General features: G+C 38.8%; 1 protein-coding gene and 1 pseudogene across 1 annotated transcript; both read left to right on the top strand.

The window, feature by feature from the left end:
- Positions 1 to 4,836: 4,836 nt before the first annotated feature.
- Positions 4,837 to 5,195, top strand: LOC132531469 (large ribosomal subunit protein P2-like). The gene has a single exon (XM_060169278.1). It carries the CDS (start codon positions 4,890 to 4,892, stop codon positions 5,193 to 5,195), a length of 306 nt encoding a protein of 101 aa, XP_060025261.1. The 5' UTR covers positions 4,837 to 4,889.
- A 66,387-nt stretch (positions 5,196 to 71,582) lies between these two features.
- LOC132531918 (NADH-ubiquinone oxidoreductase chain 5-like) lies at positions 71,583 to 116,625 on the top strand (annotated as a pseudogene).
- The last annotated feature ends 27,554 nt before the right edge of the window (positions 116,626 to 144,179 follow it).

The following is a 144,179-nucleotide window of genomic DNA, read 5'->3' as shown; positions in this document are numbered from 1 at the left end:
TTGGATAAATCTTACCTCCCCTCAGGACTTAGCTCAACTGCCATTCTTTATGACTTTGTTCCCAGAATATCTAAGCTGAAAGCAGCTTATGGTAGTAGAAAGAACACAGACTTTGAAAACAGCCAAATCTAGGCTCCAAAAGTTAATATATATCCATCACATAATTTTGGGCCCTTTATTTAACTTCTGTGAGCCTCAATATCTTAGTCCATTCAGGCCACTATAACAAAAATACCACAGAGTGGGTGGCTTCAACAACAAACATTTATTTCTCACAGTTCTGAAGTTTGGAAAGTCAAAGATCAAGGGGCTGGCAGATTCAGTGTCTGATGGACACCCAATTCCTGGTTCACAGATGTCTGTCTTCTCGCTTTGTCCTCACATGCTGGAAGGAGCAAGAGAGGTTTCTGTGGTCTTTTTGATGATAAGGTCACTAAATCCCACTATGAGGACTTAATCCTCAACAACTAATTAGCCTGAAAAGTCTCCACCTCCAAATACCATCATTTTTGGGGGTTAGGATTCCAGCATATGAATTTTTGAGGGGGCACAAACATTCAGTCCATAACACCCAGTTTCCTCATCTATGAAATGGAATTAATATCACATTGGATTTTTGTGAAGATAAAATTAAAAATCTAGGCAGAGGTCTCTTTACCTGGAAGATATTAAATACATACTTTTCTACTCACCTTCCCAATGGTCCATGAAAAGTACATGCTATTGTAATGGACAAATAATACTCCCTTGAATGTGTATGGTGTCTTAATATTTCAAAGCACATTACTTACAATCTCTCATTTGATCTGGAGAAGAATTATTGGTATCCATTAGGATAATGTGAGTTTAAAAGGACAAAATTTAGAGTCCAAGTGACTTTAATGATAAATAAATGTATAATGTTTATTTACTGAAGTTCCAGAAATGGAGTAAAGTCCACATAGGGCCTGATCAGTGACCCAATAATCTGGGTTCTTTCCAAGCTCTCATCTTCTCTCCTTACTATTGACTCTATCATGTGGCTGACTCTCCTCAGAGTCACAAGATGCCCACCAGTGACAAATGGAAATACAGCAGGAAGATTTTCTTTATTGAACATAATACCCTCTCTCTTCCACCTGCCTGGACCAAATTAAGAGGTGTTCACATTAGACCAATAACACCTGCCAGAAGGATGCCACACACTGATAGGTTACACCCATCATCTGAAGCAGAATGGGCTTGGGGGAGCCAGTCTTAGTATCCACCATGGAAAGTATGCAGTTTCTGCTCCAGAAAGAAAATGACATGCCCTAAATCACACAGATCATTAGTGTCCAACCTAGGATGGAAGCTCAGATCCCTGACTTCTATTCTCACCACATAGAAGCTTAGATACCATATGGGTTATTTTGTTTTAGGTTTCCAAGCTACAGATAGCTTCAACTCAAAATGTCCTAAAAAGGAGAGTGTTTATTATATCACACATAAAGGAGTGCAGAAAGAAATAAGCTATTCGAGCCATGAAAATACATGGAAGAACCTTAAATGCATATTGCCAAATGAAAGAAGCCAATCTAAAAAGGCTACATCCTGTATGATTCCAACTATATGACATTCTGGAGAAAGAAAAATTATGGAGACAGTGAAAAGGTCAGTGTTGCCAGGGTTTAGGGAGGAGAGTGGAATGAATAGGTGGAACACAAAGAATTTTTAGGGCAGTGAAAATACTTTGTATGACACTGTAATGGTGGATATAGATCATAATACATTTGTTAAAACCCATAGAATGTACAACATCAAGAGCAAACCCTAATATAAAGTTTAGACTTTAGGTGATAATAATGTGTCAACATAGAGTCATGGGCTGTAATAAATGTACCACTCTAGTGTGGAGTGTTGATAGTGGAGAAAGCTGTTGCGAGAGGGAAGAGGGGCTAGGTGGGAAATCTCTGTACTTTCTGCTCCATTTTTCTGTGAACCTAAAGGTCTCTAAAGCATTGTGTGTGTGTGTGTGTGTGTGTGTGTGTGTGTGTGTGTGTGTGTGTGTGTGTGTGAAGGAAAGGCTCTAGATTTTATTGATGTAGAGACTCAGCAGCAGCATCAAGGACATCAAGAAACAAAATGTGTTTCTTTCTGTCTCTTCATTCTACCTTCTTCAACAGTTCAGTTTTGCCTCCAGGCTCAATACTCACAGAGCAAGGTGGTTGCTGGAATTCAAAACATTACATACAGGGCCTTCCCTGGTGGCGCAGTGGTTGAGAGTCCACCTGTTGATGTAGGGTACACGGGTTCGTGCCCCGGTCTGGGAAGATCCCACATGCCGCGGAGCGGCTGGGCCTGTGAGCCATGGCCGCTGAGCCTCCATGTCCGGAGCCTGTGCTCCGCAACAGGAGAGGCCCAAAACATTACATACACCCAATAGCCAAAGGAGAGAAAGCACAATGTTCTCTGGAATCTCCTGCTCAAGAGCAGAAACTCTTAAGAAGACCTCTCCTTTTGGTTACTGGCCAGAACTGGATTACAAGCCCATCCTAAACAAATCACAGAGTAAGAGACTAAAACCACCAAGTTTTAATCAGAATTGACCCAGAGTCATGTGGATACCTGAACTTAAATCATGGTTCTATTTGGGAAAATAAAAAGAATTGGGGAATAAATAGTCAAAGGAAACCAACAATTTCGGCTACAGAGAATACTCCTAGAAAAGGTTACTTTCTAGTGGGTATTTCTGCTCTTATCCCTTTTTCTTCCCCCTGTTGGCCATAGGCAAAAGCCCAGATGAAGTAGGTCCTGCGGTTGACTGAGGTAGTGAGCTAACCAAAACTTCAGAGGACCTGAACGCGGAGCCAAAGAGGATTATTTTTGTTGTTGTTTATATACCTGAATAAGCAACAGACCAAGCCACTTTCATAAACCTTTTGGAGTAAGCAATTTTGAAAAGTGACCCATTTTCTTTAAAACTTAGTGGTGTATTAGACAAAGATACAACTTGCATCATCAAAGACTTAGCCAGGGTTTTTGCGGTCTGCTCACAGCACTGTGATATCTGACACTCTTCAGCTGATAAGAATCCCATCAGAAATTTTAACCATACTTTTCTTTTTGGTCCTTGTAGCCCCACACCTTTAATGACTCCCTAGATTTGGAGGATAGAATCCAATCTTCAGAGTTCAGTTCCTCCTTCTCAAGAAGAACTGCTCATTCTTATGTCAAGGAGAGTACAAAGCCACATGACAGCTAAGACCCATCTTCCTAGATCAATCGCTCTCAATTTGACCACTCATCAGAAACATCTGCACAGATCTAGCAAAACTATGCCAGAGTCCATATCTCTAAAATTCTAATTCAGTAGAACAGAGGTTTACTAATTCAGTAAACCACAGGATTGAGGCAATAAGTTATATTTTCACTTATTGAAGCAAACATGGCTATTGTATGGAGGACAGTACAAAAATGCATATATATATATATATATTTTTTTTTTTTTTTTTTTTTTTTTTTTGCGGTACGCGGGCCTCTCACTGCTGTGGCCTCTCCCGTTGCGGAGCACAGGCTCCGGACGTGAAGGCTCAGTGACCATGTCTCACAGGCCCAGCTGCTCCACGGCATGTGGGATCCTCCTGGACCGGGGCACAAACCTGCGTCCCCTGCATTGGCAGGCGGACTCTCAATCACTGCACCACCACAGAAGCCCAAAAATGCATATATTTTTAAAGTAAAAGTATGATTATTACAAAAATGTGTGTTGAATTTTCTATCAGAATTTTCTATAGCTACTTCAGGCTATTACTCTGAAGATATTCACTACCTCTTACTGGCCATTAGAAGATATTTAAGAAAAAGTTTGAAATACTTCCCAGGTTAGGAATAATGCTCCTCCTCAGAAACATGGCAGGTGGAAGAGAGTTTTATGATGACTGTATGCAAAATTCATTACACAGTCAGTGCTTAATAAGCCTGAACTTTCAGTCTTAAGATGGTACAGATGTTTTTTATGGTTTAATAAAAATCCCTTCTTGAAGTTTACATTATCAAGTTGCAATATTACACTCTTCTGTCTTCTTGACCTTTCTGCAGCTGGTTCACTGTTTGTCCTTAAAACTCCTCACTCCACTTATCCTGAATAAGTAGGGATGCTGTGTCGTAATCCACAATCAATCCACATAAATAAAACAATTCAGCACAGATGTGACCTGAATATACATTTAGAGTCTGCTAATTGTGCAAAGCGGTGGCACAAGGTTTCAAGGTCAAGCAAACCAGCAATGAAATTGCTCTGTGGAAAAACACAGAGGGGTCAATGCTGCTGTTTATTATTAAAATTGTTCTTTTGCAAAGTTGTAGAGAGTTCTCCACTCTGCAGACATTTCATAACCCATACCAACTGCTTTTTCCTCAGGTAGCAATGAGAGTAGGTTTAAAAAGAAAGGCTTAATTGCTACAAAACCACAAAAAGGTAAATTCAGTCTAGTCTAAACCCTCCTAGAGACAGAGAAATAGAAAGAACACAGACTTTGAATTTGAGTGAAGTTTGAAATCTGGTTTAACTCCTTATTAGGGTAGATTCTTGAGCACTTTAACTTAAACTATAATGCCTCTTCTTTGTGATATGGGTCAAAAACTAGTATTTTATTCTGATTTACAATAAGAAACAGAATTAGCACAGCCTGCTGGCTCCTTGTCCTAAGATCAATGGTACGTGGGGGAACTATTGAAACTTAGAAACCTGAGGAATAAAAGAGACAACTGTGGGAAGCACTTGGAGAGAGGGAGAGCTGTTTGAAATATTGCGTAGATAGGAGATGGGGTCCAGCCAGTGGGATCAGGAAGGCTAAATTAGGAAAAGCCCCTTTCCATCCCTGACGCCGCCGAGGTCGCATGCGTGAGGCTCCTCTGCCGCCGCCAAGATGCGCTACGTTGCCTCCTACCTGCTGGCCGCTCTTGGGGGCAATACCTCCCCCAGCGCCAAGGACATCCAGAAGATCCTGGACAGCGTGGGCATCGAGGCGGACGACGACCGGCTCAACAAGGTCATCAGTGAGCTGAACGGCAAGAACATTGAGGACGTCATTGCCCAGGGTATCCACAAGCTGGTCAGCATGCCCGCTGGTGGGGCTGTGGTCGTTTATGCTGCCCCAGGAGCTGCAGCTCTTGCTGCGGGTTCTGCCCCAGCAGCAGCAGAGGAGGAGAAGAAGGAGGAAGGAGTCAGATGACGACATGGGATTTGGCTCGTTTGACTAGAGTCTTGCTCCCCTGCAAATAAAACCCTTTTAATGTAAAACAAAACAAAAAAAAAGAAGAAAAAAAAATAGGAAAAGCCCTTTGAGTCCAGCTGTTGCCTTGAGACCATCAATGCCCACTCCTTAAAACTCAGCATGGCTGCACAGAAGCTCTGAGAGGAGCAGTGAAAAGTAGCCCAGGTATTCAGTCCCCTGCCCCTTCCTTCTCAAACCTCAGTGGGGAAAGTCTCCTCCCCAACATAGGGGTGAGGAGAAGCAGCCGAGAATAAAATACTCACTGAAGAGCTGTTCAGTGTAGAGGAAGAGTGATGACCTGTGCTTTTCTGTAGTTCTTCACATGAGAGCTCTCCCTCTTCTCCTTTGAACTCACCTGGGTTGGCACAAAAAAGCGTTCTGATGTTCATCCCTTTATCTTAACAAGGACCTTGACAACAAAGAAGTACAACCACTTCAGAAGAAAACAGTGATGTAAGCTCCAGAGATCAGCTGTACAACACAGTGCCTACAATTAATAGTAAGGCATTCTGCACCCCAATATTCATTAACTGTAGATCTCATGTTAAGTATTCTTACCAAAAAAGGGGGTGGGGTGGGGATACAAGGAAGCTTTTGGAGGTGATGGATAGGTTTATTCCCTTGATTGTGGTGGTGGTACTGTGAGTGTATTCATCTGTCCAAACCCACCAAATTGTATAAATTAATTATGTGCAGTTTTGTGTATATCAGTTATACCTCAATAAAGCTGAAAAAACAAAAGAAACAATGAACTATATAATAGATACCATCACAGGCAGAGATAATAAACAAAACAGACCCACACACCTATGGTCAGCTAATGTATGACAAAGGAGGCAAGGATATGCAGTGGAGAAAAGACAGCCTCTTCAATAAGTGATGCTGGGAAAACTGGACAGCTACATGTAAAAGAATGAAATTAGAACATTCCCTAACACCATACACGAAAATAAACTCAAAATGGATTAAAGATCTAAATGTAAGCCCGGACACTATAAAACTCTTAGGGGAAAGCATAGGAAGAACACTCTTTGACATAAATCACCACAAGATCTTTTTTGACCCACCTCTAGAGAAATGAAAATAAAACAAAATAAAAATAACAGAACAAGAAATTTTATAGTAAATATAATATCTATAGGGGCTTCCCTGGTGGCGCAGTGGTTGAGAGTCCGCCTACCGATGCAGGGGACGTGGGTCCGTGCCCCGGTCCGGGAGGATCCCACATGCCGTGGAGCGGCTGGGCCCGTGAGCCATGGCCGCTGAGCCTGCGCGTCTGGAGCCTGTGCTCCACAACGGGAGAGGCCACAACAGTGAGAGGCTTGCGTAAAAAAAAAATATATATATATATATGTGTATATATATATATATATATATATATATAATATCTATAATATTGATATGAAACATTTAAAAAAATAATTTAAGATATCTAGTTAGAAATATTGGGTATGGAAAGACAATTTTCAAAATGAACCAACACTGCACAGCAAAAAATTAACTTTACCCAAAGAGATATTTGGTCTTTGGGAAATAACCTGTAAATGCATGGAATTCCCCAAATGATGGAAGTGTCTTTGTTATTCCTGATGGTCCCCTTGAAACTGAAAGTTTATGCTAATAAGATGACTCAGGGTGGGGGCTGCTGAGAGCAGAAAGACCAACCTTGCAATTAGAGGGTTGGTTGGTGGGGGGTGGGGGGTGCGGCGGCTGGAGATTGAGTTCAGTTGTATGGGCAATAACTCAATCAATAATGGTTATGTAATGAAGCCTCAATAAATACTTTGGACACTGACACTGGGCTGAGCTTCCTAGGCTGGGAGTACTCTGCGTATGGCCACATACCAAAGTCAAAAGGGTAATGAGCCCTAAGGACACAGAAGTTTTACATTTCAGAGCCTCCTAGTCCCAGATTCCACCCTCTGCATCTCTTCCTTTGTCCAGTTCTGATTTGTTATATTTTTGCTATGAGATAACTATAATCATAACTACAACACTTTCCTGAGTTTTGTAAGTCATTCTAGCAAATTATTGAATCTGGGGAAGTCCATGGTGACCCTTGAATTTATAACTAGGTAGTGTGAAGTGAGGGTATCCCTGGGGACGCATAAACTTGCAGCTAGTGTCAGAAATCCTGGGCTGACTTGGCAGTCTGGAGGACTATGCCCTTAATCTTGCAGTTGGGCTACCTATGAGTAAATACACTGGTAAAGAAAAAAAGTGAATACAGCAAAAGAACAAATTACTGGGTGGTAACATCGTGTTAAAGAGTTATTCCAGAAAAAAAGGAGGAAAGGCAAAAAACTGATAAAAATTTTAAGTGCCAGTGTCTGAATAATAGGAATCACAGAAGGAAAAAGCATCCAATAGAAGAAAATATTTGGAGGAATAATTGAGTTAAATTCCCCAGAATAACAGGAAGGAAGGAAGGAAACATCTGACTGGAAAACTCTATAGAATGTCAAAAGAGACATGAAAAGTCATTTTATAGGAAAATTTAAGAAAATGAAAGATAAATAGAAGATTCTAAAATCTCCAGAAAAACAAAAAAAGAGAACGTCATATTCAAAGGGAAAGATCATATTGACCTCAGTCTTCTTAACTGCAACACTGGAGTTGAGAAATCAATAAAGGAATATTTTTAAAGAATTAAAGGTAAATAATTTTGTTTGTTTTGTTGAAGCATAGTTGATTTACAATATTTCAGGTATGCATCAAAGTGACATATATATATATATATATATATATATTCTCTTTTTCAGATTCTTTTCCATTATAGGTTATTACAAGACACTGAATATAATTCCCTGTGCTATATAGTAGGTCCTTGTTGGCTATCTATTTTATATATAGTAGTGTATATCTGTTAATCCCAATTCTCAATTTATCCCTCTCCACTAAATGCAAATAATTTTGAATCTAGAATTTTATAGCTTGCCAAATTGCTGTTCAAATGAGAGAATATATATATTTATTTATGTTTGTGTTGTGTGTTTGTGTGTGTGTTAACAGGGTAGATAAACCTCTTAAAGACTTCAGAAGATTTGACACATAGTTACTTCATTGGAAACATTTTGGAGGAAATGTTAAAAGAGGAGAAACAAAGAAGATGATGTAAGAGAAATCTCTATATATTACATATTACTAATATAGTGAGAATAATTGTTTGTATTTCTCAAAAAAATTAAAATACCAAAAAAGTATTTACATAATAACATATAATTAAAATTCTGTATTATATTAATAGTCTAGAATTTGAGAAAAGGGGAAATAAATAGCACGCAAAAATTTGTGTCTGAGGGCAAAGACATGTACATCAATTCTTACAAAACAGTAATTATAAGAAACAAACAAAAGGTAGGGCAATTGAACAATAAATAAAGATAATAGAAATAATTCCAAATATTATATTAAGAATTTCAATAAATAGAAGAAGAATAAACTCACCAAGTAAAAGACAGAGATTAGCAGGTTTGTTTATTTTTTAATCTGTACGGAAGAAACACACTTAAACCAAAAAAAATTTAAAAGGTTGAAATTAAAAGGATGCAAAAAGAGATAACCAAGTTCTAAAGAAAAAACAAATGCTAGTACAGCTACTTTAATATTAGACAAAATGGGCTTTAAATTAAAAAATCTTTACTAGGAATAGAGAAGTTTCTTATTGCTGAAGTTTCCATTCACCATAATGGAAGATATAAAATTTTAAACATATGTACAACTAAAAAAGTGGTTTCATGTATATTATAAAATAAAATGATAGAATAACATTTATAAATAGATAAATCCGTCATCAGAGTGGGAAATTTCAATGTGACTTTCTCACTTATTAATAGATCAATCAGATAGCACATAAATAAGCATATATATGATCTAAACACAATTATGATACTTGACTTCTACATAGATATATGTGTAATGCTGAACTTAAACACTTGAGAAAAAAATCTGCTTGTCAAGGATATATGTATATGTATAACTGATTCACTTGCTGTACACCTGAAACTAATACAACATTATAAATCAACTATACTTCAATAAAAATTAAAAATAAATAAATAAATATTTTTTTAAATTAAAAAAATAATATAGAGCAAGCCTCCATAAATTTCAAAGAATAGGTATAGGGGCTTCCCTGGTGGTGCAGTGGTTGAGAATCTGCCCGCCAATGCAGGGGACACGGGTTTGAGCCCTGGTCTGGGAAGATCCCACATGCCGCGGAGCAACTAGGCCCATGAGCCACAACTGCTGAGCCTGTGTATCTGGAGCCTGTGCTCCGCAACAACAGAGGCTCCGATAGTGAGAGGCCCGCGCACCACAATGAAGAGTGGCCCCCACTAGCCGCAACTAGAGAAAGCCCTCGCACAGAAACGAAGACCCAACACAGCCAAAAATAAATAAATAAATTTATATATATAAAAAAAGAATAGGTATAAAACAGACTATTTCTTGATCATACTGCAAATTAGTTAAAAATTACAAAAAATAAAATTTCCACACATTTTAAAATCCAAACAAAAATGTATCTAAATAAATCATGAGAAGATATAATTATCTAGAACTGCTTAATAATGACACACTATGTATCAAAACTTGTGGACTACACCTAAATTGTTATAGTTGACACATTGTAAATTGAGGAAATTTTGTAGCATTATGTACTTGTATAAGAAAATAATACAATCTAAACATTAATAAGTTAAGGGTCCAACTTAAGAAGTTAAAATAAACAACAAAATAAACCCAAAGAAATTAGAAGGAAAGAGATAATATAAGACCAGAAATTGATGAAGTTTTGAGATCAATAAAGCTAAAAATTAGACCTTTGAAAATGCTAAGAAAATAGACTAAATTCTGGCAATATTAATCGAGAGAAAAAGAAGAAAAGAAAAAATAAAAACATTTTGAATGGCCAGTCCAAAAAAACTACACACTATATGTTTCCATTTATATGGCATTTTGGAAAAGGCAAAACTATAGGGACAGTAAAAATGTCAGTGGTTGCCAGGGATTCAAGCAAAGGTGGAGAGAGGGTTGAATAAGTGGAGTACAGGGGATTTTTAGGGAATGAAAGTATTTTGTGTGATATTGTAATGATGGATATATGACATTCTACATTTGTTAAAACCCATAAAATTATACAACACAAAGAGTGATCTCTAATGTATATTATGGACTATTAAAAATATATCATTCACAACAGTATCAAGGAACACCAAGTGTCTGGTAACAAACATCAAAATGTCCTGAAATTCTTATATATGCAAAAGAAAAATCACAAATGTATATTAGGAGATGTAAGAATGAACATGACGGTATTTTTCATAATAGCAAAAATCATTAATAGGAGTATAATTAAGTAATTTTTTTGCAATAGATTATTACACGATAGTAAAATTGTATGAATTACAGCTACACAAACAAAAGAATTAATCTTAATAAGATAGTATTGAGCAAACAAAAGTAAATGCCAAAAGAATACAGTAAGTCCCCTACGTACAAACCAGGTCTGTTCTGAGAGCATTCGTAAATCCAATTTGTTCATAAGTCCAACAAAGTTAAACTAGGTACCCAACCAGCACAATCGGCTATATACTGCTGCTTTGATGCTTGCTTCGGGACATCCTGGGCTTGAAATAAAGATACTGTACTACTGTACTCTATATAGAACTGTACAGTAAAGTACACAAAAGCACAACCACTTGTAGAGGATGCACACACGTGACAATGTATGCCAAACACGTGAACTAACTTATGTGATTGGACATGCGAAGGCATCTTTGAAAGTTCACAACTTGAAGGTTCGTATGTAGGGGACTTACTGTGTAGACCAATGTTTTCATTTCTCTTCAGAGGACTCTTACTAATAAAATTATTGAGCTATATGATCAGTTTATTTTTAACTTTGAAACATTTTTCCAAAGTGTCTGAACCATTTTAAAGTCCCACCATTGATTTATGAGGTTCCTGTTTTTCCACATCTTCACCAAACTTGGTATTACCTTTTTGTTTATAGTCATCCTAGCGGGTATGAAATAGTATCTAATTGTGGTTGTAATTCTCATTTCTCTAATAACTACTGCTTTTGATCATATTTACCATATGTTTATTAGTCTTTTGTGTATCTACTTTCCTGAAATGTCTTTTCAAGTCTTTTGATCAAATTTTAATTGAATTGTTTGTTTGCCTATTATTGACTTTAAAGAGTTCTTGTATTCTGGATACAAGTCTTTTATTACATTTTTTATTTGAAAACATTTTACATTTGTCTTTCCCTTTTTGAAATGATTTTTATTTAATTACAGCACTTTTTTTATTTTAGCGAATTCCAATGTACCGATTTTTTTCTTTTACAGCTGTGCTTTTGGTGCCATAGCTAAGAACCCTTTGCCTAACCCAAAGTCACAAAGATTTTATCTATGTTTTCTTCTGGAAGTTTATAGTTTTAGCTCTTACGTTTAGATCTATGGTCCATTTTGAGTTAATATTTGTGTATGGTGTGAGATAAGGGTCTCAGTTCATTTGTAGGGAGGGTGCGCACACGCACGCACATGTATTTGTATTTGCTTAACCATTTGTTAAGCAGATTTAGATATAGATTTAGTTTTAGTTTTAGCATAGAGGTTCCCTCAGATGAGAGGAAGCAGAGGAAAGAAAAAATGTTACACAGGAGATGTCAGTTGCCATCAAAGTCCTAGTTTCATTGTTTGATGGTAGGTTCATGAGCATTTATAATATTATACAAAACAAATAAGCAAAGGAGACTTCATTTACCAACAATGAGAGTATATCAAGAACTAGAGATCTTATCAAATCCAATTATTTGTTTCTGAAGTCCAATAAAAATAATAAAATGGGGATAAAAATGCCTAATTGGTACTGTTGCTTTACAAATCAGAGAAACATACATATAAAGTGGTTGACACATGGTAGATGCTCAATCCACAGAAGCTCTCGTGGTTATTATGAGTTTATTAATATGAGTGTTGAAGGAGAAAATAGACTAATTTCAGAATAAAGGGCCACAAAATAATTTGCTGGATTTAGGTTAGCCTCAGAAAGAGGGCTTATTAATGGTCCCTCATCAATAAAACTGTCTGTTTATCCCTGAAAATCCCACATATACTTGTGTATATTATTGACCTGACACTACCCAAAATCCTGAAAGAAAAAATTAGGCTTTTCATCTCTGCTCTGGTGAAATATTGGTTTAAAATATAACAAAAGCCTTATCAAAGTGATTCAGGAAAATGTGCCATTATAATTAAAAGACTTCCCTTCCTCAAACTCACGAAAGCAGCCTCTGTCAGCCATATGCATTCTGTCTCCTGGTGGATGCTTCAGCCACATCAGTTTCGCCAATGAATCCAAACACCAAAAAGGACATAAAAGTCTTCCTGTCTTTCAATATCTCTCCAGGAAAATAAAATCATATTTATATATTCAAACACAGGTAGCTGTATAGTAGAGTAGAGCATAACATAGTGTAGGATATATGGCAAGAAAAATCCACAAAACAATTTAGATTCCAAAACTCCTTCCATTCTGAGCCTAGCAACTGAAAAGAAAATTGAAACAGGCTGAACATTCTGCTGTAACAAGCCAAAACCACAGTGAAAATGCTGAAAGTCACAGAGATGATTTAGTTCCTGATATGAGCAAAAACCCAAATTACCTGCCCACTAATACTAATGAGACACACTGAGATACTCTCAGACACTTAGATTCTTTACTCATTAATAAGAGTTAGAGAATAAGTGAACTTAGAGAAACTGTGGGAATAAAAACATGCTTTGTGCCTAACACCAGGAAAGAAAATAACTCAGAAGAATAACACCCCAAAACAAAAGGATTTAAAAAAAATAAACATCAAGAATAGCCTCATTGATCCTATACTCCAAAGAGGCTATATTGGTGAGGGCGTGGCAGAAACAATTCTCTCCAGTCCCTACAACCAGTCATGTTTTTGGTTGGTTGCTTGCTTGGTTGGTTTCTTTGTTTTCTCCTTCTCCCACCACGTGGCCTTTTTGTAAACTTTTACTTTAAACCTTCTCCCTCTTATGTGTTTCCTATATTAATGAAAACAAAAGCCCAGGTACCTAAGCCAGAAACCCAGGAGTCCTACTACATTCTCCTTCAGCCCTGCCCAAGCATCTCATCAATCATGAAATTCTGCTGATTCGATCACCTTACATACTGTTCATTCATCATCCCTACTGCTTTTTCAGGCATCTTCACTACTTGCCTGAATTACTGCGACTGTCTTCTGGGCTCCCTGCCAGTTGCTTTACCCCCTTTTATTCCCTTCTCCAAAAGCAGACAGTGAACTTGCTGAAATGCACATCAGAACTTCAGTGACTCCACAATGATAAAATGATAACATTTAAATGCCACAGCATACCATTCAAGACCCAGCATAGTCAGCCTCTGCTGAATGCCCCAACCTCGCCTCTTTTCATATCCCTCCTCATGCTTTTCATTTCAGTCTGTCTAAGCCAGCATTGCCCAATAGAAATATAATGTAAGCCACACTTTAAAAGTAAAAAAGAGACAGGTAAAGTGAGTTTTATTAAAATACTCTATTTAACCCAATAGCTGGCATTCTTAATTCCAGATAAAGAAGATGTGGTATATGTATATATATATATATATATATATATATATATATATATATATATATACACAATGGAATACCATTCAGCCATGAGAAAGAAGAAAATCCTGCCATTTGTGACAACATGGATGGACCTTGGGGGCATTATGCTAAATGAGATAAGTCACATAGAGAAAGACAAATACTTTATGATCTCACTGAAACATGGAATCTAAAAAAGCCAGACTCGTAAAAACAAAAAAGTAGAATGGTGGTTTCCAGGAGCTTGGGGGAGGTGGGTAGGGGAATTACGGAGATATTGTTTAAAGGTAGACATTTGCAACTAGTAGTTAAATAAGTCCCGGAGATCTAATGCACAGCATATGATTACAGACAATAACACTGCATTATAAACTCCAAAGCTGACAAAAGATATATCCTAATTGTTCCCACTACGAAAAAGAAATGGTAATTATGTGATGTGACAGAGGTGTTAGATAACACTGCAGTGGTAATCGTATTGCAATATATACATATATCAAATCAACACGTTTTACACCTTAAACTTTCACAATGTTATATGCCAATTATATCTCAATTCAAAAAGTCATCATTCAAACGTGAGGCATTAGCCACATTTCAAGTGCTCAATAACCACATACAGGTAGTAGCTACCATACCAGACAGTGCAGGTCTAAGACACTTGCATTTTCTCCGGTCTTCCCCATGCTTACTTTTTTCTGGAATTTTCCATAAACTGCTACCTCTGGAATTCCCTCCATCCCCCTTCACAGCCTAACCCATTGTGGTCACTGTTCCTCTATTGTGCCCTTCCTGACTTACCTCCTCCAAACTGTGTGTCTTTTACATGCACTCCCCAAATACCCTGAGCTTTCCTCAGCCAGGAGTAGATAGGTTTGTTTTGTTTTGTTTTAACTTGTGGCACACATATCTTAAGATATGCAGCAATTGGCACAACACTCGACACATAGTAAGTGACATGGACACTCATGGTTGTCTGCCTGGTCACGACTCCTGCCTTACCCAGGTATCTACTCAACCTCATATGGCCCATGTAACTCAGAGGATGCGGAGCCCATTTCAGCTCTTGGGGTGGATTCTAAGGTCAAATCGATCAGCATGTGATACTATACTGGGGATTTTTATTGGTCCAGAATGAGAGTGTGACCTAAGTTGATAGACTCAGGCTGAAGGGAAGAAACTCATCCCAGAGTTAAGGCAAAGTCTTTTGCTTTTATCCCACAATACTTGATCAAGAAAGTGTGCTGCCCCTATTGGAGCTGGCTAGTCCCCTTATGAGGATCCCTGCAACAGAGCAAAAATAAGAAAAGAAAGCAGGGCCATTAAGTAACCCAGCTTTGAAGTCTGCAGTGTGTCTGAATTTCAGCATTTATGAGATAATAAATTTCCTGATTTTTAAAGCCAGTTTGAATTAATCTTTTATTACCTGCAGCCAAAATATACAACTGATCCTGTTAATTTATGTTAAATAAATGTTAATTATATGACAGACATTGTTCCAGACATTTTACAGATGATATCCCCTTTCCAACAACCCACATATGCTTGATATTTTTGATGTCTTTTAAATTTTACTTCTATGTCTTATTGAAAATTATTTTCAGAGATAAGTTCTTCCTCTGACTAATTAGGGCATTTTCCCCCTTTTATTACCTCTAAGGCAGGAAGCCTCCTCAGTATCTGTTCACTGGGATTGCAGATTACTGCAGTGCAGGGACTGTGGGCTGTCCCCATTCTTATCTTCTGCCTGTGTTTACTGCTGTTAGACCGTCCCTGTTCCACAATTGTATATGAGTTTGGGGCAGTAGAACATTTATCTCTTTATTCTCTATACAATCAAGCCAAAAGGAGGGCCAAAAAAATGTGACAGAATGGACTGCACATTATCCAGTGACACGGGACCTTGACTAGATGTGATTTGTGGTTGTATTCCTTAGGGAAAAAATGGGAGTAGGGAGTGTTCTATGTGTGGGAAAATACTGAGAGGGACATGTGGTGAGCTGTGGCAGAGATAAAGCTAAGTATTCACAGAATCCCCTTTCACTCTCCTCTCCCTCATTTGCAGTTAGGTTGGGGGGCATGTGACTTAAGTCTGACCAAAGGAATGTGACTGTATGTAGTATCAATATAAGCCACTTCAGCTCTGGTCCTTGTAACAATCTCGTGTGATAATCCACATTCTTCCATGAAGGTCTGTGCTAAAAATGGTGGCATTTGTGACATAGAAGTTGTAAGAATCCCCAGTGCACTGCTTGGAGAGGAGTCCAATCCCCATCAGATTGAAATATGAACCAGAAAGGAGGTCATCTTATTTTAAGCCACTGAGATTTTAAGCTGTTTCCTTAAAGCAGCTAGCATTACTTATGATGACTAAAATAGTACTCAGTAAATGATTGCTGAACTAGTGAATTGGGTTAGGATAGGATATCATTTACTTAATGGAATGCCCACAGCAACTTCAGCCAAAACAAAAAATAGAAAATAAAATAAAATTCAGAACTGCACTCTCCATGAGAGCATCTAGAGCATCTGTATCTGAATCATTCACTACTAAGTGCTTAGCTCTCAGCACTTGCCTGGCACAAAGTATGTGCTTAAGAGACATTTATTTCCACTTTTCCTAGAAAGGGAGCTATGAGCTTAGTAAATGCTTAGAGATTCACAGACTCCTCTTTACGCCCTATTTTCCTTTGTTTTACAAAATATATCCATTAGTCATCATTGCAATCAGGAAAAGGTAAGTGCTAATTTTAAGAAGTTATAAATAAATGTTGGACATTTAGATAAGCAAAAACATGGTATTAAATTAAGATTTTAAGTAACAAAACAGACACTAGAGAAACCAAGAAATACATTCAGAAGCATTAGCTGTATCTATGGTCATTATGAAAGGATTCTGCTAGGAAGCAATTCAAGCAAATGGCAATATAAGACACAGTTACAAGCAAAATCAGCCTCAAGTTTCTATTCTCTGTCTTACTTTGTAATAAAAATAAAATGCTCTGGGCTATTTAAGTTTCTGGAAAATTAGTTCCTATCACACGGAAGCAGAACACATGATTTAACACAATGATCCTTAAGGTACTAAAGTAAAATACACTGTGCTTTTTGACCAAAAACAGGAATTAAGGAAGGTTACAGTGTCTATTTTGAGATTTGGAAAGGTAATTGGGAAATGATAAACAAGAGGAGCTAGGAACCCGGCAGGGATGAGGGAATCTGGTAGATTAGACTTCACTCATGCTTTGATTTAGCATCTTGTTCAATGACTCAGCATCTTATTCCCTAAGGAGTATTTATCTTTAAGTTTTGTGAAAATTGCACATAGGAATTAATTAATCTAATGCTTCAGTGTCCTACCTAATCAGATTATAAATCACTGTTTCAGACGGTATCTTTTATAATCATGACATCCCTAAGAGCTAAATTTGTAGATTAGGTTATTGATTAAACGTGGGGAGGGTGAAAGTCATAAAATCATCGGGATTGACTGTCAGAGTTTGGCATGAACAATTGAGTGGCTAATGGTGCCATTTATTGTGGCAGTCCACACATTCTAATGTGTATAGAAATCACCTGGAGAGTTTTTAACTATTTCAATTCCCTGGCCCACTTCCTAAAATTCTGGCTCAATAGATTTATAGAGAGGAGCCCAAGAATTTGAATATTTTTAAAAGCACCCCTGGATGATTCTTGTGCAGGTGGGTAGAGGGCTACCTTTTGGGGTATTTATAAATAGGAGAAGGAGAAATATATTTGGGGAAAAGGTCCTAAGTTTTAGGGGCAGAGAAGAATGTTCTTCTGATGTGAATCTGAGTAAATTGTTTCCCATCTGCCCTCTAATCTAACCCTGGAGAAGAATGAACATTGAGAAGTACACAACTAGGATACTGAAGGATCCCCAAACCATTACAACAGAGATTGTTCTAGGAATCCAGGAACTGTGTAGGCTCAGGCAAAGAAGTTTACCCCCACAAGGCTGTATTTCCAAGCCCTGAGAAGGGAGGTGGTAGTTGGATTAAAGATAAGAAAATAAGGCAAGTGACCTGAGGTTGTGTTTGCACTGTCAATATCCATTCACAATCCAGACATTTTAATATTTGCTCTACGTGCTTTATAGTATTTTCTGTTCATTAAACTTCTAGTATGATTTCATGCTTACAAAGAATGACAAACAGTATCATGGGAGAGAGAGGAGAAGAGGGACACATAGAAGTGAAAATACAGGGTGGGAAATAGACCTACAAAGATTGCCTAGCACATAAGACAGGCAGCTTAGAAGAAGTCTGATCTGGAACTTGCAGCAGAGACAACAGAACTGAGCTCAGATTAACCTAGAACCTCAGACAAGGGAGAGTCCCTCCAGTGGAAATCAGCCATAGCAAAAGAAAGAGCCATGTTGTTATGCCATTATCACTGGTTTTAAGAGTTCTGGGAAAAGGTTTATCCTTTCATTTCAACATTTGAAGATGGTATCCTCAAAAGAACCATAAAATACCATTTTTGAACACCCTTATTTATGCAAAGCACTCTTTAATTTCCCAGTAAGTATGACTTCGGCAATATTCTCAATTAAAGGGAGTACTAGAAATGTACTGAAGCCATACAAATAATGGTGATCTGCCTCTCTTTGGGGAAATTTTTCTTTTTGAGAAAAAAAAATGAGCAAATTATGAGGTGCTATTAATAGCCACCAAGGAGAATAAGTTTGGAATAAAATTCAAAGAATATACCTGCAATGTCTTCATACTCAGTAACGTCTTACCAATTTTTCTTTTAATGGCTCAATACAATTCCATTGCTTTTGGCATTAAGAGGCTTCATTAGCATATTTCTACTTTCATTTAATTCTAAAACCAAAAAGATAGGGTTGAATAGTATCCAAGGGAAAAAAAAAAAAAAAACACTTAGTGTATTCAGGCTTACCAGCACCTTGGTGCGTAATTCTGTCCATGCTTTATATATCTTGCCTAAATTCCATTTTCCAAGCTGTACATTTCAGTTGTTCTCCCTCATATTATGCAGGTTAGGTAATGGATGATGCCCCTTTTAGAAATGGCCAAAAGAACATGTACAGTATTTTTTTAAGTGCATACCAAATGACAGACTCAATTATAAAAATAAATGGTTAGAATTTTCACTTACCCTTGAAGGATCAGGAAATTGCTCTTTTAATGCATTTAAATGGAAGAAAAATACTCTGATTCATTACAGAGCGGGTTGCTATGTAATTTGCTTACAGTGTTTTTGGCATTCACAAATACATTTCATTATTTAGTACATGATACTTTTTATGAAGATGTGTAAACTCTCTGGGTATGGATCCATTTTGAAAATCTAGTTTCTCTAAAACAAAGAAATGCTTGAGGGCAGAAAGCTGTATAAAAGAAACTGATTCCACGGCTTCCCTGGTGGCGCAGTGGTTGAGAGTCCGCCTGCCGATGCAGGGGACACGGGTTTGTGCCCCGGTCCGGGAAGATCCCACATGCCGCGGAGCGGCTGGGCCCGTGAGCCATGGCCGCTGAGCCTGCGCGTCCGGAGCCTGTGCTCCACACGGGAGAGGCCCGCATACAGCAAAAAAAAAAAAAACTGACTCCAGAGACAGCCACCTGTGGTGTCCACATGCATTCGGATTTTCGAGGCAGAAGGCAACAGGGCACCAAACTGTGCATACTCTGAGGAGCTGCTGGGTTTAAATTGTGACACTAGAGGCTTCAAGTGGAAAGAAAATGGACTTACTGTAAGAAGCCCACTGGAGACCCCAGTTAGGAAAACAAGGGCTGGCTACAGAAGATTATGGCTGTGACTCTGGACCTGAATGGTCAATGTTGACATTCTATCCTCACACTTTGCTAAGGGGTGCTAAGCTGGAGTCTTCTGAATTACACAGTTGACCGTGCTTTACTGCTCACCCTTAGATAAGCAATGTGTCAAGCACCATTATAATCTTGTTTAATTCACACATTTAATTAAGATGTTACAGTTGAGATAAGACACAGAGTGCCTATTTCTTTGGATCAAGCCACCTAGCTAGGAAAGGGAAGAGATAAGATTTGAACTCAGGTCTGATTGATAGTGAGCATGGGATCTCTACAGTGCAGAGCTCCCTGGCATGGGTTACTCCTATTCATCAAAAGTGTAAACCCAGAGCAAGGTTTGTATTATTTACAGAATTTTCTAATAGCACTTTCTCTGCACTTCAGATTGGCTACAACACAACAATCATACTTGTTGATCTGTATTTCGTTATCCATTTTATTCATTCTAATCCATGCTTATGGGATTCAGTTTAGACAATGTATAAAGTTATTTCTGGGAACCGGGGAAACATGAATATCTGTGTCTCCCATCCTTTGTGATCTTTAAAAATGCCACAAGAGTAATCTGCTCAAAAATAAAAACTCTTTATTTAATTATTTATGCTCTTGCTTTGCTCAACTTCCTCTTCAAAGATGGTCATACCATTGCCACTAATAATCATATAAATTATCATATACACTTATTTAAAGCACATGGTATGCGTCAGATAATCAGTCATCTATCCTCACTATAGCACTGTGTAACAATCTTACTGGAACTCTGTGAGCGTTCTTTCTCTCAAGTGGATCAGCCAATTTAAGTGGGGATCTCTGCTTCAAACCATGGGTCCAAGTTTGATTCCTCACTGTGGGTTAGGCTCTGGTCTCCCACATATGTCTTCATTCTGGGTGCCAGCTCGAAGGGTCATCAGCAAATCACAGGAAGCTCCTCTGATGGTAATGGAAGAGGCACAAGAGGGCAAGTAGAATCATGCAAGTACATTTCCAGCCTCCACTTGTGTCATATCTTCTGCCAATTCAGGATAGAAGTCCATACTCAAGTCAAAGGGAGGAGACCCACCTCTAGAAGGATAAACTGCAAATTCATGCAGCAAACATAGAGAGAAAGAGAAGAAATTGAGATCAATAATGCAATCTACCAGAAAGCAACTATGTGAAGTTATTTCACATGCTAATTCTAACAGTCTTGCAAAGTTGGAATTAACTTTCCAATTCTCCCTAAAAGGAAATGAGATAGAGATAAGGTTTAAAATATTCAATATGACAGTTATTAAATGGCAAGTGTGACATACAAATTTCAGGCTGCCTAATTCCAAAGCCCTTTTGTTCTTCTAGAATCATGACATCTCTCAAGAAAAAAAGTGCAAATATTTCTATTGAACTTCACATTTTATGGAACACTTTCACATCCATTTTCTTATTGATGCCAATGTCTGGGACAAATTTGGACCTATTCAGGAACTCTTCTTCACCCCTCTTTAATTATCTAGCTCCTGCTAATTACATTATTAAGTCAGTCACTTAGCTCACTCCAAAATTAACTACGTATGCCACCCAGTTTTTGTCACTTTTCACTGAATTGATCCTTAAGTGTAACACACAAATTTGCTTCTAGAAAAATCAAATTACTGCCTGGTACTGTTTAACTATTCAAATTTAAGTTGTTTTAGAGTTTTGCTTTAATATACATTGAAGACCTATGAAGTGTCAGCCACATCACACTATCTTAATTTGGCTGATAATAGCACAATAAAGCATTTGCTATGAACTCCAATTTACAAATAAGGAAATGAGGTCTCCACAAGACAAAAGTAACACAATCAAGTTCACATTGGAATTCTCACCTGGGTCCACTGTCTGACAACAACCAGCTAAGATAATTAGTGGACTAGTAATATATATTCCTTTTACCTGTAAATCTCATAAATTCCTCCAGCGCCACCCCAGACTCTGTCATGCTCAGATGTTACCACAGAACTTCTATAGATACAGATGTGTTCTTTCAGAAAGACATTTCCTGGCAAGATGCATTGTAACAGAATGAATGTGGAGGGAAAGGAAGAGAGATTAAATTAACTCAAGAGATGATAATAGTTAGGAACATCAAAAATTATCCAAATAAGAATAATTGAGAGATAGACAAGATGAAAAGGCAGAGAGCTATGTACCAGATGAAGGAGCAAGATAAAACACAGAAAAGCAACTAAATGAAGTAGAGATAAGCAACCTTCCAGAAAAAGAATTCAGAATAATGATAGTGAAGATGATCCAGGACCTCAGAAAAAGAATGGAGGCAAAGATCGAGAAGATGCAAGATATGTTTAAAAAAGACCTAGAAGAATTAAAGAACAAACAAACAGAGATGAACAATACAATAACTGAAATGAAAACTACACTAGAAGGAATCAATAGGAGAATAACTGAGTCAGAAGAACAGATAAGTGACCAGGAAGACAGAATGGAGGAATTCACTGCTGAAGAACAGAATAAAGAAAAAAGAATGAAAAGAAATGAAGACAGCCTAAGAGACTTCTGGGACAACATTAAAAACAGCAACAGTTGCATTATAAGTGTCCCAGAAGGAGAAGAGAGAGAGAAAGGACCTGAGAAAATATTTGAAGATATTATAGTCAAAAACTTCCCTAACATGGGAAAGGAAATGGCCACCCAAGTCCAGGAGGTGCAGTGAGTCCCATACAGGATAAACCCAAGGAGAAACACGCTGAGACACATAGTAACCAAATTGACAAAAAAATAAGACACAGAAAAATTATTGAAAGCAGCAAGGGAAAAATGACAAATAAAATACAAGGGAACTCCCAAAAGGTTAATAGCTGCTTTCTCAGCAGAAACTCTACAAGCCAGAAGGGAGTGGCATGATATATTTAGAGTGATGAAAGAGAAGAACCTACAACCAAGATTACTCTACCCAGCAAGGATCTCATTCAGATTCGATGGAAAAATCAAAAGCTTTACAGACAAGCAAAAGCAAAGAGAATTCAGCACCACCAAACCAGCTCTACAACAAATGCTAAAGGAACTTCTCTAAGTGGGAAACACAAGAGAAGAAAAGGACCTACAAAAACAAAACCAAAACAATTAAGAAAATGGTCATAGGAACATACATATTGATAATTACCTTAAATGTGAATGGATTAAATGTTCCAACCAAAAGACACAGGCTTGCTGAATGGATACAAAAACAAGCCCCATATATATGCTGTCTATAAGAGACCCATTTCAGACCTAGGGACACATACAGACTGAAAGTGAGGGGACGGAAAAAGATATTCCATGCAAATGGAAGTCAAAAGAAAGCTGAAGTAGCAATACTCATACCCGATAAAATTGACTTTAAAATAAAGAATGTTACAAGAGACAAGGAAGGACACTACATAATGATCAAGGGATCAATTGAACAAGAAGATATAAAAATTAAAAATATATATGCACCCAACATAGGAACACCTCAATAAATAAGGCAACTGTTAACAGCTATAAAAGAGGAAATCAACAGTAACACAAAAATAGTGGGGGACTTTAACACCTCACTTACACCAATGGACAGATCATCGAAAATGAAAATAAAAAAGGAAACAGAATCTTTAAATGACACAATAGACCAGATAGATTTCATTGATATTTATAGGACATTCCATCCAAAAACAGCAGATTACACTTTCTTTTCAAGTGTGCACGGAACATTCTCCAGGAAAGATCACATCTTGGGTCACAAATCAAGCCTCAGCAAATTTAAGAAAATTGAAATCATATCAAATATCTATTCTGACCACAACACTATGATTAGAAATAAATTACAGGGAAACAAAATGTAAAAAACACAAACACATGGAGGCTGAACAATACATTTCTGAAAAATCAAGAGATCACTGAAGTAATCACAGAGGAAATCAAAAAATACCTAGAGACAAATGACAATGAAAACACGATGATCCAAAACCGATGGGATGCAGCAAAAGCAGTTTTAAGAGGGAAGTGTATAGCTATACAAGCTTACATCAAAAAACAAGAAAAATCTCAAATAAACAATCTAAACTTACACCTATAGGATCTAGAGAAAGAACAAACAAAACACAATGTTAGTAGAAGGAAAGAAATCATAAAGATCAGAGCAGAAATAAATGAAATAGAAACAAAGAAAACAATAGCAAAGATCAATAAAACTGAAATCTGGTTCTTTGAGAAGATAAAGAAAATTGATAAACCACTAGCCAGACTCATCAAGAAAAAGAGGGAGAGGACTCAAATCAATAAAATTAGAAATGAAAAAGAAGTTACAACAGACACCGCAGAAATACAAAGCATCCTAAGAGACTACTACAAGCAACTCTATGCCAATAAAATGGACAACCCGGAAGAAATGGATAAATTCTTAGAATGGTATAACCTTCCAAGATGGAACAAGGAAGAAACAGAAAATATGAACAGACCAATCACAAGTAATGAAATTGAAACTGTGATTAAAAATCTTCCAACAGACAAAAGTCCAGGACAGATGGTTTCACAGGTGAATTCTATCAAACATTTAGAGAAGAGCTAACACCCCTCCTTCTTAAACTCTTCCAAAAAATTGCAGAGGAAGGAACACTCCCAAACTCATTCTATGATACCACCATCACCCTGATACCAAAACCAGACAGATACTACAAAAAAAGAAAATTACAGACCAATATCACTGATGAATATAGATGCAAAAATCCTCAACAAAATACTAGCAAACAGAATCCAATAACACATTAAAAGGATCATACACCATGATCAAGAGGGATTTATCCCAGGGATGCAAGGATTCCTCAATATAGGCAAATCAATCAATCTGATACATCATATTAACAAATTGATGAATAAAAACTATATGATCATCTCAATAGATGCAGAAAAAACTTTTAAGAAAATTCAACACCCATTTATGATTAAAACTCTTCAGAAAGTGGGCATAGAGGGAACCTACCTCAACATAATAAAGGCCATACATGACAAACCCACAGCAAACATCATTCTCAATGGTGAAAAACTGAAATCATTTCTTCTAAGATCAGGAACAAGACAAGGATGTCCACTCTCACCACTATTATTCAAAATAGTTTTGGAAGTCCTAGCCATGGCAATCAGAGAAGAAAAAGAAATAAAAGGAATACAAATTGGAAAAGACAAAGTAAAATTGTCACTGTTTGCAGATGACATGATACTATACAGAGAGAATCCTAAAGACACCACCAGAAAACTGCTAGAGTTAATCAATGAATTTGGTAGAGTTGCAGGATAAAAAATTAATGCACAGAAATCTCTTGCATTCCTATACACTAATGGTGAAAATCTGCAAGAGAAATTAAGGAAACACTCCCACTTACCATTGCAACAAATAAAGTAAAATACCTAGGAATAAACCTACCTAGGGAGACAAAAGACCTGTATGCAGAAAACTATAAGACACTGATGAAAGAAATTAAAAATGATACCATACCAACAGATGGAGAGATATACCATGTTCTTGGATTGGAAGAATCAATATTGTGAAAATGATTATACTACGCAAAGCAATCTACAGATTCAATGTAATCCCTATCAAATTACCAATGGCATGTTTTACCGACCTAGTATAAAAAATCTTAAAATTTATATGGAGACACAAACAACCCCAAATAGCCAAAGCAATCTTGACTGAAAAAAATGGAGCAGGAGGAATCAGACTCCCTGACTTCAGACTATACTACAAAGCTACAGTAATCAAGCCAATATGGTACTGGCACAAAACAGAAATATAGATCAGTGGAACAGGATACAAAGCTCAGAGATAAACCCACACACCTATGCTCAACTAACGTATGACAAAGGAGGCAAGGATATACAATGGAGAAAAGACAGTCTCTTCAATAAGTGGTGCTGGGAAAATTGGACAGCTACATGTAAAAGAACAAAATTAGAACACTCCTTAACACCATACACAGAAATAAACTCCAAATGGATTGGATACCTAAATATAAGACCAGACACTATAACACTCTTAGAGGAAAACATAGGAAGAACACTCTTTGACATAAATCACAGCAAGATCTTTTTTGACCCACCTCTAGAGAAATGGAAATTAAAACAAAAATAAACAAACAGGACCTAATGAAACTTAACAACTCTTGCACAGCAAAGCAAAGTATAAACAAGACGAAAAGAAAACCCTCAGAATGGGAGAAAATATTTGCAAATGAATCAACGGACAAAGGAGTAATCTCCAAAATATATAAACAGCTCATGCAGCTCAGTATTAAAGAAACAACCCAATCCATAAATGAGCAGAAGACCTATATAGACATTTCTCTGAAGAAGACATACAGATGACCAAGAAGCACATGAAAAGCTGCTCAACATCACTAATTATTAGAGAAATGCAAGTCAAAACTACAATGAGGTATCTCCTCACACCAGTTAGAATGGGCATCATCAGAAAATCTACAAACAACAAATGCTGGAGAGGGTGTGGAGAAAAGGGAACCCTCTTGCACTGTTGGTGGGAAGTTAAATTGATACAGCTACTATGGAAAACAGTATGGAGGTTCCTTAAGAATCTAAAAATAAAATTACCATATGATTCAGCAATCCCACTACTGGGCATATACCCAGAGAAAATAATAATTCAAAAAGACACATGCACCCCAATGTTCATTGCAGCACTATTTACAATAGCCAGCTCATGGAAGCAAGCTAAATGCCCATCAACAGATGAATGGATAAAGAAGTTGTGGTACATATATACAATGGAATATTACTCAGCCATAATAAGGAACGAAATTGGGTCATTTGTTGAGACATGGATGGATCTAGAGACTGCCATACAGAGTGAAGTAAGTCAGAAAGAGAAAAACAAATACCATATATTAACACATGTATGTGGAACCTAGAAAAATGGTACAGATGAACCTGTTTTCAGGGCAGAAGTTGAGACACAGATGTAGAGAACAAACATATGGGCACCAAGGCGGGAAAGCCACGGGGGGTGGGGGTGGGGATGATGGTGTGATGAATTGGGCGATTGGTATTGACATGTATACACTCATGTGTGTAAAATTGATGACTAATAAGAACCTGCTGTATAAAAAAATGAATAAAATAAAATTAAAAAATTAAGAAAAAGGAAACAAAAAACAACTAATACTTAACTTTCTTGGGTTCTTTGTATGGAAATATGTTAATATAAATGATTCAGACATTACATGAAATTCCTAAAAATCTTATATGTTCTGGTATAATGTTATGAATCATAATTCTAGTTATTATTTTTAAATGTATATCTCAGAAATAACTAAATTTCCTTGTCAATTGCATTTTTATGAACTTTCATCAAATCTTTAACTGTGGTCATTTTTTTTTTCTTTTTGTGGTATGCAGGCCTCTCACTGTTGTGGCCTCTCCTGTTGTGGAGCACAGGCTCCGGACGTGCAGGCTCAGCGACCATGGCTCATGGGCCTAGCTGCTCCACAACATGTTGGATCTTCCCAGACCAGGGCAAGAACCCGTGTCCCCTGCATCAGCAGGCGGACTCTCAACCACTGCACCACCAGGGAAGCCCTAACTGTGGTCATTTTTAAGTCTTTTGTCATTTACAGACAGTTCTGGGTGTACTCTGATGGTTTTGCAAAAGTGTTCCTATAAAAGGGTTTCATCTTCAAGGAATTCATGGAAAAGACTCTGACAAGCACAGGTTTCTGGTAACTGACTCTGCTGCTAAACTGAATGAATAAGCATTTTCAGAACTCTAATGGAAAACCGATGAATTCATAAAAGTGCTAACAAAAGATCAAGATGAAAAAAATTAATTACATGGGACTGAGTGAACTGATGAGGATGATTATAATTTTTGTGACTTTCTGTTTGAATAAAAAAAAAAGAATAATTGAGGTCTTAGGATTGAAAAGCCATCAAATGGAATAAGAAGTATTCAGAAATATGTTGGAAAATATTTTTCTCTGAAATAAAGCAACATCTGAACCTCCAGATTGAAAGATCATGTGTTAAAAAAATAAATAAACTATTATGGAATAATTGACACTAATACACTTCTTAGGGTGTTTAATTCCAAATATATAGAAATAAGACAGTGCCTGACAAAATAAAAATTAAAATATGACTAACATTAATGCAGAGGTGGTGGGAGAAAAAGTAGGGAGATGTGAGAGTGTCATTTTCTTTTTCTGTCATAGCAGGGAGTCTATACTATATAAAATTGAAATCCATAATAAGAAAAAGCACAATGATTCTAAACTCTTAATATTCCACCTAATGTTTTGTCTTCACCTGAGAGGGAAGTTTTATTAGAGGTGACTATTTCCCATGATGAAGAAATGTTTATCTAAAATCCAATATTTTAGTTTCATTTCGCTTTCTTGTCTTTTGATAAATTCAAATAAAATTAAATTTAAAAATTATAATCAAAATATCATGTCCAATATTTATACAATGATTGTCATCTTTCTGGATATAGGCACAGAGAGATGTCAATATAACTTTCCCCTATTTTTTTTTTTCTTGCGATAAGCGGGCCTCTCACTGTTGTGGCCTCTCCCGTTGTGGAGCAACAGGCTCCAGACACGCAGGCTCAGAGGCAATGGCTCACGGGCCCAGCCGCTCTGCAGCATGTGAGATCTTCCCGGACCGGGGCACGAACCCGTGTCCCCTGCATCGGCAGGTGGACTCTCAACCACTGCACCACCAGGGAAGCCCTTTCCCTTAATATTAACCTTAGTTTCTTTCTGGTTAATGGAATGTGTGCTAATATATATATATATATATATATATATATATATTTACTTTTCATATTTTTTCTGTTTTTTTATTATTTAAAATATTTTCATTATAAAAATGATCATTTTTATAAAAACCAAATAGAATTATTATTTTTAAAGAATTGTGTGTACAGACATTCAAAGGGTCACTTGCCAATTTCCTAACAAAACATTTCTTTATAACCGTGTAGTTTATTTGATTTAGCAACTATTAACTGAACACAACATATGTCTGATGCACTGTGTTGGGGGCTGAGGGTATCAAAATGAACAGTTTCCATCACTGGAGGAGACAAGAAGGTAATCAGAATAATTTTAATATAATATGTTAAGTGCTAAGAGAGTGCTGATATGTTATGGTGATCACAGAAGCAAAAGAGGAACAGATCCCCAATCTGAGAGGCTCTGATCTAGCTTCCAGCAAGGAAGGGGTAACACTGCGCTGAGCTTTGGAGAATGGTTAGAATTCTTCAAAAAAAAGGAGGCAGAGGAAGAGAATAATATCATTCCAGGCAAATTGAATAGCATGAGTCAAATTATAGGAATTTGGAAAAGAGTCTTCAAATTAAGAAACAGAGAAACTACAGAACAGGTTAATGAAATATAAATATAAGTGGGGTGAGCTTCTACAGGCAAGATATGAGTGTGCATGATTAATGTAATCATATTGCTGAGAGGAAGCCAGGCAACACAGAACTCTAGGTTAATGGGAAACAACAACAACCACCAACCAACGAAGACTGTGTCTTGAATAAGTTCAGGGCACTATCACCTCTTGCCTTCCCCAGCTCTGCTTACATGTGGTCCCTAAGCACTTCACTTGTAAGCCCTTCAGTCCCAACACTGTAGACTGGGTAGGGGATGAGCCATGTGCAATGTGCACAGGGACTAGGCTCAGGGCATCTGTAGCTCTTGAATCACAGCCTTCACTTAACATCTACTTTGCTGGGCTTCTGTTGCCCTTTCCCTGATTTTGATTCTCCAACTTTTAGTATAGAAACCTTTCCCTAAACCTAGCACACAAACTGAAGTGCTCTCACTTTAACTGTTTCCAGGCTCCTCTTTCAGAGGGACAGTTTACTAGTTTTGTCCTTTCTCTAAATAGATCTACACTGCCATCTGCCTGAGGCTGAACACTGTCATTCATGTAATACCACTGTAGCTGAGCCCCAGCCACCACATTGGAGCTCACTGGACATTCACGTCTGCCAATATCAGGGAGGCTACAGCACTTTCTGATTAGTTCTATAGCAAGTTCAGATCCTCTGAGGTCCAAGTGTCTTCCTTCTCATTGCAAGGGCACTTTGGAGCAAAGCCCAGCAATTTATGACATGAGCTAAAAGTGAGAGCTCTAACTGAAGAAGCGTTGTTTCAAAGAAAGTTACCAAGTTCAGATTTCAAGTCTGGGTTTGTCTAGGGTGAGAAAAAACTTCTACAGAATAGTCAGGTGTTAGATACGAAATTATATGTATCTTAGGGTATATATCGGTTCACATAGTAACATTTATTAAGAAATTGAAGTAAATATCTTTGTGATGTCATGTTTTGATTTCTTTTTTAATCACCAATTCTTACTTCTGCCTTTTAAGTACATGTTCCCGTCCAATCTGAACAGTGACCAGTTCCTCTTCCTGAGATTAATGTTGACAAAGCTTAGCTTCAGGTTTTCTTCACAATTTTATGCTTTATCATTCTGTAGAGGGCAATATATATTCACACATTCTTAACAGCTGCTCTCAGCTGTTAAGTAAGAAATTGTATCTTTTTAGAAATATACTTTTATCACCTTCTTGAAAATAGAAAATGAGAAGCTGAGGATTTGGTCTTTAGGATCTAAGGCACAAACATAATAGGTAAACTGCTCTGTCTGGAAAAGAACATGAACTTGTGGCATAGTAAGAAAAAAAAGATGCAGAACGGAAGGAGAAGGGTGGGGTAACACAGAGACAACTGAAGCTTGAGCTATGGAACAGAAAGGTACTTTTAGGAATAAGAGAACTGGCATTAAAATTCTAGTTGTTTGTCTTTCTGTTATGTCAATCTGTCCATTTCCTCTAAACCTTTAATGAAGTTTCTACACACACCAATATGTTCTGTGAATGCTGCTTTTATGATTGTTGGTTTTGTTTTTTTCAGTTTTATGAAAATGAAGGAAAAGAAAAAAATTCCATACCGAGAACAATGTGAAACAGACTAGGAACAATGTGAGGGTGATAGATAGGTACACTGAGCTAATTTGGTTCACCAACTAGAGATGACCATGAGAAAACGATCCCCCTCACCACTCCATTCTATACCTCTAAACTCTTATAAACTTACAAATATACAAAACTTTAATAAAACTACTTTCCATTAAGTTGAGAATTCCTAAAGAAAGGGAAAAAATATAAGGATCCATAAACCCAAATGCTATTTGTCATTAATCATCATTTAGTTTTGTATATAAATTTATAAATAACTAAGACTGAGAATCTTTAAGAAACAATAGAGAGTATTTTCAGAGACAATGGTGAACCAGCTCCATAACTACGTGCTCAGGTAAGGTAGGGTGTGGAATCCTGACACCAGGGGTCTTTAGTTGGGAATCAAAAAATCAGGTGATGGGGAGTCCTTAAAGATGGGAGAAGAATAAGAGGTGGAGATCATCTTCCTCTCCACAAATACATCAGAAATACATCTACATGCGGAACAACTCCTACAGAACACCTACTGAAAGCTGGCAGAAGACCTCAGACTTCCCAAAAGGCAAGAAACTCCACAGGTACCTGGGTAGGGCAAAAGAAAAAAACAGAGACAAAAAAATAGGGACAGGACCTGCATCTCTGGGAGGGAGCTGTGAAGGAGGAAAAGTTTCCACACACTAAGAAGAACTTTCACTGGCGGAGACAGGGGATGGTGGGGGAGAAGCTTCGGAGCCACGGAGGAGAGCACAGCAAAAGGGTTGCAGAGGGCAAAGCAGAGAGATTCCTACACAGAAGATCAGTGCCAACAAGCACTCACCAGCATGAGAGGTTTGTCTGCTCACCCGCCGGGGCTGGTTGGGGCTGGCAGCTGAGGCTCCAGCTTCAGAGGTCAGATCCCAGGGAGAGGACTGGGGTTGGCTGTGTGAACACAGCCTGAAGAGGGCTAATGCACTACAGCTAGCCGGGAGGGAGTCCGGGAAAAAGTCTGGAACTGCCTAAGAGGCAAGAGACCATTGTTTCGGGGTACGTGAGGAGATGGGACTCAGAGCACTGCCTAAACAAGCTCGAGAGACGGGCGCAAGCCGTGGCTATCAGCGTAGACACCAGAGACAGGCATGAAACGCTAGGGTTGCTACTGCAGCCAACAAGAAGCCTGTGCGCAAGCACAGGTCACTATCCACACATCCCCTCCCGGGAGCCTGAGCAACCTGCCACTGCCAGGGTCCCCAGATCCAGGGACAACTTCCCTGGGAGAACACACAGCCTCAGGCTGTTGCAACATCACGCTGGCCTCTGCCGTTGCAGGCTCGCCCCGCACTCTGTACCTCTCCCTATCCCTGTCCTGAGTGAGCCAGAGCCCCCAGATCAGCTGCTCCTTTAACCCCTTCCTGTCTGAGTGGGAGCGGACGCCCTCAGGTGACCTACATGCAGAGGAGGGGCCAAATCCAAAGCTGAAGCCCAGGAGCTGTGCAAACAAAGAAGAGAAAGGGAAATATTTCCCAGCAGCCTCAGGAGAAGTGGATTAAATCTCCATGGTCAACTTGATGTATCCTGCATCTGTGGAATACCTGAATAGACAATGAATAATCCCAAAACTGAGGTGGTGGATTTTGGAAGAAACTGTAGACTAGGGGTGTGCTTTCTGCATCTAATTTGTTTTTGGTTTTATGTTTATCTAACTCTAGTATTTAGAGTTTATTATCATTGGTAGATTTGTTTATTGATTTGGTTGCTCTCTTCCCTTTTTATATATATATATAGAGTTTTTGTTTTCCTTTTTCTCTTTTTGTGAGTGTGTATGGGGATGCTTCTTTGTGTGATTTTGTCTATATAGCTTTGCTTTAGCAATTTATCCTAGGGTTCTGTCTGTCCTTTTTTTTTTTTTTTTTTTTTGCAGCATGTGTTATCATTTCTGGCTTTGTTTTCTGGTTTGGTTGCTCTCTGTTCTTTTTCTTTCTTTTTTAATTTTTTTATTACTTTTTAATTTTTTATATTTAATAATTTTTTAATTTATTATTTTAATAACTTTATTTTATTTTACTTTTTTTTTCTTTCTTTCTTTTTTCTCCCTTTTCTTCTGAGCCATGTGGCTGAGAGGTGTCAAGTCTGTGCCTCTGTGGTGGGAGATCCAAGTTCAAGACTTTGGTCCACCAGAGATCTCCGGGCTCCATGTAATATCAAATGGTGAAAGCTTAGCTCAATGCTAAGACCCAGCTCCACTCAACAACCAGCAAACTACAGTGCTGGACACCCTATGTGAAACAACTAGCAAGACAAGAACACACCCCCACCCATTAACAGAGAGGCTGCCTAAAATCAAAATAAGGTCACAGACACCCCAAAACACACTACCAGAGGTGGTCCTGCCCACCAGAAAGACAAGATCCAGCCACATCTACCAGAACACAGGCACCAATCCCCTCCACCAGGAAGCCTACACAACCTACTGAAACAACTGTAGCCACTGGAGGCAGATACCAAAAACAACAGGAAATACGAACCTGCAGCCTGCAAAAAGGAGACCCCAAACACAGTAAGTTAAGCAAAATGAGAAGACAGAGAAACACACAGCAGATGAAAGAGCAAGGTAAAAACCCAACAGACCAAACAAATGAAGAAGAAATAGGCAGTCTACATGAAAAATAATTCAGAGTAATGATAGTAAAGATGACCCAAAATCTTGGAAATGGAATGGACAAAATACAAGAAATGTTTAACAAGGAACTAGAAGAACTAAAAGGCAAAAAAACAATGATGAACAATACAATAAGTGAAATTTAAAATTCACTAGAAGTAATCAATTGCAGAACAACTGAGGCAGAAGAACAGATAAGTGACCTGGAAGATAAAATAGTGGAAATAACTATTGCAGAGCAGAAAAGAAAAAAGCTAACAAGAATTGAGGACAGTCTCAAAGACCTCGGGGACAAGATTAAATGAACCAACATTCAAATTATATGGTTCCCAGAAGCAGAAGAGAAAAAGAAAGGGTCTGAGAAAATATTGGAAGAGATTATAATTGAAAACTTCCCTAATACGGGAAAGGAAATAGTCAATCAAGTCCAGGAAGCACAAAGTCCCATACATAATATATCCAAGGAGAAACATGCCAAGACACATATTAATCAATTAATCAAACTATCAAACTATTAATCAAACTATCAAAAATTAAATAGAAAGAAAAAATACTAAAGCAGCAAGGGAAAAACAACAAAAAATATACAAGAGAATCCCCATAAGGTTAACAACTGATCTTTCAGCAGAAACTCTGCAAGCCAGAAGGGAGTGGCAGGACATACTTAAATGATGAAAGGGAAACATCTAGAAGCAAGATTATTCTATCCAGCAAGGATCTCATTCAGATTCGACAGAGAAATTAAAACCTTTACAGACAAGCAAAAGCTAAGAGAATTCAGCACCACCAAACCAGCTTTACAACAAATGCTAAAGGAACTTATCTAGGCAGGAAACACAAGAGAAGGAAAAAAGCTACAATAACAAACCCAAAACAATTAAGAAAATGGCAATAGGAACATACATATTGATAATTACCTTAAATGGAAATGGATTGAATGTTCCAAACAAAAGACAGAGGCTGGCTGAATGGATAAAGAACAAGATCCATATATATGCTGTCTACAAGAGAGCCACTTCAGACCTAGGGACACATACAGACTGAAAGTGAGAGGATGGGAAAAGATATTCCATGCAAATGGAAATCAAAAGATAGCTGGAGTAGCAATTCTTATATCAGACAAAATAGATCAATGATCTCTTTTCCTAATGATCAAGGGATCAATCCAAGAATAAGATATAACAATTTTAAATATTGATGCACCCAAAATAGGAGCACCTCAATACATAAGACAAATGCTACCAGCCATAAAATGGGAAATCAACAATAATACAATCCTAGTAGGGGACTTCAACACCCCACTTTCACTAATGGAAAGATCATCCAAAATGAAAATAAATAAGTAAACACAAGCTTTAAATGATACATTAAACAACATGGACTTAATTTATATTTATAGGGCATTCCATCCAAAAACAACAAAATGCACTTCCTCCTCAAGTGCTATTCTCCAGGATAGATCATATCTTGAGTCACAAATCAAGACTTGGTAAATTTAAGAAAATTGAAATCATATCAAGTATAGTTTCCTACAGCAGTGCTCTGAGACTAGATATCAATTATGAAAAAAAGCTGGAAAAAATACAAATACATGGAGGTTAAACAATACACTACTAAATAACCAAAAGATCACTGAAAAAATCAAAGAGGAAATCAGAGAACACCTAGAAACAAATGACAAAGAAAACATGACTACCCAAACCCTATGGGATGCAGCAAGAGCTATTCTAAGAGGGAAGTTTATAGCAATAAAATCTTACCTCAAGAAACAAGAAACATCTCAAAACAACCTAACCTTACACCTAAAGCAATTAGAGAATGAAGAACAAAAAACTCGCAAAGTTAGCAGAAGGAAAGAAATCATAAAGATAAGATCAGAAATAAATGAAAAGGAAATGAAGGAAACAATAGCAAAGATCAATAAAATTAAAAGCTGATTCTTGAAGAAGATAAACAAAATTGATAAATCATTAGCCAGACTCATCAAGGAAAAAAAGGGAGAAGATTCAAATCAATAGAATCAGTAATGGAAAAGGAGAAGTAACAACTGACACTGCAGCAATACAAAGGATCATGAGAGATTACTACAAGCAACTATATGCCAATAAATTGGACAACCTGGAAACGGACAAATTCTTAGGAAAGCACAACCTTCCGAGATTGAACCAGGAAAAAATAGAAAATATAAACGGACGAATCACAAGCACTGAAATTGAAATTATGATTAAAAATCTTCCAACAAACAAAATCCCAGGACCATATAGCTTCACAGGTGAATTCTATCAAAAATTTAGAGAAGAGATAACACCTATCCTTCTCAAACTCTTCCAAAATAAAGCAGAGTGAGGAACACTCCCAAACTCATTCTATGAGGCCACAATCATTCTGATACCAAAACCAGACAAAGATGTCACAAAGAAAGAAAACTACAGGCCAATATCACTGATGAACATAGATGCAAAATCCTCAACAAAATACTAACAAACAGATTCCAACAGCACATTAAAAGGATCATACACGTTGATCAAGTGCAGTTTATCCCAGGAATGCAAGGATTTTTCAATATACACAAATCAATCAATGTGATACACCATATTAACAACTTCAAGGAGAAAAACCATATGATCATCTCAATAGATTCAGAAAACAATTTGACAAAATTTCACAACCATTTATGATAAAAAATCCTGCAGAAAGTAGTCATAGAGGGAACTTACCTCAACATAATAAAGGCCATATATGACAAACCCACAGCCAAAACCGTCCCCAATGGTAAAAAACTGAAACCATTTCCTCTAAGACCAGGAACAGGACCACTAGTATTCAACATAATTTTGGAAGTTTTAGCCACAGCAATCAGGGGAGAAAAAGAAATAAAAGGAATCCAAATCAGAAAAGAAGAAGTAATGCTGTCACTGTTTGCAGATGACATGATACTATACATAGGAAATCCTAAAGATGCTACCAGAAAACTCCTAGAGCTAATCAACGAATTTGATAAAGTAGCAGATACAAAAGTAATGCACAGAAATCTCCTGCATTCCTATATGCTAATGATGAAAAATCTGAAAGAGAAATTAAGGAAACACTCCCATTTACCATTGCAACAAAAAGAATAAAATACCTAGGAATAAACCTACCTAGGGAGACAAAAGACCTGTATGCAGAAAACTATAAGACACTGATGAAAGTAATTAAAGATAATACAAACAGATGGAGAGATATACCATGTTCTTGGATTGGAAAGATCAACAATATGAAAATAACTATACTACCCAAAGCAATCTACAGGTTCAATTCAATCCCTATCAAACTACCAATTGCATTTTTCACAGAACTAGGACAAAAAATTTCACAATTTGTATGGAAATACAAAAGACCCTGAATAACCAAGACAATCTTGAGAAAGAAAAACGAAGCTGGAAGAATCAGGCTCCCTGACTTCAGACTCTACTACAAAGTTACAGTAATTAATACAGTATGGTACTGGCACAAATACATAAACATAGATCAACGGAACAGGAAAGAAAGCCCAGAAATAAACCCCCACACATATGATCACCTTATTTTTGGTAAAGGAGGCAAGAATATACAATAGAGAAAAGACAACCCCTTCAATAAGTCGTGCTGGGAAAACTGTACAGCTACATGTAAAAGAATGAAATTAGAACACTCCCTAACACCATACACAAAAATAAACTCAAAATGGATTAATGACCTAAATGTAAGGCCATACACTATAAAATTCTTAGAGGAAAACATAGGCAGACACACTCTATGACATAAATTGCAGCAAGATCCTTTTTGACCCACCTCCTAGAGAAATGGAAATAAATACAAAAATAACAAAATGGGACCAAATGAAGCTTAAAAGCTTTTGCATAGCAGAGGAAAACATAAACAAGGTGAAAAGACAACCCTCAGAATTGCAGAAAATATTTGCAACTGAAGCAACTGACAAAAGATTAATCTCTAAAATTTACAAGCAGCTCATGCAGCTCAATATCAAAAAAACAAACAACCTAATCCAAAAATGGGCAGAAGACCTAAATAGACATTTCTCCAAAGAAGATATACAGATTACCAATGAACTCATGAAAGGATGCTCAACATCACTAATCATTAGGCAATGCAAATCAAAACTACAATCAGCTATCACCTCACACAGGTCGGAATGGCCATCATCAAAAAATCTACAAGCAATAAATGATGGAGGAGGTGTGGAGAAAAGGAAACCCTCTTGCACTGTTGGTGGGAATGTAAATTGATAGAGCCACTATGGAGAACAGTATGGAGGGTTCTTAAAAAACTAAAAATAGAACTACCATACAACCCAGAAATTCTACTACTGGACATATACCATGAGAAAACCATAATTCAAAAAGAGTCACGTATCACAGTGTTCAGTGCAGCTCTATTTGTAATAGCCAGGACATGGAAGCAACCTAAGTGTTCATTGACAGATGAATGGATAAAGAAGATGTGGCACATATATACAATGGAATATTTCTCAGCCATAAAAAAATGAAATTGAGTTACCTCTAGTGAGGTGGATGGACCTAGTGTCTGTAATACAGAGTGAAGTAAGTCAGAAAGAGAAAGACAAATATGTACGCCAGCACATATATATGGAAACTAAAAAAAAAAACAAGTTCTGAAGAACCTAAGGGCAAGACAGGAATCAAGACGCAGACGTAGAGAATGCACTTAAGGACACAGGGAGCGGGGAAGTGTAAGCTGGGACGAAGTGAGGGAGTGTCATGGACATATATACACAACCAAATGTAAAATAGATAGCTAGTGGGAAGCAGCCACATAGTGCAGGGAGATCAGCTCCCTGATTTGTGACCAGCTAGAGCGGTGGGATAGGGAGGGTGAGAGGGAGACGCAAAAGGGAGGAGATATGGGGATATATGTATATGTATAGCTGATTCACTTTGTTATAAAGCAGAAACTAACACACCATTGTAAAACAATTATACTCCAATAAAGATGTTAAAAAAATTGTTTATGGAGGGCTTCCCTGGTGGCGCAGTGGTTGAGAGTCCACCTGCCGATGCAGGGGACACGGGTTTGTGCCCTGGTCCGGGAAGATCCCACATGCTGTGGAGCGGCTGGGCCCATGAGCCATGGCCGCTGAGCCTGCACGTCTGGAGCCTGTGCTCCGCAACGAGAGAGGCCACAGCAGTGAGAGGCCTGCGTACTGCAAAAAAAAAACAAAACAAAAACAACAACAAAATTATGAAACATAATTATATATTTTAAAACAATAATTTTACTGTTTGATAATTAATTTTAATTTCTATTTTGCCTTTTAACTTTAAAATTTTTAAATAGCTTAGAAACAACTTTTTTAAAATACAAGAAATACTCTAATGTTTCTATTTTCATTTAATTAATATTTTGATGAAATATATTCAAATGTGTGCACTTCAAATTCTTTTTTAAAAGAAAAGTTGCATTTTTGTGGAATAAATATAAAAAAAAAATCAGGTGATGGCAAAGATATTTGGAAGTGAAATGAGGAAGAGGGAGACCTGTGTCTGTGTAAAATATGACCTGGGAATAGAACTTGGGAACTGACCGGGGGCTACCTCTTGTCTCTGAGGAGCATTGCAAGTGTACAGCGGTATGTCACTCAGACTTGTACGTACGTACTGCCAGGACAAAGTCTGCCTTCCAGATGGTCCTATTAACTCCAAGTCTGGTCTTTCTTAGTGTTTAAAATATGTGAATCAATTAAATAGATGCCTCCATCCTCCAAAAAATAAAACTGGTTGTTTGATTCAAACTCCTGCTTAGGACACATAGGCTTTGATTGTATGTTTCTGACAGTATAAAGATAAAAGGCTGTGCAAGGAAGCCTATTTTTCCTCAGTGGGCTCCTCTTGGACACAGGAGATGAATGGAGCTGACAGTACCTCCTGGTCTTCATTTCCTGCCCAGTTACCTCATGCTTGTTTCCCTGGGATCCCAAGGAATTCCTGTTTTGAAAACTTTGAGACATAACCCTGTCTCAGCCAACCAAAACTCACCCAAATGCCTCAAAGTGTGTGTTTGCAGGGAGGGTTCAAGAAAGGAAGGATATTTTAAAACAGCCAAACTTGGCTTTGGTCAGCAGTATCCTAGGATGATTTCTGGAGTTAAGGTTTTTGTTCTTTTAAAGTACGGTTACCCTGGGCTCTGCTGAAACACTCTGACTTAGACTATAGGGGTGGGGTCCAGAAACCTGGATCTACAAAAGTTCCCCATGTGATTTTGAGTATATCCAGATTTGGGAATCATATCTTAGAACATTCTTAGCCATTGACATTTAACAACAGTCTGCCTAGGAAAACGTCTAATAACCCAAGTCTCCACAGTGATTTTATAATTTCAAGGCTCACATAGAAGGAGAGTTGTTTCACCTCTGCTCTGATCCAATCAAAGAGACATTTCCATAATAACCACTGGGTTTCCCAATGGGAAATTGTAATAAATACACACCTTTACTGTTCAATAAACATATAAAGTTCATTTCATGATTTGGATATGGTCATTTCAAATTATCTATTTATGGTCTTAATAAAAGCTCAGAAGAGCAAAGCTCAGGTTACTTTTTCAATCATGATCCCTGTGCTCAGAAAGAACAGAAGAGAAAGAAGCACAATAAAGTATCTTCTCATCTAGAAGTGCAAGAGATTAGCGTTTGTGCTGGTCAGGACATGTTAATTTATGCTGCAGCAACAACTCCTAAAATCGAAATGGATTAAAACAGAAATCACTTGTTTCTTGCTTTTGATCATTGTGAGTCAGTGGGGACTCTGTTGTTCACAGTCACTCAGAGACCCATGCTAAGTGAGTATCCATCAACTTGAACATTGACAGCTTTCATCCGAGAGGAAGAAATTCTGGAGAATCTCACAGCAATTACCTTGCACACTCAACTAATGGGCTAAACTAGTTGTGTGTTCCTACTGCACCACAAGGGAGCCAGGAAACCTAATCCTGGCAGTTTCTTAAAAAGAGAGAGAACGAGAAATATTTGGCAAAAGGTACGAATGATAATCAGAGTTATTTCTCATATTCTTAAAATAATCTGTTTTAAACCATGACTCTTTTTAAAATTTTTTTATTTGTATACAACTTTCAAAGGTTAATTTTCAGTAACAGTTATAAAATATTGGCTTTATTCCCAATATTATGTAATACATCCTTGAGCCTATCTTACACCCAATAGTTTGTACCTCCAACTCCCCCAGTTGTATATTGCACCCCCCACCCTCCCCACTGGTAACCATTAGTTTGTTCTCTATATCTGTGAGTCTGCTTCTTTTATGTTATACTCACTAGTTTGTTGTATTTTTTAGATTTCACATACAAGCGATATCATACAGTATTCATCTTTCTCTGTGTGACTTTTTCCTCTTAGCATAATGCCCTCCAAGTCCATCCATGTTGCTTTTAAATGGTAAAATTTTGTTCTTTTTTATTGCTGAGTAGTATTCCATTGTGTGTGTATATATACATACATCTTCTCTATCCATTCACCTGTTGATGGACACGTAGGATTTTCCGTGTCTTGGATATTGTAAATAATGCTTCTATAAACATTGAGGTGTGTGTATCTTTTCAAATTAATGTTTTTTTTTTCAGCTTTATAATCAGGAGTGGAATTACTGGGTCTTATGGTAGTTCTATTTTTTACTTTTTGAGTTAAACCATGACTCTTGAGTCAGATTAGCCTGAACCAAATATGCCCCAACTGCTTAGTGATATTTCCCAAGTTTATTAATCTTGTGGGTCTGAATTTCCTCATCTGTTAAATGATGATAATAAAACACTGGCCTCTCAGGCTTGTTGTAAGAATTTAAAACGTGAAAAATGAAAAACACTTTTTACACAAAACACTTTGTAATATCTGCAAACATTCATTTACACTGAATGTTTGCAGATATTATTTGCAAATGTTGCTCTTATCAACTCCTTGCAGAATAAGAAGTGTGTCTTGCATAGCAGACACCATGGTGGTCCTGCATAGCAGAAGCTGAGTTGGACATGGAGAAGGATGTTTTGCCAGAGGGGGAAATGAGACACCTAAATGGGCTGTTATAGGAATGTCTCAAAACATCTTCCACAGAGGTCTCCAGGACATGAAAGATAAACTACCTTGTGGATGACCTAAAAGCAAGGGAATGGTCACTTTTTTTCCCTTACAGATGCCAAAACAGTCCTACCACATATAGTTTTCTATTTTAGGTTTCCATGGTTCTAAGTTCTTCACCTGCCCCTTTTCATTTACACTCCCTCCTTCTATAATAAATCTCTCAATGTTTTTCTCCCACTGAGTATTCGCACCTATTGCCTCAATGAGACAGTGGCTGAACCTCCTCACCTTGTTTGTTTAGCCTGGCAAAGAAACAAATTCATAGTTGTCTCTATTCACTGTTTCAAGGGAAGAAAAATGCCCCTTACTCATCTCTATACTTCCAATCCTGTACTGAGCCAGGCTCAAAGCAGGTTCCCAGGTGTTTGAACAAATGAATGAATGAAAATTGTTGATTATTTTATTTAAAACTTCTTTTCGTTCTTTGAGGCTCTGAAAAAGACCAAAACCATCAATCAAATAAACCATTAGGTTTAGCAAAATTAAGACACAAAAAATATGGTTGACATTTAACAGAAAAGAGCTGCTTCTTAACTGTCACTTTGGGTTTATGTACCATCTTAAACCATGTCTCTATCCTTCAGTCTACATTCAACCCAAATATATCCCCTCTAGCATCTTTGAGTTACTTAACTAGGTCATCAGAACAAAGGGATCACAAAAACTTGATTAACTTCTTGATGTGAACTTTTAATGCCCCACATGGATTGCTGATATATTACTTGAATTTCTTTTTCTGAAACTGAAGTCCTCCAAGTAAAATAGCGTTGAAATCACACTGTTATGACCCTCAATCCCATGGTCTCAGAGAAGTCACTTAAAAATGAGCACTGGACAGCAGCCTACAAAAAATGCACAAGGGAAATGACAAACAATATGAATCAAAGGCAGAACAGATGGCAAGAGCAGCTGTGGTGTGACAGCCATACTCAGAATATAGTGTCCCTCTTCCCCATGTAGGCTGTGTCAGCTCATGTGACTCTGGCAAAAGAAGCAGATCTAAGTCCATTCCATGTCATAGAAGGTGATGCACATTAGCTGCCCTTAAAAGGTTTCTCCTTGAAACAGCTCATTTCCCTAACTGCTTTAGCTGCACTGGGGGTTTGTGGATATAAATTCCAACCTAGCTTCTCACTCTTCCTTCTGCAATGAACTAGAGTTAAAATTGGATACTACCAATTAGATATTTCTAAATATATGGACACCTGACTTTACACAGGATTCAGTAAATGGTTTCTCGGATGAGAATTTTTAAATTACATTTATTGTCAGGTTTTTTCATGTTATAAAGGTAATACCCTGTCCTATAAAAATTTGGAATATTTCAATAAGTATAAAATATTTAAATTCAAAGATAAACATTGCTAATAATTTGACTTGTTTCTCCCTTTTTTTTTCTACGATTGCAAGTGCAGAGTCTTAGAAATACTTCAGCCCTTAACAGTCTCATAAATCAATCTTTGATTATGTCTTCCATTATTTCTTCAGGTTAAACTCATAGAAGTAGAACTATTGGGTCCAGGGATATGAACATATATGAGATTTTTAACATATATTAACAAATTGTCTTCCAGCATATTTGCAAAAAATATATAATCCAAAAGTATATTAAGATATATTCAGATCACTGCTCCCTTAACATCTTTGAACATGATGTATTTGATAGGCAACTAATAAGATAACATCATTTTAATTTCCCTATAATTGTTAATTTTGGACTAATATTTTATTATGCTACTTATTTTGTTTAGTCTGTCCTTAAAATCACATATTCATATGACTTTCTCTCCAATTAAGTTATATAAGTCTTGAGATCAGAGGCTATGTTATTCTCTATATATTTACCATAGTCTCTGGAACAATGTCATTTAAACTGCATGCACTTAATAATATTAAATAAATTTTGTAGACAGAGTTAATCTTAAATGATCAACAGCAAAACCAAACCAGGACTTTCTGAATGCCTCAAATATATTGGAATATACTTCTGAGTGTATGTGTGTGTATATATATATATATATATATATATATATATATATATATGTGTGTGTGTGTGTGTATACTTTTGTGAACATTATAAAATCTTTGACAAAGGTACATTATTTTTGCAACTTTAAGATGAGGAAAGTAATTATAATGGTAGTTAGAATAGTTGTGAAAGGAAACCAGATAATGAGTGTAAAAATGATCAGGAAAAAAGTCACAATACCATGTAAATGTAATAACTGGATTTAAAAGATAGTGTTAATGATTGACAATATTCATTAATGAAAGATTTTATAAAAGTGCTATTTCTATTTTCAAGTTTCTTCATCTGTCACCTGTTATACTTTTTCAAACCCTAGAGTCTATAGTTTTTTCTTATTAGTTATCCATTTAATACATATTAGTGTATATATGACAATCCCAATCTCCCAATTCATCACACCACCACCCCCCACCCCCCACTGCTTTCACCCATTGGTATCCATACGTTTGTTCTCTACATCTGTGTCTCAATTTCTGCCCTGCAAACCAGTTTATCTGTACCATTTTTCTAGGTTCTACATATATGCATTAATATACGATATTTGTTTTTCTCTTTCTGACTTACTTCACTCTGTATGACAGTCTCTAGATTCATCCATGTCTCTACAAATGACCAAATTTCATTCCTTTTTATGGCTGAGTAATATTCCATTGTATATATGTGCCACATCTTCTTTATCCTTTTGTCTGTCAATGAGCATTTAGGTAGGTTGCTTCCATGACCTAGCTATTGTAAATAGTGCTGCAATGAACATTGGGGTGCATGTGTCTTTTTGAATTATTATTTTCTCTGGGACTGCTGGGTAATATGGTAATTCTATTTTTAGTTTTTTAAGGAACTTCCATACTGTTCTCCATACTGACTGTATCAATTTACATTCCCACTAACAGAGCAAGAGGGTTCCCTTTTCTCCATACGCTCTCCAGCATTTGTTGTTTGTAGAATTTCTGATGATGCCCATTCTAACTGGTGTGAGGAGATATCTCATTGTAGTTTTGACTTGCATTTCTCTAATAATTAGTGATGTTGAGCGGCTTTTCATGTGCTTCTTGGCCATCTGTATGTCTTCTTTGGAGAAATGTCTATTTAGGTCTTCTGCCCATTTTTGGATTGGGTTGTTTGTTTTTTTAATATTGAGCTGCATGAGCTGTTTAAATATTTTAGAGATTAATCCATTGTCCATTGATTCATTTGCAAATACTTTCTCCCATTCTGAGGGCTGTCTTTTCGTCTTGTTCATAGTTTCCTTTGTTGTGCAAAAGCTTTTAAGTTTCATTAGGTCCCATTTGTTTATTTTTGTTTTTATTCCATTACTCTAGGAGGTGGATCAAAAAAGATCTTGCTATGATTTATGTCAAAGAGTGTTCTTCCTATGTTTTCCTCTAAGAGTGTTATAGTGTCTGGTCATATTTAGGTATCCAATCCATTTGGAGTTTATTTCTGTGTATGGTGTTAAGGAGTGTTCTAATTTTGTTCTTTTACATGTAGCTGTCCAATTTTCCCAGCACCACTTATTGAAGAGACTGTCTTTTCTCCATTGTATATCCTTGCCTCCTTTGTCATACGTTAGTTGAGCATAGGTGTGTGGGTTTATCTCTGAGCTTTGTATCCTGTTCCACTGATCTATATTTCTGTTTTGTGCCAGTACCATATTGGCTTGATTACTGTAGCTTTGTAGTATAGTCTGAAGTCAGGGAGTCTGATTCCTCCTGCTCCATTTTTTTCACTCAAGATTGCTTTGGCTATTCGGGGTCGCTTGTGTCTCCATACAAATTTTAAGATTTTTTTTGTTCTAGCTCCGTAAAAAATGTCATTGGTAATTTGATAGGGATTACATTGAATCTGTAGATTGCTTTGCGTAGTATAATCATTTTCACAATATTGATTCTTCCAATCCAAGAACATGGTATATCTCTCCAACTGTTGATATCATCTTTAATTTCTTTCATAAGTGTCTTATAGTTTTCTGCATACAGGTCTTTTGTCTCCCTAGGTAGGTTTATTCCTAGGTATTTTATTCTTTTTGTTGCAATGGTAAATGGAGTGTTCCCTTAATTTCTATTGCAGATTTTTCACCATTAGTGTAGAGGAATGCAAGAGATTTCTGTGCATTAATTTTTTATCCTGCAACTTTACCAAATTCATTGATTAGCTCTAGCAGTTTTCTGGTGGCATCATTAGGATTCTCTATGTATAGTATCATGTCATCTGCAAACAGTGACAGTTTTACTTCTTCTTTTCCAATTTGTATTCCTTTTATTTCTTTTTCTTCTCTGATTGCTGTGGCTAGGACTTCCAAAACTATATTGAATAATAGTGGTGAGAGTGGACATACTTGTCTTATTCCTGATCATAGAGGAAATGCTTCCAGTTTTTCACCATTGAGGATGATGTTTGCTGTGAGTTTTTCCTATATGGCCTTTATTATGTTGAGGTAGGTTCCCTCTATGCCCACTTTCTGGAGAGTTTTTATCATAAATTGGTGTTGAATTTTGTCAAAAGGTTTTTCTGCATCTATTGAGATGATCATATGGTTTTTCTTCTTCAATTTGTTAATATGGTGTATCAGATTGATTGATTTCCATATATTGAAGAATCCTTGCATCCCTGGGATAAATCCCACTTGATCATGCTGTATGATCCTTTTAATGTGTTGTTGGATTCTCTTTGCTAGCAATTTGTTGAGGATTTTTGCATCTATATTGATCAGTGATATTGGTCTGTAGTTTTCTTTTTTTGTAGTACCTTTGTCTTGTTTTGGTATCAGGGTGATGGTGGCCTCATAGAATGAGTTTGGGACTGTTTCTTTCTCTGCAGTTATTTGAAAGACTTTGAGAATGATGGGTGTTAGCTCTTCTCTAAATGTTTGGTGGAATTCATCTGTTAAGCCATCTGGTCCTGGACTTTTTTTGTTGTAAGATTTTTAATCACAGTTTCAATTTCGTTATTTGTGATTGGTCTGTTCATATTTTCTATTTCTCCCTGATTCAGTCTTGGAAGTTCATACCTTTCTAAGAATTTGTCCATTTCTTCCAGGTTGTCCATTTTATTGGCATAGAGTTGCTTGTAGTAGTCTCAGGATGCTCTGTATTTCTGCAGTGTCTGTTGTAACTTCTCCTTTTTCATTTTTAATTTTATTGATTTGAGTCCTCTCTCTCTCTTTTTTTTTGATGAGTCTGGCTAATGGTTTATCACTTTTGTTTATCTTCTAAAGGAACCAGCTTTTAGTTTTATTGATCTTTGCTACTGTTTTCTTTGTTTCTATTTCATTTATTTCTGCTCTGATCTTTATGATTTCTTTCCTTCTGCTAACTTTGGTTTTTTTTTAATTCTTATTTCTCTAGTTCCTTTAGGTGTAAGATTAGATTGTTTATTTGAGATTTTTCTTGTTTCTTGAGGTAGGATTGTATAGCTATAAACTTCCCTTTTAGAACTGCTTTTGCTGCATCCCATCAGTTTTGGATCATCGTTTTTCATTGTCATTTGTCTCTAGGTAATTTTTTATTTCCTCTTTGATATCTTCATAATCACTTGATTATTTAGTAAGTATTTTTTAGCTTCCATGTGTTTGTGTTTTTTACTTTTTTTTCCTGTAATTGATATCTAATCTCATAACATTGTGGTCAGAAAAGATGCTTGATATAATTTCAGCTTTCTTAAATTTCCTGAGGCTTGACTTGTGACCCAGGATATGATCTATCTTTGAGAATGTTCCATGCACACTTGAGAAGACAGTGTAATCTGCTGTTTTTGGATAGAATGTCCTATAAATATCAATTAAATCTATCTTGTCTATTGTGTCATTTAAAGCTTGTGTTTCCTTATTAATTTTCTGTTTGGATGATCTGTCCATTGGTGTAAATGAGGTTACATTTCAGTTATTGTATTGTTCATCTATGTTTGTTTGTTCTTTAATTCTTCTAGGTCTTTGTTAAACATTTCTTGCATCTTCTTGATCTTTGCCTCCGTTTTTTTTCCAAGGTCCTGGATCATCTTCACTGTCGTTATTCTGAATTCTTTTTCTGGAAGGTTGCCTATCTCCACTTCATTTAGTTGTTTTTCTGCAGTTTTATCTTGTTCCTTCCTCTGGTACATAGCCCTCTGCCTTTCATGTTGTCTATCTTTCTGTGAATGTGGTTTTTGTTCCACAGGCTACAGATTTGTATTTCTTCTTGATTCTCTGTGGGCAGATTTCTTAACCTCTCCAAAACTGAGTTGCTGCTAGTGGTGAAGGGTCTCTTGCAGAGTCAAGAGGTGGCTGTGACTCACTGCAGGGACAAGGACACTGGCAGCAGAAGTTCTGGGATATACTCCTTGGTATGAGACCTCCTGGAGTCTGTCATTAGTCCCACCAAAAAACTATAGTATTTTTTACCAGTCTAATTATGAACTTCTTAAAAGGAAAAAAAATACAACTGCTATTATGTGTGTATGTGCTTTATTATTAGTCATTCCATAAAAAAAATGATGCAATTTCTAATGATAAATTTGAAATAATGGAAGCAGAATAAGAAATGAAGCCCAAAGGAAGATCCAATTTGGAAAAATACTTTGTTGTAGACTACAAAGAGAGAAACTTGATTAGTTACAAAATACAAATCCCCCAAAATAGAAGTTTCTCAGGAAAAATTGTTGTTTTTGCCTCCTCTGACAACCTCCACCTCAACTGCAGCACTTAAGACTAAGAGAAATTTTTACCCAGGATCCTGATGCAAATGTGAAGTGGTATGTGAAGTTGTATACAATATCCTTAATACCTAATTTACTTTAAATTAGCAATTTTTATAAGACTCAATTCAACCTAAGAAAATAAGGCCAAAGACAATTTCATAAATACAATTCTATTAGGACCTAAAGAATGTAGTCCAAGCAACCAGTTTTCCAACAAGGTGATTTGGTCTTGGAGTAAAATTCAGGTGATCTAAAAAAGTTCTAGGCATTTTCCAAAATCCATTCGGTTTTTATTCCTCAAAGCCGAATTTAGTAGATTTGGGGACACTGGGAATATGTGGTTTTTAAAAGCTCTCTTGAGGAGCCTGAGGCACATTCCTGGTCAGGAGGCTCAGGCTTAGAGAAATGAATGGATTGCCTATCCTTAAGAAGTCCTTGGTGAATATTATCTTACAAAATTAAAATTCCTACTATATATATTAGCCCAACATCTTCAACTAACACCAATATCTTTAAAAGAGGTTTCTGTGGGAACACAAGGAATATATAAGGTAGATAAAGATGGAGAGAGGGTTAGAGTAAAAGTAGAAAAGGTGATGGAATGACAGAAAAATATTGTGACAGAAGATTTTTATCTGTTGGGACTTCTGTTCTACCCAATGTTGTGTGTGATGAAAGGAAGTCAAGCGATCCAGATACTTAAATGAAATTGGGGTTCATAAAAAAGGTACCAAGACTGGGTACTGGGAGAGAAATCAGTAACAGGAGATGGCGTAAAAGGAGACACAATAATATAATAATATGACTCCCTTTGAGCAGGACAGCAGAAGACTTGTCCCTCAGAAAATAGCTATCCCAAACAATGCTTCATTTGTCCTCAGTATATTTCCTAGAAGATAGAGCAGAAACTCCAGATGACTTCCAGATCCAGCACTGTTTTTTTTTCATTTGTTTGTTTGTTTTATTGCACTTTGCTTTATTACATTTCTCAGGTATTGCATTTTTTACCAATTTGAGGTTTGTGGCAACCCTGTATTAAGCAAGTCTATCAACACAATTTTTCCAACAACATTTGTTCACTTTGTGTCTCTGTCACATTTTGGTAATTCTCACAATATTTCAAACTTCTTCATTATTATATTTGTTATGGTGATCTGTGATTAGTGATCTTTGATGTTACTACTACAACTCACTGATGACTCCAATGATGGTTAGCAGTTTTGAAGAATAAAGTATTTTAAAATTAAGGTATGTACTTCGTTTAGACAACACTATTGCACACTTAATAGATTACAGTATAGTGTACACATAGACTTCAGTATAGTACAAACATAACTTTCATATGCACTGGGAAACCAAAAAATTTATTGCAATATTCACTTTATTGTTGTGGTTCTTAACCAAACCCACAATATCTCTGCAGTATGCCTGGAGTCACTTTCTGAAACACACAAGTCAAATAGATTAGGTTAACACAGTGTTCTGTGCTATCCAAACTCAGAAAACAAATAGATCCATAGTGAGGGATTCTTGAAATGCAACAAAAGATAATTCATGTGGGAATTCTGGAGTTTCTATATCTAAACTCTATAAAGATTGAGAATTTGTTTGACCATGCCCTAATATCTCCTATGCTTCCTTGAACTTTATTTTTCTAAGCATTATTAGAATTTGATTTTTTAAAATTTATTTATTTTTATTTATTTATTTTTGGCCATGTTGGGTCTTTGTTGCTGTGCAAGGGCTTTCTCTAGTGAGTGGGGGCTACTCTTCGTTGCAGTGCAGGGGCTTCTCATTGCCGTAGCTTCTCTTTGTTGCAGAGCACGGCTCTAGCCGTGTGGGCTTCAGTAGCTGTGGCACAAGGGCTCAGTAGCTGTGGTGCATGGGATTAGCTGCTCCGTGGCATGTGGGATCTTCCTAGACCAGGGATGGAACCCGTGTCCCCTGCATTGGCAGGCATATTCTTAACCACTGCACCACTAGGGAATTGATGGTGACATGATCACCATATTATCAAGCATATGATCCAGCAATTCCACTTCTGGGTATTTACCATGCACTCCCTTGGGCAGTTTTTTATTCTGCTCTTTAACGTTACCACACCAAAAGATGCCATCTCATTAAAACTTCTTCATGGATGTGGAATCTGTGTAGATTTCCAATAGTGAATCATTCTTGTTTTTCAATTTTATTTTTCGGACACTCCCTGAGGCATGTCGGTACTTCCCCAACCAGGGGTCAAACCCTCACCCCCTGCAGTGAAAGCACGGAGTCTTAATCACTAGACCACCAGGGAAGTCCCTCATTCTTGTTTTTTCAGTGGCCCACTGGGTAGTCAAGTATTCTTTAACAGGTCCAGCACTGTTTTCAATGTTCAGTTCTGGATTAACCTCATGTAGTGCCAACCACAGATCCCGCTCAGAGACTGCTGAGTCTCATTCTGCCTCAGGGATCATTTAACTGAAAGAGCCCAGTGGAATTGACTTGGGGCCTTGGCAGGATGTAGAGACTTTGCTCTTTATCCCAGGACCTCTCAGGCTATCTTTTCCCCTCTCTTTCCTTTACCCAGTCCTTCTTCAGTCATCACAAGCCTAAAGGGATGAGCAGAACCCCAGTGGTAGGAGGAATGAAAAGATTAGAGATCAATGGAGGTGCTGTGTGACCTAGGAAAAATCTTTTTATTGCTCTGTATATCCTTTTTCAGTGATTTATAAGTCTCTGATTCTGGTGCCTAAGGTATTTATTGAGATGAAATGTGTGTGTGTGTGTGTAGTTAAACTTTTAACTTGCTAATAAGTTAACTTTTAAGTTTCTGTGAGGCCAGAAAGCTGTAAAATTTCTGCCTTGGCATATATTTCCCAACAACAATTTAATAGGCCAAGACTAGAATAAATTTGTAGCTATCTTCATTTCTAATCCTATTTTATTTTCCAAACCATTAACAAACATCATCTCATCAATTCCAAAAATAATTCCTCTCTCTCCATCTTTTCCATCTATGAAGAAATGAAACCTATTTTTTTCATCTCTTTAATTACATGTGCAGATGTTGAGAATAATATTACCGGTGATAAATATATGGTGAACTCTATCCACTGGCAAATAATAATATATCTTTTCATATTATGATAAATAAAGAGGAAGCTAAATGTGTACAGATAAGTGTATCAAAATAATGGAGTGCTTTCAAATACCCATTTCTTATTTGTGTGTGATGATTTAACAAATATAAAATTCTGGCTCCAGACTCCAAGATATTCATCAAAGATACTTGTTTATGAATGAAACAGTAACAGTTCATCAAGGGGCTGGGATAGGTGTCTGGCTGAGCTGGCATTTCCACGTTTCATAGGATCTCATGTATCTAGGTTCAAACTGGAACCAGACTGTGAATGGTGGTTTCTTATTTCCTTTTCACCTTCACTGGGTCTCAAGGACTTACATCCTGTTGTAAGCAGCTCCTTTGTCCCTTTTCTGTTTCTTCATCCCTGGTTTCCTTAGAACTTAATCATAAAGATGAGATCACTAGGCAACATTTAACCTAGCTCCTGATTTTTGTTTTACAAAATATACACAAAGCCTTTCCTTATCTGTTGATTCCTTTCCTGAATTAGAAGGAGTAAGAATGAAGAGATAAGTAGTTAAAGAATAACTGACCCTTTACCCCTAGCTTCCCTTAGTAAATTTGCAGGTGGACCCTGTGGATGCAGGCAGACCACATGGACAAGAGAACGTCCAATTGCAGGTGGACCACGTGAGCAAGACAGCATCCCAAGGAAGATCGGGAGAAGTCAGAAGGTCTGCATGCAATGGAAAAATGACAAAGAATCTGACCTCCTGCCTAAATGATTAACTGAGATTATTTCCCCTTTTTCCCTTAAAAATTGTCTTGGCTGAGCAGAATCTTCAGAGTTGGTGTCTGGACACAAGTCCACCTTCTCCCCAGATTGCCGGCTTTTCTGAATAAAGCATCTTTCCTGTCTACTGACACTTGCCCCTCGTTTTATTGGCTGGCAAGCAGTAAGCTGCCGAACCTACATTTGGTTACATTATCCTCAGGGCGACCAAGGGTCTCTCATCTGTATTAGTGAGATATTTGAGTCCTCACACTCTCCTCTTGAACTGTTACCTCTCCTCTAAATTCTGACTTGAGTTACTCTCATTTATTACTAAATCTCCTTGCAAAACCTGTTCTTGATAAAAAAAAATAATAATAAACTTCATTTAAAAGGGGCTTCAAATGTATTAATTAATTCCTTTAAATTATGCAAACATATATCAAGACTTCCTGCAGGGACTTTTTTTTTTTTTTTTTTTTTGTGGTACATGGGCCTCTCACTGTTGTGGCCTCTCCCGTTGCGGAGCACAGGCTCCGGACGCGCAGCCTCAGCGGCCATGGCTCACGGGCCCAGCTGCTCCGTGACATGTGGGATCTTCCTGGACAGGGGCACGAACTCGCGTCCCCTGCATCAGCAGGCGGACTCTCAACCACGGCGCCACCAGGGAAGCCCTGCAGGGACTTTTTACATTTGAAGTACGGCCAATGCCCCTGTCTAGCTACAGAGTACAGAAAAGCACTTGACAGAAAAGCACCATCTAGTGTCTGCAGATCAGGAAGGAAAGGAATTTTGAAAACACAGAGGTCCTCTCAAAACCTCAGAAACGATATCACAGCAGTAGGCATATTTCCACTGCATCAGAAGGAGAGCCTTGGCCATAAGGAATATTTTGTGCAACAGCCATATAGATAAAATGTTTTCAAAAATTTCATGCAACTGCAAGTTACTGCTTTTATATCATTGTTGGACATTGTGAAGTGTGTTCTCTCTTTCTCCCTAAATACCTCTTAATAAGCCATTACAGAACTATTTTTGGTTCAGTTGCCCTTTCGAATAGACCATCTGTTAGGAAGGCAGTGTAGGAAGCATGGATTTGCAGACTGTATTCAAGTGCTGGCTTTGCCTCAGTCAAGCCAAGTGACCCTGGACCACCAGCATTCTGGTGGCTTTTCTACTCTGCAGAAGAGCCAGACAAGTAGATATGAGGACTGGTGTTCAAAGGAGAAACCCTGGTAACTGAAACATCTTTGGGGGAGGCAGTAAATTAAAAGAGGATAGAAGAGAAAGACCCACCATGAAAAGAGATGGTTCAAAAGAGAAGGCAGCGTAAGTGCCTCTCTGTATGCAAGAAAAGAGAATGGCAAGATTGATGCAAAGGATGCAGCTTTTTTGTAAGAACATGATAAAATGATTCAATTCACTAAAATTTATTATGTTCCAAATGTTTCAGATATTATGCTGGGTATTTCATTCAAATGAGGAAGAAAAAGATATATCTAACTAATTAATTGTGATGAGCACAAAATGATAAATGATGTATAAAATGATAAGTGATGGGGTATAAACACACGGCTATTGGAGGACAGGGGTGGGAATAATTTATTTTTCTGGGAGATAGTTTTGGGTGTTGAGAAATCTCAGAAAGGATCCATGAAGGAGGTGACATGTGATAGACTTTGAGCAGAATTTAATAGAAGAAGAAGGTGTGAAAGACAATGACAAGCCATTCCATGAAGAAAAATATCAGAAGCTATCAGAGGAGGAAGGGCTACATTATTCAGAGTCTTACACATGGTGTAGATCAGTGGTTCTCAGTCAGGGATGACTTTGGCCCCCACGGAACATTTGGCAATGTTTAAAGACATTTTTGTTGTCACCACTAGATGGAGGGTAGGAGTGAGAACATGGATGCTACTGGCATCTAGTGAGTAGAAGCCAGGGGTGCTGTTAAACTTCTTACAATGCACAGGACAGTCCCCTACAGCAAAGAACTATTCAGGCCAAAATGTCAGTAGTGTGACTGAAAAACTTCTGCTGTAGATTATGGCTTCTAACCCAAATGCTGGGGACACCATTCGTATGTTTTCAACAGGGGATTTTAAGATTATTTTGACCATTGTGTGAGAAACTGACTGGATGGCAACATGATAGGAAAGTCAGTTGGAGGCTACAGCAGCAGTTTCCATGATAATAATGGTGGTTTCAACTAGGATGTGACAGTGGCAGATAGAGAAAAGTGGACAGACTCAGGATATGTCCTGAAATGATGAGGGCTGGGCAATGGACTTGAACAGAGGGATGACGAAAGAGGGTTATGCGGATTTGCAGATTTCACAACAAAGTGGATGGAGTGAATGAGAGACGTTTGGAAACACACACTGAAAATAAAAATCAGTTCACTTTTAAAGTATTTTAAGTTTGAAAATCTTTTTAGACAGACAAAACAGATTTCAAGTATCAGATGGATCTGGGGTTCAGGAAAGACATGTAGGGTGGCAATAAAAATTGGAGGGTCACAGACAAAGACATAATATTTAAAGGTATAGAAATGAATATTACCTCAAGAAAGTATAAAGCATGAGAACAGGTCCCAAATCTACAAAACACCACCATTAGGCATTGGGACAGAGAACAAAGGAGACAGAAAAGTCACTGCCAGAGGAGTAGAAACAAACACAATGAAGTGTGGTTTCGTGAAGGCCAAGAGCTGTTAACATTCCAAGAAAAAAGGAGGAAGTGGCCAACTGTCCCCCTCTATTGACAGGAAGGGGCTATTAGGGCTGGGAAGAGTCCATTGAATGTGACAATGTGGAGGTCATGCTGGTATAAAAAGAGAGAAGCTGCAGTGCAGAAGCCAGATGAGTGTGTGTTAAAAATGAATAGAAGGTACCATGATTGAATGTTGCTGAGCTCTGTGATCCTGGCAAAGAGCACAGGTTAAGAAATTCCCATACGCTTTGTGCTCCAGAAAGCACTTACTGCAAGGAACCACCCTTCACCATATAAGCCTCATAGATGCCCCTTGTTTATCTGTAAGGCTAGGCACAGCTCCTCCAAATTCCCATTCTTTGTCTCATAAATAATTACCTAAACTGCTTGTCCTCATTTATTAAACAGAACAAAATACTTGTTAATCACACTTTAAGATTCTTTCCTTCCCTTAGTTCTCAGATGTTTGATCTACCTTCAGACTGAGCCAGCATGCAGGTCCTCCTTAAAGTCCCCTCCAGGAAGATAACTTGGCCTTGGGGTAAAACATTCCATCATGCCACCTTCTCATCCCATTTCCCACATCTGGTTCTTTCTAGCCTTGTTCACTCCTCTCTGTAGAAGAAAAACACTTTTTGCCTAAACTATGAGAAGCTTGCAGATCTTATGACCACAGGGCCGCCCTGTTGCAATCATCTTTCCAAAAAAAGTCTCTCCTTACTAAATCCAGGTTTGTATTTTTATTTGACAAGATAAGAAAATACAGAGTGTGTAGATAACTCTCTCAAAACCCTTATTTGTGAAGAAGCATTTTAATGGAGACACAACCTGGGGGGGTTGGGTTGAATAGGTGCTAAATTGAGCAGAAAGTCAGTAGGATGCATAGGGCATGGCCTTGATTGGGGGAAAGGGGAGGAACATATTCCCATTACTGCACAGTCACATTGGGGTTGATGAGCAGAGGTGGGAATGGCTTGTGGAACAGATGAAGGTCAAGCTCTTTGGTGTCTGTTTGCTACTGTAGTTCAACAATATTGGGAATGAATAATAGTTTATTGCAGAAAGCCAACTAAGAGTTTGCCCAATCATGGCAGCAAGGAAGAGCAGGTAAGACACTATACCAGGCTCCACTGGTCTTTGGCTTAGTGACATCTGGAAATCTAGCCAGACAGAAGGTCAGGTATAGAGAATTAGACCACAGAGAGGCTGCTTCACCAAACAAAGACAAGACAGTGTGGAGACCAAATCCCCTACCGGGATGGTCATATTCACTAGGTTTCTGTTTATGGTATAGGAAGAGTCCAAGCCATTTGGTAGTCAGTGAGAAAAACAAAGGAAAATCTACAGACGTTGTTTCTGAGCAAGTCCTAGGCCTACATAGACTTAAAATCAAAGGTGAGCAAAAAGAAATATATACAAAACACACACACACACAAATTGGGACATATTGAGGCCTTGCTACATTCCTGCCCCTGCAACCTTATAAACCTCCTCCTTTTCGGTTGGCTGCAGCAAGCTCACATTGGATTCTACTGGTTACAACTGACAGAGTCCTAAATCACACAAAATTACAACAGTCAAAAACCACTTATCCTCTGAACAACATTGCTTTGACATACATAAAGCAAAATATTCCAGAAATATGAGAAGAAGTTGACAGAAACACTATTGTAGTGGAACTTTAGTACTTATTGCTCTGCACTTGACTGATGAAGAAGAACGAATAAATAAGGATATATGTTCTGATATATGTTCTAAATAAATAAAGATATATGTTCTAAAAATAATAAGGTTAAATTTTGGGAAAAAAATCACACTTGATACTCTACACAAATCGTTCTTCCATTCAGTATATTTTTGAGAGAATATTATAGTTCAGAATTGTGTTAAGAAGTAGGTTTTCTTTGGATCATAAATAAAAATCCTGCGCATATGGAGCCTTCAGTCTGGTGGAAAAGATAGCCTTTGAACATATAATAAAGACAATTGTTACAATTACATTTTGCCATACAAATTGCAAATTGCAATAAATGCTATAAAAGTATGGGGTGCAAGGAAAGAGAATATACAGTGAGAACGATAGATTGCCTTTAGATCAGATGGCCTGAGAAAACCTCTCAGAAGAACAAGTCTTGTGGCAGGAGATGGAGCTAACCAGGCAAGCACACAGAGACTATGCCCAGTGGAGGGGCACCATCGGCCATGGATCTGAGGTGGGAAAGAGCTTGGTATGTTCAAGGATCAAAAGAAGACAGGTGCTTCTGTGGATAGATCACAGGAAGCAAGAGGAAAGGCAGCTAAATCTGCAGTGCAAAATCTACAGGTCTTGATTCTGTCCCAGGAGCAGATGCAGAAAATAGAGAGCATTTTGCCATGTTAAGGGGAGGGATGAAAACAGATTAACTTATTTGAGTCACATGACTGACAGGTAGAAAATAGCTTTGAAAAGAGCAAGAATCAAATCAGGAATGAAAGGGCAAGTCTAGTGGAACAAGAGAGAGTTGCTGACTGCTTGGAGGGAAGTGGAAGCAGTGGAGTTGAAGACAAAGAGGTTGATGTAAAATAAATTTTGGTAGATTTGACAGAGTTCGGTAATAAATTGGATTTGAGTGGTGTTGGAAAGGGAAATATTGCAAATGTCTCCAGGAAAAAGAAACATTTTATTGAAGAATTAGTGGAACATTTATAAAAATGTATCATGTATTCAGTCACTAAGGAAATCTCAATGAATTCTCCTAATCAGGCATGCACAAGACATGGTCTCTGACAGCAATTCAATAAAATAAAAACAAAAAATTAAATAAAAATAAATGACTACATGGATATTAAAGGAAAAAACTAATAATAAAATAAACAAAAATCTTTACCATCCTAAATAATAACTCTCTAAGATATCAACACTGAAGTTACAGATTATTAGATGTAAAGAACTCTATATCTCAATTCTCATGAGACAGGCAGTAAAGTCATGTTCAGAGGCTATATCATAAACTCAAACTGTTTTGTTAATAAACCATAAACAAGGAGAATAAATTAAACTATGCCTTGAACTCAAATTAGAAAAAGAAAAAGGACAAAATCCTAAAGAAATCAAGAGAAAAGAATTAAGAAGAATACAAGCAGAAATACAAATATAAAGCCCAGAAAACTAGTAGAACAGATAAATAAATGAAGTGGCTGCTTTTTTTAAAACAAAATCTCCCCAAAATAGATAGAGCTCTAGAATGTCAAATCAAATAAAATAAAGAGAAAAGACAAAGACTCAGAATTACAAAAAGAAATGCAAAGTCTCTTATTCTGGTAGGACCCGTTGCCTGAAGAGAGAACATTCATAAAGAATGACCTTGGATCATACAGAAATGTGTTTTATTTCTGTCAGGTGATCCACATTAGGGATTCATAGCATCGTTTTCAGGAAAGGAGGTTTCAGAATCGTAGAGATAATTTATACAGCAATTCTAGGAGTTTAAGAGGAACTCAGCATATTATTCATTTTCCAACTCCTTCTCTCTTGAGATGAAGATGGTGGTGGAAGGACGAGATGAACAGAGGACATGGGAGTTCTGAGTCACTCATCATTATGAGGAAATACCTAAGGACATCCTCCAGTGGGACTACACACATTATTTTATTTTTATGTAATGTTTAATAAATAATAATATAGTTCTAACTATATTCAGACCTTATTCATTAGCTCCTTTGATCCTCATTGCAAATCTATGAAGCAAGTACAATTATAGTCCCTGTTCTACAGATGAGGAAGCTGTAAGAAGTCAAGTAACTCAGCCATTTGTTAAAGTTCCACATCCACTTTTTTTTTTTTTTTTTTTTTGCGGTACGCAGGCCTCTCACTGTTGTGGCCTCTCCCGTTGCGGAGCACAGGCCCTTGACGCACAGGCTCAGCAGCCATGGCTCACGGGCCCAGCCACTCCGCAGCATGTGGGACCCTCCTGCACCGGGGCATCCCCTGCATCGGCAGGCAGACTCTCAACCACTGCATCACCAGGGAAGCCATCCACTTCTTTTTTAACCTTAGTAGTAAGGCTCATCATAACAATTATAAAGCTTATCTATCTCAATGCAATGCTCAACCCCCTATGAGCTAATCACCAGAACAATAATTTCTAAACTGGTATGCCACAAGACACTTCTTGGGGAGATATTAATAGATGTGGACTGAAAAAAATGCCAAACATGTGTCAAATGCATTTGAGAAATTCTGCAAACTATACTCTTACCCTTAAGTTCACAATGCCTACCACACTAAAAAATTTTGTAGTCAATAAAACTGCTTAAATTTGGTAAATTTTTCTAACTTATCTGAACATGGAACACTCTCCCCCTCCCTCATTCAAAGCTTTTAAGATTCCACCCACACACTGTACAATGTGCACTGGTTTGTGGAACAAATAGCATTTTCTTGGCAGGGTAAATAATGTAAGAGTCCCTAACCTCATTACTATGATCATTTAACATCAATCTGCAAGTTCTAGTCAATGAAATAAAATGTAAAAAATTGGTTAAGATATATAACTACTCGAAGTATACCTTTTTTCTTTTTTCTTTTTTTGCTGCTGTTGCAGTTCTTTGCCTAGAAAATCCAGATGCTTCCACCAAAAACTTATGGAACCAATCAGAGTTTAATAAGATGTCCAGATAAAAATAAATTTATGATAAAGTAAAATGTTTCCCTCTATGCTAGTAATAACCAGCAATATAAATCATCATGTGAAAAATAAATGGTGTACTCTCAATGGAATATAAAACATATAGGGTAAACAAGAAATATACAGGTACCCTTGATGTATGTCAATGACCATTCTTTACTAAGACTTCACCCCACTCCCATCATCATCATGAAAGTTCACACTTTTTGAATCCTTACTCTGTGCAAGCATATTAGGGCTCTATAAGTGTCATCTCAATTAATCTTTACAATAACCTTATGAAACAGACTCTATTTACAAATGAGTAAACAAACACTTTTGTGTCAGAAAATGGAAAAGAAATCTCGAGTAAACGCTGAAGCACACTGAGTTCTTGAAGAAGATGTGTAGTGATAATGTTAATTCTTCCTCAAATAATATAGTTTTAATAAAATTCCAATAAAAATTATAATGGAATATTTTAGCTTGCCATAGTAAATTTACATTTTTATCTGGAAAATTAATAGGTGAATAGCCAAGAATATTCTTAAAAATAAGAAAGAAACTTTCTCTATCAGATTTTAAACTCAGTCAGAAAGCTATTGAACTCAGAAAGATAATACTCAGACAAATGAGATGTTAGTGTATGATAAAGGGGTTATTTAAAATCAGTGTGGAAATGATGAATTATTTAAGAAATGTTCAGCCAATTGCCCTCATATTCCAGAAGACAAAGGAGCATGGATGACTGACCAAGTGAATAGATAGGTCAGCATCTTCTGTCATCTGTCTTTGGAATGATTAGCTCTCCTTGAAGAGGACCATTTTCTGCAGCACTGATTGGCAGAATAAAACGATTCCAGAGGTAATTATCCTCTTTGTCTTTTTTTCTTTCCTGAGTTGAAGGAAGAGGGGAAAATGTGGAAATCTCAAGGTTTTACAACACATTTTACTTCACCCTCTCTCGCTTCTTTTCCCAATGAGTACTGGAAGTTTGATGAATATCTACTGATTGTTCAGAACCATGGGAAACATGCCTAAAACACAAATGAGAACAATAAAAACAGAATCATCAGGAACAAATTCTAAGAGAGAGCCTAGCTCAGTGCAGGATGGACCAGCAAAGGAACCTTTGTGTTACGAGACTTTGGAAATATGTAGGACTGTGTGGAGGAAAAAGAGATGAGAAGGGGACTTCAGAAATGAAGGGGGAGGTGGGAAGGAATGAATGAAGGCAGAGAAAGTCTGTGAATCTGAGAGTGGAACAGAGGGCACACCTGAAGGAGTAACAGAGGGTGATAAGATACTAGGTACAAAGAAGAAAAGAAACCTGAAAGTAAGTCCAAGGAGTTAGATGTGATTGGAGCCAGTGCAGGTTTGCAAGCAAGTGACCCAGAAAGACAATGGCATTAAAGAAAGAAGGTCCTGGCACGAGGATGGAGAAGAAGAGGGAAAATTAAATCAAGGATCCCAACATGAAGGCCAATGCTATAATCTAGGTGTGAAGTGACAAGGATAAAGAAAAAGACTGAAGATGGTGACAAAATGCAACAGGCACTTTGAAGCAGCCATGACCAGGACAAACTAGAGTCATGTTACAGTTATTTTAAACACCGGGAGTAGAATCAAGTGCAGTACCTAGGTTAGTATTGATAAAAGAAATTTTCACATATTGAGGTATGGGGAAATCGTTCTGGCTTAAACATGGATTAATTTGAGTTTTATGCTAACTAGAACAGCCTGTTTGTGGCCTATCAAACAAACGTTGTGCATATGTCTTAGTTATTAAAGAAAAGGATACATTGACCAGAAGTAAAGAATTTCCATGTTAAAAATAAAGATTAAATGCCTCCCTTCCTTGGATGCCAATGCTGGGCCTCCTTTGATAAGACTTCCTACCCAGGTGCCAAAGCCATACTGACTCACTGTGTACGTGCTGGTTTGTTTTTTTGTTTTGTTGTTTGCTTTGAAACCTTGAAGAAATGTATCACTGACTTTAATGTTCTTTGTTCTGCAAGATATAAAACTGTGCTGGAAACCATGCTTCTCCAGAGTAGTTTCTCAGAATAATCTGGGAAGCTAGCTTCCGGGCTATAGTCCTCAGTTTGGCTTAGATAAAACTCTTTTCTATTCTTATTATTGATTGTTTATTGATTAGTTTCATCGACATTACCCAGTAGAAATAAGATCTCCTTTCATCAGTATGTCAGTCCAGTCCCAAAGGGAAAACAAAAGCACTAGTCACAAAAGCCCTTCCCTCGCCCACACCCCAGGGTGATGCTCATTTGATTCACTACCTTTATTCCGGGGTCTTAATCCAATCTCTACCTTCCTTTGTCTCAAAAGAACAAAATTTATATGTATACTGTATTCCTAAGTAACTGTGGGCTTTTTTTTCACTATAATAAGAAGAAACTTGGAAAATAGAAGTTAAATTTGCTGAATTCTTATGTCTAATCTGACACTGAACACCTGTGCAACTTTGAGCAAGAACTTGAGTCTTAGTTTCTTTATTTGTAAAAAGGGTTACTGTTTCCTGACTTTTAACATTACTGTGTAAAGTAAACAAATATATGTATACACACATATTAAACCTGCCAACCTAGTGTCAAGTATAGAAATAAAGGGGCCTGTTGTTTACAATTATAAACACAGTACTTTTGAAGATTGAGTCAGTGGTTCTCCAAATAGCTATATTTCCTTCTCCTGCAGGCTCATTTATAACAACAGCCCATATGACCTCACACACACACACACACACACACACACACACACACACACACACACACACACACACACACATACAATTGGTTTCTGTTACCTTAATGTAGCAGAATTGAGATATCCTTTTATCAAGCGAATTCCTTCTCTCCAAGAGTGGCACTACCAGGTACAACCACTCCACAGGACAGTTTGATGAAATAGTTTGCTGTAATTAGTGCTCCCAGGGGAAAAATAACAGGCTCTCATCAAGTGTTAGGGCTCAGCAGCTTCTCCAGCTGATTCAAATTCCATTGTTTATTTTGTACATCTGGATGGTAAATGGAAGCATCTCTAGCATTGGTTTCTCCAGGCTTTCTTTAAAAAGGTTTAATAAAAGGATTAGGAGTTTAAATAGGTTTCCAACTGTTAAAAGTAGTTTTCTCATTTTTCATGTTCACATTCTCAAAACCAATTTATCTTCTTGACCTTCTGGCTGCCGCTTCCTCTGGAATGGGAGGCTGCCTCCAACCAAGAGGAAAAAGGGACCGTACGCCACTCTGTGATCTCCATATCTCCAGTGGACACTTATTAAGTCCCTACTACTTGCACAGAACTGGAATGGGAACTAAAGAGAATTCAAAGACGGTACGTTGTCATTTTGTTGGAAAGAGTAGAGAAACCCATGTGAAATATAGAGCTTCATTATAAGAAACAAAGTAAGAGAAATCAAAATATTTTGGAAGATATTGTGAGAGAGATAAGGATATAGAAGTGAATTGAAGGAGAAAGAGAAATGTGAAGATCTAAAAAAAGTGGTTCTCAACCCTGCTTTCCCATTTGAATCACCCAGGACACTCGTTAAAACTCCCAATGCCCAGGCCATACACCAAACTAATTAAATCAGAATCTCCCTTAGTGGGTCTTGGCCATAAGTATATACTTGCTAAATCTCCCAAAGTGATTCTAATGTGCAGCCAAGATTGAATAGTACTAAAGTGGAGCAAAGATAAAAGTTTCCATGAAAATCTTGACTATTACCATTAAGTGAGGTGGGAGCAGGGGCAGGAGAATGGGGAACAATTCTGATTCTGAGTACTAAACGCATTTTGTTATTCTGACAGTGAAAAATTGTTCCCTATAGAGCAATAAGTACAGGTAGTGTTACTGAACACAGGTTCTTGTGCCCAATGCACAGTGAGACCAAACAACCCAAAATGTCAGAGTTTGGAGCAGAGAAAGGTTTATTGCAGGGCCATGCTAGGAGACAGGTGGCTTGTGCCCAGAAAACCTCGAGGGTTTCAACAAAGCATTTTTAAAGGCAAGGTGAGGGAGGGACATGTGTTGTTGTAAACTTCTTGGTGTCGTAATCCTTTGTTCTTGCAGCTGTCCACATAGGACAGGGCATGATGCTCCTGCAAACTTCTAACAAAACAAATGTTATTCTCTGTTCTGCAACTTTTTATTCCTAAATGAATGGACCCTTAAAAGCCAGAGCCCTGAGAGTAGAATATTCTGTATATATCAGGCTATAGGCAACATTCTTTTACAAAATATGCAGAGCCAGCCTGACTAAACACAGGAAAAGGAACAGATCTAATATGGACTCAGATTTGTTCTTCCCTATTACAGTAGCTTCTTTGGTTGGAGAGCCCTGCAGAAAATACATGGACTCCCGTATTTTTTTTTTTTTTGGCTGCGTTGGGTCTTTGTTTCTGTATGAGGGCTTTCTCTAGTTGTGGCAAGCGGGGACCACTCTTCATCATGGTGCACAGGCCTTTCACTATTGCTGCCTCTCTTGTTGCAGAGCACAGGCTCCAGACACACAAGCTCAGAAGTTGTGGCTCACGGACCTAGTTGCTTGCTCCACAGCATGTGGGATCTTCCCAGACCAGGGCTTGAACTCATGTCCCCTGCATTGGCAGGCAGATTCTCAACCACTGCACCACCAGGGAAGCCCCAAACATGAGCTTCCATATTTGCAGAGTAAGGTTGATACCAGGTTAGCCAACAGGTTCCTAAGGCTAACAGGTTCCATGATTGGTTATTCAGCTATGGAATTTAACCATTCCTATTATTCCAAAAGTCTTCATCAGGGAGAGCTGCTGTTGGGGAATTCAGTACACCTGTAACCATGTGAAGAGAAGCAAAGCAGGAACCTTATGTTAGTTAAAATATTAGAGAGAGGGAAGATATAAGAGATAAGAATGGCTGAAGGAGAAACGGGCATTGTAAAGTTTGCTGGGTGCCGCATGGCAGAATGGCAGTAAGAACACCATATCAATGAAAAAAGATGCTCAATGTAAGATAAAGGAGGATTAGAGGAATGCCCGTGTCATATAAATTCATCTGGCCATCAATGACTTCCTCCTTTACTTCCCTGCTATTTAAAATTCCACCATTGGACATATCCCTCTTGAAAGCATAGACAGCTATAACTGGAAAACAATTTGGCAATATCTGATAAAGTTAAAGACACATATCCTATGATTTAGCAATTCCACTTAGAAATAAATAGAATAGTGATATTCTAGATATACACTATGTATTACAAGTCATAGTGAAGAATGCGGGGGAGAGGATTCCGCTGTGGAGAGAAGATAAATAATATGGTACATTTGCACAGAGAATAATATGTAACACATAATAGATGACAGATAGACAATAGATAATACAGGCAAATTTCAAAAGCAAAATTTTGAATGAAGAAAGCAGGTAGGAAAATAATATATACTATTTATTTAAGTTTTAAAAACACACAAATCAATACAATTTAAATGTTTATGGCTTAAAATGTAAGTAGCCAAGGTATAAAAATTTATCTGGCAAGAGAGAAAAAAATGTGGTTAGGCTGAATACAAAGGGAGCTTTATCTGGTTCTTAAAAAATAAATCTTCAGCAAATATAAAATGTTAATAACTATCACATCTGGAAGATGGGTACTGTACCTAACTATATACATTTAATATTCAAAAATAAATAAGTAAAATAAATAAATAGGGAAAGTACATAATTTCCAGTCACTTAAATCAGCAATCCAAAACTAACAAACAATATTTCCTATATCTTGCCTGCTACTTCATGCACACCCAACACAATTTGTATAACCCTTAAGATCCACTTGCTGATGTGGTTTTGCGAATATAATTGGATGGGTATTATTATGCACATTTCACAAATTAAATTAATGCACAAATTTTCCTTAACTCATGAAACGCAAAGGACTTGCTCTAGATCTAAAAGGTAGGACCCAAAAGTTATCTTCTGACTCTTCTTTTTTCCAAAACATTCCTTAGGAAACTGCTGCTAGGCATGTGGAATGCATTTTACTGTAGAAACCAGGTTATCAGTGGTGATAAGGTTTCCAGGCAAGTCTATTGACTTCTGGCTTAGAGAGAAAGCCAGAAAGCCTCATTCCCATCCCTGGACTGTCCCTTCCTCAATCCCTTTTACCTTTCAACACGTGGGTGTTGAGGGTTGGCAATCTACCATTAGCTGACACTTTTTCAGAAATATTTAAAGTTTAACAATTACTGTCTCCTTTCCCTCCTTCCTGACCTCCAAATCCCCAATTAACTCTCTAATTTCTTCAGCAGAACTGAACTAATTCATACTTAGGTGTGAATTTAATCACTCATTTATTCATTCACTTGTCTATTCATTCAAATAAACAAGTCTTGAACCCCTATGACACTTTTGGGTATAATGACATAAGCTTAAAGCTCCTCACAAATGGGAAACCCTGAGGGAAAACTTATTAATTAAATAACCCTAGGCTGTATGTGCTGTTATAATAGATGTTTGAGCAAAGTATTGTACTATAGAAGAAAGAGGAGAGCCGGCATAACTCTGCTTGTTGTGGAAAGGAAGGGAGTAGGGCTGTTTTAAGGGAAGTAGTATTTGAGTTGAGTTATTAAAAGAATTTTTCAGGCAAAGACTGGAAAAGATAAGTTAAATTGTAGGCACAGCATCTACAAAGTTTCAGAATTTTGCCATTTGAAATAAATTGCTTAAAGAATATGTTTAGGGGGGGCTTCCCTGGTGGCGCAGTGGTTGAGAGTCCGCCTGCTGATGCAGGGGACACGGGTTCGTGCCCCGGTCTGGGAGGATCCCACATGCGGCAGAGCAGCTGGGCCCGTGAGCCATGGCCACTGAGCCTGCGCATCCGGAGCCTGTGCTCCACAACAGGAGAGGCCACAACAGTGAGAGGCCCAGGTACCACAAAAAAAAAAAAAAAAGAAAAAAGAATATGTTTAGGTATATTCCAATATGCCAAGGGAATAAAGAAAATTTTAATGTACAAGGACACTGAAAATGAATGGGAGAGGAAGGAAAAGCTAAACTCAAGGCTTGAATGTGTGTCCAGGTCATGTGGAGAGTCTCAGTGGTCCTGCTTCTAAAGGTAAGAGGATTTCTCGCAGGTTTTGAAAAGTGAGTGTCATCATCTGATCTATGTTCTAGAAAGGTAACTGGCTGAAGGATCAAAGGTGGATTGGAAACATAAGAAATGGGAGATGGAAATACTGGTTTAAAAGTTGGGGTACCCAACTATTTTCCAAAACATAGCTAGCTTTTCAGTGGACATCTAGTGAGTATAAGGGATCATCAAATTTGACAATGAGTTTCATTCTTCTCAATTCCATGTGCTAAATCTATGCTGTAGTCTATATCCCTTTGGTGCTATTATAACAGGAAGAGCGATAATAGGGAAGAGCAAGTCTGACTCCATATTGGATCTGTTTCTTTTACTTTAACTTTTACATTGTATTGCTTTGCTACAAATTAGGATATTGCCTATAGCCTGAAATATACAGGATAGCGTATTCTTAAGGTCCTGACCTTTAAAGGTATAATAATTTTCCATTCAGACAGAGATAAAAAGTTGCAGAACAGAGAATAACATTTGTCTTGTTGGAGGTTTATAGGAATGTCGTGACCTGACCTACATGGACAATTCAAGAACAAAGGATTCTGACACCAAGAAGTTGCAACAACCAACCACACCCCCTTCCCTTTCAGTATACAAGGAACCTGAATTCTAACTCAGGTAAGATGGTTCCTTGGGATACTAGTCCACCATCTTCTCAGTCTGCTGACCTTCTGAATAAAGTTGCTATTCCCTGCCCCAACAAGGCAAACGTGAAGGTTCTGTTACAGAGTCCAAGCTCGTACCATCATGTAGTGAGCAGTACAAGCTTGGACTTGGTAACAGCAGATTCATAGCTTAAATTCATGAGATGACTCTGAGCAAGTTCTTCACCCAAGTTCTGCCTCTTGACCCATTCTCCACACTCACTGTCCTACTCCGTACTTTGGGGAGAAGACCTCTATAGTCTATTTCACCTGGACGTCAATGAGCCCTAGCTTTCATTTGACTTTTGTCTGTAAGAGGCCCAGCCAGGAGATCAGAGAGTGGGAAGAGAGAGGTGGGGTATTTATTCTCCTGACTCTTTCTCAGACTGTCTGTTGTAGCAGCTGCATTTCCCTCCTTAAATTCATAGTTCCCGTTATGTGGTCCCTCTTCTGTGGCTACAGCTCGATAGTTTCCAAGAACAGCTCCTTACTGGTTATTCAAAATATATACCCAGGACTTGTTTTAATCAGATATGGTAAGACACATGGACATAAAAATGACTATCATGAAAGAAGTTTATACTCACAGATCCCTAGAAACAGGAGGCATGGCATACCACACAGGGCTGCATGGGGAAAGGAACACAGTTAGTCAGTAGGCAGAGAAGAGCAAGGGCAGAGCATGGCCCAGAACATTTATTGGGGTTTTCACAGGAAGGTATAGGTGAGGCAAGGGTAGCTATGCTGAATAAATATAAGACTGGAGATTTTAAATCATTTCAGCCAGCAAGCTCTCTGTTGTAAGGGTGGCCCCTGGTTGCTCATTACCTGGATTTGGGGTGATGTCAGGTGGGGGAAATATTGGCTTGGTGTGTGAGAGTTTGGTAAAGGATATGGTTGGGTGTGGGCTCTGGATAAGTTGGTTTGCATATCAAAATCATGCTCCAGTAGGGTCTTTTGCTATCTCTAGTTATTAGCTAGCCCTTAGAGGGACAGTCTTTCCAGGATCAAAGCCCCAAATGCCAGAGAACCAAGAATACACAAAATAAGAAGATACAGGCAATAAGCCATGTCTCTTAAGGTCTATGGGTGACACCAATTTCCCACCAGTCCTTAGGCATGTCACCATCTCCCCACCTCTTGTGGTTTCCCTTAATCCTGTGTACATGCCTTTATAAACAGTTCTTTCATTAAATTCTTCAGTTAGCCTTTCAAGTGGGCCCTCTGTCTCCCACCAGGACCCTGACTACTACAACTGCTAATCTCCATTTCACTTTGGACACACAGATACTACTACATCACATATATGTCTCAGATCATTAAATTCTCATTATAATACTATTGATTTTTTGACAGGATATAGAAACCTTTTCATTTAGGATGCTAATTCCACTTTGTTCATGAAAATTAGTTCTGAAAAGTGCAGTCAGCCATAATTAATTTTTCAGTATTTTCAGTGTAGTTCCTTGATACTATTTTTGAGCACCCAAAGAGTCAACAACATAATAAAAACTAATGCTCTATCATTGAGAATTTGAAGACTTTCTTTTCCCCTACTGGAAATTCTGTCCACTTTCATTTTTTCTTTTTCTTTTTTTGAAGATTTAGCTTTTTTTTTTTTAACATCTTTATTGGAGTATAATTGCTTTACATTGTTGTGATAGTTTCTGCTGTATAACAAAGTGAATCAGGTATACGTATACATATATTTATTGACAGTTCATTGCGTAGACTCCAGGCAGAAAGGAGGATAATCTTTTCTGTTCCACTTCATGCTGGGAGCCTAGGAGCTTCCAAGTAGAATGGCACCTCTGAGAACCTCAAAGCCATGTCTCTCCACTTCCTTCATCTAAATTTGCCTCGCTAGGCTTATTTCAGTTCTTCAGATAGGTTGATCTCTGTTTCAGCTTTGGAAGGAGCTAGTTCTTCCACCTAGAATGTTCTTCACCACAGTTCTCAATCTCCTCACTTAATAATTTCTTCTTCAGTTCTCAGCGTAAATGTCATTTTCTCCGAGATGATTCCTGCATCAAGCCTCCTGCTCTGCATCTCAGAATAGCCTGTTCCTTTCCTTCCTCACACTTCCCCCACTTTGTAAGTGTAGTTCTACTTGTGTAGTTACTCTAGTGATTGTTGTTTCCCCCATAAGAGCATGAGCTCCACAGGGAAGAAACCTTATCTATTTTCCTACCCTCTGCTTCCATGGGCCCAGCACAGGGGCAAAGGCTGAGTGTCCAGTGACTAGAAGGTAAATGGATGATGGAGCCTTAACAGCTGCTTTCAAGGATAGTTGTCTTTTTTTGTTAACTACAGGACAATATTTTTTTCAGGACAAAATGCTTTTGTTTGTAGATCTCTCTTTATACTGAAAATGTTTAAGATACATTAATTAATCAGAGATCACGGTCTTGAGCATGTTATGTAATTTTTCTGGGCCTGTTTTGGGAACTGAGATAGTATCTGGCTTTTTTCTATCTCTCATAAGGTTGTGGGAAAGGTCAAATGCCATGATATACACACAAGATCTTTGTAAATGTAATGGACTGCAATAATTATTTTAATAATCTAGACAATATATTCTATCATGTATTTCTAAAACCCAGCCTGCCATTCTTGGGATTCTATGAGTTGAACTTCTAAATCAAGCACCTTCAGAATGTGAACAGGTCTCCATTCTCTTGTGTTCGTTTATTGATTCATTTACTAAGCACCTACTATGGGACAGTCTCTGTGAAAAATGCTGAGAAGTTAAAGGATGAATGTTAAAGGATGCCTGTGCATGGAGGCCTACATTCTATGAGAGGGAAACAGACATAAGCACAGGTAAGTGCTCTAAGGTCCTGCAGGCACTAGACAGAGGGCAGAAGAGGGTCCTGTCTAAGCACACTCCTGCAAGATGTTATTTGAATAGGTCTTTTAATGATGGAACTATTGCAGAGTTATGGGCAGGGTTAAGGACATCTGCAAGTGATGTTGAGGGACCCAGAGCTAACAAAGCTAACAACAGTTACCATCATAGGTTTAGAGAGTCAAGGGAAGGAAACAATATAACTGGAGCTCAATTGAGAGCTAGATCCAAGGAAGAAGAGTTAATTGACAAATGCTACATTGTAGAAGTGGCAACTGTAGTCAAAACTTCACCAAAGCAGGAAGGAAGCCAGAGGAATATATATATCATCATCTTTCTCTTCTCCTCTCAGATATCCTACCAGGTTTCTCATCAACCAACCCAAGTGGCAGCCAGAAAGCAAGGGAGTTGGATGATACTATTCATAGATCTCAGGGAATGGACCAGGGCATAGAAGTGCAGAAAATAATGAGGGCAGATGTAAAATAACCAGCACAGAACTCCCAGAAGGAAAGTCTTTCCTCCACTTGGAATGGTCAAAAAGGCCTCAGAGGAAAAGAATATTAGTTTCCCAGGGCTGCTGTAACAAATTACCAATAACTGCACGCTTTAAAACAAGAGAATTGTGTTCTCTCACAGGTCAAGAGGTTAAAAGTCTGAAATCAAGATGTCAGCAGAGCCATGCTACCTCTAAAGACTCTTAGGTAAGAATGCTTCCTTGTCTCTTCCTAGCTTCTGATGGTTGCCTGCAAACCTTGGCAGTCCTTGGCGTGCAGATGCATCACTCCAATCTCTGCCTCACTTGTCACATGGCCTTTTTTCCTGTGTGTGTCTCTGTCTTCACATGAACTTCTTATAAAACACCAGTCATTGAATTTACGGTCCACCCTTATCCAGTGTGACCTCATCTTAATCTGACTAATTACATCTACAAAGACTCTGTTTCCAAATAAGGTCACATTCTGAGGTTCCATGGGGACACTATTCAACCTAGTACAGAGAACGTTTGAATTAAGTCCTGAAAGTTTATAGATTCCCAGAAGGCATACTGGGGTGGAGGACATGGCCCTCTGACCACAGCATGTGGGCCAACAGCAACCTAGTCCCCATTTTAAAGTCCACTCTACACACTGTTAGCTTCATGTCTATTCCAAAGATACCATAAAGATCTGTGGCCATAAGAGGATAGGAGGGTAGCAGCTGGATCAGGAGCTGCTGGCTGGTGGGAGTTCTCAGTGTAGAAAGGTAGAAAAAGCTTGGTATCTTTGGGAGAGTTCATCTAAAGTGGTCTGAGTGTTGAATGGGACCTAAATAGAAATGATGTTGTGAAATCACTTTTATAAAAGACAGGAAGAAACAATGTTCCTAGAGTCAAACAAGGAGGCAGTCAGGAGGGAATGCAAATCTGAAGAGGTGTAGAAAAGATTGCTTTTCTAGGTTAAGTCTAGCCAGGAAAGTCACCATCTGTCCGTGGGAAACTGTGGAATAGTCTGGGGGACCCTCTGTCAGAGACTGAAGTGGGAAGTCCAGTTCTCAGAAGAACTGCAGAGTATAAATGTCCTTGGACTTAGGATAAAAGACTTTGACTTTGAAATGTTGAACTATATATAAGCTAAGATGCAGCAACCAGAACAAAGAAGCGTCACTGAGCACAATGGGAAAGCTGCCCCATGCCAAGGCCTGGCCAAGGATAGTGTCACTGGAGCAGGTGAGGACATCTCACTAAGCTCAGAGAAAGGTGCTGACAGGTATCCTCAGATTTCTCCTCCCTTGGGACCAGCCAGACAGGCCAATACAATAGGGATCAAATGGTATTCAGCTCATGAGGTTATTTCTTTAGCAATGGTTAGATGGAAAGTATGAGGTTTAATATAGTCCAGAGTAGTTAATGTCTTTGCTAGAATTACATGACAAATCCATTTCCCAGTATCTAGTGAAGTGTGTCCACAACAGAGAGCATGACATTTAGCAAGGATTTCCAAAGTGTTCCTTGGAGACTCAGCCATGCCCTCGGCGGGGGGCAGAAGAGAGTATAAGGAAGTATGCATATAAATCAGGATGAAGGGTGGACTTCCAGGTAAGATTCTGTGTTGACAAATGTTACTGCAATGACACTTGTTTAGAAAGAGAATCACAAGAGATGGTTCTACCACCACCTCTGCCACTAGAAATTCTGTAACTACAAATGACTCACTTTACTTCTTTGTGCAGCTCACATTTCATTTAGACAAGAGCAAGAATTAAACAGTTATGAAAACATTTTGTAAAAGTAACAGCATGGCCTGATAACAAAGCATTATTGCTAACATTAGTATCATCGTCATCATCATTGTTGTTGTCATCCTCACCATTGGCCCAGTTTGGCATTTAAGGCTTGTCTTGCTTTGGCTGCTCTTCCTAATCTCACTAATTTCATTTCTCCATTACTCCTTTATCCAGAAATTCAGTTCCAGTCCACATAAGTATAGTTCATTCATGTATCCACTTTCATATTTACTTGCTGGTTTGTCTGTTGTCTGTCACTGGACTGTAGTATCAGAACTATGCCTGTTTTGTCCCCTGCTGCACACCCAGTTTCATAATGCCAAGAACAGAGTAGATGCTATGCAAGGATTTGCTGAACAAATAAATAAACAAGTGAATCTAGTATGACCTGGGACTGGGTGATTTAGTGCCAGTTTCTAGATTAGTGATCTTAGAACTCAAGTCACAAAAAACTTAATTAAATTTCTGATGACCTGAATGTCACTTTGGTATCTTGAAAGACTTTTGATCATCAAAATAAACAACCACAGCTGACTGGCAAAAATAATAAGGATCCACTAGCTGGTTTTCAGTATCCAATCTCTTCTCCACCCAGTATATCCTCCCCTCTGCCACTAGAGATAATCCCCTGAATGAAAAAGTTGGATTTGCCAGTCCCTTTCTTAAAATCCTATGTGCCAGGCACTCATTTATTTATTCGTTCCTCAAATAGGTATTAGAAAAATTAAAGGAAATACAGAAAAAGATAGAAAGAAAGAAAACGTATAGTTTTTAGAGTATTAGAGATATATGGATGACAGACAGTCAGAATAACCAGCTTAGAGAGTGTCATTGAGGTAAAACTTTAGGAAAGAAGCCATGAAATGAAATGAGTACATCAAGACAAGGCCACATGAGGTTAACTCTCCTGGCAGATAGATCATCTGACAGAACTGTAGCCTGACTCCATAATCAATAAGGAGCCCAGAAGGTATTTCTCATGAAGGACCATCACTTTCAGAATCTTCAAAACCCTTGATTGTGAAGTAATTCAGATTTCTGGCAGTCTGCTTAGAGAATAGTCTTCATGTTTTACAATGAACAAATAAATGAATTAATGAATAAGATGCTGGTCATGGTGAAGAAAATACAAATGGATAATGAAGCACTCATCAGAAGTGGCTCAGAGCCCAGGTCTAAAACTAGAAATCAGAGGGGCAAAGAAGTAAGAAGAAGTGGGAGGAGGGGCTAACATGAAATGTGAAGCCAGAAACCCTCACTTTTAGATGATTCACTTACTAGTGGAGTGGCTAACCTGAGACTTGGGTTTCTCCTCTGCACAATGGAGGTGACCCCATGGACATAGTACACACTCTCCTGGTCATTCGAGGAAAGGATGAGATCGTATATGTAAAAGCCCTTCATAAACAATCATTTTACCTTTTTAACAGCTTTGTTTATTCATTCACATATACAATTGACCCATTTAAATTATGCAGTTTAATAGTTTTTAGTATATTCACAGAGTTATACCACCATCACCATGAACAATTTTAGAAGATTTTTATCACCTAAAAAAGGTGCCCTGTAATGATTAGCAGTCATTCTCCCATTTCCTTCCCTCACCACACACATACACACCCCACACACACATACAAACACACCACCACCACCACCACTACCACCACCACAGCCCTAGGCAACCACTAATCTACTTTCTGTCTCTACAGATTTTCCTATTATGAACATTTCATATAAATAACTTCATACAGTAAGCGGTCTTCTGTGACTAGATCCTTTCATTTAGCATAGTTTTCAAGGTTCAGCCATGTTTTAGCATGAACCAGTACTTCATTCTTAGCTAATTTATCAACTAATAATATTCCTTTCAGGGATATACCACATTCTTTAGCCACTCATGTGTTGATGGACATTTGGGCTGCTTGTACTTTTGGCTATTATGAATAATGTTGCTATGAATATCTGTGTATGTCTTTGTGTAGACTTATGTTTTAATTTCTCTTGAGTGCATACTTAGCAGTAGAATCACTGGGTCATATGGTAACTCTATGTTTGGCATTTTGAGGAACAACCAATTTATTTTCCAAGCAGCTGCACCATTGTACAATTTTACATTTAGGGTGCCTTTGAGGAACGCCCAGGAGACCAGTATTCCTGGGCAGAGTGGGCAGTGGGAGGAGTAGAATTTGAAACATGTCCATAACAGGGGTCAGATCATGTAGTTCACTACAGGCTATTGGGATAATTTTATTTTTACTCTCAAATATCTGTGAAGCCATCAGAAGATTTTGATCAGGAAGGTAACATGATCTAACTAACATTTTAACAGGACTTTACCGGAAACAGAATTGAGAGCAGACTGAAAGGGGAAGGGGTTGGAGCACAAGCTTGTTACAAGACTATGACAGTGATCCACATGAGGAATGCTGATGACTTGGACCAAAAGAGATGGAAAGAAACATGATTGGAGTCTGAATATATTTGGTAGGTAGTACTTCATTTCTCTAATAAAGCTGAGAATCATTTTATAACTACCTCTACACTACATCTAAAATGTGATTAAAATTTTATTGATATTCTATTAATGTACTGAATTCGAAGGAATTCACTGAATTTATAGATTAACTTGGGGCACATCTGTTACAATATGGTTTCTCCTGCATAGACATTTATTCCCATCTTCTTTTATGCACCATGGTAAAGGTTTGCAGTTTTCCTCATGTAGGTTCTGTAAATTTCTTTTTAAGATCTTTTGTAGGAGAGGGATATGTGTGTGTCTAACTGGCTATGGCTAATCTAGAGAAAAAATACATACTTTTGTGTATTTATTTTTTAATGGCCATTTTACTCAACTCTCATTAGCTCTAATATTTTTCCTAAGTTTTTCAGTTTAATATTCATATACTGAGAAATTTATTTACCCATTTCCAATATTTAGGCATGCTAGTTCTCTACCTGGATAGGTGAGTTTTTGTGGTAAAAAGGATTTGAAATGGATCTTATAGGCAATGAAGGGTGGATTCCAGTGGTACATACCAACAGAACTCCAGGCTTTGGGGAGCAGCACAGGAACACCAGGTAGTCAGAATAAGAGTGCAGATGGGGGCAGGGAATGAGGGGTGGGAAGAATCCAGCAGAAGGGAATGCTAACAAAGGTCCTGACATAAGGACTTAGATATTTAAAGCAAGCTTGTAATTGTAATAGGTAAAAGCAAATCTGACTCCATATTAGATCTGTTCCTTTTACTTTAACCCTTGTTCTTTGTTGCCTGTTCTTAGTCATGCTGGCTCTGCACCTTTTGTAAAAGAATGTTGCCTATAGCCTGAAATATACAGGATTGCCTATTCTCAGGGTTCTGAGAGTCCATTCATCTAGAGATAAAAAGTTGCAGAACAGAGAATAACATTTGTCTTGTTGGAGTTTTACAGGAACATCATGACCTGACCTACATGAATAGCTGTAAGAGCAAAGTATTCCGACACCAAGAAGTTTGCAACAACTAACAAAGCCCCTCTCTCTCCTTGCCTTTAGAAGTGCTCTGCTGAAACCCTTTGGGGAGTTTGGGGTTTTTTGAGCCTGAGCCACCCATCTCCTTACAGCCTGAGCCACCCATCTCCTTACTCCTTTCTCTGCTCCAAACTCTGATGTTTTGGTTCGTTTGGCTTTACTGTGCATCAGGTACATGAACTTGTGTTCAGTAAAAGGTTCACTTGGATTAGACTTATTAGGGGACTTGGAAGTTATAAGGCTGAGAGCCTCATTAAATCTATGAAGACAATGAGGTCCAAAGAGGAGAAGAGAATTTTCCAAGGATGCAAGGTTAATGGCTAAGCCTGTGCTAGAATGCTATCCAGGTCTCTTTCCATTTTCACTGTACTGAACAGTAGCCACCCTCATAGAGGAGGGGCCAAGCCAATAGAAAGTCAAGAGGCAGGGTCTTTTGCCCCATCCCATCACTTTTCTTTGGGAAGAAGGTAGAATACTTTATGTTCCCATGTCTCCACAGAGTGTTGGATTGGAAAGAGGGAGGGAAGGAAAACAGTATGCTAAACCATCACCTACTTGCCCTTCTACAATTACCGGACCTTGGAGAAATCCACTCATTTTGCTGGGCCTCAGCTATTATCACCTTAAATATATAGGAACCATTTAAATTGGCAGCTACATCCAGCTCACAGATGTGTTTTGTATTTTGCTGGATTTGAAAGCAATTTTAATTATTTGACAGCATTTAGAAGTCATAAAAGTTTACATAAAATCCAGATTTCTGGCTTTTCTTGAAAAATGTGAAGGTCTTGCAACACCAGGACAACTTGCTGCATATTGTCTGTAATCTATTGTCTGTGTGCAGGGTTATCACTCACCATCTGCCATCATCCCTACTTACTCACTCATTTAGGCCACACACGTTCCCTCCATGGGCTTTCCAATATGATCTCACAATCATCCTAACTCCAAGGGTCTGTGACTCTGTGATGCTGTGATTCTCAGTATGGTCTTGGCAAACACATCTCAAGTAAGGTTAACCCACATGTCTGTCCCTCTGGATATGCCCTCCTCAGTGTTGTTTCAGGCTCAGCTGATTTCTCCACTTCCCTATTGTCTTAACACACTTCCTCTTCCTGATGCCCAGGTCACTAGGTCTTGGCAGTACAATTCCAGAGCCTTCGCCAGTCATTTGGATGTTCTTTATTTCTCCCCTAAACTAAATGGCCTGGCTTCTGGCTTCTGCCCAGCATGGCTTGGGAAGAAGGAAGTGACAGACCTGCCTTCCCTGGCTCCCTCGTAGAACAAATCTCTGTGATCTCTCTTTATCCCTTCATTCCACAAACTCCAGGGTAGTAAATGCGTCAACAGCAAATGGTGGAAATTGTATATCTAAGGAAAAGAGCTTAGTGTTGACACTGGCTGCTCAGCCCGCTGGAGGCTCCTGCAGGAGTGGGAAGCAAACAGGAAGAGAAATCGTCCTAGTGCAAATAGAGGTCAGTGCCATCTGACAGAGCCCTGGGAACAGCCTTGTCCAGGGTGTGCTTAGGGAAAGATGAGACAACTTAGGATCAGGAAGACAGGAGACACTCATGCTGAAGTCAAGAATAGAGTTCCAAGAGCAATTTTTATAGTCTGGGAAAGTGTGAGAGTCTTAAGGACATCCAGGCAAAGATAGGAAGGTAAAAAGCACATTAAGAGAGCCAGGCTGAAGCAGTTATTGAAATAAGAGAAAATAAGTTCATTGCATTGAGTGTAGGATGATGTAATGAATTATGAGAAACAAACCTTAGCCATGAGGCCAAGGAACAAAAAAAAGTAGACACATTTGAGGATCACCAAGTAAACAGGTTGGGATCAGAGTTAAAGCCCCAAGATGACATCTCTTCTATGTAAAATAGGCAGACACAGCTGGCTAATGCTCTAGGCTTCCCAGGGGTCTGAAAATAGTCCTAGTTCAATAGTGTGGCCAAGCCTCAGCTCAGCATGAATTCTGTGACTTCTCTTCTTCAACTTACCATGTTCTTAAGCTAATTTGATGTACATTCCTCCCCAAAACTGTTCTTTCCATTGTGATCTCAAGAATAAAATCCTAATCCTCCAATTACCTAAATAGGAACATTGTTTACCATCCTATCTTCTCTCCTTTACCATAATATCCCCAAGTTGTATAATTTTTACCTTTCTTATATCTATCAAACCTCCCCCTCCTTCCTACAGTCTCTATTCTTATGAATTAAGTTCTGAGTTTCATCATTCCTTGTGTGAATTTCTCCCGTAGCTTTCTAGCTCGACACTCTGTCCAGAGTTTATACAAATCCAATCCTCCCTCTCTGCACAGGAGCCTGAGTGATCTTTCAGAGATGAATCTAGTATATTAACCCAGCTTAAAACCCTTCCAGGCCCCATCCTAGTTTTTAGGTGAGGTAACCATCTGACTTGGGACCCCTTTTTCAACCATTCTCCCCATTTCCTTCTCATGGTACAAAATTGTTGAAAATCTAAAGGACCTTACTTCTGCTGTGTCTGCATCTGGAATGCCCTCCATGCTTCATCATCCAGATAGCTCTTAACCCTCCTTCAAAAAGCAGCTCAGATTTCTCCATCTCTAGGAAATCATTATTAAAACTCAAGCCTGTGTTGGATTACTTTAGCACTTGGCCACATTGTCCTGTAATCAATGCCTTCATGACCAGACCAGCTTCCCACCAAGAATAGACACATTACTGGTCCAATCACTTATCAACCTGGATGTCTTCTATACCCAGCATTGTGCCTGGGCAGAATCAGGTATAATTGTTGAATGAGTGAATAAATAAATAAAACATTTGAGTAAATGAATGACTCAATCACTCCATCATCAGTCTATCTACTACTCCCCAAGGTCTCAGGCTGAACTGAATTCTCTATTAGTGGAAACTTACTCTGGGACCTTTATAAGGCACTTGGAGAGCCAGATGAATCAAATACAATCAAATTACTACTCAATTTATTCACTTCTCCCTTCTCTAAAATTAGGAGCATGGGAATGAATATGTATGAACATGTGTAATTATAGACACTTATGCACATAAATTATCTGGCAGGGCTCCTGGTGCTATGCTCACAGTAGTGAGATGTTTACCTTCACCTGTCTTCACTGTAGAGTTGTCTCTGGAACACCATACTCCAAAAGGAAAGTGGCTAAAGACTCTCCCCGCTTTTATAACTTATTCATTGTCTGTTCTTTGATATTCTGCTCTCAAAAGCATCCGAATCCTCCAGTGGCATTCTTGGGTGGGGTCGATCTATGGGATTTGGGGAGATGAAATGTGATGTTGCTGGCTTTGAAATTTCATCACAAGCCCAGGAAACTAAATGTTCCTCTCATTGGTCTTCTTTTCAAATGATTAGTTGATGACACTTACCAAGTTCTCCACTCCTTTGATTCTTAAAAAGAAGATAGAAAAAAAATTTTTTTTCCTTGTGTTGTTTTGTGGAAATTCTGGAATTGGTATATTCTATTTTTTTAAAAAAGTTCTCAAGGAACTCACACCATGTGCTAAACCTGAATGCTGGCCATTCATGGCTGCAGTAGTCTCCAGACCATGAGGAAGATTATGGACAAATCTATTCTAACGATGGTAAGAATGTTGAAAAGTATGTGTGCTAAATGTTGGGGAAAGATACCTGTCACCTTTGTAGGATCAATAATATGAAAAGAACAGACTTTTGAAACTGAAAGATACTGCTTCAAATCCCGGGTCCAAGACTTACTAGTTGTATGAATTTGAGCAAATTAAGTAACATTCTGAGTCTCTGCTTCCCAGTCTATAAATCAATGCAAATAGTAAATATCTCATGGGATTGCTTAAAAGATTAAAAAATGTGACATATGTAAAACATTAGCAAAATTCCTGATATTTAGTGAGAAATTAGTAATATTCCCTTCCTCTCTCTCTCTCAGGTAGTTACTAAATTGAAATCATAATCTTTGGTAAGTACTTGATTAAGTCCCCATTTCTTGGAATTAAGTGATCCACTGAGAGAGAATATGATTCATTTTACACTAAAATATAGTCTCATATGGAACACAAAAGCTTCCACGTAAAAAGCATTTAAGTACTATTAACCTTCAGACAATTAGTCCACAATAGGAACCTTGACATCTCTCTCCTAGTCTACAAACTTTCTTCAGTTGTAAGGTGAACGATAAGCCATTCTGTAGTAGACTCAGGTTTGCAATGATGAAGATGACTTAAAACTACTGACCTCCTATGGTAGTTATCAAGGGTTAATAGAACTTGAAAACTAGCGTATTACAAGAGTTTACTGGAGACTATATATAATTCAGTATTCTGCTAAGCCTTTCTGCTCTACAATTCTTGGTGATCCTGTGGGTTTTATACATGAAGATCATCAGTAACAAAGCAAAAGAGTTGTCAATATATTATCAGTGCTCTCTTCAGTAGGCCATGGTTTCCATTTGCTGACATTCTTATTTCTCAGTGTTGAAATATTATGAGTTTTATTTTATCAATATCAATTATGTTTGGTTTTAGTTTTCTTTTTTTTTGTTTGTTTGGTTTTTTTTGTAAATCTACCATGCAAAGTGGTATACATGTTTATCAGGATTTTTGACTGATTATTTTCAAATAACCAGGCTTTAAGTTATATTTTCAAGTAAAAAATTACATATCACCAGGCCCCACTGCTAAGAGATAGCTATGTAATTTCCCCAAATCTGCTTGTACAATAACACTTCTTCTGCAATTAAACAAAGGTGAATTTTTTCCTCCTTTTGAAACAGAGCAAATGAGAAAGGTGGTTTTCATTTTTTGTGTTTTACTTCATGTAGCAAACGTGAACTTCTGACAAAGAAGTTTGAGAGCTGCTATCCAACATGGCGCCCATTATCTTCAGAAATATCTAGGGAATTAGCCAATTCATCTCCTGATTCAGAGTGAGAGTTAATTTTTCATGGTCTCCTAATGAGTTTACTTTACTATTCAGGGAGCATTTATCCAATCCAACAATCTACAAAATCCTGCCCTGAGAACCTGAATGAGAATAGGTTATCTATGACCATGAACTCATAAATGGCTCTACTCCTGTTGTGTAAATCCAGCTAGATTTGTGGTTCATCAAGTGGTCATTTGAAAACCTAGCAAGAGGCATCATAGAAATATCTAGCTATTTTTCAAGCCTAAACTTGAGAAATTGTGGTTCTATGTCAGCTAACTTTAGAAAAGGGTGCTGTGGGGTCAAACACCCTTTTCAGCTTCAATTCAAATGCCTTTAGAGTTTTGCATATGTGTGAAGCAAGACCAGCAACTTTCTAGTGATGAAATCCTCCCTCCACTAGCACAGGATTTATTAGGTTGCCAGTGGCAAACACCATAGCAAAAAAGAAAGGCATAGAGGATACTTTTCCAAGGATTTAAGGCTACCATTTTGTCAGATCATAGGCTGTTTGAGCTGGAAGGGTTCTTAGAGTTTATTTATCTAATTTCCTCTTTTGTAAAAAAAAATGAGACCACTGTGACCCAGAAAAGTGAAGCAACCCAGCTAATTAATAATTTAAGTTAGTAAGTAATCCAATCACCTTTCCCATTTATTGCTTAATATACAAAATGTTATCCTGAGGTCCCTACTTAACTCTTGATAACCACATGTGGTAGGCTAGGCAAGTGAGATGGTCGTTTTCCAGGCTGGGGAATGAAAGGTTAAAGGGCAGACAAAGGGAAAGAACACAGAGCTTTGGACTGTGATTCCAGGATTTTGGCATTTTCCTGCTACTACGTAAGACTTCCTTTGTCAAGTCTAGGACTCAGATCTCTAAAATAAGCCCAAAGGGAATTAGACTGTGCTATAGAGTAAGCAGGCCAGAATTATTTTTTTTCTTTTTTTTTTTTTAAAGCTTTCAATTGATGTATGTGAGTGTCAGTGTTGCAATTGTCCTGCTGTATCCAAATGGGACCTGAATATGGAGAAGTAATGGAATTTGGTAATAACAGGTAACTACCCTCCAGCCAGCCATAGTAATATTGGAGCATACTCTCCCTCCCCCACCTCAAATCTGCAAATCCTATCAGAGGCTCGATTCATGATTTACTTAAGTTAGTGATTCTTAGGGATTAAATACATGACATGCAGGGTAGAACCTTGTGCCTTTAGGCAAATTACTCTCCCTCTGTGGGCCTCAATTTCCCTGTCTGAGAGGAGGGGCTGCCCAGATGCTCTCTAATGGTCCTATTATATTCCCAAGTGATTAAGCTGCACCCTCATGGTTTACTTCCTTCCATCCATATCTCAGGGCCCACTCTCTCTGTAATTTGACTTATTGTGCTGCTAGTCTACGTACCCTATGCCTCCTTCCCACTACAAGCAGTTTGGTCTTTTGAGCGGTCAGTGTAGAACTAACCAATCAGTGCAGTAATAGAAGCTATTTGACAATTTGGCGACGGCCCCACATAGCCCAGTCCTACCATCTCCCATATTTATTCAATAAGTTCTTGAGAATTATCACTCAGGATAGACATACTTTTCCCCCATCTTAACAAGACTGGCCTCTTTTTGTAGTTTGCTTCTCAACTGAAATGTCACTTCCTGAGGGAAACCATGTCTTACTATCTACTCAGTGTAAATCAGTCACCAAATCACTATCATATCCCATCACATTTTAATTTTTCTGAAGAACCCTCATCGGCATCACACATTGTTCATATTTATCAGTTTATTTATTGACTGTCTTTTACCTCCAAAGGAGAACAACATCTAGGACATTGTCAGACATGTAGTAGAGACTCAAAGAATATCTGTTGGATGGATAGACACATGAATATACGGATATTATTGCTGGATGGGATGTTAAAATCTATCGAATCAAAACCTCTGATTCCACAGATGAGTATGTGATGCCCAAAGCAATAAAAGAGATTGTCCAAGGACTTAAACAAATCATTGTCTTAGCAGGATAGTAGCCAGGAACTTCTGATTCCCAGTCCAATAATCTTTCCACTATAACTTAAATTAGGAAGAGAGAAGATCTGTTTAGGAGCCCTAAGAGATCTAAAGAGAGGATCTCATTGACTATATCCAGAATAACATGGAAAGGGAACCTTTGTGATGAGAAGGGATTGGTCATAGGAGGGATTTTTATAGGTAAGAGGCAAAAAGTCTAGGTATTGAACAATTCACCTGCTTAAAAATAATTTTGACATGAAATTAATGAGAATTATCTCCATTTTGTGATTTTTTTTCACTTTCATAAAACCCAGAGAAAACCATAATTCAAAAAGACACATGCACCCCAATGTTCATTACAACACTATTTACAATAACTAAGTCATGGAAGCAACCTAAATGTCCATTGACAGATGAATGGATAAAGAAGATGTGGTACATATATACAATGGAATATTACTCAGCCATAGAAAGGAACAAAATTGGGTCATTTGTAGAGATGTGGATGGACCTTGAGACTGTCATACAGAGTGAAATAAGTCAGAAAGAGAAAAACTAATATTGTATATTAACGCATATATGTGGAATCTAAAACAATAGTACAGATGAACCTGTTTGCAAGGCAGAAATAGAGACACAGACATAGAGAACAAATGTATGGACATGAAAGGGGGAAAGTAGGGTGGAGCATAGGGGGTGGGATGAATTGGGAGATTGGGATTGACATATATACACTAATATATATAATAGATAACTAATAAGAACATGCTGTATAGCACAGGGAATACTAATTCACTTTGTTGTACAGTAGAAACTAACACAGTATTATAAAACAACTACACCCCAATTAAAAAAAAAAAGTCATGGCTTGATATCAGTTTGAGAAACTACCTCTCCTAAGAGAGCAGAGTAGAATAAATGAGAACACACAGAAAACTTGAAAAAAAAATCTATCATTTTAATTATTGCTACAATGGATTTGCTTCTTTCAGGAAAAAATAAACACTTTAAAATTTCTTCTTAGATGTCTTTTGTGCATACAGGGCACTCTTTCTTATGCCTATGATCATTCTTCTGATTCCTTTATTAACCTTCTTTGCTCCAATCAGGGCCCAGATACTGAAATGCTAAGTTATGGTATTTCACACTTCTGAATTGTTGTATTTGATATTCTTTCTTCTGGAATACACTTACTCCATTTTTCCTCCTAGAAAATTCCTATTCTTTGGTCAAAATCCAATTTATAAGTCACTTTTCCAAAAAGGTCATGCTTGAACATCAACCCTGTATCAGTAAGCATTGTCGTGGAACAACAATTCCATATCTAATTGGCAGACAATGAGGATTTACTTCTTACTCACAAGTATGGGGGTCAACTGTTCTAAGCTTGTTTAAAAGAGGTAACTTCTACTTCAAGCTTCAGATCTGTGGATCTGGCTCAGCTCCCTGTGTCTATGTGTCTATACACCTTCCTGCTGAGACAATCAGCTGAGCAGGACATGCTCTTCTCTTAGCTAAGCAAAAGTGCACAGTTCCACAAGCACTATTTAAGCCTCTGCCTTATGTTTGCTGACATTGTTGGTCAAGGCAAATAGCATGGTTGACCAAAGTTAAGGTACAAGAAAGTATAATTTTCCTATAGAGATGGAAAGAACTGCGTAAATTATATGTCAAAAGTCATGGACACAGAGGGGGTCAAGAATTGATATCAATACATGCACCTGGATGCTCACAGCAGCACTATTTACAATAGCCAAGACATGGAAGCCACCCAAGTGCCCATTAATAGACAGTTGGATTAAGAAGATGTGGCATATATATATAATACATATATGTTAAACATACACACACAATGGAATATTACGCAGTCACAAAAAAGAATGAAATACTGCCATTTGTTGCAACGTGGATGGACCTAGAGAATATTATGTTTAGTGAAGTAAGTCAGAGAAAGACAATACTGTATGATATCACTTACATGTGGAATCTAAAAAATAATACAAATGAATGCATATGCAAAACAGAAACAGACTCACAGATATAGAAAACAAACTTGTCATTACCAAAGAAGAGAGGAAAGTGGGGAGGGACATATTAGGGGTGTGGGATTAACAAACTACTGTATATAAAATAGTTAAGCAACAAGGACATACTATACAGCACAGGAAATTAGACCCATTGTCTTGTAATAAACAATAATGGAGTATAATCTTCAAAAATACTGAATCACTATGCTGTACACCTGAAATTAACACAATATTGTAAATCAACTATACTTTGATTTTTAAAAAAGAATTGGTATCAGTAATTCAATCTACTTTCAGATTCACTATATCTCTAATTCTCTTCTATATTAATGTTGTATCTTGTAGATGTTTCTATGTTGCATTTAATCATGATGTAACTGTTTTGATAGTTGGTCTTCCCAGTTAATAAAACTTTAAAGATAACAACTAGTATTTTAAGGGGCACACTCTGTGCCAGGCAGTGCACTAAAATCTTTGCAGGTATAATCCCAGCTTGCTTCCAGACAACCTATGTACTATAGATATCCTAATTTACAGGTGAGGAAATTACACTGAGGTAGCATGTCTGAGCTTACAAAATTCAGAGTTGAGCCTTGAACTCCAGTCTACTTACAAAGCCTCCTGATTCCTTCGCTAGATTATACTCTCCCTTATTTGATTTAAAGATCAGTCAAGACCTTTAACTGATTTGCCTTTCATCAAGCCAGTACCTATGGCAGTGCCTGGCACATAGTAGGAACTTGCTCATTGAATTGAGTTATACCAGCCCTAACTTGTCTTTCCAGCATTATCTTCTGCTTCTCTTCTAGGTAAACACTGCTCAGGATGACCTCAAATGTCATATGTCTCTGTCCTTCTTCCTGCCATTTCTAATAGTCAATCATTCAATAACTAATACTAAATCACTCTTCTAGAATTCATTCATCCCTATGTCATATAGACAAAACCTAGGAAGCTAGACTGGGAAATACATTGTTTTGCTTGGTTCTATCCGTGTCAGAGCTGAGCTTATCCATGATTCTGAGCTTCCAAGGCTACACACAACTGAGAGCCCCGAGGCCTTTATTGAATTCACTTTGTCTATTAAGTGACAAAGAATGATATATGGTGAGATGAATGTTTTGTTTATGTCATGATCATTCCTTCCAAGGTGACAATCATAAGGACCAGAATGACATGCCATATTTGATAAACATAGAAGTTTTGTTATAATAGAAAAATCACTGTATTTAAATTATCAGATCTGTATTCTGATGCTCAGCCATTATCTTAACACTGCCTCCTCTCACTAATCACCTCAACTCTCAGTTGTGTCATCTGTTAAAATGAAGGGTTGTTTGCTCCCCAATGGATAGGATTAAATGCTCCATGTGAAACGAGCTAATATATAATATGTTTGTGTAAGCAAACATACATGGAAAATGTCAAACTCACCAGTTATTAAAAGTAAAAACTATGTTTGTATAAGTGTACACATATGGTGATTATATAGTGTGCATGTATATTATATATATAGATATATACTTTATATTTTATTTATAAAGTTTAAATATAATGTTTATAAATATATAATTTATAGATAGTGTATTTATGTATAAAGTATCATATAATGTCAAGTAAATTTTAAAAGGGCAAAAATTCTCAATTTTAGAAAGGTGGATTATAACTTATACTCTTGAAATGGCTAGGGGCAATATAAACTGATACATGACTATAGAAAAATAATTTATCAACATAATTCTAAGGAAATATATTGTATGCAAAAAAAGATATTCCCTAAGAAGAAAAACACAAGAAATGTCCTATGTAATATTTGAAAAATGGTGATGTTACTTTGGCACATCACTTAACATGGACTATTCTTCAGGAATTAAAATCATAATTCTGTATCACATGCAAGACTGCATAGTATGTAGAAACTCTATATCCAGTAGCATCAAAATTTTTAAAGTAGAATAAAAAATTATAACTAGCTATGAAATTAGGTAAAATATATGTATCAAGGTAAGCCAAGTGCTGTAAAAATAATCTCAAAATCTCAGTAGCTGAAACTAATAAAGCTTAATTTCTCATTCACATCACAGTCTGATTTATGTCGGCAGGGAATGGTGGGTGTTCTCTGCTCCATGCAGTAAGTTAGGGTCACAGGATTCTTGTAACTAATAGTTCCACCACTTGCTGGTGCCTCATTCCCTGGATCCTTTTCAGTTGGAGGGCAGGTGGAGGAAATGAGACGTGAAGAAGGCTTACCTGCTCTTAACTACCTCTTCTTGAAAGTGACTAGCATGGCTTCCACTCAAGGACACTAGCAAGAAAAAGTCACATGGGCCCTGGTCAAACCTAGAAGAAGGGGGCTGGAAGACATGATATAGTCAGTACTCAGGAAGAAAAGAGGGTGGGTATGGTGAGCATCTGGCCAGTCTGTGTCACAATATGTATATGAATGGATAGTAAGAGGATATAAAAAGGGAAAGAGTAAATTTACTAAACAGCTAAGTTTACTTGATAAGTAAAAGGTTTATTTACTTAAGAGATAGGCAATTTTTCTTTATTATTTATATTACCTTGCATTTAAGAGCCACAAATATGTAAAATTTTAAAATATCATCCTAAAATACTGGAATTAGCTTAAATGGTGTACAAGGCTAATTCCATCTTTAATACCCAATGACTAGTAATTGCAGCATACTGAGATTTTATAATCCAGCCTCATTTTTGTCCATACCTTCTCAAGAACCTGGACCTCAAGAAACGTGGTCTAAGTTTTGCAGACCATTTGATGGAAGATCTGAAGCATGGACACTCATTAATAGGATAAAAGATTTTAATTAATTTCCATATGCAATTATAACTTTGCTGGTTATTAACATTGATGAGAAAAATTACACAGTTATGATCACTGGCAGGGCTATTAATGTGTTTCTTAATGATATAACATTTGTTTAATGGAAGTATTTCCTTTTATGTACAAGTACCATCCGAGGGTAATTTGTCATTGTTATTAATTCAAGATCTTTTATCTGTCACTCAACACCAGGTCCAATTAAGAGGGAGAGGATGGCATGAGACTCCCTGAGTATCCCTTCCAGGGAGAGAGGTCTAATAATAGAAATGAAAATGAGACAAATATCAAAGTCTGTTTAAAGGGTCAGGCCCCTTATAAGACACAAAAGACCAGAAGATCTGTACAAAGAGAAATCTGACTTTTTTTCCTTCCAAAAAGATGAAAGCTGTTTATGCAGCTTGGGTCATTAGCAATAAAATTCTCTGCGTGAAAATTAAAGTGATAATTTCTTTCCTGCAATAAAGAGATGAGAGTCACTTTGGCGATGGCCAAGGCCAGACTTGAATGTTCTTTATTTACATGCTGCCACCAGGCTGTGATGGAATGAACACATTGAAAGCAATCACCTTTGAATAGATTTATAGTGCAAAGGTGAGTGTATTCATTTGCTAAGGCCGCTGTAACAACATGCCACAGACTGGGTGCCTTAAAAAACAGAGATTTATTTTTTCACAGTTCTAGGGGCTGGAAGTTCAAGATTAAGGGATCAGCAGGTTTTCTTTCTCCTGAGACTTACAGATTGCCACCTTCTGGATGTTTCCCCACATGGCCTGTCCTCTGTACAGGCATTCCTGGTGTTTCACCATCTTGTTAAGGAGACTGATCATACTGGATTAGATCCCCATTTTTATGACCTCATTTAACCTTATTAACCTCTTTAATAGCTCTTTCTCCATGTACAGTCATATTGAGGGTTTAGGGTTGCAACATACAAATTTGGGGAGACACAATTCAGACCAGAGTAGTGATTATATTATTTTTTAATTCCAAACACAGATGAAATGAAAGAGATCTACAAACTCCGGACATCCATCACAAACTGAACCTAGAAAGATAGGCAGAATAAACACACCCTCTCCCTCCTGCAAGGAAGTGTATCCTCTGTGATGATGATTTTTTGTCTACTCTACTTTTACACCTCATGCCTTCCTTCAGAGTCTTAACATTATCTCCATTTAACAGATGAAAGGATCAAGAAGGGAGATTTGCTAACCTCTCCAATGTCCCACAATCACCAAATTTAGTTTCAGATTCTTCTTAGAACTGTAATCCTTTTTGGCAGAAGTTAGGACTGTGATAGAAGCAAAAAAGCACTCAGGAGAGAGAGAGAGAGGTTGTGAGAGAGAGCTTGGATGTTAGCTATATATGCCCTGTAACCATGCTTCTGCCTGAGGAAACAAGTCTCAGATGGGAAGTGGGAGTCTAGTTTGGGACACTGGGGGATGCTGCTGCAGTTAACCAGGCCCCTGGCACAAAAGGAAATGCAGATGTGAGGGCACGTGGAAGAGTCCAATTTCAGACATGTTGAGTGAGGTATCCATTGTTGAACCAGGAAGTACTCAAGTCACAGGGTTAAAGAGAAACACAATGAGCTGTGTGCATTATTTTGTGTAGGGGAGGAATGAATGTTTCCTCTACCCATCCTAGGTTCTTGGTTGTGTCTCTGTAATAAAAGACAGATTAACAAGAGAAAAACAAACAAGCTTATTAGTATGTATATATCATATATAATTGGGAGGGACTCAGGAAAGAGTAACTCAAAGAGGTGGTCTAGAATTCAAGCTTGTTAGCCTGAATAATAAATAAATAAGTAAATAAACTTGTAGACAAAAGGCAAGACAGAGGAAGGAGTTTTGGGCTTCCAAGAATGGGAAACTGTGAGAAAGTAAACATATGGGAAACTGATGGTAGATAAAGGCTAGTTAGTAAAGTTGTTTATGTAGCATCCTCTGGTGCCATCTCCAGATTGATCAGAGTCTAAAATTGTCTCCCCTGGTAATTAACTTTTGCCCTTCCTGACGGAAAGGGAGGAAGGACACCTTTGAAAATGTAAGTTCTTCTTTTTTAGGCAAATAGGGGATGGGCAAGCAGATTTTCTTTGATCTGCTTCCTCTCAATTGTCAATTACATATTCAATATAGTCTTTATGCCAAAGTGCCATATTTTGGAGTGACATAGTCTAGTGCCCTTCAATTGATAGAGATCTGGAAGTTGAAGGCAAGGTAGGAAGAATCAAAGAGGAAAGTATAGAGGGTAAATAAGAGGGACCAGTACACTGAGAAAAAAATCTGGGTTCACCTCCTACTACCTTACATCAGAGGCAGCAGGACATAAGCTAAGGAATACGGTGTCCAATGAAGGCCACCTTGGGCAAAGTTCTGGCTCAATTACTTCCTAGATGGGAGAGGCTAGAAAAATTACTTTGACATCCTGTGCCTTGGACTCCTTTTGCCTTTCTCCCATGCCCTTTACTTTAAAAAAAAAAAAAAAAAAAGGACTGGGGCTTCCCTGGTGGCGCAGTGGTTGAGCGTCTGCCTGCCGATGCAGGGGACGTGGGTTCATGCCCCGGTCCGGGAGGATCCTACATGTCGCGGAGCGGCTGGTCCTGTGAGCCATGGCCGCTGAGCCTGCGCGTCCGGAGCCTGTGCTCCACAATGGGAGAGGCCCACGTACCACAAAAAAAAAAAAAAAAAAGGACTAATTATAGTATCTCGTCATAAGATTGTTGAAAGAATGAAAAGAAAGAATAGAGGTAAACCACACAGCAAATGTACAACAAGCGTTTTCTACTTATTACTAGCTTTCTAGCATTGGGCAAGTGACCCAAGTTCTCTGTTTCAAGCACCTCATTTGTAAACTGGGGGTAATGATGCTTTTTTCAAAATGTTATGATAAACATTTTTATTTATATAACTTTATTCATATATTTATGTATTTAGTATAAATATATGTATAATTTACATATAAATATAATTTAACCTATTATATAATACATAGTATTCGTATATACTGATGGTAAATAATTTTATTTACATACACACTTACTTTATAATTTGGATGATTTACTTAAAAGCAGCAGCAGCGACATACCAAGTGGTAGCATGGGGATGGGGCAGGGTGGGAGTATAGAGTTTTGTTTTTGTTTTTTGTTTTTTGGCTGCATTGTGTCTTTGTTGCTGCACTCAGGCTTTCTCTAGTTGTAGCGAACAGGGGCTACTCTTCATTGCAGTGTGTGGGCTTCTCATTGCGGTGGCTTCTCTTGTTGCGGAGCACAGGCTCTAGGGGCACAGGCTTCAGTAGTTATGTCTCACAGGCTCTAGAGAGCAAGCTCAGTAGTTGTTCCATGGCATGTGGAATCTTCCGGACCAAGGATCAAACCTGTGTCCCCTGCATTGGCAGGCAGATTCTTAACCACTGTGCTACCAGGGAAGTCCTGAGAATTTTAGAATAATAATAAAACCAACCAAAAGTCAGCCTGATTTTTATTATCACCATGCCCCGGCGCTTCTAAACACAACCAGTGATGAAACACCCTCCCCACTGCCACTTCCACCATCCCATCATCTACCCCAACCTTCCCACCCCTGTTCCTGCTTAAGAGAGATGCCATACATAATTGTTTCTCTAGTCAGTGGTATGAACAAAGAAGACCCTGGATAAGTACTAGCTTAACAAATAGCAAATAGAATTTCTTATATGTGTGGAGGACTTAGTTTTGAAATGCATTTGGGCACATTTACTAATTTGGTGTTGTCAAGGTTGAGTCACCCTGATTGAGATTCAACACAAGTTCACTGCATGTTTGCTGCCTATTACTACTCAGCCCTGGCTGCCCCACGAACCTCCTGGGGAGCTATAAAAAGGATCAATGCCTATGCTTCGCTTCAGGCCAATCAAATTAGAATTTCAGAGGTGGGGTGGGTAGTGCTTGGTCAGTGGTACCTTTTAAAATTTCTTCCAATGATTCTACCATGCAAGCAGGGTGGAAAAGACCTAAGTCAGGCCATGTGCGTGATGGTTATATGCTTAGACTCTGACATTGGTCTCGAAGGTCCAAATGGGGTGTCTCTCCATGCCTCATTTTTTCATCTATAAAAGGAGAATTAAGAACCCACCTCAAAGGGCTATTGTGAGGGGTAAATGAGATAATCCATGTGGTGCACTGAGAATAGTACCTGGAACACAATAAGAATTCAATAAACACAGGCTATTATAATTATAACAGCACTTTTGCACATGACCCTGGCAGGGTGCCATCACTGTCCATTATATGCATGAGGAAACAGGTTCAAAGAACTTAATTGCTTGTTCAATCAGAGCTTGTAAGTAAGAAAGGAAGAAATTGTTTATGAGCTTAGAGCCCAAGAATAATTTGTACAATACAAAGCCAAGATACCTTGAGATTTATTACACCTACCAAGCACAAAGATTGGTATATGACTATCAAGCCTTTTATTTCAAGTATCTTAACCGTTCTTTGCCTATGGTATGTTTCCATCCAGCACCACACTTTAGACTCGGGTAAGCAGAATTCTGCCTGACCCCCACCTCAGGCTGCCCCATGTTTTTGAGCACCTTCCAGTGGCTGGGACTATGAGGGCTGGATCAGGGCAGTTAGATGGGGAACTCTGAGCCCACCTGGGTCCTGTCACCTCCAGTTCCCATTTGGACCAGAATATTCCTGCTATCCAGGGTGATTTTCCTTTAATGGAATTGCACAAGATTGGATTGCCAGAATGGAGCTGACATGCCGATTTGGGGTGAATCAAATTGTTTCTCTAGACAGGAACCCCCCAAAACTTTTTACTTGGCCCCATTACACCTTAAAGGTGACCTTGTTTCCAATGATAAAAACTGTATATTTTAACTTTAAACAAGCAAACGTTTTTACTGGAGCTATTGATCACTATATTTCCCTAAGTCTGCATGGGTTTTTTTTACATAAGTCAAAGAAAACAATCCAATAAACATTATGCATATTCAGAAACAAAGTTACAGTGCCATGCAAAAATAGCAATACTATGCACTCTAGTGGATGTTAAAAGGTATTTGTGCATCTTATAAAAATACATTTCTGTATTTTATGACCTCTCAGACTGGTGAGATAGACAAGTGAACACTGTGTGGGTTGATACCTGCATGTCGGCATCCATTTAATCTCAGTGTCCTCATCTGTAAAGTAGGGCTAATAACCCACCTGATGGAATTGTTGAAGGACATGAATTAAATAAATAGGTAAAAACTAGTTTAGCATAATGCGACTGTTAGTAACATTGTAGTATCAATTCTACTAATAGTTTCATGACTAACACTGTACATGCTTCCTAAACAGTGGCCTCAGAGCAGTCTGTAATAAGTAGGATGATGAAGCTACCAACAGTTTGTGCCAGGAATGTGTAGGAGAAAACAGCAATTTCCATGGGGATAATAGGGAATGACTTCTTGGAAACAGTATTTATAGGCTGGTCTTAGAAGAAAAAGCATAGTTCTTCCACAGTATGAATAACAATTTGGAGGTGGGATGGTAAGGAGAAAAGAGAAAAAGTCCCCATGGATTACCAGGAGACATGATGGGGGTGGAGAGTGGCGGGGGTGTGGGGTTGGGTAGGTGGCTGCACTCATGGCTGAGCGAAGACTTTAGGAGCAGGCAGGTCAGTAGATAAGCCTAAAAACTTACTAGAGAAATCCACAGACAAGCTTCAATCTTTCCCTTACAAGTCTGCAATGACTCCGAGGGCAGAGCGAGCGCTTATAAAGTTTGACACCTGCCATGTATGTGATGAGCAGAGGAATTACGTTTCTGACACTGCAGACAGACATCACTGCCCAAAAGGCAGTCAAGCCTCCAGATACCAAGTGGACCATGTATCAACTAGGAAACCAGGTAAAAGAACGAAGAAAGGAGCCCACTCAGTCCAGGTGGGAGAGCTGGTGAAATTCAGGACTTGGTCTGAGCTCCCACATCCAGAAGCCTCAGCCAGAACTTCTGTCACTTTTTGGTGTTACTCCAGCTCCTATAGCCCTGCTGGCACCACGCAACAGGAGGCAGGCCCTGGTCTTGTGAGGAGCTGTTTCAAACACAACCTTCCTGTGCAGCTGAATTGCCTTCCTTCAGCATCCTTGTCTCACGCATCTTCACATCCTTTCTTTCCCACCCAGCTCAGTGAGACTGAGTTTCCTGCCCAGCATACATCTGTGACTAACCAAAATGTGGCTAAAAGTTGCTTAAGCCAAAGTAGCAAAAGAAACAGAGAGAGAAACAATTTGTACATCTTAAGAAGCCTTCTCTCCTATAAGCTACTCAGCCTAATTTGGACCATAGGTGGGGATTCAATCAGATGTGGAGACTAATTATTACATGATACAGTAAGACTCTGATTCTCTAGCAGGCTCCACAGGAAGACTGTCCCAGGTAGAGCTAAAAATCAGATGCTACATCTCAGGATCTTGCTCCCCATTTCTAACTGAGGCATTTAGCAGGTCCTGCCAAGAGATTAAATTAGAATCAGTGGCTGCCAACATTGTGCCAACATAATCAGTGGCTGGACATACATTAGCATCCCCTAGGGAGATTTAAAATCTGTATGCCCAGACCAATTACAATGGGGTCTCTAGTGGGGGGGGGGAGTTAGGGCTCAGGGCCCAGTATTTTCTAAAGCTGCCTGGGTGATTCAAGTGCAACCAAGGTTGAGAACCTCTGTCTTAGCTGGGGCAGACAGCAGCCTCTGGAAATGGCATCCTCTCCTCCAACCCCTGATAACCCTAACCAGAGAATCCAAGCCCATCCTGCCATAATGTGGGATTGAGTAAACCCCCCACCAAAAACAAATGCTCTTGAGAGAAGGAATCAAATGAATACTACTCACTGAAAGAGAATTGGATGTGAACAAAGTTTCTGGTAGAAAAGAATATACCTGATTCTGGGGCTCTGAAGAGATGACATGAGTGCACAGAGAGGAGAGGTGTAAGCAACATTAACTTCATTTGTTCGACACAGAGCCCCACGTCCCTGGAGAAGGCAGTCAACCCACCATAGCCTTTGGAGAAGCAGCTCAGTTTGAGGAGGACGCTCCTCGCTGGGAGTACCAGACCATAGCCTGTCACTTAATCACTGTGTCATCTTGTGCAAGCTGCTACTTACAAAGCATATTTTTTGAAATATAACACATACACAGAAGACTGAACAAATGGTAAGTGCTCAACTCAGTTAATCATCGCAAAGTGAACACACACACATAACCACCATGAAGATCCAGAAGGAGAACATTGGCCAAGACAGTTTTGATATATTCTGAGCATCTCTTTTGTGCTGGGGAGCTACACATGCACAGATAATGACATGGAAATGACACAAAAGATCTCAGCCTTAAAAGAGCTCCTAGTCTAGGAAGAGACTAATATATCAACAACTGCAACACTGGTAGCCACATAATTTTACAATAAATTCCTTTTAGGAATTTAGTGTAATGGATGACAATAGATTTATTTAAAGAGTTCCCCATAAAGGAATTATCTATTTTAGGTTCATCCTATAGAGTGCCAGAACTGTGCTTAGGAAAGTCCCTTTGAGTATAGTAGGTGAGACCATGATTCAGAAGATGACAGTGGGTCAAAATGACAGCTAAATAGTTTTATATGAGAAAGGAACAGAAACAGTGGAACTTGAAGAGGGGGGTGGTGGGATGGGAAGGGAAGAGAGAAAGGCAAATAAATATTGCAAAAGTTTGGCTCCACGTGAAAGTGACCAGTCAGAAAATCTCAATGACAAGGGTAATCAAAGGACTTTTAATAATAGGGATATTTAATATATCAATTTAAATTATTTATGTTACTACAAATCACCTTCTCTCCTCCTCTATGCTTCCATAAACTCCGTGACATTTGTAAATGCTTTGTGTGACTGGTTTAGGAGAAAAGCAAGGGGAAATGCTGAGTTCTAGAGGTGGATAAACATAGAGCAGAAGGAACGGAACAAGAAAATGAGATTGAAGGAGACTGAGGGTTGGGGAGACAGGTGCTCTGATTCAGAAGTGCCCATGAGAAGGAAACTCCCAGAAATGCACAGAAATCTTGGGGTGGACATTGAATTTCCCACAGGATGTTCAATGGGGTGTTAAAACAGTTTTACTCACATCTCAAAGCTCAGAGTGGCAGCAGCTGACAGCTGCTTGCACATGGCATATCCTTGAATGACGTATTTGCCCTGCCCTGCTGTCCTGAATGCCAAGTACAATAAGGTTAGAGTACACAAAATGCTATGTATGCATACACTTCAAGGCCTGTTTGTAATGCAGGTGAGCACTGAAATTTCTCAGGTCACTTCATCCTCTGGTTCACTGTTAACCATTCACGTCATTCTACACAAAAATGGAAGTATGTGCTTCTTCATGATAAAGATCTCTGGTTTTCTGCTATCCCACAATACTTCTGATTAAGGCCCACCCTGGACACACTCCCAGGTATACTCCTCACAGCCTCCCCTCAAACCACAGCATCCTCCAGTTCCAATAGATGAGCAGAAAACCCATCCAGCTCAGCAGAATACACTCTCCCCGGTACACCGAGCAGGTTTCCAGGTATTTGTGATCTGCATCACTTGTCACGTTTTAGAACACAAAGCCCGTGCAGCCCACCATCTGAAATATGCATTAAAAGAATGTCAAGGGCAGGTGTGAAGGAGGAAAAAGTCTAAGGAGGACAGTATTTATTTTTGTTTGAGAGAGAGGTCAGGGTCTGAATCTCAGCTGACTGAGACATATGCTGCTTCCCAGCAAAGGGAAAATAGAAAAACAGAAAATAGAATGAGACCAAAAAAGAGCTGTCAGAATGGTCTATCCTATATAGGGCCAGAACTGAGACCAGTGGGAAGCAGATTTGGGTTCAGTTTAAGAATATTGTAATGGCTGCAGCTGACAGGAGTGGGAAGGCTTCCTTTACAGAATAGTGTGAAGCGGGAAACTCAAGAAAAAAGTCTGAATTGCCATTTGTCAGAAATTCTCTGGGGAGGGGCTGGACAGTCCTAGATGCAAGTCAGAGAGATGCAAAGGAGGCTTCCAAATATACCATGAAGCAACTCCAGCTCCTTCCATGCACCGGACCAATCCTGGTCAACAGGATGGTCCTGAGGCACTAAAAAATTCAAAGTGCTCTGTAACTGTCTTAAAAGGGAAAATTAAGTGGTCTATGAACAGATTATTCACAAAGTGAGCTGTGAAGAAATAATGAGAAGGGCAATTAACTAGATTCTAGAGCTTATGAAACCCCTAAGATTAACCCTCTATTTTCTTGGGGAACGCAGGCACAAGGCGGAGGTTAGGATGTTGTTTGCTGGGCCAAGAAGTGTTTAAGAGGAGTGTGATAGGAAAAATTCTAAAGATCCCCTCCACCAAGAAAATTTCTGTCCTGATATTATTCAATCAAACTAATCTTGGCACTGCTGTGAAAATATTTTATAATTGTAATTAAAGTCCCTAGTTGACCTTAAAAAATAAAAAAAATCTGGATAGTACTAATCTGATCACATTAGCCTTTGAAAGCATAAAGCTGTCTCCAACTGCTTAGTGAAAAGGAAGGCAGAGGGAAAATCAGAGAGATTCCAGATGTGAGAAGGACTCTATGACCATTACCGATTTGAAGAAGGACAGAGCCATGAGAGTGATGTGAATGGTCTCTAAGAAATGAGGGTAAACTCCAGCTGACAGCCAGCAAAGAAACAGGAACTTCAGGACTACAACTGCAAGGAGATGATTTTACAAACAATCTGATGGAACTTGGAAGTGGATCCTTCCCTGGGCCTCCAGACAAGAACCCAGCCCAGCCAACACCTTGACTTTAGCACCTCATAAGACCATAAGCAGAGAACCCAGTCAAGAGCTCCTCAACTGCTGAGCTACAGAACTCTGAAATAATGAATGGGCATTCTTTTTAGTCCCTAAGTTTTTAGTAATTTGATACAAGCAATAGTTAATTAATTCAAGGAGCCATCATTCCCCATCAGAAAGGAACACGACAGTTCTTAAATTACAGACTTTTCCTAAACATCCCTAAGGAAAAGCTGACTCTGGTCAATATTATAATGTAGGTGAGTTTGTTGTACCCCGAGCTTTCCTTTTTGGCTCCCCCTTTCCCATTTTTGGTGATTCTCATGCTGTTCTATTTCCTTCCCCTAATTAGAGGTTTCAGTCAGGTTAAACTGTAAACAACTTAGCATAACCCTCCCAGGGAATTTGTGCTTTAACTGGAATCAAAGTTAAGCTAAAAGATTGCAGTTTAAGAGTAGGATAGCAGCTGTCATTTTCCCAGGCACCCTTAAAATCACAAAACCTTGACAGGCCCTGAATATATGAGTGACATAGGCAAATGACAAATTAAGAAGAAATAAGGTTCAACCTGGCAGTGATAATAGAGTAACAATAAGAATCTAGGCACACCGTATCCTAAGATCAGTTTTCAGCATCTTAGATGTCAGCTATGTCAAATGTTAACTTTAAATGTTTTTTAAGTAAAATATGCAGAGAGAGCCAAATGAGGGAGGCAAAATGCATGAAAAAAATAGACTTTTAATTAGATTCTTCTCATTCAATAGACTATTCACCCTATTTCACCCTATAACTTCATTGATTTTTCTTTTAGAAAAGGAACAAAGACCCCCAAATATCAAAAATACCTTTGACTTAATTAAAAGGAAATATCAAACTGCTGAGAAAACTATGCTTAAAGGGAAGATTGATTTTTTTTCCCCTAGTCTATAACAAATGTATTAGCACTAACTCAGTGAAAGATTCCAAGAAAGATATACATTCTGGAAACTTCATGATGTTCATTGGAGTCTACTTTCCAGTGTAATGGGCTCAATTGCATCTCCCCAAAATATATATGTTGAAGTCCTAATACCCAGAACCTCAGAATGTGACAATGTTTGCACATAGGGTTGTTAAAGAGGTGATTAAAATTAAATGAGGTCATTGGGTGGGACCTAATCCAATATGGCTGCAGTTCTTATAAGAAGAGGAGATTAGGACATAGACACACACAAAGGGAAGACCATGTGAAGACACAGGATGAAGATGGCCATCTACAAACCAAGGAGAGAGACCTAAGAGAAAATCAACACAACGAACACTTGGATTTCGGAATTCTAGCCTCCAGAATCATGAGAAAATAAATTTCTGTTGTTTAAGCCACCCAGTTTGTGGTACTTTATCGTAGCCCTAGCATATTAATACAAGTAGTATTCCAGACACGTATATATTATCATCTCTCTTACCTTGAAAAATGTCTCCAGATGTTTACATAGTATCAGAAAGAAAAAGAATGTTGTACAACACCTATTTCATTAATTAATCTACTCTTTAATTCGACACATATATATTAAGCACCACAGTATGCTCATGTCAGTACACTGTGAGGTATCTCTGTTAGGTAGGAAGACAGAGAAATATAAAGCCAGTCTCCAGGACTACTCCATTTTCAAAGTTTTGAAGTGGGCTCTTTCCTCCCTCCTCTTCCACCTCTCTGAGCCCTCGCTTTCATCCACAGGGGTGCAGAGACAGGTGTGGTCCACATGGGTGGGTTGCATGGGCTTCGGGGAAGAGCATGCAGCCACTCAGGGGCAGGTTCTTGGTGGAGGAAAGCAGGGAAGCCACCCACGGCACCCCTGCCTCACTGAGGACATTCAGGAGCTCAGTCACCTGGCCACCATGCACCAGGAACAGCACATATCTGAATGAGAACTCCCTTCCACCAATGGAGAGATGTCAAAACCTACAAGCAGGCTTGAAGACTTTATCTAACAAAACGAGAAACCGTGTGGCTGACAGGGTCTTTGTGCTCCAGCCAGGTGTCAGGCCTGAGCATCTAAGGTGGGAGAGCTGAGTTCAAATCACTGGACAACTACAGACTTCCTGGCCCCACCTACTATCATTTGGTGAAAGCTCGCTGAGAGATCTCCATCTCAGTGCTAAGACCCAGCTCCACCAAATGGCCAGCAAGTTCCAATGCTGCATGCCCAATACCAAACAACTAGCAAACAGGAACACAATATCACACATTAGCAGAGAGGATGCCTAAAATAATACTAAGTTCACAGACATCCCAAAACACACCACAAGACACAGGCCTGCCCACTAGAAAGACAAGATCCAGCTTCACCCACCAGAGCACAGGCACAAGTCCCCTCCACCAGGAAGCCTACTCAACTCACTGAACCAACCTCACCCACTGGGGCAGACACCAAAAACAATGGTAACTACAAACCTGCAGCCTGAAAAATGGAGATACAAAATACAGTAAGTTAAACAAAATGAGAAGACAGAGAAATATGCAGCAGATGAAGGAACAAGGGAAAAATGACCAGAACAAACAACTGAAGAGTAAATAGGCAGTCTAACTGAAAAAGAATTCTGAGAAATGGTAGTAAAGATGATCCAAAATCTTGGAAATAGAATGGAGAAACTACAAGAAAAGTTTAACAAAGACCTAGAAGAACTAAGGAGCAAACAAACAACGATGAACAACATAATAAATGAAATTTAAAATTCTCTAGATAGAATCAATAGCAGAATATCCGAGGCAGAAGAACGGATAAGTGACCTGGAAGATACAATAGTGGAAATAACTACCGCAGAGCAGAATAAGGAAAAAGGAATGAAAAGAATTGAGGACAGTCACAGAGACTTCTGGGATGACAGTAAATGCACCAACTTTCAAATTATATGGGTCCCAGAAGAAGAAGAGAAAAAGAAAGGGTCTGAGAAAATATTTGAAAAGACTATAATTGAAAACTTCCCTAACATGGAAAAGGAAATAGTCAATCAAATCCAGGAAACACAGAGAGTCACATAAAGGTTAAATCCAAGGAGAAGCACGACGAGGCACATACTAATAAAACTATCAAAAATTAAACACAAAGAAAAAATATTAAAAGCAGCAAGGGAAAAGCAAAAAATAACACACACTGGAATCTCCATAAGGTTAACAGCTGATCTTTCATCAGAAATTCTGAAAACCAAGGGAGTGGCAGGACATACATAAGGGAGTGGCAGGACATACTTAAAGTGGTGAAAGGGAAAAAGCTACAACCAAGATTACTCTACTCAGCACAAGGATCTCATTCAGATGTGACGGAGAAATTAAAACCTTTTCAGAGAAGCAAAAGCTAAGAGAATGCAGCACAACCAAACCAGCTCTACAACAAATGCTAAAGGAACTTCTCTAGGCAGTAAACACAAGAGAAGGAAAAGACCTACAATAACAAACAAAAAACAATTAAGAAAATGGTAATAGGAACATACATATCGATAATTAACTTAAATGTAAATTAAGTAAATGCTCCAACCAAAAGACATAGACTGGCTGAATGGATACAAAAAATGACCTTTATATATGCTGTCTACAAGAGGCCCACTTCAGATCTACAGACACATACTGAAAGTGAGGGGATGGAAAAAGATATTCCATGCAAATGGAAATCAAAAGAAAGCTGGAGTAGCAATTCTCATATCAGACAAAATAGACTTTAAGATAAAGACTATTACAGAGACAAAGAAGAACACTACATAATGATCGAAGGATCAATCCAAGAAGAAGATATAACAATGGTAAATATTTATGCACCCAACATAGGAACATCTGAAAACATAAGGCAAAGGCTAACAGCCATAGAAGGAGAAATCAACAGTAACACAATAAGAGTAGGGGATTGTAACACCCCACTTTCACCAATGGACAGATCATCCAAAATTAAAATAAATAAGGAAACACAAGCTTTAAATGATACATTAAGCAAAATGAGCTTAATTGATATTTATAGGACATCCCATCCAAAAACAACAGGATACACTTTCTTCTCAAATGCTCAGGGAACATTCTCCAGGATAGATCATATCTTGGGTCACAAATCAAACCTTGGTAAATTTAAGAAAATTGAAATCATATCAAGTATCTTTTCCAACCACAACACTATGAGATTAAATATCAATTACAGGAAAACAAAACCTGTAAAAATTACAAACACATAGAGGCTAAACAATACACTACTAAATAACCAAGAGGTCACTGAAGAAATCAAAGAGGAAATCAAAAAATACCTAGAAACAATGAAACAATGAAAACATGATGACCCAAAACTTATGGGATGCAGCAAAAGGACCTCTAAGAGGGAAGTTTATAGCAATATAATCCTACTTCAAGAAACAAGAAAAATCTCAAATAAACAACCTAACCTTATACCTAAAGCAATTAGAGAAAGAACAACAACAACAACAACCAAGAAAACCCACAACATTAGCAGAAGGAAAGAAATCATAGAGATCAGATCAGAAATAAATGAGAAAGAAAAGAAGGAAACGGTAGCAAAGAGCAATAAAACTAAAAGCTGGTTCTTTGAGGAGATAAACAAAATTGATAAACATTTAGCCAGAAAAAGGGGAGAAGACTCAAGTCAACAGAATTAGAAATGAAAAAGGAGAAGTAACAACTGACACTGCAGAAATACATAGGATCATGAGAGATTACTACAAGTAACTCTATGCCAATAAAATGGACAATCTGGAAGAAATGGACAAATGCTTAGAAAAGCACAACATTCCAGTACTGACCCAGGAAGAAATAGAAAATATAGACAGACAAATCACAATCACTGAAATTGAAACTCTGATTAAAAATCTTCCAACAAACAAAAGCCCAGGACAAGATGGCTTCACAGGCAAATTCTATCAAACATTTAGAGAAGAGCTAACACCTATAGTTCTCAAAATCTTCCAAAATATAGCAGAGAGAGGGACACTCCCAAACTCATTCTACAAGGCCACCATCACCATGACACCAAAACCAGAAAAAAAGTGCCACAAAAAAAGAATAATACAGACTGATATCACTGATGAACATAGATGCAAAAATCTTCAAGAAAATACTAACAAACAGAATCCAACAGCACATGAAAAGCACAAACAGAATCCAACAGCAAAAATCTTCAAGAAAATACTAACAAACAGAATCCAACAGCACATGAAAAATCTTCAAGAAAATACTAACAAACAGAATCCAACAGCACATGAATCATACACCATGGTCAAGTGTGGTTTGTCCCAGGAATGCAAGGATTCTTCAATATACACAAAACATTGTGATACACCATGTAAACAAATTGAAGGATAAAAACCATATGATCATCTCAATAGATGCAGAAAAAGCTTCTAACAAAATTCGACACCCAATTATGAAAAAAACCCTCCAGAAAGTAGGCATAGAGGGAACTTACCTCAACATAATAAAGGTCATATATGACAAATCCAGAGCCAACATCATTCTCAATGGTGAAAACCTGAAACCATTTCCACTAAGATCAGGAACGAGACAAGGTTGCCCATCTCACCACTATTGAACATAGTTTTGGAAGTTTTAGCCAGAGCAATCAGAGAAGAAAAAGAAATAAAAGGAATTCAAATTGGAAAAGAAGAAGTAAAGCTGTCACTGTTTGCAGATGACAAGATACTACATAGGGAATCCTAAAGATGCTACCAGAACACTACTAGAGCTAATCAGTGAATGTGGTAAAGTAGCAGGATATAAAATTAATGCACAGAAATCTCTGGCATTCCTATACCCTAATGATGAAAAATCTGAAAGAGAAATTAAGGAAATATTCCTATTTACCATTGCAACTAAAGAATAAAATACCTAGGAATAAACCTACCTAAGGAGACAAAAGACCTGTATGCAGAAAACTACAAGACACTGATGAAAGAAATTAAAGATGATACAAACAGATGGAGAGATATACCATGTTCTTGGATTGGAAGAATCAACATTGTGAATATGATTATACTACCAAAAACAATCTACAGATTCAGTGCAATACTTATCAAACTACCACTGGCATTTTTCACAGAGCTAGAACAAAAGATCCCACAATATGTATGGAAACACAAAAGACCCTGAATAGCCAAGACCATCTTGAGAAAGAAAACCAGAGCTGGAGGAATCAGGCTCCCTGACTTCAGACTATACTACAAAGCTACAGCAATCAAGACACTATGGTATCATCACAAAAACAGAAATATAGATCAATGGAACAGGATAGAAAGCCCAGAGATAAACCCATGCACCTATGGTCACCTTATTTTTGATAAAGGAGACAAGAATATACAATGGAGAAAAGACAGCCTCTTCAATAAGTAGTGCTGGGAAAACTGGACAGCTACATGGAAAAGAATGAAATTAGAACACTCCCTAACACCATACACAAAAAAAAACTCAGAATGCATTAAACACCTAAATGTAAGGCTAGATACTATAAATCACTTAGAGGAAAACATAGGCAGAACACTCTATGACATAAATCACAGCAAGATCCTTTTTGACCCACCTCCTAGAGTAATTGAAATAAAAATGAACAAATGGGACCTAATGAAATTTAAAAGCTTTTGCACAGCAAAGGAAGCCATAAACAAGATGAAAAGACAACCCTCAGAATGAGAGAAAATATTTGCAAATGAAGCAACTGGCAAAGGATTAATCTCCAAAATATACAAGCTGCTCATGCAGCTCAATATCACAAAAACAAACAACCCAACCCAAAAATAAGCAGAAGATCTAAATAGACATTTCTCCAATGAAGATATACAGATTGCCAACAAACCCATGAAAGGATGCTCAACATCACTAATCATTAGAGAAATGCAAATCAAAACTACAATATGGTATCACCTCACACCAGTCAGAATGGCCATCATCAAAAAATCTATAAACAATAAATGCTGGAGGGGTTTGGAGAAAAGGGAACCCTCTTGCATTGCTGGTGGGAATATAAATTGATACAGCCACTATGGAGAACAGTATGGAGGTTCCTTAAAAAACTAAAAATAGAACAACCATATGACCCAGCAATCCCACTATTGGGCGTATACCCTGAGAAAACCATAATTCAAAAAGAATCATGTACCACAATGTTCATTGCAGTTCTATTTATAATAGCCAGGACGTGGAAGCAACCTAAGTGTCCATCGACAGATGAATGGTTAAAGAAGATGTGGCACATATATACAATGGAATATTAATCAACCATAAAAAGAAATGAAACTGAGTTATCTGTAGTGAGGTGTATGGACCTAGAATCTGTCATACAGAGTGAAGTAAGTCAGAAGGAGAAGAATATATACGTACGCTAACACATATACATGGAATCTAAGAAAATAAAAGAAAACTGGTTCTGAAGAACCTAGGGGCAGGACAGGAATAAAGATGAAGCTGTAGAGAATGGACTTGAGGACATGGGGAGGAAGAAGGGTAAGCTGGGACAAAGTGAATGAGTGGCATGGTCATATATACACTACCAAATGTAAAATAGATAGCTAGTAGGAAGCAACCACATAGCACAGGGAGATCAGCTCGGTGCTTTTTGACCACCTAGAGAGGTGGTATAGGGAGGGTGGGAGGGACACGCAAGAGGGAGGAGATATGGAGATATATGTATATGTATAGCTGATTCACTTTGTTATACAGCAGAAACTAACACAACATTGTAAAACAATTATACTCCAATAAAGACGTTAAAATAAATAAATAAAACCAGTCTCCACCCTCAAAGTCTTTACAACCCAAAAGGTTGTGAAGTTCAGAAAGACCTGTTTTCAAGCCTTGATATATCCAGATGAGCTTGAATGGGTGACTTAAACTCTCTAAGCCTCGAATTCTTCATTTATAAAACAGGACAACCAGCACAGAGCAGTACTATGAAGATAAATCAGATAATTTATACAATACACTCAGTATAGGGTCAGATACATATTAAGGGCTCAAGCAATATCAATTCATGTCAGTGTAATAATTATTTTATTAATGAGAAGTATATACCCAGGGCCAAAAGGAGTGGTCCAGAAATGGGAGACATTAATATGGGCTTGAGTCATGTGGCCATTCACAAAGGGAAGGTACAGCTTAGAAAAGAGTTATTCCAACCCTTTACATGAGCACAGGGTCAGAAAAGGACAGCAAAGAGGGTCGGAATGGAGAGCAGAGGACTCAGGCAGGGAGGAGGCACTGGAAGCTAATGTTTGGAGCAGGCTGGAACTTGGCGGTTCTCGGGCTCCTATCAGCTTTAGCACAGGGTCCCCTGAACTTGAGGGTTTCTTCTGTTATGTCTTTTTCAATATTTTTATGAGATCCTGGCCTCGTGCATCAACCATATGGATGATGTTAGGCGGAAAAGAAACTTAATCTCCTATAATTCAGTTTCAAATAGATCTTAATAGGCTAGAGTGATGAGCTGAATCTTACAAGATGTCATTTTTACAAAGATGAATGTAAATTCCTACACTTAGGTCTAAACAGCCAACTGCACAAAGTACCTGTGGTACGAATATGGCCCAGCAGCAACTAAGGAGAAAAGGCCCAGAAGTTTTAGGAGACAAAGAATCTTAGTGGGTTGTGGCTGCCATCTTCAATGACACCAATAGAACCTGGGAAATAATTGTTGTTTTATTTTTAGTTAACATTTATTTGATCACATCTGATGTACTGTCTTTAAATTTGAACATCACATTTCAAGAAGGAAATCAACAAATTAGAACATCCTACTCAGAAACAGATAATTAGAGCTGAAGGAACATCCATTTGTATGTGTATAGGAAGCAAAGGTAAAGAAGGCCAAATGTAAACTGGATTTGTGAGATTGAACCGGAGAGAAAAATACTGGGAAAGAAAGGTTAGGAATCAGAGGTGTATAAAGTATGCTCTGAGGACTCTGAGTAGCTTAGTCTAGTTGGAGTAGATATATAAAAAGCAATTATATCTCTTTTTTTCCTCTTCTTTGGATATGCAATGCTTTATGCCTCTACACTGGAAGATAAGTTTTTACCCCACCCCTAGCCCCACTGAACCCACAAAGTAGCTAACAATTTATAAACCAACACAGGAGGCAGCTCACTTAGTAATGGAAACATGGGGGGGGAATAATTTTTGTTCTGTGAAAGGAAGATTCATTGTATTATCTTGTATGCCCTAAGTTACTCTTTTGTACTGGAACCCCATCCCCTCAGATGGGCTGGTAATGGAAAAAAAAACACTTTCTGGAAATCTCAGCTCTGCCCCTTTCTCACCGAGTTTCTTCCCAATCAGGTGAAGTGTGATAAGACCTCTTACCTTGATTGGCTGATGCCCTTGAATGACCCAAGATTGTACTGTAAGATCGAGATTGTCAGCAAGGACCTGTGATTTTTCCAATCTCCTTTTCCCTTTTACAAGCCACTTCTTTCCACCACCACCACTATCAACAGAAGCAAACACAAAGTGTGTTGCAGACACTTTCTTCAGTTCTCCAGAGCCCCATTTGTGGTGATATACCTTCCTAGGTAGGCCTTGGACCTTTCCTAGTTCCTGTCCCTCTGTCAGAAGTGACCTGTCCTACTAAAAAAGCCTACAAAAGAATGAATTTTCTAAACTAATTTGTGACCAAGGTTGTTATGGCCAAATAATGGTTTGATGTATTCTTCACCTTAGTTTCATCTAAGATGGAAGGGCCTTTTATCCAGAACTCAAAGTTGGGAAGCTCTCTTCCAATCCCCCAACTGAAACACATACCTTAAGTCTGCACTCAGGTTGTTTGGGCCCTTAGGTTTCTGGGAACACAAAGGGTAGAAGCTTTTCAACTAGTATTCAAATCATTGTGAGAAATAGGCCTCTCACACTGCTGTGGCTTTAGACAAGTGTAGAATAATAATACACGTGGTAGAAGCTATAAACTCTGGGCTAAAACTTGTCAGGCCACACCAAAAAGAAAATAAAGATCACAGTCTAAACAGGTAAACAAGAATGACAAACTAAGGAGCTAAAGGGTGCTAAAAACAGAGGCTATTTTTGCAAAGCTCATAAGCTCACCTTATGGAACAAAGCCCATCAAAACAGATGACACCCATATACACCCCCACATAAAGAAGCAGAAAACCAAGATTAAGCCAAGACTGCAAATGTGCACTTAGGGACCCCTGGGTTTCATGATAGGCAGTAGTCAGACTGGTGTCCCCAGCTGCCTACAAGGAAGAGGCATATTTGGGGCTAAGTCAAAAAGTCAGTCCAGACTTTTCCTCTCCTTCCAATGAGAAAGAAACTCTGCAACAAAGGTTGACTATTTACCCCAATTCCTGCCTTGCTCCTTTTCTGAGTGTGACTTTGTATATAAAAGGACTCTGAAGTCCAAAGACTGAGGAGATCTAGGAGGATGCTAATTGGATGACATGCCCATAAAGGGCACTGAAGGATTCTTCCAACATCCCCTGGAGCATTCTGATAGGGATACGGGAAAGGGACAAAGTAGGTGATTAAATAGTTAATTCCACTAAGGGGTTGTAAGTAAATAAAAGAGTATGGGAGACCCCTGTAAGTTAATGATCATTCAAGAAAGCAGGCTTTCTTTGCAACAAAACCATGCAACAGAAGCATGAGACATGCCCCAAAACAATAAAACAATGGTAAAATGAGACCCACATCCTGCCCAGTGAGGTCAGTAAGTTAATGATTCCTAGGACACACTCCTCTGCACACACTAAAAGCAAAATTATAGGAAAGGGTGACATTATATTGACAGCTGAGATGATTTACCATATTTTGTTACCAAAATATGTTACCATTTTTTTGCTCATTTCCATTGCACCATGACAGTGCCGTCTTGACCATGCAGAGATAAGAAAACTTCCTCATCGGACATGGAGGAGGAACTGATGATGGAAGCTCGACGTCTACTCAAGAATGAGGAAGAATGTGGTCTTCTCCCCCTCCCCACTTTTCCTTTGATTATAAAACTGTAGTCCACTAGGTTCTCTGGTGTGGCACCCTCTCGCCTGCCCACTTGTAAGGCTCACAAGCATCCTATTCTAATAAATCACTTCTTATCTGTCACTTTGCCTCTAGCTGAATTCTTTCTACACTGAGACATAAAGAACCAGAGCTTCTCAGAACAGCCGCACACCCAAGACGCCACTTAGCAATTTCAATGCTACAGTTGTTGGAAGGAATTAGAGGCCAGTCCCATATACCCTTCCTGAAAATACTGGCCTTCAGCCTTCCCCTCAGTTCCATCCCTCAGATCCCTGATATAACAACACACAAACACCTTTCCTCCAACAACATACAAAATAGCAACCAGGAAACACACCACCTCCGACCTCAGCAATACAACACTACAGCCAACAAAAGTGACTGACACTTAGGAGCACTTACTATGTGCCAGACACCATTCTGCTCATGTGAAATGTAACATCTCATTTAAACTCATTTTTAAAAGATGTACTTGGCAAGTGAGGGAACTGAGACACCCAAAGTTTAAAGGGCCTTGCCCACATCAAATGACTGACTAATGGAAGAGCCAACCCTACTATAACTAATAGGCTCTACTGGCTCCTGATACCTATACAAGCTGATCCCAGTATTAACCTGCCCTGAAAATCTCTTTCTTGAAGCCACACTTCCTCTATCCAATATTCCACTTTCTCCCAATGTTCCCCTTCTCCCCCAATATCCTAGGACATTTCTTTGAGCACTCCTGCTATTTATTGATGGTAAGAGATGCCCAGTTACCCCACAATCCTGGACCTCATCCTCAGATACATCAAAAAAGTACTGCTAATGCATTTGACCCCCAACCTCCCAGTTCCTATCCTCCTTGCTTGCACCGATCCCTACCTGCAGACTCAAGCCAACGTCACACCTTTTCCTCACTCATAATTGCCCCACCTCCAAGGTTCCCATCTGGCAGCCTTCCCTCTGGATGACAGATGTGTTTCCATTCACCATAGCTATTCCTGCTGTACACGCCCTTCCCATCACAATTCCTGCATATTGTACTTTGCTCACTTCCCACAGCCTATTGATCCCCTGCTGACTACACCATGGAGAGCCAACCTAACAAGGCTTACATTCAGTCATGGTTCTCACTCTCACCCCGTTCCTGTGCCTCAATTCCTCTTGCTCCTCTTAACCTGGTGCAATCACAGCATCTTTATTCCACCCTGTGCTTGCTCAATTAATTAAAATTTTCACTAATGCATTATTAATTGAGATATGGTGTCATCTATCACAAAGCAAATAAATATTTTTCAAATATAACACACTATGCTAATACAGTTATGGTGAAATAGCACTTTCACATATTGCTGGTTGTGATAAAAAAATCAACACACTCTTCTGGAAGGTATATATAAATGGAGTCCTTTTAAAGTCAAGACTATGTAAATTTGTGTCTAAATAATTTCTTATTAAAATTCATACCACTTTACTTGGTAATTTGGTTTCTATAAATCTATACTAAGTAAATAATTAGTCCCCCAAAGTGGTGTCTGTGCCCCTCTAAATCTACCCAAATCTACACACTTATCAAGACCCAGAGCAATTTTCTCCACCTCCATGAAATTTTAAGGCCACAAAAAGCTCTCTCTTCTTTGAATAGCTAATGTACTCGGTGTCTCTGCTTCCCATGCCTGGCATTGCTGGCTATCAATTTATTCAGATTCAACAAGCTTTTATGCTACATACTCACAATGGACTGGGAGGTATATTAACACTGGGGAGACAAAGGATAATATGATATGACCTATGACCTTGATAGATCAGCCCTTATCCTTCTCCCTAACCAAGCTGAGGTATCCTTGAAGGCAAGGACATTGGTTTACTTATTTTTTATATATGAAGAACCTAACATAAGTCCTCACAAAAATGCAACAGTTACTTAATAAACTTTTTCCTTAGAGATTCATTTAAGGATACAAAGTGGTGTCATCAATCCCAGAACCCTTATTCCAAAAGGTTCTATCATGGTAAACTGAGAAACATGGTAACATGGTAAACATGGTAAACATGAATCAACTGAGATTCTCTCAACTGTGGATAGTCTGGCTTTGACTGGTGAATATTTGGGGAAGAATTTAATTTTCAGGGTAAACAATGATCTATATTTCCTCTTATGTATGATACAAAAATAAGGTTCCGCCCCCCAAAAAAATTTTACTTAGAAAATTATATTTCTACATACCTAGAATATAATTAAACCCCAAAGACAAATAGGAATACCCATCATTTATTAAAGGTCTATGGCTATATTATCTACACTTTTCCTATAGGCTATCAAACCTCAGAGAAGTTAACAGACGATAAAACTAGTAAGTAGTAGATCAAAAATTTATTCCCAGATCCCTTCCCATTGCACTATGCTATTTTCCTAATGTACATATGTGTGTGTTTTAGAAATAGACATTCCTAGGGGAAGTTTTTTCTGTGTATCTCAAAATACCCAAATGCCACTATAAGTAACTCAAAGATGAGAAACAGAAGACTTCCTGTTAGGAGGGTGCCCTTTCTTTTATCTCTAGCTCTGCCCACCTCCACTCCCACCCCAACATTCACATCATATTAACTTTTTATACTTCTCATTTTGACTGAGTTTTCCTTCTGAGGTCATTTTACTTATTTTCACTTTACAAAAGGTCTATTCGTAGAAAGGATAAGCTAGGACAGAGGCTGGTGCATGGAGCATGAACCTTTCAAGGTACCTGGACTCTTTAAAGGTGTCAATAGAAAAATAGGTCCTGATAAGAAACAAAAGGCTCACTCAGATTAGGATAAAGACTACTGAACAAAGGAATTGTTTACAAATAAAGTGTCTCTTTTGTAAATAAGTTTTTTTGGTAAACAGTTGTTACTTCTCCCAGATGTGAGGAGACAAGTAGAAGGAGAAGATGCAGGAAGGAGAGAAGTGCACCTTATGAGGAGCAGTAGAGTCAGCCCAAGATGACCTCATAGAGGGAAAGCCTGGAGAATAAATATCCTGGCCTCACTCTCTTCCCTCCCTCTGATTTCCTGCCAGGGATCCCAACTGGCCAAATCCAGTAGGATACCTCTTCCTGTGGGCACAGGAGACCACTGATATAATTCATGCAGGTCAGCCTCTGCAGGCAGAGAGCAGGATAGGAAAGTACAGAGAGGTGTGAAAAATGGATTAAGTGGAGTAAGAGATATCCAGCACAAATAGTGAGAGTCATCCGCAAAGATTTGTCAAGTATCACATCTTTCGCATGGAGGATAGAACTTTTAAATGCACAAAGTCGGTACTAGGAAGGAATATTAGACTCAAGATGAGAAATGTCTAAGATATAGGGTGTGCTAATAAAATCCATACACATTTGGTTATGGATAGTTGGATATTAACAAGTATTATTATTATTATATAATAATAATAATATTTGATTTTCTTATAATTAGAAATGTACAAAATACCCACCACCAGAACCAAAGCATTGTCAACAATGGCATACACAAGAGTAACACATATTTTGTCATATTAGCATCTTGGAAGAGTTCATATTTTATTGGGGGATTCTGTAGTGTATAGGGAATAGAAGCATGGACACAAATCATAGTGAGGACAGAGCACCAGATCTTGGAAGTAGAAGACCAGCTGATTCCTGTGGGGCATCCACCCCCTAAATCCTTTAGAAGTCCCACTCCTTAATACCTCTGTATTACTAGCCTCTGGCATATCTATCACTTGAGCCCATCACAGTCTCATAGAAGGGAACTGCAAACATATACTTCAAGCCCTTTCATCACAATCATGCTCGGCCTTTATTTTACCCTACTCCAAGCATCAGAATACTATGAAGCTCCATTCACAATCTCAGACGGAATCTACGGATCCACCTTATTTGTGGCCACAGGCTTCCATGGACTACACGTCATCATCGGATCCACTTTCCTCATTATTTGTTTTATTCGCCAAATAAAATTCCACTTCACATCAAGCCATCACTTTGGTTTCGAAGCTGCTGCTTGATACTGACATTTCATAGACGTTGTATGACTATTTCTCTACGTATCTATCTATTGATGAGGCTCATAGTCCTTTTAGTATTAATAAGTACAACTGACTTCCAATCAGTTTTGGTGCACCCCGAAACAGAACAATAAATCTCCTATTAACACTACTAACAAATACAACGCTAGCCTTACTACTCGTATTTATCGCTTTTTGACTCCCTCAACTAAACATATACGCGGAAAAAGCAAGCCCCTATGAATGCGGTTTCGACCCCGTAGGATCTGCTCGTCTACCTTTCTCCATAAAATTCTTTCTAGTAGCAATTACCTTTCTTCTCTTTGATTTAGAAATCTCCCTCCTACTTCCCCTCCCCTGAGCAACCCAAACAAATAACCTAGGAACAATACTTACTATAACCGTATTCTTAATCTCCCTACTAGCAGCCAGCTTAGCCTACGAATGAACCCAAAAGGGCTTAGAATGAGACAAATATGGTACTTAGTTTAAAATAAAACAAGTGATTTCGACCTATTAGACTGTGATTCAAACTCACAAATACCAAGTTTCTCTAATCCATATAAACATCCTAATAGCCTTCACCATATCCCTTACGGGCCTATTAATATACCAATCCCACCTAATATCCACGCTACTCTGCTTAGAGGGTATAATATTATCATTGTTCATTCTAGCAGCTCTCACAATCCTAAACTCACACTTCACCCTAGCCAGCATGATGCCAATCATTCTCCTGGTATTCACAGCCTGTGAAGCAGCCATCGGACTAGCCCTACTAGTCATAATCTCCAACACATACAGCACTGACTACGTACAAAATCTCAATCTCCTCCAATGCTAAAATTCATCACTCCTACTATCATACTAATACTTCTAACCTGATTATCAAAAAACAACTCTATCTGAATTAATACCACAACTCATAGTCTACCAACCTCCTTAATCAACTCAACGACAACAGCCTCAATTACTCCCTAACATTCTTCTCCGACCCCCTCTCCACACCACTCCTAATCCTAACAATATGACTCCTTCCCTTAATACTAATAGCAAGCCAATCCCACCTTCTCAAAGAACCATTTATCTGAAAAAAGCTTTACATTACAATACTGATTACATTATAAATACTCCTAATTATAACATTCACCGCTACAGAACTAATCCTATTCTACATCATATTTGAAAACACACTAATCCCCACTCTCATCATTATTACCCGCTGAGGTAACCAAACAGAACGACTCAATGCAGGACTCTACTTCCTATTCTACACACTAATAGGGTCCCTTCCCTTATTAGTAGCGTTAACATACCTACAAAATACAACAGGATCTCTAAATTTTCTATTACTATAACACTGAATCCAACCGCTATCCACTTCCTGATCCAATATCCTCATGACTAGCCTGTATAATAGCTTTCCTAGTAAAAATACCCCTCTACGGACTACAGCTTTGACTACCCAAAGCACATGTAGAAGCCCCTATCACAGGTTCAATAGTCCTTGTAGCTGTACTACTAAAACTTGGAGGCTACGGCATACTACGAATTACATCAATTCTTAACCCTTTAACAGAACATATGGCCTACCCTTTCTTCATGCTTTCCTTGTGAGGAATAATCATAACCAGCTCTGTCTGCTTACGTCAAACAGACCTAAAGTCACTCATCACATACTCCTCAGTCAGCCAGATAGCACTCGTTATCGCAGCCATCCTTATCCAACCCCGCTGAAGTTACATAGGAGCTACCGCTCTAATAATCGCCCATGGCCTCACAGCCTCTATACTATTCTGTCTAGCAAACTTGAACTATGAACAAATTCACAGCCGAACCATAATCCTAGCACGGGACCTACAAATCTTTCTCCTACTAATAACGACCTGATGACTACTAGCAAGCCTAACAAACCTCGCTCTACCCCCCACTATCAACCTGATCGGAGAACTACTCGTAGTTATATCAGCCTTCTCATGATCAAACCTCACTATTATCCTAATAGGAACAAATATTGTAATTACAGCCCTCTACTCCCTATATATGTTAATCACAGCACAACGCGGCAAACACACTCACCATATCAACAACCTCACCCCCTCATTCACATGAGAACATGCCTTAATAGCCCTACACATCATTCCCCTATTACTTCTATCACTAAACCTCAAAATTATCCTAGGCCCCCTTTACTGTAAATATAATTTAAAGAAAACACTAGTTTGTGAAACTAGTAACAGAAGATCAAAGCTTCTTATCTACCGAAAACGTATTGCAAGAACTGCTAACTCATGCCCCCACACCTAACAATGTGGCTTTTGCAAACTTTTAAAGGATAACAGTTATCCATTGGTCTTAGGAACCAAAAAATTGGTGCAACTCCAAATAAAAGTAATAAACCTATTCATTTCCTCTGCTTTACTCACAGTACTAATATTAACTGCCCCAATCATAATATCCAACACAAACCTCTACAAGAGCAACAAGTACCAACACTATGTAAAAAATGTTATCCTTTCTGCCTTCATCACTAGCCTAATCCCAACAATAATATTTCTTCACACAAACCAAGAAGCACTCATTTCAAACTGACACTGAATTACCATCCAAACCCTTAAACTAACACTTAGCTTCAAATAGACTACTTTTCACTCATATTTATACCCGTGGCACTGTTCATCACGTGATCTATCATAGAGTTCTCAATATGATATATGCACTCTGACCCCCACATCAACCAATTCTTCAAATACCTACTCATCTTCCTTATCACTATACTTATCCTCGTTACAGCTAATAATTTCTTTCAACTCTTCACTGGATGAGAAGGAGTAGGCATTATATCCTTCTTACTCATCAGCTGATGATTTGGACGGACAGACGCAAATACAGCTGCCCTTCAAGCAATCTTATACAATCACATCGGAGATATCGGATTCCTCATGTCAATAGCATGATCTTTATTTAACCTAAACGCATGAGATTTACAACAAATCTTCACACTCAACCAAAACTCCTCAAATCTTCCTCTTGTAGGACTCGTACTAGCTGCAGCCGGAAAATCAGCTCAATTTGGACTTCACCCCTGACTCCCTTCAGCAATAGAAGGCCCCACCCCAGTCTCAGCCCTACTCCACTCAAGCACAATAGTTGTAGCAGGTATTTTCCTACTCATCCGCTTCCACCCTCTAATAGAAAATAATAAACTCATTCAAACAATAACTCTTTCTCTAGGTGCCCTCACCACCTTATTCACAGCCATTTGTGCCCTCACCCAAAACGATATCAAAAACATTATTGCTTTCTCCACCTCCAGCCAACTGGGCCTAATAATAGTAACAATTGGTCTCAACCAGCCTTACCTGGCATTTCTACACATTTGCACACACGCCTTCTTCAAGGCCATATTATTCTTATGCTCCAGCTCTATCATTCATAACCTAAACAATGAACAAGACATTCAAAAAATAGGAGGACTATACAAAACCCTTCCCTTCACAACTGCCCTTATTATTGGCTGCCTCGCACTAACAGGAATACCATTCCTCACCGGATTCTACTCTAAAGACCTCATCATCGAAGCCACCACTTCGTCTTATACCAACGCCTGAGCCCTATTATTAACTCTAACCGCTACCTCCCTCACAGCTATTTATAGCACTTGCATTATCTTCTTTACACTACTAGGACAACCTCACTTCCCTCTCTTCACAAACATTAATGAAGATAATCCCCTATTAATTAACCCTATCAAATGCCTATTAATCGGAAGTATCTTTGCCGGATGTATTCTGTCCAACGATATTCCTCCAATAACCACTCCTTTAATAACCATACCCTTGCACCTAAAACTAACAGCTCTCACAATAACAACCTTAGGCTTTATTCTCGCATCCGAAATTAACATCTACTCACAAAACTTAAAATATGTATACCCATCAAACTCCACTAAATTCTCCACTCTATTAGGATATTTCCCCACAATTATACATCGGCTACCCCCTCACCTAAACCTATTAATAAGCCAAAAACTAGCAACCTCCTTACTAGACCTAACCTGAATAGAAATCATCTTACCAAAAACTACAGCCTTTATTCAACTAAAGGCTTCCATAGTAACCTCAAACCAACAGGGCCTTATCAAACTTTACTTTTTATCTTTCCTTATTTGGTATACTCTTGGTATACCAAATATACTCTTGGTATACTTGGTATACTCTTATTTAGTTACCCTGAGTAATCTCCATAATAACTACAACACCAATAAACAATGACCAACCTGTAACAATAACCAATCAAGTACCATAACTATATAAAGCAGCAATTCCCATAGCTTCCTCACTAAAAAAAACAAAAATCTCCTGTATCATAAATAATCCAATCCCCCAACCCATTAAACTCAAACACAATATCCACCTTCTCACTCTCTAAAACATATAACACTACTAAAAACTCTGCCACTAAACCTAAAAGAAATGCTCCTAACACAACTTTGTTAGAAACCCAAACCTCAGGATATTGCTCAGTAGCCATAGCTGTCATGTAAGCAAACACAACCAACATTCCCCCCAAATAAATCAAAAATACTATTAAACCTAAAAATGAACCACCAAAGCTAAAGACAATCCCATACCCAACACCGCCACCCACAATCAACCCTAAACCCTCATAAATAGGCGAAGGCTTTGAAGAAACCCCCACAAGACTAATTACAAAAATAATGCTTATAATAAAAACAATGTATATCATCATTATTCTTACATGGACTTCAACCATGAGCAATGACATGAAAAATCATCATTGTTATTCAACTACAAGAACATCAATGACCAACATTCGAAAAACACACCCACTAATAAAAACCCTCAATTACACATTTATTGATCTCCCCACCCCGTCAAATATCTCTTCATGATGGAACTTTGGCTCCCTACTTGGCCACTGCCTAATCATACAAATCCTAACAGGCCTATTCCTAGCAATACACTACACACCAGACACGACAACCACCTTCTCATCTGTCACACATATCTGCCGAGACGTTAATTACGGCTGAATTATTCGATACTTACATGCAAACAGAGCTTCTATATTTTTCATCTGCCTTTACGCCCACTTAGGACATGGCCTATACTATGGTTCCCACGCCTTCCAAGAAACATGAAATATTGGAGTAATATTACTATTCACAGTTATAGCTACCGCATTCGTAGGCTACTTCCTACCCTGAGGACAAATGTCATTCTGAGGCGCAACCGTTATTACTAACCTCCTATCAGCAATCAGGCTCCATGTCACACCATGGACTTCAGAGTTGTCACCAGTAAAATGGGAGAAATACAATACACTCTTCTCCCCCCAAGAGTGTTGTTGTAATAGACACATGAAAGTCCTTAATAAATTATAAAGTGCTGCACACATATGCCTTTTATTGTTGTCTCATTATGTAGGTATGTCAGCTCTTCCCAGTAGACTGAAAACCTTTTGGGGACAGAGACCACTCATTCTCCATAGTGTCTACGATACAGCCTGGCATATACTAGTTGCTCAGTACATAGTTTGTTGATACACAAATACAAGTCAGTACTTTCCAAATATTTAATCGGATTCAGTCATGCCACCATCCCTAAATACAGTGGTTTTACTTAAAGAAACAAAGATACAAAATTAGAGACTCTTCATGAAATTATTATGAAATTGTTATTAGTGCATGCCAGAGCATGTTATGAAGCAAGTTCTTTTTGCATAAAACCCATCAGTAGAAAGGATAAGCCAGAGGAGGGGCAGACATGTGGACTCATTGCTAGAAGAAAAGAGTATCAATCAAGGTCCCAAGAGGAAGTAGTGCCCTTGCCAGTCCAGGCACTCAGCACAAGCGCAGGTGCAGGTGTACTTGGGCCCAAAGCCATCTCACCTCCCTCCAGAGATCTTCTCCCCCAGAAAGCCATCCGTGCTCTTGCAAGTTTTCTCAACATTATTCCTCTCAGCCGATACTCTTTTGTTGCTGGCTGTTAAAACGGAAACCTTTTATGGTGTATATAAGCCAGAGGTGACACAATTAAATGAAACTATTTGTCATATAAAATTTATATCAGCAGGAATTAAATGTCAAATAACTTAGGACTGACAGCCTCTACTGAGTCATAAAGACTCTAAATTAGTCTTGTGAAGGGTATTCTCATCCAGTCCCTAATAAACTCTACTCCACCTAAGACTTACTTTCCAAAATGCTGGAAGGAGAATGTCAAGGATGAGGTTGTCTTATCCCTCACAAAAAGTTAAGTGGAGATTCAATGTTCATCCTGTACTAACTACGGAAAGTGCAGCGTAAGAAAATGTAAATCTTGTTTCTGTTTTAATTGTGTGTCATTGGGCCAACTATATCACGTCTCTAATTTTCAGGTAATACCACCCACTATTCCTCACAGCTTCAGGAACCTACTTTTTTAACTAATGGAGTCTATTTTCTAGAGCAATTTTAGGTTTACAAAAAAATTGAACAGAAAGTACAGAGAACTGCCATATACCCTTCCCTCTTCCATGCTCTCAGTTTCTCCTATGATTAACATCTTTCATTCATGTGGAACATTTGTGACAATTGATGAATCAATATTGATACATTGTTATTAACTAATAATAACAGTTTACATTAAGGTTCACTTTGTGTTGCACAGTTATGGGTTTTGACAAATGTTTAATGTCATAAATCTGTCCTTATGGTATCATACAGAATAGTTTCACTGTCCTAAAAAATTGGCTGTTCATGAAAAAAATTTAAGAATGAAGTGAAATAATGAAGGGGTAGTTTTTTGGCCTATAAAACTCCAGGTAAGTGTCAGACAAGTGTCGCAGAGATGGGTTTCCTTCATCCATTTATTTAACATAATACTAAATATTGGAGACACAAGATGAATAAGACACAGCTCCATCCCATGGGCACTGGGAAATGTGCACATAAATGACACCACAGATTGTGATGATCTTCATAGTAAAGGTGTCTAAAGAACTAACACAGTTAACATGCATTAAGTATTGATTCTGCACCAGGAAGAATTCCATGCTTTATATAATTTTATACCATTAAAACCCCACAGCCACTCATCTACCTTTTATATATGAGGTCCCAATAGAAGTCAATGAGCATCTCTGCTGGGAGCATATGTGAGCTCCAGAGAAGAGGTGACTGAGCTGAGTTTTTAAAATATTTGGAGTCCCCCGGCACATGGCAGGGGAAAGGGTATGCAGAACAGAAGGAGCAAAGGGAAGAAGGGCACAATGAGGTCACAGTGCTCACATGTGTTCAGACGTCCGAGTGCATCAATGTGTTCAGACAACAGGTAAAAAGGAGGTTGCAGCAAGAGGTGAGGGTGAAGAGAAAGACAAAAGTCAACCATGGGAGGTTTGTTACCAACTCCAACTGCTCCCAGAACTCATACTGCTCACTGCACAACAGGCCAATAAATCGAGAGATGAGTTACTGGGGCAAGGAATAGTGACTTTATTCGGAAAGCCAGCAGACAAAGAAGATGGTGGACTAGTGTCCCAAAGAACCATCTTGCTGGGTTTAAATGTTAATTTCCTTTATAGAACAAAGTGGGTAGGTGAGCAGGTAAAGTAAAAAAGATGGTAAGTTATTGCAAATATTTCCTTATTCCACCAGACTCTGGAGGGGGTGTGTTAATTTCTTCTTTCCTGCAGCCATTCACAGGATGTTTCCTGTGAGTTAAACAAAGGTATTTTAACTTAACACTCAGGCATGGGAGGCAGGGTTCCTGGAGATGGGCCATTATGTATTCTTCATGCTATAGCAACATCCCTTTAGTGATTAACTTGTAGCAAAAGCAATAGAATACAAAGGTTAAAGTAAAAGAAACAGATCCAATACAGAGTCAGATTTGTTCCCTGTTACAGTCTTGGGCATGCTGCTCAGGAGTTGGTTCTTTAAACTGTGGGAAGGTTTACATATTATTTATTTAGCCTTTTGGAGAAATTATTCTCAAGCAGGCTGTAGAACAAGTGGGAGAGCTGGAGGAAAACTAATGAAACTCAGTTTAGTTGGTAAACAATAGGTGAACACATACTATGGGCCAGGACCTCCACTGGACATGGGGACGACGAGATATATTTTAGAAATGTTAAGGAAACCAAAGGGGTAAGGTTCAGAGGTAGGTATAGACCCCAAGAGTTTAGGCCTAATTCTTAGTGCGGAAAGCTGGAAACATATGAAAGGAACAAAAGTAAAGCACGGTTCTGCTAAAGTCTTGAGAGACACGGAGAACTCGGAACTAGAGCAGCTTTAGGGCCAACAGGCTCAGCAGCCAAGAATTTAGACAGACATGAATTCTGGGCATCAGTTAGGACTCTGGTGGGCATCAGCTTCAGAACTTGGAGTCCAGCATGCATCTTTGCCAGCATCAGCATTATGGTCTGTCACATCATCAGCCAAACAGGGGAGACACTGTCAGATAAGATTAGAAGATAATGTTTTTAAATATATCCCAATTTACTTTTTCTCAGGGATTATTTTATTATCACCATCATCATCATTTGGCTTCCTCCAATATTAAATATAGAGCGAAAGTATGTGACTCATTACCTCAGAGAAGATAATATGCAACAAGAAAAGGCTGTAGGTAGTCTTTTGTAAACTTATAGTATGTGCAAACTCACACACAAACTATCTCTTGAAAACCATGATTTTCAGATGCAGGAGCCAGGTGCTTGACGGAGGGCAATATTTTTGTTATTCTAAAAATCTTGACTTAAATACTAAATAACTGTCATCTCATGGAAACAGCCTAGCATTTCTAGATAAATAATGTATTGGAAAGAGAATGCAGAATATGTAAGAGCCAGGTAGGTCCCACCCAAAAGTTTCACAAGTTTTACCAGCTGGAACAAGGTCTTACCCTTCCAAGAGAATGTGACTGCACCAGGCCAAGAATTCTGGAGAATAATTGAGAAAGGCTGGGACCTGGGACCCTTTGCTGTGGTGTTTGACCTGGACAAACATCTCCTCAAGCAACAAAATAGAAAGAAACTATGAGGGACTAAAAATAACTGTGTGCATGCACAGTTGGGGCAAATTAAGGACAACAAAATACAAAGAGACCAAAAACCCAACTGCCATTTCTGAAAAGCCAGGAAAAAACAGTGTACATGCCCCCTACACACAACAGCACCAAAGCGGTGGGCAAACTACCTAAGCCACCCCCCTGATCTGACCCCTGGACCCACCACTACCTTCATCCCATATAAGGAACCAGCTCCCCCCCTAACCCCCCCAACCCCTGCTCAGGGAGTGAGCAGGCAAGCAAGGGAAACTGTTGCTTGTTCTTGCCCCCATTTGCTGCAGCAGGGGCCCCAATAAAGCCTTGCCTGAATTTCTTGTCTGGCTTCTGATCAATTTTTATAGATTAAGGGAGCCAAGAACTCTGGTCAGTAACATAGTGGCCCCTGCAGCAGCCTTTGGTCACAAATTAAATGGGAGATGGTGTGTAAATATCCTTCATCCCTTGGTGGGGGGGGGGTAGGGCAACTCTCACACGTGTTCGCTGCTGACTCTCAGAATTGCCAGCAGGATTAGCCCCAGTTACTTACACAGGAAACTCACTCTATAACACAACCCCCACTGGCTGCCTTCCCTTCCTTGTATGCGTTCCATTTCCTACTGAAGTTTCCTGGGGTCATCTCCCAAATAAACTACACACAAGAATCCTTGTCTCAGAAACTGATTTGGAAAGATATCTTGTAACATGAGTTAAATCAATAAATCTGTAGCATTAGGAGAAGAAAGATGGGGAGAGTTCATGTCTAAGGGCCTTAACTTTCGCTGTGATAATAGGAAACAGAGCCATCTTTGCAGAATAAATTTGAAGAGTGGCTGGAGTTGCATAAGTGTTTTGAGGAACAGATGACGATACCAACTGGGACCATGTAGGAAGATTGCAGAGCAGCACTGAGAATCTAGCTAAAGTTGGAAACCACACCTGTACAGTCATGTGCTTTTCCCCTACCTACAGCATCCAGCCATCTGGAAGTTGGAGCAGAGAAGCAGATGGTCAAATTGATCAAAAGTGTTTGGGAATGTGTAGGAAAGTTGCAGCATAGGGACCATGGAGTAAGATAATTGGTATGTTCTTGGCAAGAGAGTGACCAAAGTGATACACTATGGCCCAGCAAAGACAGAAAAAGGGACAGAGGAAGGAGTAGAGATAAGGTTGTCGAGTATGTGTGATAAGAGAAAAGAAGCAAGAGGGCTGGAGAGACAGAAATGTTTGCTCAGAGATGGGAAAAGCTGTGCATAAAATTTTAGATACAGATCAGTTCTAAGGGATGACAAGGACTGAGACTTGGCTTTGGGAGGGGACTGTCAATGTCCCAGAACTAAACAACCCAACATATGTGGTCCAAGTATTAAAGCCTGGATTCAGTATAGGTCTGCTTTGGATTTCCCAATTATCATCATGCTTTGGGTTCTCCTTGAGCCTTTAGAGAAGAGGAAGGATGACATTTTCCCTCTTCATTTGATCTTTGCCCCCTCTGTCTTCTCCCAAAAAGTGAGGAGTTGGGATTAGGTGCTGTGACCCATTGCTCTGTCAGTCTAACCATAGTCAGGAAAATATGGGTAAGCACTTAGAAGTACATAGAAAGGATTCCTGCCCATAGTGTCAGGCAATACAGGCTCTAAGATTCCTTCCATCTCCGATTGACCTGCAAGGACCCCCGTTCCCCATCAACTAAATGCAAAAAACCTGAACTCATGGGTCATGTCCTGTTTTATCACCTACGCATAGGGAATGCTCAATAAGTTGGGATGAACAGAAGTCCTTCAAAGCCCCTGGGCTTGTAGAAACCAAGGGCAGCCCACAATCAGAGGGAATCTAAACATACATTTTAAACAGAAGAATGTTCCCTCCCGCTCCCTCATCCACTTCAGCCTATGACGTCTTGAATTCATCAGAGAATCTAGAGGATGCCTATCCCTGTGGCTCCTGAAAACAGGCACATCACCAATGCCACAAAGGCACCCCCTTCCCAACTCGACTGTGCAGCATTTTGTAACAGTAAATATTGCTAAAAGAACAAAAGTCCCATCGACGCCCCCATGCCTGACAAGGCCTTGATTTGTGGGTGTCAACGCTGGGCCCCTGACTCCCTCTTCATGAATTACACATCAATGACACATTTGCCTGTGTGGCTCTGTAGGCCAATGATTGCATGGTGACAGAGAGCAGAGGAGGCTACATCTTAACGACTTTGGCATGCCTGGCCCTGGGGTGCCCCCGGAGCCTGTGTAGGGGCAATTATAAATCTAAGCACTGCTTGCCTAGACTGACAGAGAAAATGAAATCTCTGCTCCAAGAGAAGGAAATTGCTGATGTATATTCAACATGCTTATGAGGAGGGGCTGGGAGAGAGGCAGCTGCATGAGAAAGTAAGTTGCATTATTAATATAACATGATCATCATCACCATTTACATGTTTATTATACTTTAAAGTTTAAGGGGTAATTTTAAATCAAGTATCTTATTTGATCCTCTCCATTAGGGCAGGAACTATTTTTGTGTTATAAACAATACCTAAGTCAGTGCTACGCACAAAACAGACCTTTTATGAATATTTAGTGTTACAAATGAATAAATGAACTAATCCAAGAATGGTGATGTAAGACAGGCATTGTAACTGTCCATTTCTCAGATGAAGCAACTGAGGTACAGAATGTTTTAGGGACTTGCTCAGAGTCACACAGCTAATAGGAAGCAGGGCCAGGATTCAGTCCTGGACTTTCTGCTTCCCAGACACATGTTCTGTCCACTCTACTCACTTATCAGGGAATTTTGCATGGATGTGGCAATTATAAGTATACATGTCACAAAACCTCAACACCGTCAGTGGGGCATGCTCCAGAAGGATGCCTACAAAGCTCGGAACTCTACTGACCTCCATGAAGGGGAGAGTTTTGTCCAGGCACTGGTCCCAGCAGATGGCGTAGTGATTTCTTGCTGACAGTGGGCTTGGGGGGACCTGGCTCTTCAGGACTACCACTCACAAAGCAGCATTCACTGCCTGAGGCTTTGGGTAACACCCTAGCAGTGGAGTTCCCAAGGCTTTGTTAGATACAGCAATGTAGGGACCATGTTACCCCTCTGCTGATTTCTTCCTTAGCCCAGGCTCATCCTTTCCCTCTTACAGTTCTTCCTAGCCACTGCACTACCATGATGCTCTGGCATCCCCCACCTGCTCTGAACTGCAGGTTTTTGCCCTCCAGCACCCCCAAAGCATGGTCAGGGTCCACTTGTCATAACCCCTAAAGCCCATCAAAATGTTGTTGCTAGTGGGGTCAATGTGCCCTTTAGGCTCTAGGCATGCTTCTAGGATGCATTCCTAAAGATATGGGTCCTTAACTAGCTATATATGGCTTGGCCCTTTCTGGGACATTCATGTCTACACTGAATGTAAGAGAAATCCCAAAGAAATCTGGATAAAATGGATGTTTTTCCTTTTAGCCCCAGAGAGGCTGAAGCCCTGGTTTGGGAGCCAAATGAACACATTCATCGCAATCTTCCCAATGGAGGTTGACACTGGATCTTTTAGATACCATTTCACTTACCATATGAATAACTGAGAATGATTGCCAGAGATGTATGGAGAGGAGATTTCATTGGTGACCTTTAATAAGCTTCTGGCAGTTTAGGGAAGGTGTCTTCTCTTACAGAACTACTCAAGGCTGCCCCTGGATTATCATTTCCCTTTTAGTAATAGCACCTAGATTCTACTGGGAAAGCCCTTCCTCATTCACAGTTCATCAAGTTTGGATGGAATTTAACCCCCATGTCCTCAGAGCTCCAGGGATAGGTGTGTGACCGTCAGAATTTTTCACCCTGGGCCAGTGACCACATCAGGGATGGGCATGTGACCCAGCTTGGTCAAATCAGACTCAATCCCTGGACACTTGCTGTAACTATTGAGAAAGAGTAAGTCACTTTCAATTTGGTGAAAAATAAGTCTAGAATGCTTAGTGGTCATATTACCTGTGGGAAGAAAGAACCTGATTGAAAATTAAATCAAAGTAGAATGAAACAGATCCAAAGATGAAGAAAGAGTCCTAATGGTGAGAGATTCTTTAACTTAATTTTATAATGACAACAGATGACTCAAGAATGGAATAGGAGTTACATGTATTTCATTATACAGATAACATAATAGAACTATATTCAACAAACTATATATTCCATACCTGTGCTGTTCAATGCAGTAGTTATTAACCATATGTGGCTACTGAGCACAGGTGGCTGGTCCAAATCGAGATAAACTGCAAGGGTAAAAGCACACTGAATTTCAAAGCCTTAGTGTGAAAAAAAATGGACGTAAAATGTCTCGTTAATAATTATATGTTGACTACATGTTGAAATGACAATATTTGGGGTATATTGGGTTAAATATAATATATTATGAAAATCAGTGTCCCCTATCTCTTTTTTTAATGTGGCTAATAGGACATTTAAAATTATTTACATGACTTGTGTTTTATTTCTACAGTGCTATTCTAAGTGGGGATTTTGATATTCATTACAAATAGTTCCCTAAAGGCTCCATAATAAATAGTCTCTAGGAATATTTGCTAAGAGTAGAATGACTATATAATTTATCATTGAAACCAGGACACTTTAAGAATAAAATAGGATGCTATAAATGATTATGTCAGAACAACAGGTATATTTATATACCAGGACAGTCATGGGTAACCCAAGATAGATAGTTACCAGGCTAAGATTCCTCTTTTCCTAAAATACAGATTCTTCTGATCCTAGCCCCACACAATTACTATCTTATGTTAGTCTATGGCATATTGCTTTTGGTAATTCTCTATTTCTTCTTATGTAACTGTTTAAATTTTGATTTTCAGATCTTTGATTGAATATGTTGTTAAGGATGGTTTGTTTCACATAGCTCCTTTAATTATTATTCATTAATTTGACAAATATGAATTAAGTTCCTGTGATGTTCCCGACATTTTATATTCTAAAGATATCTCTCTTTCTACATATGAGTGTTATGTTTCCTACTTTCTTCTATGCATTGTACGCATTCTGTCGATCTTAGGTGGTGAGAACTTCCCCCAAAGATTTCTAAACTGAAAGCAGAAGGTCCTTTTGAATAGAAATATGGATACCAAGACATTTTCTGGGTAACACATTAAGCATCTCCCTACCAGTGGTATGCTAGTAGTGTCACTCTTTAGTATGTCATGGAGGCTCTGCAACATCCTTGTGCATGCTGCTCTTGGTCCACATAAACCTGAAACATTTACAGGGAAGGAAATATCAAGATCAATTTTCCAGCCCCTGATGTGGGATTAGAAAACACTACAATATGGACAGAGGTGCCAGAATCCCTTTTGAGTCCCCACTTACTTGGAGAAAATGATAGAAGCCCAGAAAAGCTTAAGTATACCACACAGAGGAGTACAGGAAAGCCTAACTGTAATAATAATAATAATAATTTAAAAGGCTCAACAGGGGAAGGATCCACTTTCAAGATCATATAGTTGTTGGCAAGACTCAATTTTTCATTGGGCTATTGGACAGAGGATGCAACAGAGAAGAATAAACCTGACTCCGTGTTAGATCTCTTCCTTCAGCTCTAAACTTTGTGCTCTGTTGCCTGTACTTAGTCATGCTGGCTCTGCTCCTTTGTAAAAGAATGTTGCCTATAACCTGAAATATACATAATAGCCCATTCTCAAGACTCTGCCTCCCAGGCTTGACCTGTAAAGGTATAATATGATAAAAAGTTGCAGAACAGAAATTGTCTTATTGGATGTTTATAGGAACATTGTGGCCAACCTATTTGGACAACTGCAAGAACAAATGATTCCAAAGCCAAGAAATCCGCAACAACCAGCTACACCTTCTCCACTTTTTGATATAAAAGAAGCCTGAATTCCAACTCAAGTAAGATGGTTCTCTAGTACACTAGTCAGCCACCTTCTTGGTCTGATAGCTTTCCCAATAAAGTCACTATTCCTTGTCCCAGCACCTCGATTTATTGGCCTGTTGTACAGCAAAAAATACTAGTTTGGACTTGGTACCAAGGACCTCAGTTCCTAGCTGGCAGGTGGCTGGAGGCCACCTCTCATTTCCTTGCCATGTGGACCTCTCTGATACGGACTCTTGCTTCAACAAAGTAAGCAAACCAAAAAAGCAATAGCGGGAGTTTGCTAGCAACATGAAGTCACAAACTTTTGTAACCTAAGTCACTGAAGTGACATCCCAGGCTCTTTGTTGTATTTTGTTGTTAGAAGCAAGTCAAAACATGTTGCACATTACCCCAGCCTGAGAAACACTGCATCCAGCTTTTTGGGAGGGCCAGATGCCCCAGCATTCAGAGGAACCTATAGATCCTCTCAGGAGTCTGAGAGGTAACCAATTATAATGTGGGTATTTCATAAACTTAATTTCAGTACTAATATACTGAGACAGTAAACTGAAATGTCTTCCATCCCCTGTGAATATCATTGCCTTGTCATTTCCCACCATATTTAATCAGGGGAGGAAGGATCCAGCCTAAAATAAAGGTGTCCTTGCCCAATGCTGAGTTTTCAAATTGGGGTTTTTGAATCAGGAGTGAAGTGGTAGTCCTCAAAGGAAGGACAAAATGGCTTTCCAAACTCCAAAAGCTTCCCTCTCCATATCAAGAGCAAACCTTGAGCATAGGGACAGAGTCATGGGTGGAGAGGGATAAGAACAGGCAGCCCAGCTACTCAGCACAGGGGAAGTAGCTGGGGGAAGGTGGTAGAGAGCTCCAGAAGGACCCACAAAAGTGAAATGTCAGCAGTGTCCTCACTCTCTCCTTGCACTTAGAGGCTCCAGGAGTAACAACTTCCAGATCAGGAGGGAATCTGTGAACACTGAGGATGCTTCCTCCACCTCCTGGACATAGCAAGGGGGATGTCCTCTTTTGCCTTTGGCAGCTGTTCAGTCCAACGTGGGGTGGGAGAGGCAGAGCAGCAATGGCAGAGGGAGGCATGTGGAGGACTGAGAGTGGGTCCCAGTTGTTCTCAGATGACCCCAAGGAGGCCCAAGGTTGTGACAGGGAACCAGCAGACTGCAGGGTCCTAGAAATTCTTGGTGCTTATGCAACTCATGTTTTGGCCTACTGTTGGTAGATTCAACAATCTCATCAAAAAGCCCACACCCATAGTGTTTGCTAGAACCACTACTGGAGCTAGAAAGGGGAATTTTGAATGTCTCTCTCTGCAGAGCCTCATCTAGTGTTTTACAGACTCTTAGCATCTTGTAATAGTGAAGAAAAAGTGAAGCTGTCTGGAGCCCAGTCACATGAAGCACGGGGACACTTCAGGCATATCTCACATGACTGCCAGGGGCCACCTCGGGGCCCACCATCTCCACTGTGTTTCTGTCAGCCAGATGTCTTTGGTGGAAAACTCTCCAGGCCCCTAAAGCTGATGCAATGTGACAAGGCTGCCACCAGATGTGCCAGACAGCCAGAGGGTTTTGCCTGGGAACCTAGAGATTCCTGCCCACGTAGTCCCTGGGGATCCCCACAGAATTGCCAATATGAATTTCACTAATTGTGCTCACATGCTCCCTGCCCTCTCCATCTCTCTTTTCCCCTTTCCCCTTTTTCTTAAATAAATTTATTTTCTTTATTTATTATTTTTGGCTGTGTTGGGTCTTCGTTGCAGCACGTGAGCTTTCTTTAGTTGCAGTGTGCGGGCTTATTGTGGTGGCCTCTCTTGTTGCAGAGCACAGGCTCTAGGCACGCAGGCTTCAGTAGTTCTGGCACGTGGGCTTCAGTAGTTGTGGTGCGCGGGCTCTAGAGTGCAGGCTCAGTAGTTGTGGCACACGGGCTTAGTTGCTCCGTGATATGTGGGATCTTCCTGGACCAGGGCTCGAACCCGTGTCCTCTTCATTGGCAGATGGATTCTTAACCACTGCGCCACCAGGGAAGCCCTTCCCTTTCCCTTTAAGATTGGCTAATCTCCAGAATAAGCCTCATCTTGGCAAGTGGGACAATGATCTTGGCAAGTGGGACAATGTCCCATGCATCTCGGCTCTTTCTAGAAGCCCCTCTTCTCACCTGGAGGCGCACAGAACTTAGAGCCCAGTAAGATGAGGTAAAGAGAAACTAGGGGAGACCCTCACTGTCCTGCACGCCATGATCATCATCTGTGGGGTGGAAGACATGCCAGCACTGTGGATCTTTCCACCCATGGCCCCCAAAAGATCTAATCCCAGTTTTACTATTTTCCAGGTTGTTTTTTTTTTTCACACATCTGGCAGTTGTCCAAGTTCCTAAAACATGTATGCATTGATGCTTGCATGTGTAATGAGACCTCCAGAGCTCTTCTCTTCCTGTCTACATGGTAAAAAATAGGTACGCATAAAAGTTAGCTGAGTGAATAGATGACTTGTGGGCAAGGAAACTCCTTCACGCTGGGGGACTGATGGCCCTGAGGTCCTTTTCTGTACAATGATCCTTGGTGTTACTGCTCCAGGGTCCCTCTCTTAGTAAGGAACAGTGGACTCTGGTGCAGTCTGGCCTGGGAATCAGGATATTTAATTGGCCTCATGATGCTCTTGCCATACCCTGGGAGCAGGAAATGTGATGACACTGATGTTGCTTGAAAGTTTCATGAGCTACACTTCCTTCAATATGACTACTTCTTTTCAGTCCTCTCATAGGTTAGCTACCTGCTGTAAACAGCGCCACCCATGATCCAGAAGAAATCATAAGCACCTTTATCAAAAGTGGTAAATTGGGGGGAGGTTTTGATATTTCTTTCTGGACAGACTCCATTTGCATCTTGTAGATTCTTATCAGTTTGCAATAAATAGCACTTGCCAGGTGAGCACTGTTGAAAGTCCCTATATGTATTCTGTCACCCTCAACATCTCAGCATGTAATGTATCACTTACGTCTATGTGTGGGCTCTCCATGGCCTGGTAGCTGCACATCCAATTTAGATAAGCCACAGGAAAACAATTTCCTTACCAAATGGGGGGAAAGGAAAGATACCATCTCCAAACAACTAACCCAAAATGAAACTATAAAAGTGTGGTAAGATAAAAGGGAAGTTATCCTTACCAGGTAGAGAACATGGACATGTTTTATGGACCTAATTACCAGAAATGATAATCAGTGAAGAATCTCATACAAAAGGCTTCCTCCACTCCCTGGCCAGGAGGAAGGGCTCTGTAATAAAAGGAATCTTTGTGCTATGGATAGAAAGAGGGAAACTAACCCCTACAGTTTAGACCCATTATCCTATAGTAATTTCCTCTTTACTCTCATGGTTACCGAACACAAGTTGTGTGCCCAGCGCACAGTGAGACCAAACAAACCAAAACGTCGGAGTTTGGAGCAGAGAAAGGTTTATTGCAGGGCCAAGCAAGGAGAACAGGTGGCTTGTGCTCCCCAAAATTCCAAAGGTTTTCAGCAAAGCATTTTTAAAGGCAAGGTGAGGGAGGGGCGTATCTAGTTGTGGCAAACTTATTAGTGTGGGAATCCTTTGTTCTTACAGCTGTCCACATAGGTCAGGTCATGACGTTCCTGTAAACCTCCAACAAGACAAATGTTATTCTCTGTTTTGCAACTTTTTAGCTCTATATGAATGGGAAAGTGTTATACTCTTAAAGGTCAGAGCCTTGAGATTGGGCTATCCTGTATATTTCAGGCTATAGGCAACATTCTTAACTCCAAGCAAAGGCAGTAGGATACAAAGGTTAAAGTAAAAGAAACAGATATAATATGGAGTCACATTTGTTCTTCCCTATTACACCACCTGTCTTCACTTCGAACATCTCAGACCCAGACAAAACCCATCATAAGTCCCAAGCTTCCACAAATGACTCATAGGAGTGTTCCTCCTCTAAGATGAACAAAGAGATGGGAACAGTTCACGTGTGATGCCACCACCCCTCTTCCACTACAGGGTTCAGGGCACCACTCTCTAAGATAGGCCATCTCTGTATGAACATACAGTTGTAAATTTTAGTCGCTTGTCCATTTTCTTCTTGGCCATTTTGTTAAAATTATACTAAAATAGCAACAACAAACACAGCAACATATTCTACCTATAAATGAAAAGAGATTTTTGTTTATAACCCTGAAGTTGAAGCTTTAGCAATAGAGGCCGAAGCTGGTGTTATAGGCACAGTGGACAGATGTAGAAAGCAAGAGAGACAGGAAGACAGTGGTCATAACTGCAGAGACCATGAAGCAGAATCCAGCTCCTCTTCTTAGAGGTTAATATCTGCTTTCTCCATCTCTCCTGGGACTTGTTGTCCAAGAGTAGAGAACTAGGGAAAGCCTCAAGGATTTTGGTTGGAAAAGCATGAGCCAAGTCAGACTCAGTTATAATGCAGGTCAGTATTGCACAGGGAAAGAAAATAACACATATACATAGATGCCATCATGTTTTGGGGGGTGGGTTGGGGTGAAAACAAGAGGCATTAATGCTGCAGTGGGATAAGCTGTTACCTGAGGCTGGAAAAGCCAAGTGAACTTTCAAATAGGGACCCTCCCTCCCCAAATGGACATTAGTACTGATTGGTCTCACACTCTGCCTCACATCAGCTGGCTGGCAGCAGACACTGTAACATGCTTTATCTCTCTTGTCCTGAACTTTTCCCTACTCAACATAGTGTGAAGGGTGAAGAAATTATTTTATCATACAAATGGCCTGGACTCCATGAAAGCTTTGTAATTGCCAAGTCCTGTGACGTGGGATGTGGGACTTAACTTTTGGGCCTCCGTTTTCTCAGCTACAAAATGGGGATGATTACAGGTGCTTTCTCGTTTTATTGAAACAATAAAATGGAAAGTATTGGCAGCCCAGTGTGTTGCCTCTCATAAGCAATCAATAAACTTAGTTCCTTTTCTCATTCTCTGACTCATCAAGAGTAAGCCCAGCTCTGTGTCACCTGGAAGCTAAGTAGCTCAGTTCTCTAATTCAAAAAGAACTTCTTTTCCAAAGGACAATTAATGGAGAAAGCACTGAGCCAGGAGCCACGCAAACAGGAGGCTAAGCCTCTGGTTTGCAAACATCTTTTAAGCAGCTTAACTCTTTCTTAAAAGAAATCCTACATAAAATGCATGCAGATCTAAGTTGAAATCTGGCTATTTGCCTTTCTACTCATTTGCACCCAGCCCCACCAAGAAAATCCCTCAGCAGAGTTCAAAAAGCGTGGACTTGATGGTTTTCACTTGTCCTTTTTTTTTTTTTTTTTTGCAGTACGCGGGCCTCTCACTGTTGTGGCCTCTCCTGTTGCGGAGCACAGGCTCCGGATGCGCAGGTTCAGCGGCCATGGCTCACGGGCCTAGCCGCTCCGCGGCATGTGGGATCTTCCCGGACCGGGGCACGAACCCGTGTCCCCTGTATTGACAGGCGGACTCTCAACCACTGCGCCACCAGGGAAGCCCTCACTTGTCCTTTTAATCTATGAACACCATTCGCCCATTTTGTATGTGTTTCAGTTTTTTAAAAACATATATTAATCTTTCTCTAATAACTATAATTTGTTATAAATTTATTTATTTATTTTTGGCTGTGTTGGGTCTTTGTTTTTGTGCACAGACCTTCTCTAGCTGTGGTGAGCGGGGGCTACTCTTTGGTGCAGTGTGTGAGCTTCTCATTGCAGTGGCTTCTCTTGTTGCAGAGCATGGGCTCTAGGCATGTGGTCTTCAGTAGTTGCAGCACGTGGGCTCAGTAGTTGTGGCTCACAGGCTCTAGAGCACAGGCTCAGTTGTTGTGGTGCACGGGCTTAGTTGCTCTGCGGCATGTGGGATCTTCCCGGACCAGGGATCGAACCTGTGTCCCTGCACTGGCAGGCGATTCTTAACCACTGCACCACCAGGGAAGTCCCTTTAATAACTATAATTTAAATAAAATTTTAACACTCAAATAAAGCTCAAAAACACTACAATGTCCAGAATTCTACCATTAGAAATTTGAACCTTGAAGGCTCTTTAGTTTTCTGAGAGTCATCTATAAATCGCAAACTCCTTAAAAGGATTGGTACCATTTCTGTTTTAATCACAGGGATTTTGACCAGTCCGTGAAGACAAGGCCCAGACTGCCCAAATGAGAGATGCTCAAGATAGAAGAAGGAGGATCCAAGAGTAGCAGAAATATAGAAGTGGAAGAAAGACTCCCTCAGCCTCTGAATAAGCCCCATCATCTAACTCTCAGAATTTTCCATTATCCTGTAAAGAAAACCAATTTCTTTTGATGTATAAAACGAAGCCTGCTCCCAAACTCACATTTATTATTATTATTTAAGGCAAAAGATGAGTTTTAGGTGTTATTTCAAAACTAAAGATATTGTTTATTGTCTTCTTGCTGTCAGAGTAAATTTCTAAGCACCAGTTATTGTTCTGTAATTTTGTTACTTATGAAATATACGTCTTGAGCATATAAACTAAGACAAGTGATCAGTAACTCAGTATAGGAATGTTCCATAGACGAACTTGTGGCAGGCCTACAAAACTGAGGAAGTGTCATCTCTCTTTTCCCTGCCATGTGGAATCAAGGGAAAAGGCCCATGAAGACAAGAGTGGACATGTAACAAAGAGTAATTTCTTAGTCACTCCATGTAAAGATGCATAATTATTTTCCCCAAAGCTTCCCCTTTTTACTCCCTCTTGATAAAGGTCTTTCCTAGTTATTATGCTGTGTGGGTTCTTCAGATAATAAGTGGGGTAAAAGCTGTACCCCATCTTCTCCCTGCAAGCAATTTTGACTAAGTATCCCAAAACTTGGATTGCAAATTGGTACAGTCAGTTATGCTCTAACAGGACCTATGTGTGCCTGAAAATCATCATGCTATGCAATTTTGTGCAATAAAAATTATAAGACTCATGGCGAAAATGGAGTTGGGAGCACAACATTCAAAACCTTTATCAGTGACACAAAAACAGAAGCTAAGAAACAAATAAAAATGATAGTCCAGTTTGACACATCTAACATGGTTAAGAAAAGCATAAATACAACAATAAATATGGGTCTTTACCTTGAGAAAGACCTGAAGTTTGCCAGGGTACATGGGTATTGGAAGAGTTGCAGATGTGAGTTATTGTGAAGTGGTAGAGAAGGGTTATCTCACATCAGAAGGTTGAAGAGCCCAATGAGGAGAGATGTGGCTCATAGCACAGGCTGCACTGAGGGAGCTGGTAAGTGTGTGTGTACTTTCTGTGCCTTCTTCCATGTCACCATTCAGCAACGTGCAGTTTCTGCATTCACTTAGTGTTTGTAGTGGACAAAATTGTGCACAAGCAAACACTCAACTCACATTGTGCTCAAATCATGCTCTAATATTTCAATCATGTTGGAACAAATTTGTATTCTCAAAACAAGCATTATAACAGAACTGACTTCTTATCTCTTATTGTCACCCTCCATTCCACCTGTAGAATAAGTTATCCTAAACACAAATCTCATATTTTGTTTAATATGTCTCCAAAAAAAATCAAACAAACAAAAAGAACCAGGCAGTCTAGAAGAATGTATACTTTCTGAAGCATAATTGAACCTGACATTGAAGAAAAGTAAAGTTTGGAATGATGGCTAAAGGTAGACAAGCAGGGGGGAGTGTATGAACCAAAGACTAACCCAGACTTAGGACCAAGCTCTGTTTCTCAGGAAAAGAGTCTCATTTCTGATGGGGTCAAGGCATCAAGGGACATGTAGCAGGGAGCATCACCTGCTGCCCTGATGTTAAATTGAAGAGTTTAGGGACATGTCCCAGATATCCCTATCTGCCTTTTCTAACTTGTTAGAATACCATCCATGAAGTCACCTAAACCTTCCTTTGAAGGCTCTAGCTATCTTCAGGAACACCGTCATACAAGAGCTAGGAAAGAGCCAGGAACACAGTAACTGGGGCATTCGCTCACCATGTATTTAATTGAGCGATCACCATGTACAATGTCTAAGTAGAAAAAGAAGACTGAAACCCCATTCTTAAGAATCTAGCAACCTCACCGCAATCCTCTCTGGAGCTTACAGCTACCTTAAATTACAGAGCTTCTATACCCTGTATTGACAGCTGCTTCTTCCCTAACGTGTTTCTCAACTACTGGTACTCCGAGTCATGCAATTCTTTATCATGCAAGACTGTCCTGAGAATCACAGGACAATTAGCATCCCTACCTAACACTTGCCAAATGCCACTTGTGCACTCCAGTCTGAATGTCCAAAATGCCCCCACCATGTGGGAGGGGGTGTGGAGAAAAGGGAACCCTCCTACACTGTTGGTGGGAAGGTAAATTGATGCAGTCACTATGGAAAACAGTACAGAGGTTCCTCAAATAAATAAAAATAGAGTTGCCATATGATCCAGCAATCCCACTCCTAGGCATATATCCGAACAAAACTATAATTCGAAAAGATACATGCACCCCTATGTTCACAGCAGCACTGTTTACAATAGCCAAGACATGGAAACTACCTAAATGTCCATCGACAGATGAGTGGATAAAGAAGGTGTAGTACGTATATACAATCGAATATTACTCAGCCATAAAAAAGAATGAAATAATGCCATTTGCAGCAACATGGATGGACATAGAGATTACCATACTAAGTGAAGTAAGTCAGAAAGAGAAAGACAAATACCACATATCACTTATACGTGGAATCTAAAATATGACACAAATGAACCTATCTATGAAACAGAAACAGAGTCACAGATATAGAGAACAGACTTGTGATTGCCAAGGGGAAGGGGGTGGGGAGGTATGGATTAGGAGTTTGGGATTAGCAGATGCAAACTATTATATATAGGATGGATAAACAATAAGGTCTTACTGTATAGCATAAAAAACTAGATTCAATATCCTGTGATAAACCATAACGGAAAAGAATATGAAAATAAATATATATATATATATATATATGAAACAGAATCACTTTGCTGTACAGCAGAAATTAATACAACATTGTAAATCAACTATACTTCAATAAAATTTCTTTTAAAAATGCCCCCTTCACATGTTCAGACAAATCTGGTAGGGGGCAAAGCCTCCAACTTCCCCTCACTCAACTTCATACTTCCTTCTCCCTGAAGACGCAGGCCTGCCCACTTCCTGAGACAAGTACTCAAGCTGTTTCCATTCATTTACCAAGAAGAAAACACACCTGCCTGGGTCCAGCAGGAGAAGACACTACAGCAGGGAAGAGGAGAAAAAGAAAAACAGGAGAACCTTCAGGACTCCTCACCTATCTCCTCACTCTTATTACCCATAAAGCTTTAATATAATTTAATCCTCAGAAAAATTCTATAAAACTGGCTTTGGTAAGGAAACTTAGACACATGTTCTTGATCAGTCTTGAGGTTAGAATCCAGTTGTCCTAATTTGTATTCCTCTGTTCATTTCACTACTGCTCATTGCTGTTACCTAGGATTGGGAAAAGAGCCTGAAATCTCTTTTACTAGCAGCTGGCTTCCCTGTTCCAAGTTCAATGGTAGTTTGAGTTTGTCATGGATGCTGTTCATGAAATATTTCCAGCTCTCTACCTTTGGGGGCACAAGGTGGTATTAGACTTCCAACACATCTCTGATTCTTTGAGGCTGCATGACTAGTTCTGGCCAATTAGCTGTGAGCATTTAATGGCCAGTTCAAGAAACTCACTCTCTTTTTCCTCTGACATAACAACTCCCGGCATTCAAAATTGTGTGGGTCCAAAAGGAAGGAAGTGTTGGACAGAAGCAATCACTGACCTGAAGTAGACAAATAGTGTAAGCAAGAAAAGTCACTTGCTGTAATAAACAGCTAAGATTTAAGAGTTATCACTGTAGGTTGGTGTGTCCTATCCTGACTCATATCAAGTTACCTCCTTTACCCATATCTGCCCATGAGTTAGTTCTCAGACATTTGGATGGAATAAAAGAACTCCTAAGATCTAACTCTACATCACACATACACACACACACACACACACACACACACACACACACACACACACACACGCAAACATAGCATGGGGCCCTAATTTCTTGGCAACAAGTGCCTCCTCTGTCATCCTCCCCCCGATTTTTAAATTTCGGTCATTTCACCTCTCACACTCCTTTCTCACCCCTTTTGAAGCATCAGTCATAATATAGAGTGGAATCAGCTCCAAGATATTCAGTTATTTCTCTTTTGGTTTCCCCCTCCCCTGTTCAACTGCAAGCTCTGGGAGAATAGGTAATGTGCCTCATTCAACTCTGTCGACCATAGAACCTGGCCCTGAGGAAACAATACACAAACATTTGTTAAATAACTGACCTTCATAATCTAGTGCCAACAATAAAAGGAGGAGAAAAATTATCCAGGAAAATTCACTTTTCCTCCAACAATGCTGAGAAGAATAAGAAATGAGGAGACACCTAGGTAGAGGGGAATATTTATGGAAATATAATGCATGCAAAAAACTTTGGGAAGTTAGAGGAGAGTATAAACATATAATCAATTACTACCACAATATAGAAGGGTTTTTTTTCCTTTATCACCAGGAAAACTTTTCATTAGTTACATCGTGCCCCATAAGTTATACTTTATCAGCTATCAAATAAAAGACTTTTTATCTCTTTCTGGGTCTATGGTCAACAAAAATTCGGCTCCTGGTTTATATCTGATGAATACCAGGATGACTCCAGAGGGAACCCGCTCAATAATCCTATAGCTCATTTCCCTCTCATCCTACTCAGCTATTCCAGATATCCATTGTTGACAAAGTGAAATATGATATTGATCTAGCACTGCACTGTTCAGTCTCCCTGAATCTTTGGGGGGTCATTGGCTGGCTGATAGATTAACACAAGTGTGATAATCACTTTTGAAGTAAACTGTCAAGTACATGTACCACGCTACATGCTGTACTGAGAACCCAGGGAAATTGGTTTCTCCCTAGGGGGGTGCTGTCATAGAATCACACTTAATAAAACTCAAACAAATGCTGGAGAAGCAGAGGTTATTACCAAAGCATGCTACTACTTACGTCCTCTGTGATGGAAATCATCTTATCCCAGCCTCTCAGCTTTGGTTCTCTCAGTTTTCGGGGGACATTCTGAACCATCATAAGAGCTTAACCTGAGACTAAAATACTAGTAATAGTGGTGCAAAGGGAACATTGTGCCAGGCACAATAGTACATAATTGTACATGCAACACCTTGGAAAGGTGACACAGTGGTTGAGAATACAGACTCTAGAGCTCTTGTCAGACTTCAAATCACAGCTTTCTGTTTATTAGTTGAGCAAGTTATTTAACCTCGCTGTGCCTACTCAGAGAGAGAGAGAAAGAGACGGACATAAAGATACCTATAGTTGTGTATGTGTATTTATGTATTTATATATGTTTACAGATGTCCAATGAGATTAGTATGACCAGCACATCCATTTCACAAAACAGAACCTGAGAGTCAGTGAGGTAACAGGAACAACGAGTTTACAGTAAAACCAGCAATCAAATCCAGAATTTTTTAATGCTAAGGAACATATTCTTAAATTGTAGGCATGCTGGGCTTCCCTGGTGGCGCAGTGGTTGAGAGTCCGCCTGCCGATGCAGGGGACATGGGTTCGTGCCCCGGCCCGGGAAGATCTCACATGCCGCGGAGCGACTGGGCCCGTGAGCCATGGCCGCTAAGCCTGCGCGTCCGGAGCCTGTGCTCCGCAGCAGGAGAGGCTACAACAGTGAGAGGCCCGCGTACCGCAAAAAAAATAAAAAAATAGTAGGCATGCTGTCAACAGATATTTATTAGTCAACAAATATTTATTGGGCACCTACTCTGTGCCAGGTACCCTGCTAGGCACTGAGCCATGGGGCTCTGTCACTCACAGCCAAAGCTGGGCAAAATGATGGAAGAAATTCATACCCAAAATGTGTTTTTGGTATTCTTTCAATGATGCTTTAACCACTAAAGCTATATCCTTATACCCTCTACCCTCACTCTTATAACTCACTCAAGTAGATTCTCCCTGGTCAGCATCCTTGAAACCTTTCCATATTCTCAGACCTATTGTCCTGATTTCTATTTCTGAGAGCCCTCCCCTTTGTTAAGTGACAGCAAGCTACCCTGGATAAATCAGATGACAACTAGTTCTCCTCATGAAGAAAACATTAGGAATCTGTTAAGGGTCCCAAAGGCAAGTTCAAACTAAGACTTTATGGTGATGGTGGAATAGATTTCTAAACTGGATTACAGGTTGGACTCTTTCAAATCTAAGATAATACAATTCAATATGCTAAGATCATATCCTTGAAACTGACTCTAATGGTGGGATTTCTTGTACTGTAGTCACATTAGAAGGAGAAGCCATTGGATAGAATTGAACTTTAGGGATTACGTATTTTCAGTGTCATTTTATCAACCATGAGAGATGGTAAGCCTACTCAGTATCTCTTACGGTGGCCCATTTGAACTTGACAACATCAAAGGCTTAGGGTTGCTACATGTTATTCTTGTAACAGAGGAGGGGAATCTCTCTGTGATGGACATGATCCCACTTCCAACTCCTAAATAGTAAAATCAGGAAATCACTGTGATGAGTCGAAGACAGAAATGCAGTTCACAAAGTCAAGTACAGCCAGTTTTAATTAAGTAACCTCACCCTTTTCTTCCAAACTGTCTAATTGTCCAATCCTCATCCAGGTTAGTTAATGCACTGTGGTTTTCAAATTGATCTCCTAGTCCCTCTAAGCGTGTTAAACTCTTTCTTTCTCTTCATAGGCAAATTATTAGAAAAAAAGCACAGGCTTACTGTAAATCTTCCTTCCTTGCCTCTCTTTCATCCTTTGCTCATCAACTGATGGCAAGATCTGTCTCCCCCTCTCACTTTAAGGCCATTGAGCCTGTCTGATATGTAGTTTTAGACTGCTGCTCTGCTATCCTATGTAAACTGTACTTGCATTCCCTCTTTGAGCTTTTTCCAAAACCCAGCCTTTTTGTTTATGACCCCAATGCTAAACATATCACTGTCAGTGCAGAGATACTGTTCTTCAAGTTTCTATCATAGAGTTTGACTATAAATAAAAGCAGGAAAATAGAACATTACTTTCAGAGGGAGGGTAATGTGAAGACTATAGTTTTTTTTAAAAAAAAAGAGATGTAAATTATTTTAGCATCTTTGATACTGGAAATGATCCAACAGAAAATGAGAAAATTAATCATGTAGAGGGAGGGGGTACTTGCAGGAGAAAATTCTTCACAAAGAGAAGAATTCACAAAAAACAATCAGTTAAGGGGGGAAATTTAATCTTTCCCCAGAAAAATGGAAGATCTTAACCTGGCAGCTTCTGATATCCTGAATGATCTTTTAAGAATTTTTGATTTTCACCAAAAAAAAATTCTTTCACTGTTATGATAGTTTCTTCAATGTGTCTGTACACAAAACCATTCAACCAACTCACCGGTCAAGTGTTTATAAAATGATTGCTTTCAAATTGAGAAAGGTAAAAGTCCCTCAAGATCCCCAAACACTGACTCACAACAAAACAGAGGGAGGCAAAGCCTCTGACATCTCAAGTTTATTGCAGTTGCCTGTGAATCCAGAGGCAAATTTTACCAGCATCCCTCCTGCTCCTAGGAAATCAGATCAATGGTTCTTACCTTTTGCCTCTGTCATAACCACAAGTGCATATTTTCAAACATTCACATTTTTGTGCTTTACCCCAGTCTTGATGAATCAGAATCTCCTGGGGAGAATGGACACAGAAGGGCAAGATGCAGGGGTATGCTTTATTTATTTATTTTTTTGCAAACTCTTCCAGCTTTCTTAGGTGCACTGAAACTCAAATCCTAAATAGAGGAGCACATGTAGTGGTCTTTATATTCATTGTTTTCCCATTCTTGTTTTTCATAAGCCCTTGTTATATATCCACCGTGTGCCAGGCTCTGTGTTCGGTTTCGAGTATACAAGTTGAAAAACTAGATGGTCCCTGGGGTTTCCCTGGTGACACAGTGGTTAAGAATCCATCTGCCAATGCAGGGACATGGGTTCGAGCCCTGGTCTGGGAAGATCCCACATGCCACAGAGCAACTAAGCCCATGTGCCACAACTACTGAGCCTGTGCACCACAACTACTGAAGCCCATGCACCTAGAGCCTGTGCTCTGCACCAAGAGAAGCCACGGCAATGAGAAGCCTGCGTGCCTCAATGAAGAGTAGCCCCTGCACGCTGCAATTAGAGAAAGCCTGCATGAAACAATGAAGACCCAGCACGGCCAAAAAAATAAAATAAGTAAATTTTTTAAAAGACCAGTAGAATATTAGAAATGAAAAATATATATATAGTATATATATTATATATAATATATATTATATATATAGTATATATAATATAATATATATATTATATATATTTTTTATATATATAAAACATCTTCTTAAACCAATCATCTGTTGATGGCCTCTGGGTTGTTTCCATGTCTTGGCTACTGTAAATAGTGCTTCTATGAACATTGTGGTGCGTGTATCTTTTTGATCGCAGGATCATATGGTAGCTCTATTTTCAGTTTTTTAAGGAACCTCCATACTGAGCTCCATAGTGGCTGTACCAATTTACATTCCCACTAACAGTGCAAGAGTGTTCCCTTTTCTCCACACAGTAGAGGCTGAATTTGAGGAGTCAAGAGAGAGTATCTGTGAAGGATCAAAACTTGACTGTTGACTAGACATGAAAGTTTTCTTTCAGTATTTGAACTCTACATAGTTTCATACTAAATTTATTCACACATAAGCCTCTAAATTGTCCCTTTTTTGACCAACTTCTCTGATCTCACCCAGACTTCCAACAGCTGGCAGTACCTTGGTTAAAAATCTTCTGGTAGAAGCTTCCACAGCCTACACAAAGAAATTTCACCTCCTTATGAATAATGACCCCACATACCATGACTCCATCTACATTTCCAATTTTGTTTCCCACTACTTCTCTGCACATACTGAGAGTAGGTACACTTGATTTTTCACTGTTCCCTAAGGAATGGCTTTACTCACAGTGTTCTCATCATTCAAAATCCAATTCCACGTTTAAGACTCAGTCCAAATTCTACCTTGTCCATGAAGCCTGCCCTAATTGTTTAAGCTGGTGGTAATCTCTCCCTCCTTTTCACATAGCCCTGTGGTTTAATATCTCTTGTTTACCTTAAAAACATTTATCTCCACTCCATACTTGATCCTAAGCTGTTTGAAGGTATAACAAGTGTCCCTCACCCTCGTATCTCTGTCCCTAGTCTGATGTCTTCTACATCATAGGCAAACATGAAGGCCTCCCTGGACTGCAATCATATTCATTAATTACAGATTTGAAAGAGCTTCTTTAGCTTTCTCCAAGAGCAACAAAAAAAATCAAAAGATTTATAGTTGTAGAGAGTAATATTTTGGCTAAACGTAAGATATTTTAATAACTAACCATTGGAACTCTACTTAATATTCTGTAATAACCTATATGAGAAAAGAATCTGGAAAAGAATGGATACATGTATATGTATAACTGAATCACTTTGCTGTACCCCTGAAACTAACACAACATTGTAAATCAACTATACTCCAATATAAAATAAAAATTAAGTTAAATTAAAAAACTAACTATTGGATGGTTTTACCCTCAGCTCCTGCTTAATGGGAATATGATTTCAGATCGTATATTTACAGAGTAAAATTAGGCCATACCACAACTAAATTTAGCTAACTGGTAGCATTAGATATCATGGGAATTGTTGTATAACCCAGAAAGTCTTATAAATTTTACTTTAAGAATATATATATATAAAACCAAGCAGGACCCTACTCCCTTCCCCATATCCTCTGCTTTAGCTCCTCTCTGAAGTACCTAGATAATAGTATCTGACGCATACTTCCTGAGTTGTTTTACAGATGCTAAAACCACCACCAAATGGAAGAAATTAACTACTTGATGGTCATGAGTCCCCAGACCTATATGTGCCTAAGGATTGATAATATTAACTGCTCTGTTACCTCAACATCAACCAATCAGAGAATTGTTCATGAGTTGATCTCATACCCTGTGACCCCTCTCCCTCACTTGGCTTTTAAAAATGCGTTGCTAAAATCCTTCAGGGATTTCCAGGTATTTTGAGCACAAGCCACCCATTCTTTTTGCTTGGCCCTTCAATAAACATTTCCCTCTTCCAAACTCTGACATTTCAATTTGTTTGGCCTCACTGTGCATCAGTAACATATATAATGGGGATGAGTTCAAGGAACATACCAAGTTTGCTTAACCCAATATTCCTTTGCTGGGAAAATTCTCTTTCTCCTTTTTTTTTTTTTTTCCCACACTGTGGCAAACTGCCGGGAAAATTCTTAATCAGAAAAGGGGGCAAGAGACCTTCACAGAACCAGGACCCATCTCCAAGTGCCAGAATTTATTATTAAGCTCTGTCCCACTAGATCATCTGTGATTCTTGGTAGGCAAGTGTTATACTGAAGTCTTTTCACTTACAATGACTAAAGGAAAATTTTTTGTAAGATTTAATAAGAATACCAGCTTCTTTAATGGTTTTCTATATGTGCTCAGGTAGCTCAGATACTGCCATCACAGCATAAAATTCCAGACTCTTTTGAATATATTTAATGCTTCTTTTTAATGACCTCAGACAAATCAGATTTTTTGCAAACAAGACAAAAAAAAATTATCTTACAGTGATTTGTGGCCTTCAGTGATCAGACAATACAGAATACATGCTTTTAGAATTGCCAAACTATTACAATAATGAGAGAAAAGGTGCAGACAGAATAAGAGCAAGATATTTACCTTACCCTTGAGGAGTTTATAATCTAGGTGTAGAGATGATATGAA

The sequence above is a fragment of the Lagenorhynchus albirostris genome, chromosome 13, assembly GCF_949774975.1.
Source record: "Lagenorhynchus albirostris chromosome 13, mLagAlb1.1, whole genome shotgun sequence".
Classification (NCBI taxonomy): Eukaryota; Metazoa; Chordata; class Mammalia; order Artiodactyla; family Delphinidae; genus Lagenorhynchus; species Lagenorhynchus albirostris.
Note: the sequence above shows the minus strand (reverse complement) of the source record. Positions and strands in the feature narration are given on the sequence as shown.

Excerpts from the sequence above, each read along its gene's own strand:
- LOC132531469 (XM_060169278.1), top strand. The coding sequence starts at position 4,890 with ATGCGCTACGTTGCCTCCTACCTGCTGGCCGCTCTTGGGGGCAATACC.